Below are 144,179 nucleotides of genomic sequence, written 5' to 3' on the forward strand. Positions count from 1 at the left end.
TGTGGAAATTTTCTGCAGATACTCGACGAAATAGCACCTACTCGATCGAGTAGAGGGCACTCGATCGAGTACCCTAGGCACTCGATCGAGTAGGCTACAGTGCAGAGGTTCTTGCGGGTTTCTTAAAACCCTTATTTCTTCTCATTCTTTTATTCTATCTTCCTTATTTCGAAACCCTAAGCTCTACAATCTCTCAAAACTCTTCTATTCTTGTGTTGGTGGTGATTAATTTGGGGTTGCTTCCTTTGTTTGATTTCGTTCCTTACTTTCCTATCTAATCAAGGTATGAATTTCTTCCCTATTTACATGTTTTATCACTTTGAACTTATTAGAATGGTAGAATTAACTGAAATTTCGATTCATATGGACGAATCATTGCTTTTAATTGTTGCAATGTGATTCATATGCTTCCCTCTCATGATTATTGATGATTAATTGCTCCAAAAATAGAATAGAAATTGACAAATTGGGGCGAATTTTTCTAGGTTTTGCAAAATCAAAATTGATTTTTGATTGTTTTCTATATGTTGGATGATGAAATTGACTACTATATGTTACATATGTTATGTTAGAAGTTGGATTTTGGTAATTTTCACCTTAAAATTTGCCTTAAAACTCCGTCTTAAAAGTGCCCAAAGTTGAAATTCGTTTTCTATAATTGAGCGTTTGTGTTGAATATGAATGCATATGCAAGAGTTAAACTTTTAATATGGTAATGGTGATGTTAATTGTTGAAGAATGTGTCAAAATCGTTACAGTTGTAGAGACCGTCTGACTAGTCTAGTTGAGTTGTTTGTTTCTAATGTTGAAGGTTGATAATGACGTGTTTTAAGTTGCCTTTCTATGAACATATATGAATATTTCACATGATTATCAGGTCTATATATAGAGTAACATTTGAGACATGCCACGATATCCGAATTGACCGAGTAAATTACGTTTATCATGTTAAACTTTCTACAGCTATAGAGATCGTCTGAGTTACTGTACACTGAATTTATGTATCAAATTGGGATTTGTTGGAGAAAGTGTGTACCTAGCTGATTACTCAAGGTTAAATTGTGTGAATTATGTGCTTTACGTGCCTATGCAAGTTTGTTTAAATTGTATGCTGAAACAGATACCGAGACTAAACATAGGGACCCGTCAGAGTAAGAGGGGGAGGGCTTCACGGCCCGAGGTTGGGGAAGGTAGTGGACCCGTAGTACCCGCTGTACCGGAGTACCCTTCGGTGGTGTTTGTGGACTTTAAACAAAGAGAGAGATTTGTGGCATTGCAGAAACGCAAAATGAGGCCTACCCGTTGTGTGGATACCACACTTCTTGAGGACTTGGTAATTGAGATGGATGTCCGTCACATCTTTGAGACTTTGGGATTTATGGGGTTGTATCGGTTAAGGAAGCATTCCTACCTTTTTCTTACCTTGGAGTTTATGAGCTCGTTTAATTACGAGCCAGCTGCACAAACTGTTGAGTTTTGTTTGATGAACACAAGTTTCTTGTTGACCATGGACCTTTTTGCTTCTCGCCTTGGGTTGGCCAAGCCTCCCAAGGATTCCATCAGTGAAATTCCTTCTGAGTGCGGTGTTTGCCGCCTTATGCCTTGTCTTTCCGGAAAGCCAGCTCCCACCTCCAGCAACATATTGATTAATGATGTTCAACATGTTACCTTAAGGATCTTCCTTCGTTCCTTGTCAAACCTTCTTTATGAGAGGCTGGATATGAGTAAGCTGAACAATCATGAACTGTTGCTTTTGATGTCTTATCTGAACCCGGAGCGGACCGAGAGGGTGGTCTTTAATGCTCCCGCCATGGTCTGCGCTAGCTTGGCCTTGATGGCTACTTCCACCACCCGGTACCTGAGTTGTAGTGTTATCGCCACTCGGCTAGCTGAAAAGCTAGCCTCCTTTGAGGCTTTTGCTGAGTACATGCCTCTATCTACACCGGTGCTTACGATGGACAGAGACTACTACCTCGACCTGAAATGGTTGAGAACTTTAGCTGATGGTGGCCTAGCTTGGAGGGTGTGGGGTATGAGCTGGATGAGGATCCCGGCTCCTGAGCACCTCCCACCGACAGACCCGTTAGACCCAGTGGTGGTAGCTGTTGACTCCGATGAGGAGGAGGAGGAGGAGGATGCGCCCCGGCAGTTGCAGACATACTTCATCGATGACACGGTCCTTCAGGTGATGCCCGAGCCGAAGAAGGGGGAGAATGTGGCAGTGGTGGAGGAGAGACCCAGGTTGGGGAGAGGACCTCGTCGGGTGAGGGAGAGAACAGCTGAGACTAGACCACGACCGGCAGCACCACCGCAGCAGCACCCTTTTCCTTGTTACCCCTACCTCGACACCCCGGAGACGCGTTCGAGCTACTTGGCAGAGAGAGTGTCATCCCCCTTGACACTCCGGAACATGCATGAGATGGCGTATGCTCAGGGGATTGGCACAGAGGGACCGTATCCGGTGTGGTGGAGCGGAGTTGGGGACTATAGTGGGGTTTTCCACTCTTACGGGGTGGATCAGTCAGCCTGGGGGACACCTCAGTCCTTTGCTTATGGTGGCTTGACCCCACGGTATGTGAGTCCTGGAGCTAGAGCAGGGGTTGATGCGGGTATCGGCTCATCGGGAGCGGGCACCTCGGGAGGAGATGGTGGTGGAGATGAGATGATGGATGAGCAGCAGCAGCAGGAGGAGTGATACTCCTATTCTTTATCCTTGTTTATTGTTGATGGTGTTGGACGATAGTAATCGTTGTTAGTTAGAACTTTTTATTTTGGTTTGTACAGATGGCCATAAGGTCGGATTTGTTAGTTTGACCTTGTTGCGGGATTTTGGGGGTCGGGAAGTCATTCCGACTCGCGTTATGTGACGTTTATATATATATACATGCGGTGTTATGACAGGAATTTTCAAGATTTTGACCTGTAGGTACTCGACAGAGTACCCCATACTCAGCCGAGTAGCTGCAGGTGAGACAGAAATGAGGTATTCTGATCTCAGGGCTACTCGATCGAGTAGCCAAGACACTCGATCGAGTAGCTGGCACTCGATCGAGTACCCTACATACTCGATCAAGTAGCACGGTTACAGGAACTTTTCGTAAAATTAAAATTGTTTAATGGTTATATAATTACATGTTTGGTGTTTAATATGGTTATTGATGATTAGTAACACATTTGAACCGTTAATTTCATATGTTGGAAGCCGTGCTTGGATTTTAGATGCGTATTTGTAATGAATAGTGGGGTAGTAAGTGTTTCTTATTGCATTCATTTTACATCCGTAATGTTTACTAATTATATTTCATCGGAGCTGTGTCCTTCCATATACAAACACAAATGGTATATACATGCACTCTTGACGTTGGCTAGTTATTCGTATATGCTTGCATAAGTTTTATGGTTCAATGGTTATAGGATTAATGAGTAATCTTCATAAGGAATTATATGGGTTAGATATATGTGTCAAAACGTAAGTAAGTACATAACATGTGTAGTGATTTGGTGGTGAACTTTGGGGACGAAGTTCCTTTTAGAGGGGAAGAGTAATGTCGCAAAATAAAAAGGCCGATATGGTAATTATTTTGTTGTTTGTTTATAAGGTTTTCTATCACTTTGGTTACATTTCTTGTATGAAGTTGTAATTGTTTGCTTTGGTTCGTTGAATAAATCGTGTATTGAAGTAAAAGTGGATAGTGTGCTTTAAAAGACGGTCATAAAGAGATAGTTACGATGTCGTGTGTTGGAATAGAATCGCGTTGTTGAGTAACATGGTGGTATAGTCATGCTGCGTGTTGATATGAGACATGTTTCGTGTTGATGGTTATTGCTTGTGATAGTGTAATATTATAATGTGTTGGGTAATCGTTAGTTGTGCCGGTTCGTGCTGTGAGGTTGGCATTTCATGTAGTAGCTTGTAGAGGTCGATCTATATGGAGTGTTAGACAAATGATGATGATGATGACATGGGGGATGGTATTTCCGGGGAGTAGTGACCTGTGTCGAAAGAGTAGTGATGTCGTTGTGTTCCCGTGTCTTGTGCTTTGAGATAGGTGAGTTGAAATTCGGGGACGAAGTTATTTTTAAGGGGGGAAGACTGTAATACCCGCCCTTTTAGAGACCTTTTGACCAGCGTTGACCGACCTCGGGGGGTGGTAATGGTCCTTAGAAGTACGTGCTAAAGTGATCTTATGCTGTGAGTTAGGGATGGTACTCGATAGAGTAGAGGCTACTCGATCGAGTAGCTTTGATACTCGATCGAGTAGGGGACACTCGATCGAGTAGGTGGGCCACTCGATCGAGTATCGTGTTTTCAGCGAGGGTTTATAATCGCGTTTTGTTATATCCGCAAATCATTTCCGCCTCATTTCTTCAGATCCTTAGGTCGCCTCCTTCTCTTTTCTTCACCATATAACCTCCATGGAAGCCTTTGAAGGTCCTTGTGCCTTAGGAGAGCATAGCTTGAGTCGGGTAGCGGTCCTTTGCCAGGTTTCCCCTTGTAGGTATGTCATCATCATCATCCGTATCCTTGTCTTGCAGTTAGGGTTTGCTTGGTAGTGATAGATGGTTGTATTATATATATATAGGTGTCGCTTGGTTGCTGGATGTTGCGTGTGTGGACATGGAATCGTTGCAGTCGCTTAAAGGTAGGTTCGCCTACTCAGTTCCTGTGGATGGTTTAGTGTGTCGGTTATTGTGTCTTGGTTATTATAGTGTGGTTGAGTTTGTGTGGCAGCGTATATGCGGTAGTTGGTTGGTGTATACAGTCTGTTGGTTGTTGTTGTATTGCAGCTGTCTGTGATTGTTTGTCTCTGGTTCTCGAGGCGCGTCCTCGGCTGAGTGGAGTCACTTGCGGGAGTGGCTTCACGCCCTAGTTTCTCCCTCCGTGGAACCCGCCACGGAAGGGGATGTGCACATTAATGGGACAGGGTTATCGCTCGGTATGATGAGCGGGGATTTGGTGGGTACAGCTGCGGTCCCCATTGTGGTAGTCCGTGGACGATCGGTGACGGAGATTGATTGGAGTGGGCGTGATTGTGTGTGACTGGTTGTGTTTGTAATGTATTGATAATTGTTGTCGATTTATGTTGAGTCTTGCCCCGGTTACTGACCTTGTGTGGTTGTCTTGTTTGTTTATGTGTCTGCCGTGATCCCTTATGGTGAGCAGTCAGTCTTAGCAGGTGTTGATAGCGTTGATAGCTGGAGTTCTGGCGGGATGAGTCCTCACGAGTTTTGATAGAGATAGTGTGTAGCCCACGAGATGTATCTTTGTTTTATTAAGTTGGTTGTAACGCTTGTAATATAACTATAAATGTTCTTTTATCGACTTTTGATGATTACTTACCTCGGGCAACCGAGATGGTAACTGTAATACTACGGTTTTATGAGTCTCGGGGTGCTCTATCGAGTAGGCCTTACTCTGTCGAGTAAGGGTGAGTTGCGTTTTAAAATAGTTTCTGACCTGTTGGGTACTCGATCGAGTAACTATGATACTCGATCGAGTAAGGGGGTACTCGATCGAGTACCTTAGCTTCTCGATCGAGTAGCCGGTTTACGGAGAGTTATTTCTCGGGTTTCGTTAATTATGCGATTAAGGTATATAATCTTTTCCGTCATCATTCTAAACACTTTTTAAAACCTAATTTACTGTCAAAGAGAGAAAGCAAGTACGTTCATCCCTTTAATCGCATTGTTAGCAAATCCCGGAGTTTGGAAGGTCGGTTTTCTTCGTTGGTTATACCGTTGAGATCCTTGCGTCGAGGGTAAGATCTATGTACCCTTTTTTTTTGTCTTTCCTTTAAGTTGGTTAAACCCTAATATGGGGATTTGGGGTTTTTGTGTAGATTGTGATTTGGTAGTGTTTATATGTTGTATGATAGGAGGAGGTTTTGCAGAAGAGGCTTTTTGATACAAATTTTGTAGAGACCGTCGATAGTTGTGCTTTCCAGGTAGGATTTCCTACTCAGTATTAGTCCCATAATGGGATGATTGTTGATGTGTTGAGATTGATTGTTTAATATCGTAATTGTATTGTGACGACTGTGATTGTGATTGTGTTGTTTGTCTCTGGTTCTCGAGATGCGTTCTCGGCTAAGTGGAGTCACTTGCGGGAGTGGCTTCACGCCCTAGTTTCGCCCTCCATGGAACCCGCCACGGGAGGGGATGTGCACATTAATGGGACAGGGTTATCGCTCGGTATGATGAGCGGGGCTTAGGTGGGAACGGCTGCGGTCCCCCATCGCGTGGTCGGGTCCAGTGGGACGATCGGTGACGGAGATTGATTGGAGTGGGTGTGATTGTGTGTGTGACCGTTTGTTTGTGTTGTTTGTTGTGTTGTTGGATTATATAAATTGTGTGATTAGTATTGACCCCGTTTAAATGTTTTAAAAGCGTGGTGATCCATTCGGGGTGGTGAGCGATTTGTTTGACGGTATATCTTGGATACGCGTGGGATCTAGTTGGGGATGGAGTCATCACATATCAGAGTCTTTAGTCTTCCGTTGTGCTTGTTAAGACAGTTTCATTCAGTTGGTCTATAGTTTGAGAACAGTTGTATTTTGCTTACAGTTGGTTTTGTTATGTAATCACTTAAACTTATTTAATAAAGTACGTTTCCTTATTGTCTTATGATTATCATTTCCTCGGGTAACCGAGATGGTAGTATACTTATACCTGAGTGGTCCTGGTAAGGCACTTGGAGTATGGGGGTGTTACAAATGGTATCAGAGCGACGATCCTGAAACCTGTAACCAATGAATCTAATGAATATAGGGAGTCAATTAAAATGAACCCGGGGTAAAGGTTGTAGGAGCTAATGCAAAGGCTTGGGAGACGTCATAAAGTCCCGAACTTGCCCTACAATTTTGAACCGGTCACCATGGGATATGAGTCGGGATCGCTATGTGTTTATCTTGTGAATTGTGTACCTATATGGTGATGTGTGGCATGAATCAGTGGATGTATGTATGTGGAGAATGGGAATGTGTAGAAAAGATGGTGATGATGTGATTTCGTAAGTTATTGATTGAAAGCATGATAGTTGTTTTACGATATGGCATTATAGAGATAAGGGAGGAAATTTTGTTTGATTTGAGTTATACATAGAGTTATGTATACATATATGTTGTTGGTAGTGTTGTACGAGTTTATATAGCTGAAAGTTTGAGTAAGAGCATGAATAATTGGTGGAAAAAGATGATAAGTGTTGCATGATAATATGATATTTTTTTTTTTAAGCATGTTGTATGATGGAAGAGATGTTATAATTTTGTTATGCTAGTAACATGTGAATATGATACTTGATGTCATATAATTGTAATTTTGTTTACGTAAAGTTATATAATAAAAACATGTGGGTAATATGTGATTGGTAAGTTGAATGATATATGTGCATCGAGTTATTTGTTGCTTGGCTTTTGAAGATAGTAACATATGACTAGGAATACTGGTTTTATGAGTTTTGGATTGGTTTTGTTTGCTTGGTTGTTGTCTAAGTTGTTTGGAAGTAAAAAATCAAATAGTTTTGTCGTCTGATTACTTCAAAGTTGTCTTTAAACTGTTATAACTTGAGATGCATAAATTATTTTGATGTGATTCCAATTGGAGGTGATAGCTTGTCCTTTTACGATTCTAACGATAGTTCACACGCCCAAATCGACCAAGAAACGAGTGAGTTATGACTGTTTTACGAAAACTGGACAATGCTGAGAATTGCGTAGGGTACTCAATCGAGTAGCCTTGGCACTCGATCGAGTAGGTGGGCACTCGATCGAGTACCTCAGTTACTCGATCGAGTAGCACTGGTGATTTGTTTTACGTGCTTCTGACCTTCACCTACTCGATCGAGTAAGTCCCTTACTCGATCGAGTGGCCTGTACTCGATCTAGTGACCCCTGTTTTGGGCCATATGCTTATCTTTTGACTTCGTTGCATATTATGTTTAATTCAAAGTGGTTATTTTGCTTCTTTATGCATTGTTTTACATGTATGTTGGTCTTGATACGTAAGTTACCCAATCTTATGGGGTGGTGAGTGGCACCTTTTGGTGAGTATGAGTTTGGTGGGAGGAGATTAGCTATATGTGGTTGCGATAGATAGTGGAAAAAGAAAAGAAAGATCGTTATGGCTTAATTGAGACATAGAGCATGTTTTCTGAGTTGAAAAGAGTGATATGATTGTGTGTTGAGTAACGTAAAAGCAAGTGAATATGGACAAGGGATGATGTGAGTCTAAGGAACTTGAGAATAAAAAAGATTGAAAGTAAGGATGTGGATAGTGGCAGCTTAAGATGTGTAAAGAATTATGGAGGGAGATGGTTAGGAGTCGTGTGGGTTATGGATATATGTAGTGAAAGTTCGTTTTAAAGGGGGTTGAGAAGAGTGGTAAACAGTGAACTTTATGGAGACATGTCGCGAGGTAGATTTGTACACAGTGAGTGAGTTTAGGAGATTTGGTTTATTAAGAGATGAAACTACTGTGGGATTTCCTTGGGCATTTAACGGTATGAAATGAATTCTGATTTCTAAAGAGGTACAAAGGAGATACAATTGTTTAAACAGTGAACGTTGATTTTATAGATAGATTAGTGGCAAATGTGAGTGATAGCATAATAAGAGAAGATCCATGGTAAGAAAGAGTGAGATGGTATCGATATAAAATAATGGGATTTGAGTTTTGGAGCGATGAGAAGGTAATTGGTGCACTAAAGGGTTAGATAGAAGTAATAAGGAGTTGAGCTATTAAATGGTATTGTTGAGTATAAAGAGAAAAGAAGGATAAAAGTAAGCTGCTGAGAAAAATGTTCACCGGAGTTATGTAACATAAAAGTAAGGAATTGTCGAGACGTATGATACTATCAAGAGTAAGTAAGTTAATGGTTATACAGAAGTTTCAGGACAACATGATTAATCATGAGTTTCGAGGAATTAAGGGAGTAAGAAGTTGGTAGAATATCTGCATGATATGAGATTTTGGTGGAGAGTTAGATGATGACATAATTAAGAATAGTATTGGGAAGAATGTTGAGGTAATTTTGTTGATGGATTCGATGTTCGTTATTTGGGATGTTAACCAAAGATAAGAAAGAAATCGTGATGTTTGGAGATGAGTGTAAGAGGTTTGATGTCCGGACAGTGGTAGTGTTATGGTTTGTGACTAGTGGTTAAGGGTGATGGTATATTAGAAAGGTAACAATTCTAAAGAGGTTGATTTTGCGAGAGACAGATTGCTATGTATGGTTGTGAGAGAGTATAAGGTGTGGTTATATGAGGCGGTTGTTAGTAGTTGAGTATTACTAGTATGGTTATATTTGGCATGAGTTGATGGTTATGCGAATGGGAGAACGTGTTATGAGGGGCATACGAGTTCGGGTGAGAGGTAACTTTTATAAGGTGGTAACTTACGTGATCAGGATTGACTGGTTGGATGTGATTACGGGTCTGTGATATATATATATATATATAAATGTTTGTGTGAGGTTTTGACCTCACAAGACGTGATATGGTGTGATTATCATAAAGTTGTTATTTGAATGTTCTGTAATGCATGTTGGGTACGCTAATATAATTGAATGATGATTAAAAAGGTAATAATTTGAGTGATCTGGCATGACTGGTTATACCTGTATATATTCATGATACATGTCAATCTGTGATATGGTAAGGGGATGATATTCATGAGGTTATTATCTGTTTAATTCATAAAATATATTGTGTTGTGATTTAGTAAAGTGGATTTGAGTAAGTTTTCCTTGTCTGAGAAGTTATTCTGAGTCAGTATTTATGGGAATTGTATGCAGTTGTGATGTCTATCGATGTGGTTGTTGTGCCTCGGGTGGTGATCCGGGCACGGTACATAGTGTGGTGGTGCGGGTATTTTCGCATTGCGGTGTGGCTGTTGGTGGCGGTGTTGCGATGCCGTCACCGGTTGTGGTGGAGTAAGCGGGATGATTATGATACGAGTTCTCAAAAGTACATATCAGTTATACATAGTTGTTGTTTTGTTTGTTGTTGTTTCCGGTGAGTTTCAGTTTGGACAGATAGACTGTTGTTTTGTTTGTTGATGTTTTATTTACCAGGTTAAGTTTGGGAATGAGGGTAGAGTACGATATGAAATAGAGCTGTATATGTTTTCGTTGTTGTCATGGTATAGTGACATTCTGTTGATGGGACACGGTCGTGAGAGGTTGTTACAGTAATTCTGATCTTGTTCTAGATAAGGCTTTTGTAGACATGGTAATGGCAAGTGATTCGTAAAACATGTGTGGTAATGACTTGAAAGATGCAGGGGGTTCATAATCCTTTGTGGAGACAGTGAGTGTAGGGTGTGTTGGGGGAATTAGTGTCATGTTAAGTTATGTATGAGTTTTGCGGTAATCAAGGAAAGAACTTGAGGATCTAGTGTGAGTGTACATAACGAGTGTGGATCGTGAGTTATGCTTTTGGGAGATAGGTGCTTTACATAGAGAGGTATGTTGTTTTGCAGTAATAATGGAGAGTTAGTATGGTGATTTTGCTACGAGTTTTATGGTATAGGTTAGGTGATGGGCCGAATGAGTTGAGATATGAGAAATGTTTAAGTAAGAGAGATTTGGATATATACATGGCGAGTGTTTAGATTATAGGTGGCTATCTTTGACATGCGGTGGTGATGAGGATAATGAGACGATATAGCTAGGATTTAGTATTAGTGAGTTACGAGGACGTAACATTTATCTTAACAGGAGTAGGATGCGATAAAAGAGATTTTGATGGTTGTAAATATGGTGGTATATTTTTGGAAGTAGAGTGTTGGTGTAGCATAAAGGACGGATATTTGTTTTGATTTTATTAAAGGTCATGACAGTTGGATGATGATGTTATGAGCGTGAGTAAACTTCGAGGACGAAGTTCCTTTTAAGGGTGGTAGAATGTAACATTCCGTTTGATGTTTATGAGTGTCTTGATAGTGGATTTTCTAGTGGATAATAGGTTAGTGAAACGGAGCTAGCAGCTTTAGTGGACGGTAGTTGGTAGTGTATGGAGTTGGTGTCGGGAGAGTCTATGACGTAGTTGATACGATATCGTGAGCCATGTTGTGGAGGTAGGAATAGTTGGTGGAGTTGGTGTTGAGAGTTCATGTTTTATAGGTTGGGGTTTTGTTTTGAGTTCTTAGTTGCGTTGTTGTGTCTTGATCGAGTCAGTATGTTTGTTTTATGTATGGGTTGAACTTCGGGGACGAAGTTCTTTTTAAGGAGGGAAGACTGTAATACTACGGTTTTATGAGTCTCGGGGTACTCTATCGAGTAGGCCTTACTCTGTCGAGTAAGGGTGAGTTGCGTTTTAAAATAGTTTCTGACCTGTTGGGTACTCGATCGAGTAACTATGATACTCGATCGAGTAAGGGGGCACTCGATCGAGTACCTTAGCTACTCGATCGAGTAAGCTAGATATACTGGGAGTTATTTCTCGGGTTTCGTTAATTATGCGATTAAGGTATATAATCTTTTCCGTCATCATTCTAAACACTTTTCAAAACGTAATTTACTGTCAAAGAGAGAAAGCAAGTACGTTCATCCCTTTAATCGCATTGTTAGCAAATCCCGGAGTTTGGAAGGTCGGTTTTCATCGTTGGTTATACCGTTGAGATCCTTGCGTCGAGGGTAAGATCTATGTACCCTTTTTACTGTTTTTCCTTTAAGTTGGTTAAACCCTAATATGGGGATTTGGGGGTTTTTGTGTAGATTGTGATTTGGTAGTGTTTATATGTTGTATGATAGGAGGAGGTTTTATAGAAGAGGCTTTTTGATACAGCTGTAGAGACCGTCTGATAGTTGTGCTTTCCAGGTAGGATTTCATACTCAGTATTAGTCCCATAATGGGATGATTGTTGATGTGTTGAGATTGATTGTTTAATATCGTAATTGTATTGTGACGACTGTGATTGTGATTGTGTTGTTTGTCTCTGGTTCTCGAGATGCGTTCTCGGCTGAGTGGAGTCACTTGCGGGAGTGGCTTCACGCCCTAGTTTCGCCCTCCGTGGAACCCGCCACGGGAGGGGATGTGCACATTAATGGGACAGGGTTATCGCTCGGTATGATGAGCGGGGCTTAGGTGGGAACGGCTGCGGTCCCCCACTGGCAGGGTTGGTCCAGTGGACAGTCGGTGACGGAGATTGATTGGAGTGGGTGTGATTGTGTGTGTGACCGTTTGAGCTGTGTTGTTTGTTGTGTTGTTGGATTATATAAATTGTGTGATTAGTACTGACCCCGTTTAAATGTTTTAAAAACTGTGGTGATCCATTCGGGGGTGGTGAGCAGTTGCTTGACAGGTATATCTTGGATACACGTGGGATCTAGCTGGGGATGGAGTCATCACATATCAGAGTCTTTAGTCTTCCGTTGTGCTTGTTAAGACAGTTCCATTCAGTTGGTCTATAGTTTGAGAACAGTTGTATTTTGCTAACAGTTGGTTTTGTTATGTAATCACTTAAACTTATTTAATAAAGTACGTTTCCTTATTGTCTTATGATTATCATTGCCTCGGGTAACCGAGATGGTAGTATCCTTATACCTGAGTGGTCCTGGTAAGGCACTTGGAGTATGGGGGTGTTACAAATGGTATCAGAGCGACGATCCTGAAACCTGTAACCAATGAATTTAATGAATATAGGGAGTCAATTAAAATGAACCCGGGGTAAAGGTTGTAGGAGCTAATGCAAAGGCTTGGGAGACGTCCTAAAGTCCCGAACTTGCCCTACAATTTTGAACCGGTCACCATGGAATATGAGTCGGGATCGCTATGTGTTTATCTTGTGAATTGTGTACCTATATGGTGATGTGTGGCATGAATCAGTGGATGTATGTATGTGGAGAATGGGAATGTGTAGAAAAGATGGTGATGATGTGATTTCGTAAGTTATTGATTGAAAGCATGATAGTTGTTTTACGATATGGCATTATAGAGATACGGGAGGAAAATTTGTTTGATTTGAGTTATACATAGAGTTATGTATACATATATGTTGTTGGTAGTGTTGTACGAGTTTATGTAGCTGAAAGTTTGAGTAAGAGCATGAATAATTGGTGGAAAAAGATGATAAGTGTTGCATGATAATATGATATTTTTTTTTAAGCATGTTGTATGATGGAAGAGATGTTATAATTTTGTTATGCTAGTAACATGTGAATATGATACTTGATGTCATATAATTGTAATTTTGTTTACGTAAAGTTATATAATAAAAACATGTGGGTAATATGTGATTGGTAAGTTGAATGATATATGTGCATCGAGTTATTTGTTGCTTGGTTTTTGAAGATAGTAACATATGACTAGAAATACTGGTTTTATGAGTTTTGGATTGGTTTTGTTTGCTTGGTTGTTGTCTAAGTTGTTTGGAAGTAAAAAATCAAATAGTTTTGTCGTCTGATTACTTCAAAGTTGTCTTTAAACTGTTATAACTTGAGATGCATTAATTATTTTGATGTGATTCCAATTGGAGGTGATAGCTTGTCCTTTTACGATTCTAACGATAGTTCACACGCCCAAATCGACCAAGAAACGAGTGAGTTATGACTGTTTTACGAAAACTGGACAATGCTGAGAATTGCGTAGGGTACTCAATCGAGTAGCCTTGGCACTCGATCGAGTAGGGGGGGCACTCGATCGAGTACCTCAGTTACTCAATCGAGTAGCACTGGTGATTTGTTTTACGTGCTTCTGACCTTCACCTACTCGATCGAGTAAGTCCCTTACTCGATCGAGTGGCCTGTACTCGATCTAGTGACCCCTGTTTTGGGCCATATGCTTATCTTTTGACTTCGTTGCATATTATGTTTAATTCAAAGTGGTTATTTTGCTTCTTTATGCATTATTTTACATGTATGTTGGTCTTGATACGTAAGTTACCCAATCTTATGGGGTGGTGAGTGGCACCTTTTGGTGAGTATGAGTTTGGTGGGAGGAGATTAGCTATATGTGGTTGCGATAGATAGTGGAAAAGGAAAAGAAAGATCGTTATGGCTTAATTGAGACATAGAGCATGTTTTCTGAGTTGAAAAGAGTGATATGATTGTGTGTTGAGTAACGTAAAAGCAAGTGAATATGGACAAGGGATGATGTGAGTCTAAGGAACTTGAGAATAAAAAAGATTGAAAGTAAGGATGTGGATAGTGGCAGCTTAAGATGTGTAAAGAATTATGGAGGGAGATGGTTAGGAGTCGTGTGGGTTATGGATATATGTAGTGAAAGTTCGTTTTAAAGGGGGTTGAGAAGAGTGGTAAACAGTGAACTTTATGGAGACATGTCGCGAGGTAGATTTGTACACAGTGAGTGAGTTTAGGAGATTTGGTTTATTAAGAGATTAAACTACTGTGGGATTTCCTTGGGCATTTAACGGTATGAAATGAATTCTGATTTCTAAAGAGGTACAAAGGAGATACAATTGTTTAAACAGTGAACGTTGATTTTATGGATAGTTTAGTGGCAAATGTGAGTGATAGCATAATAAGAGAAGATCCATGGTAAGAAAGAGTGAGATGGTATCGATATAAAATAATGGGATTTGAGTTTTGGAGCGATGAGAAGGTAATTGGTGCACTAAAGGGTTAGATAGAAGTAATAAGGAGTTGAGCTATTAAATGGTATTGTTGAGTATAAAGAGAAAAGAAGGATAAAAGTAAGCTGCTGAGAAAAATGTTCACCGGAGTTATGTAACATAAAAGTAAGGAATTGTCGAGACGTATGATACTATCAAGAGTAAGTAAGTTAATGGTTATACAGAAGTTTCAGGACAACATGATTAATCATGAGTTTCGAGGAATTAAGGGAGTAAGAAGTTGGTAGAATATCTGCATGATATGAGATTTTGGTGGAGAGTTAGATGATGACATACTTAAGAATAGTATTGGGAAGAATGTTGAGGTAATTTTGTTGATGGATTCGATGTTCGTTATTTGGGATGTTAACCAAAGATAAGAAAGAAATCGTGATGTTTAGAGATGAGTGTAAGAGGTTTGATGTCCGGACAGTGGTAGTGTTATGGTTTGTGACTAGTGGTTAAGGGTGATGGTATATTAGAAAGGTAACAATTCTAAAGAGGTTGATTTTGCAGAGACCAGATTGCTATGTATGGTTGTGAGAGAGTATAAGGTGTGGTTATATGAGGCGGTTGTTAGTAGTTGAGTATTACTAGTATGGTTATATTTGGCATGAGTTGATGGTTATGCGAATGGGAGAACGTGTTATGAGGGGCATACGAGTTCGGGTGAGAGGTAACTTTTATAAGGTGGTAACTTACGTGATCAGGATTGACTGGTTGGATGTGATTACGGGTCTGTGATATATATATATATATATAAATGTTTGTGTGAGGTTTTGACCTCACAAGACGTGATATGGTGTGATTATCATAAAGTTGTTATTTGAATGTTCTGTAATGCATATTGGGTACGCTAATATAATTGAATGATGATTAAAAAGGTAATAATTTGAGTGATCTGGCATGATGGTTATACCGTATATATTCATGATACATGTCAATCTCGTGATATGGTAAGGGGATGATATTCATGAGGTTATTATCTGTTTAATTCATAAAATATATTGTGTTGTGATTTAGTAAAGTGGATTTGAGTAAGTTTTCCTTGTATCGAGAAGTTATTCGAGTCGGTGTTTATGGGAATTGTATGCGATTGTGATGTCTATCGATGTGGTTGTTGTGCCTCGGGTGGTGATCCGGGCACGGTACATAGTGTGGTTGTGCGGGTATTTTCGCATTGCGGTGTGGCTGTTGGTGGCGGTGTTGCGATGCCGTCACCGGTTGTGGTGGAGTAGGCGGGATGATTATGATACGAGTTCTCAAAAGTACATATCGATTATACATAGTTGTTGTTTTGTTTGTTGTTGTTTCCGGTGAGTTTGATTTGGACAGATAATCGTTGTTTTGTTTGTTGATGTTTTATTTACCAGAGTTAAGTTTGGGAATGAGGGTAGAGTACGATATGAAATAGAGTTGTATATGTTTTCGTTGTTGTCATGGTATAGTGACATTCTGTTGATGGGACACGGTCGTGAGAGGTTGTTCTGATAATTCGATCTTGTTCTAGATAAGGCTTTCGTGAGACATGGTAATGGCAAGTGATTCGTAAAACATGTGTGGTAATGACTTGAAAGATGCAGGGGGTTCATAATCCTTTGTGGAGACAGTGAGTGTAGGGTGTGTTGGGGGAATTAGTGTCATGTTAAGTTATGTATGAGTTTTGCGGTAATCAAGGAAAAAACTTGAGGATCTAGTGTGAGTGTACATAACGAGTGTGGATCGTGAGTTATGCTTTTGGGAGATAGGTGCTTTACATAGAGAGGTATGTTGTTTTGCAGTAATAATGGAGAGTTAGTATGGTGATTTTGCTACGCGTTTTATGGTATAGGTTAGGTGATGGGCCGAATGAGTTGAGATATGAGAAATGTTTAAGTAAGAGAGATTTGGATATATACATGGCGAGTGTTTAGATTATAGGTGGCTATCTTTGACATGCGGTGGTGATGAGGATAATGAGACGATATAGCTAGGATTTAGTATTAGTGAGTTACGAGAACGTAACATTTATCTTAACAGGAGTAGGATGCGATAAAAGAGATTTTGATGGTTGTAAATATGGTGGTATATTTTTGGAAGTAGAGTGTTGGTGTAGCATAAAGGACGGATATTTGTTTTGATTTTATTAAAGGTCATGACAGTTGGATGATGATGTTATGAGTGTGAGTAAACTTCGAGGACGAAGTTCCTTTTAAGGGTGGTAGAATGTAACATTCCGTTTGATGTTTATGAGTGTCTTGATAGTGGATTTTCTAGTGGATAATAGGTTAGTGAAACGGAGCTAGCAGCTTTAGTGGACGGTAGTTGGTAGTGTATGGAGTTGGTGTCGGGAGAGTCTATGACGTAGTTGATACGATATCGTGAGCCATGTTGTGGAGGTAGGAATAGTTGGTGGAGTTGGTGTTGAGAGTTCATGTTTTATAGGTTGGGGTTTTGTTTTGAGTTCTTAGTTGCGTTGTTGTGTCTTGATCGAGTCAGTATGTTTGTTTTATGTATGGGTTGAACTTCGGGGACGAAGTTCTTTTTAAGGAGGGAAGACTGTAATACTACGGTTTTATGAGTCTCGGGGTACTCTATCGAGTAGGCCTTACTCTGTGGTGAGTTGCGTTTTAAAATAGTTTATGACCTGTTGGGTACTCGATCAAGTAACTATGATACTCGATCGAGTAAGGGGGCACTCGATCGAGTACCTTAGCTACTCGATCGAGTAGCCGGTTTATGGGGAGTTATTTCTCGGGTTTCGTTAATTATGCGATTAAGGTATATAATCTTTTCCGTCATCATTCTAAACACTTTTCAAAACCTAATTTACTGTCAAAGAGATAAAGCAAGTACGTTCATCCCTTTAATCGCATTGTTAGCAAATCCCGGAGTTTGGAAGGTCGGTTTTCATCGTTGGTTATACCGTTGAGATCCTTGCGTCGAGGGTAAGATCTATGTACCCTTTTTACTGTTTTTCCTTTAAGTTGGTTAAACCCTAATATGGGGATTTGGGGGTTTTTGTGTAGATTGTGATTTGGTAGTGTTTATATGTTGTATGATAGGAGGAGGTTTTATAGAAGAGGCTTTTTGATACAAATTTGTAGAGACCGTCTCGATAGTTGTGCTTTCCGGGCAGGATTTCTACTCGTATTAGTCCCATAATGGGATGATTGTTGATGTGTTGAGATTGATTGTTTAATATCGTAATTGTATTGTGACGATTGTGATTGTGATTGTGTTGTTTGTCTCTCGGTTCTCGAGATGCGTTCTCTACCGAGTGGAGTCACTTGCGGGAGTGGCTTCACGCCCTAGTTTCTCCCTCCGTGGAACCCGCCACGGGAGGGGATGTGCACATTAATGGGACGGGGTTATCGCTCGGTATGATGAGCGGGGCTTAGGTGGGAACGGCTGCGGTCCCCCATCGGGTGTGGCGGGTCCAAGTGGACGATCGGTGATGGAGATTGATTGGAGTGGGTGTGATTGTGTGTGTGACCGTTTGAGCTGTGTTGTTTGTTGTGTTGTTGGATTATATAAATTGTGTGATTAGTACTGACCCCGTTTAAATGTTTTAAAAACTGTGGTGATCCATTCGGGGGTGGTGAGCAGTTGCTTGACAGGTATATCTTGGATACGCGTGTGATCTAGCTGGGGATGGAGTCATCACATATCAGAGTCTTTAGTCTTCCGCTGTGCTTGTTAAGACAGTTCCATTCAGTTGGTCTATAGTTTGAGAACAGTTGTATTTTGCTTACAGTTGGTTTTGTTATGTAATCACTTAAACTTATTTAATAAAGTACGTTTCCTTATTGTCTTATGATTATCATTGCCTCGGGTAACCGAGATGGTAGTATCCTTATACCTGAGTGGTCCTGGTAAGGCACTTGGAGTATGGGGGTGTTACAGTAATGCCCTTATATGCTAAGGAAGGCCTAGTTAAGGCTCCTCTGAATATGGGGGTGTTACAAAATTGATTGCATCAAATGACCAAACATCGAATAAGAGACCAAGGCTAAAGGTCGTATCTCAATAAATCAAGTTTTAGGGCAATGAAGGACAATCCTCAGGACCCAAGAATCTATCCCCACAAGTTGTTGGGCAAGGATGACGAGAAGGGAGCCATTACAAGAGGAAATTGTTTGGAACCAAACCAAGACTTGCTTTTTTGGCTCTGAAACTATGCTAGATGAAACAGCGTCAAAAAAATCAAGTGGTCTAGGCTTTTGAATCACTCCAATAGGAGTCCGGATGAAGAAATGACGTTTGTTTTACAATCCGAGATGAAATAGACAAGCTGAGCATCAGGACGGGCGTCCCCATACTCAGGACAGGCGTCCCTACACCCTTAGTCCGTGCGAGCTACCTCCAGGACGCTCGACCTAAGCTCCGGGATTGTTTCTTCACAGCTCCAAGAAGCACGACCTGGTCAGGGGACTTGCAAGGAGTTAGTCGTGTTTGGTGGGCCTAGGCTTCATTTAAGCCCATAGTTAACCCTAAAGCTTACTTACTATATATAACCCTCTTGTATTTAGAGGAGATTATGCCTCTTTAGTTTAGATTAAGCCTTCTTAGGAGTAGATTAGAATAGAATTAGTCTTTAATCATTCCACAAATTGCACTTTAATCTTTCCTTAATTATTTCTCAAACAATCTTAGATCTAGCTTTGTAATTGAAGAATTCTGGGTTTGTATTTGGAGATTGACAAATATCCATCATTAATCAAAGGTTTCTTTCATTATTCTTCCAATTTCCTTTGTTAAATTCAAGTTATTTACATTTGGATCTCTTGGGTATGTATTTGAAGACTAAGTGACAGGTCTCCATCTTTATTCAAGGATTCTACTTTATTTATGTTCATCTTTATTTTCCAAGTTGGTAACCTTATTAATCCCTATTTATTTACTTGTTAATCTCTTGTTTTATTACCTTGCTTAATCATCATGTTCATTTGTGTTGTGATGTTTGACACCATTGCTAGCATATTAATCATGATGTGTAGTGAGTAGTCTTCTAGTTAGGGTTAGTGGGGGATTAGGGGAGTAATTATGGGATAAATCTATGCTTAATAAGTTCATATGAATGCTTGCTTATTGTACTTTCAACTTATGCACATCTTATGTTTGATGAAATGCTTGATTGACAACCTAGCATGATTCTATTATCTTTTCAACAAGACTTCTAAGATATAAGCTAAATCAAGGCTTGTTAGACCATGCATATAGTTGAATAGGGAGAACCAAGTCGATGTAGGTGTTGTAAAGTTTTGATCAAGTCGGCTCCGAGACCTAAGTCTCCCTAGGAATTGTAAGACATAAGCTAACTCGATTCCAACAATAATAATTGCTTGCATCTATGTGACTCATTTATGTTATCCTGCCATGATTCCCCTATGATCCCGTGACACCCTAGTGTCTTTAATCATTTATTTACATCTTTATTTTTATTTACTTACCTTACTCTTCATTTGTTTACATTTTCTTGTCGTAGTTTAGAACACAACCTCAAATCCATATAATTGTGACACATGCACAACTTAGAATAGATAGACTTAGGACCCAAAACACATCGTCCCGTGGATCGACCTCGACTTAACCACTTACTAGTTGTTTGTTGAGAATATAAATGTGTTTGATTGAGTGAACAACAACTCGCTCACATCATGTTTGTATAATGTATGGTTTTCTGTAAATTTTTAATATTATTAGAATAAGAAGGGTGGAAGAGAGAGAGAGAGAGAGAGAGAGAGGGAAAGAGAGAGAGAGAGAGAGAGAGAGAGAGAGAGAGAGAGAGAGAGAGTAATTAATTAGCGTAATTTTAGTGGGGCCATTTTACTTTTTCTTTCCCTAAATTTCAGCAGCCAATCAAAAGCATTTAAATGCTTTGGCTTTTATAGTAAAGGGACTTCATTCAAAACAGTTGATTTATATAATTAATTCAACCTAAAAGAAAATTTTCAAAAAAGAAACTTCTATATTTTTATTCGCGAACTATAATTCAAAGTAGGTTGAATGGTTAACATTGTTTTGAAATAATATGGTGAGAACTATAAACGCTGAAAAAAAAATGATGATTTTGTCAGTAAAATTTATTCTAACAATAAAATCCCAAAATTTAATTAGTATTTGTTTTGATGTTTAATGATTGTTTAGTTTTACTTTTAGAATGAAACGCCAAATTTGATGATTTTGTTACTACAAAATAGGTTATAAGCGGTTTCTTAGATATAGATATTGAAGAATTTAACAATTATACTATTGGTGTTTAACTCCGTTTAAAATTTAATTATGAAATTTACTATTTGTAATGTTTTGTAGGTCGAAAAGAGAAGTTTAAACACTTTTACTGCGAATAAGATTATCGGTTTTACTTAATCTATTTTGTTAATTTTGTTTTAACAAATATTGTTATTATATCATTATATCCACTAAAGATGTAATATAAATATGAAGTGATGATATCGATAATACAATTAAATAAGATGTAATACTATATTTACACTAGACTTGTCTTGTCAATATTTGTAATTTTATTATTTTGAATCTCAATAAATTCTCTACAAATTATATTAACAATTATGAATATATATTAAAAATATTCGCAAAACAATCTATCACTACAAAGGTTACAATTTGGATAAGCTAGGATTTCCGTCACCAAAGTTTGACCTCTATTTGCCGATGGTTATATACGCAAAACAATCTATTTCTACGATTTTATGTGTTGTTGAGTACTCTATCGAGTGAGGCTTACTCTGTTGAGTAAGTGAGTTTTGTGTACGAAACAGTGTTCTGTTTGATGGGTACTCGATCGAGTAGGGGCAACTCGATCTAGTAGGGGCCATTCGATCGAGTACCTCACTTACTCGATCGAGTGCGTTGGGTTTTACGGGTTTTTGGCCGGGTTTTGATAGCAACGCGATATTGGTATATAAAGGATTTTTACCAGATTCTTTTTACTTTTGACTTCATTCTAAAATTTTCACTAGAGAACACGAGTTGCGTAGTTTTCCTCTCTCACATTGCTATCAAATCCAAGGGCTTGAGTCGTCGGATTCTAGAGTTCTTTACACCGTTGAGACCGTCGCATTGTGGGTAAGATCCTAGTACAGTTTTTATGTTGTTTTGTTGATATTGGTTAAACCCTAATTGGGTGATTTGGGGTTTTGGGTGTATTTTGGTATTAGATGGTGATTGTATGATTGTATGATTGATAGGAGGTGATTTCATAGAGGAACGTTTCTGATCTGCTGTTGTGACGATTGTGGTGATTGCATTTCCAGGTAGGGTTTCCTACTCAGTTATTGTTTACATGAATATGAGATGGTTCATTGGTTGTTGATTGTTAGTAATGGTATTTCTCTATATCGTAATTGGATTGGTAATGTTGATATCGTAATTGGTTGTGGTTGTTTGTCTGTGGTTCGCGAGGTGCGCTCTCGGTTGAGTGAAGTCACTTGCGGGAGTGGCTTCATGCCCTTGATTTGCCCATTATGGAACCCGCCACAAGAGGGAAAGTACACATTAAGGAACATGGGTTTGCGCTCGGTAAAGATGAGCGGGGCTTAGGTGGGAACGGCTGCGGTCCCCCACTGGCGGTGTGGATTACTGGTTACAGTCGTAATCTGGCAAAACTAAACCTTCAGGCTAGTCGGGTGATTGGTGATGTGACGGTGTTGGAGAATTGTATGTATTGTTGTTGTTGCATTATCTTATATTGTGTAATCGGTAACTGGCCCCGTTTAATTGTTTTAAAAATGGTGTTGATCTATTCGGGGATGGTGAGCAGTTATTGAGCATGTATGATTTGGATGCGTGAGGGAATAGCTGGGTATGAGTCATCACGAGTCTATTAGAAGTCTTCCGCTGTGTTATCGAACTTTATATTTACTTTAGTTGGATTTGGTTTTGGAACAGTGTATCATACTTTACAGTTTTTGGGTTTTAATGTATTCACTTAAACTATTGATTTAAAGTACATTCTTTTATGGTCTATTTGATATTTATTACCTCGGGTAACTGAGATGGTAGCACTCTCTTGCATTTGGTGGTCTTGGTAAGGCACCTTGGTGTATGGAGTGTTACAACAATGTTTAAAACGAACTATAAAATACAAATGCTTGTCGGATTATTCTCACTTATTCTACTTCCCTCTTATCTACTCATTTCTTGTCCATTTGATTGCAAATCACTATAAAGCAAATATACTAGAAGAAGTTTTGAAAAATAAAATAAATAGGTGATAATAAACGTACTTTTTTATCATTTTGTTTTTGCTAGGAATGTGCCAGATTTCTTCTCAATTCATTACCTTGGTGTATAGGGGTGTTACAAAGTGGTATCAGAGCGACGATTTTGGAACCTGTAACTAATGAATCTAATGAAGTTAGAGAGTCAAACTAAAATAAACCCGAGTAGGAGTTGTTAAGAGCTAATGCAAAGACTTGGGAGACGTCCTAAAGTCGCGAACTCACCCTACAACTTTGAACCGGTCACTATGGGGTGTCATGGGAATGCTATGTGTTGACTAATGTATATATGAATATGTTGGATAAATGATGTGTGGTTGAATGGAGGATGTGGTGGAAAAAGGTGAAGGTAGATGTATATGATAATATGATTGTGGTTAAGCATGTTGCATGGTGATTGATTTATAATGTGGCGATAATAGTAACATGTGAATAGGAGATGTTTATGTTGTATACGTATATATTATTGTTGTGAAAATTTATAAAGTTTAAGGCATGCGGTAGTTAGAAATGTTAGCATGACTCGATCAAGTGGGGGTAACTCGATCGAGTAGAGTGGACTCGATTAAGTGGGCTGAGCTTGATCGAGTGGGTTTATGACAAGTTTGGGCAGTACCTGCTGTTTTGTGCAACTCGATCGAGTAAAAGGAGTACTCGATCGAGTGGGGGCTACTCGATCGAGTACGTATATGACTCGATCGAGTAAGTGGGCAACTCGATTGAGTGGGTGTGGTAACTCGATCGAGTAGGTGCTGTGCAGGTCGTATATTCTTTTACTCGTAGGCTATGTTCTTGCGTTTATCTCTCCTCTTATAGCTCAAAGATATGCTGCCCAATAAGTCTATTGTGTATGCTAGGGCTCAGGAGATGAGTGTGGATGAGATTGCCAAGATGCTTAAGCATCAAGAGGCGCTTACCGAGGCCCTTAAGAGGTTTGGCAAGGACAAAGATGTCGAGGTAGACTTTGCCAAGATGAGCACTATGATATCCCGCTTCAACCCGAAAGAATATATGGGTACTGGTGCACCAATTTTGCTCGATAATTGGCATAGGGAGATGGAGAACATCTTGGGAGTAGTTCATTGTCCCAAGGATTTTTAACTGGAACAAGCTGCGTTCTACCTGAGAGATGCATTAGGTGAGTGGTGGGACAAGGTGAGAGAGAGTGCCCTAGACCTTTATCTGAAGCAGGGTAAGTCAGCTATACCATGGGTTGAGTTCAAGAGATCTATACGCAGGGAGTTCATTCTGGAACATGTTCGTAGTAAGCTAAGGGAGGAGTTTGATTCTTTCAAGATGACCTCGGATATGACGGTGGCTGAGTATTATCACACGTTTAATGAGAAATCGCGATATGCAGAGGATATGGGGCTGAGTCAAGAGAAATTGGCACTTCGGTTTGAGAAGGGGTTGACCTATCATATCATGTAGAAGTTACCTGTTGGGGTCCTTACTGATGTTAAAGAAGTGTATGAGAGGGCAGGACGAGCTGAGCGGTTGGTCGAGATAGCCAAAGAGAACAAAGAGAGGGGTGCAAAAAAGAGAAAGGCTGAGAGTGAGGGTGGTGGTCAGTCTAGCTACAAGAGGGGTAATCATAACCAGGCAAGAGCTTACTCATCGAGATCGGGTTTCAGTGGTGGAGCTTCTTATGGACATGGTCGTGGTAGTAGTAGCAGTTTCGGTATCTCGTGTTTCAACTGTGGCGGTATGGGCCACAAGAAGCATGAGTGTACGAGTGCCGGGGGCAGAGGTTTTCAGAGGCTATCGTAGGGGAGCTTTTCGCAGGGTCCGACACAGAGCTATGCTAGAAACCGACCGGCTGGGTCATGGAATAATCAAGGAGGGCAAGGTAACAACAACGGAGGGTTCAACCGCAATGGCGATAATTCTTATAAAAAACCGGCAGCTAACAATAATCGGGGGTCAACTGCCAAGCCATCTAATTCAGCTAGTACCATACAAGGGGGTGGACAAAAGACTAGTGGCAAGCTATTTATGATGGACAAGAAAGCTGCTGAGGATGATGCGCACCTGATCACCGGTACTTTTCTTGTTAATGATGTTTCTACCTTTGTTTTGTTTGATTCGGGGGCGTCACACTCTTTTGTATCATCGGGTTATACTAAGTCTATGGGTTTGAGATATTTTGAGTTGGTAAAAGATGAGGTTTTTATACTGTCAGGGTGAGTCAGTGTCTTGTGGGAGGTTGTATAAGGGTGTATCCATGATAGTTGGGCAGGTTGATCTTCCAGTGGACTTGCTAGAATTTCCTATGGACGGTTTTGAGATGATAGTTGGTATGGATTGGTTGGGTAAGTACAAGGCTAGAATAGATTGTCACCAAAAGAAAGTCTCTTTGAGAGGTCCTAAGGGAGTTAGTGTGTCTTATCGTGGGTTTGTTGTCAACCCCGAACTCAAAGTGATTGCATCGGTGACCTTGAAGTCTTACCTGAGGACGGGGTGGCCTTTGATTCTATGCCCTGTGAAAGATCATAGTATGGTGGGGCCGACAGCAGATGAGATACCAGTGGTGGGAGAATATCCAGATGTTTTTTCCGGAGGAGATACCAGGTTTGCCACCAAAGAGAGATATAGATTTCAGTGTGAAGTTGAAACCAGGGACGGGACCGATCTCTAAGGCCCCGTACCGCATGGATCCTAAAGAGTTAGGGGAGCTGAACATACAGTTGGATGATTTGATAGAGAAAGGATACATTAGACCTAGTGTATTGTCGTGGGGAGCACCAGTTCTATTTGTGAAGAAAAAATATGGGAGCTTGAGGTTGTGTATCGACTACAGGGAGCTGAACAGTGTTACAGTAAAGAACAAGTATCATTTGCCAAGGATAGATGATCTGTTTGACCAGCTGAGTGGGGCCGGAGTCTTTTCAAATATTGATCTGAGATCAGAGTACCATCAGGTGAGGATTTAGGATGAAGACATACCAAAGACAGCTTTTCGATCGAGGTATGTTCACTATGAGTATGTGGTGATGTCGTTTGGCTTGTCTAATGCGCCGATAGTGTTTATGGATTTGATTAACCGGATGTTCAGTCAGTTCTTGGAACAGTTCGTGGTGGTGTTCATAGATGACATCTTAGTCTATTCTAAGACTAAGGAGGAGCACGAGGAGCATTGGAGGTTGGTGTTGTAAACTCTACACGACAACCATCTGTATGAAAAGTTGTCTAAGTGTGAGTTTTGGTTAGAAAACGTGGCTTTTCTGGGTCATGTGATTTCTAAAGAGGGTGTATCTGTGGATCCTAGCCAGATAGAGGCGGTGTCTAAATGGGAAGCACCAAAGAATGTGGCAGAGATCAGGAGTTTGTTGGGTTTGGCAGGGTACTACCGTCGGTTCGTGACTTTTTTAAGATCTCCAGACCTATGACCGCATTGATGAGGAAAGAGAACAGGTTTCATTGGGATGAAAGTTGTGAGACGGCGTTCCAAAAATTAAAGGAGCGTTTGACCACAGCTCCAGTTTTAGCTTTACCTGAAAGGTGTGAAAACTTTGAGGTGTATACAGATGCTTCAAAGAACGGGTTAGGTTGTGTGTTGATGCATAACGGGAATGTAATTACATATGCTTCTAGGCAATTGAAGCCTTATGAGGAGAACTATCCGACGCATGATCTAGAGTTGGGTGCAGTGGTGTTTGCTCTCAATATTTGGAGGCACTATCTTTATAGGGCGACCTTTAAGGTATCTTCTGATCACAAGAGTTTAAAGTACATCTTTACTCAAAAGGAGCTGAACATGAGACAGAGGAGGTGGATGGTATCGGGGATTATGACTTGGATATCATATACCATGAAGGGAAAACAAACGTAGTTGTTGATGCATTGAGCAGGAAGAGTGTGCATTCTCTATACACAGCTATGTCTTTGATGAGGTTGAGAGAGGAAGTAGGTAAGATGGGCATACATGTGATTCAAAAACGGGATGCTAAGGGAGACTTGACAGAGGAGCCGGATCTTTATGATGATATTCACAGGAAGCAGGCTCTTGATTCTAAGATTCAGGAGTGGAGAGCTGGAGTAGAGAAAGGGACAGTGTCTCGGTTCTCTATTCATTCTGATAAGAGTGTTCGGTTCGATTAGAGATGGTGTGTGCCTAGGGATGAGGAGTTGAAAAAGATAATCATGACAGAAGCTCATTGCACACCATATTTAGTGCATCCGAGTGGTGACAAGCTTTATAGAGATATGAAAAAGACTTTTTGGTGGCCTGGAATGAAGAGGGAGACAGCTGAGTTTGTGGCTAGGTGTTTGACACGTCAGAGAGTCAAAGGGGAGCAGCGAAGACCGCAAGGTAAGATTCAGTCTCTTGAGGTACCTGAGTGAAAATGTGAGTCTATCTCCATAGATTTCATAATGGGTTAACCGAGGAACCAGCAAGGTAATAATATGATATTGGTGATCGTTGACCGTTTGACTAATTCAGCTCATTTTATTCCAATGAAAGATACATGGAGTAAGGTGCATTTGGCTAATGGCTACAGGAAGCATGTGGTGAGGTTACATGGGGTGCCAAAAGACATTGTGTCAGATCGGGATGCGAGGTTCATTTTTCGGTTTTGACAAGAGTTGCAGGAGATGATGGGAACTACCTTGAAGATGAGTACTGCGTTTCATTCTGCAACAGATGGGCAGAAAGAGAGAACTATCAAGACTTTGGAAGATATGTTGAGGGCTTATGTAATGAAGTTTGGTAGTAGTTGGGAAGATAAGTTGGATTTGGTCGAGTTTTCTTACAACAACAGCTACCATACGAGTATTGAGATGGCTCCGTTTGAGGCTTTGTGTGGGAGGAGGTGTAGGAGTCCGATTTTCTGGGATGATAGTGCTGAGGCAGTGGCTTTAAGACCAAAGATGGTGCAGGAGATGATAGAGCAAGTGAAAGTGATTCGGCAAAAGATAAAAGCGGCCCAGGATCGACAAAAGAGTTATGCGGACTTGCATCGTCAGGACATCAAGTTTCAGGTTGGGGATAAGGTTCTTTTGAAAGTGTCACCTATGCGTGGGGTTATTCGGTCTGGTAAGAAAGGGAAGCTAAGCCAAAAGTTCATTGGACCGTATGAGATTTTGGATCATGCGGGAGAGGTCTCTTATCAGTTAGCTTTACCACCAGCTTTGGATCGTGTACATAATGTGTTTCATGTGTCTCAGTTACGGAAGTATGTGAGTGACCCTTACCATATGTTAGAGGTGGAGAGCATCGAGTTGAATGAATCCTTGTCTTATCTAGAGGTGCCAAAACAGATTCTTGATCGCAAGGTTCGCAAAAGGAGACCTAGGGAAACAATGCTGGTTAAGGTTTTATGGTCTAATCACGATGTTGAGGAAGCAACTTGGGAGGCGGAAGAGGTTATGAAGGAGCGGTATCCGTCTCTTTTTGATCAGGTATGTAGGGTTACGGGGACGTAGCCGTGTTTCTTTTAGGGGGGTAGGAGATGATCGCATAAGGTTTTAGTATGGTTTTATGTTGGTTTTGGTACAGTTAGTAGTTCTTTTGAGTCAGTATGAGTTGTGTTTGGGTTTTGTTTTTAAGTTTTGTTACGTTGTTGTGTCGTAGTTGAGTTGGTAAGTTTGTTTTTGTGTATGGGTTTGAACTTCGGGGACGAAGTTCATTTTTAAGGAGGGAAGACTGTAATACTGCGGTTTTATGTGTTGTTAGGTACTCTATCGAGTGAGCCTTACTCTGTCGAGTAAGTCAGTTTTGCGTACAAAATAGTGTTCTGTCTGATGGGTACTCGATCGAGTAGGGGCCACTCGATCGAGTATCTCACCTACTCGACCGAGTGCGTCGGGTTTTACGGGTTTTTGGCCGGGTTTTGATAGCAACATGAGATTGGCATATAAAGGATTTTTACCAGTTTCTTTTTACTTTTTACTTCATTCTAAACTTTTCACTAGAGAGCACAAGTTACGTAGCTTTCTTCTCTCACATTGCTATCAAATCCAAGGGCTTGAGTCGTCGGATTCCAGAGTTCTTTACACCGTTGAGACCGTCGCATTGTGGGTAAGATCCTAGTACAGTTTTTATGTTGTTTCGTTGATATTAGTTAAACCCTAATTGGGTGATTTGGGTGATTTGGGTGATTTGGGCGTTTTGGGAGTATTTTGGCATTAGATGGTGATTGTATGATTGTATGATTGATAGGAGGTGATTTCGTAGAGGAACGTTTCTGATCTGTTGTTGTGACGATTGTGGCGATTGAATTTCCAGGTAGGGTTTCCTACTCAGTTATTGTTTACATGAATATGAGATGGTTGATTGGTTGTTGATTGTTGGTAATGTATTTGTCTATATCGTAATTGGATTGGTAATGTTGATATCGTAATTGGTTGTGGTTGTTTGTCTGTGGTTCGCGAGGTGCGCCCTCGGTTGAGTGGAGTCACTTGAGGGAGTGGCTTCACGCCCTTGATTCGCCCCTTGTGGAACCCGCCACAAGAAAAGATGTGCGCATTAAGGAACATGGGTTTGCGCTTGGTAAAGATGAACGGGGCTTAGGTTGGAACGGCTGCGGTCCCCCACTGGCGGTGTGGATTACTGATTGCGGTCGTAATCCGGCAGAACTAGACCTTCGGGCTAGTCAGGTGATTGGTGATGTGACGGTATTGGAGAATTGTGTGTATTGTTGTTGTTGTATTATCTTATCTTGTGTAATCAGTAACTGACCCCGTTTAATTGTTTTAAAAACTATGGTGATCCATTCGGGGATGGTGAGCAGTTATTGAGCAGATATGATTTGGATGCGCGAGGGAATAGCTGGGCATGAGTCATCACGAGTCTATTAGAAGTCTTCCGCTGTGTTATCGGACTTTATATTTACTTTAGTTGGATTTGGTTTTGGAACAGTGTATCATACTTTACAGTTTTTGGGTTTTAATGTATTCACTTAAACTATTGATTTAAAGTACGTTCTTTTATGGTCTATTTGATATTTATTGCCTCGGGTAACCGAGATGGTAGCACTCTCTTGCATTGGGTGGTCTTGGTAAGTTACTTTGGTGTATGGGGTGTTACAACAATGTTTAAAACGAACTATAAAATACAAATGTTTGTCGGATTATTTTCATTTCTTCTACTTCCCTCTTATCTACTCATTTCTTGTCCATTTGATTGCAAATAACTATAAAGCAAATATACGAGAAGAAGTTTTGAAAAATAAAATAAATAGGTGATAATAAACATACTTGATACCCGTCGTTGTGAGTACCAAAAATAATATTTATAATCTCCTATTAAGACTAACCTAGGCTAGTGGTAACAGGGTCGAACCACAAGGAGGCAGTTGTAAACTTTAGTTGATTTATGATCCGTCAAAGGTAACAATTATGGGGGTTGGTTTGAATTGGTCTATAGCTAGAAGTGAACAGAGACAATAAACTAAAAATACGATTTAAACAGATAAAAGAAGGGTACTAGGATGATCGGTTCATTATAGCTTCGGCGGCAGCAAACTAAATCGGTCTAAATCGAACACAGCTAAGGCGGGAAATAAGAGGTCCTCTCGGTCCACTCCTAACATATAGAATCTCTCGATCTCGCTATAGGTCCCTAATGTCACTAATACTAACTTTCGTCCTGAAAAGCGACTAATGGTCTAAACTATACCTATCTTCCGATCTTAGCACAGTTTAGTCGATTTAATTTATGGTCTAATAACCTACCCTATCTTTCGATCTAATGGGTCGGTCACAAAATAGGTATCTAACTGGTCGCATGCATTCGATTTGCTAAATACAAGATTAAGAACAATTAAAACGAAGGATAACCTTACAAGGTCAGTCGATCGACCAACAATGTCAGTCGATCGACTGACACGCGGGTTCAGTCCGTGTTCAATCTAATGTCGCCTATGCTACAACTCCCCTACATCCTAGCACTAAAGATTTAGCTACTCATGGTGAAGGTAAAAAAACCAAATAAACTAACAACGATTACTGTATTCATGCTTAATGTAAATCACAACAACGAAAATATGATAATTGGCTTTGGGGCACTAACTATCAATTCTATACTAATAACGGAAGCGAAGCAATAAACTAAGATTAGGGCAGAATAAATACCGAGAATTCCAGAGGAAAGATTTAGAACAAAGGGGCAGAAATTCCAATGCTAAAGTCGATATATCAAACCCTAATTACTCGGAATATAAACTAAACTATTGTGATGTGAAACTTAATGTATTCTCTGATGATAAAACTAGATGTTGGTGTTACGTTATATAGCAATAAACGCCACAACTTATTTCTAAAACCTAAACTTCACGGGCTTTGAGATTCACGACTTTCTAATTCTCGTCTGGTAAAGAAATCTGGTCGATCGACTAATCAGGCTGGTCGATCGATCGCTCCTCAAAGAAAAAGAGCTTCTGGAACCCGAGCATTGGTCGATCGACTGACAAGGCTGGTCGATCGACTGGCTGAGCTGCTACTTGATTTCTTTTAACTCGTGGACTTGTCTTTTGGGCCTTGAATTGCGCACCAAGCTCGTTCTTTAAGCAATTCCTTTGCGTCATTTGCAATGCAGATTACTCGGGGGCGGATTCGGCTTGATTTCCGTTTAATTCGCACATTTCGCAATAAAGTACAAAAACGCGAAAGTAGAGGAAAATAGGGAAATATAGGCATATATCGCACATTTGAGCTCTGAAATGCGTGTAGAAAAGAGTGTGAAACATCGTATTTTAGACACGCATCAAATCTCCCCAAACCAAACCTTGCTTGTCCCCAAGCAAGAACTAGACTCGATCTAATGACCTAATGGAACGAGTTCAATCTCGGAGCGAAATGCAACATGTAAAGCCTAAACCAATTTAATGCATAACCAACAATCAATTAGTAATGTGAACCATGCAAACGAATTATAAAGTCGTTAAAAATATTCTTTGAACCGTTGACTATAGAGACTTATCAAATTGGACTCTCATGGGTCGCTCAAATCACTCAAGTGAGCACAGGTGATATATATGTAGGATAGGAAGAATTAATTTGTAGAGACTCTCACCTAACTACGACCTATGAAAACATGCCAGCAATGAAGTATGAAAGTGATCTCTACGACCGTACATACGCATTCCAACCAAACAGATGACCAATGACACATGCCGAGGTATATATGGGATATGTGAGGTATGGGTAAGAAGAGGCAAAACATTTCATGGTAAAGTGGGGGTACAGGTGATCAAGCTAGTACCAAAACGGAACCAAGTGACAACATCCAACTTCTCGCTCAATATCAAACGAAACGGTGCTATAACAAGCACAAACTCACAATCTCCAGATGTAAAAATAATCAACTAACTCCCCATAAAATAAGAATAAAACATGGGAGCAAAAATCGGCAAGAGATAAGGATTAAAGTATGCGAATTGACTTTTTTTTTTTTTTTTTTTTCTTGAACTTGATCGATCGACTATATTAGGCGATCGATCGATCGCCTTGAAAAAGACATAACTCTTTTTTTTTTTTTTTTTCGAATCATTTTTTCATCTTTTTCATTTTTTTTTTTTTTTTTTTTCTTTCTTTCCTTCTTTTCATTCTCCCAACTTCATCTCAAAAGAGCAATGGCTACCAAAAACGAGTAACAATCCCGAAACCGGACTACTAGCTTGACAGAGGTAGGCTATATGTAGGATGTAGCAAATGGGACAAAAAGGATATTTTTGGCAGTGTGGAGCTTATGGGCAAAATGAGAAAAGGAGACCTCTACCACATGTGTCAACAAACCACAAACCGAATGCATACAGGTATTAAGCAGATCAAGTTCATATTCATGCAAATTAAGGAAACATGTCTCATAAGGAGTACTACTCACATTCCTAAATGAACTGGTCATGAATGTCACCAGTTATAGGCTCTAAAACTCAGAAATATGATGTAGGTTGCCAATTTTCAAATTCAAGTCTCAAGATTCAGCGAGTAAATTAACGAAAACTCGTAGATATGCATTTACGATTCTACTAATAACATGTTAATCTAGCAAGGCTCAGGCAAAACAGGTGCAATAGCAAAATCATCATAGAAATACTACCGTTCCGACTCGACCTATATGCTAAAATAAACGTGCATTTTATGGAAATTTTTGAAATTTTTCAATTTTTTTTTTTTTGGAATTTTGTATATATAAGAGAAATGAAAATAAAACAATGCAAAACAAAATTAAACGTGAATGCAAGCAAATGATGTGCGACGCAAAACCCTTCCCCAAACCAAATCGCACAATGTCCCCATTGTGCAAAATCAGGTAATGAAGAAAAGAGAAATGGGAATTTGCGCGAGATTAAATAAGCAAGACATAAAGGAAAGATATGGAACTCACAAGACTTTAAGCGCAGCAAAGGAAACCTCCCCAAACCAGCGTGAGCTAGGAGGTTTCAGTAGCCAGCAATGCTACCAATAAGAGTGCCTGAAAGACAATCAAAACCACGCATAAGACCGAAGGAAACAATTTGGAAGGGTAAAATTGTGCACAATTGAGAAAATGGAAGAAATAAATAATTGTGACGGAAAATAAAGTGGAGTAGAAAACTCCCTGAAGTCCGCAAATCGACCAAACACAGCAAGGGAGAGGTCGTGAACAGGTACAGCAGCAGAAGTGGTCGATCGACCTATAGGGGTGGTCGATCGACCATGTGAACAGGATCAGAGGCTCCTGGAAAGCGAAACTCAGTCGATCGACCCTGATGGCCAGTCGATCGACTGGAAGAACTGTTGTACTTCTTATTTCTTCGTAATTTCTCAATGAGTAGAGCTAACAAGCCCTAAATACCTGCAAATGCACAATAGTACGCGCCCAAAATTGCGCAAAACTCAGAAAGAAGTCTAAAGTACTTGAAAATTCTAAGCAAAAAGAATAAAAGCGAAGTTTTCGCGCACACAAAAGCAATAAAAATGTCTTAACAAAGCAAAAAGAATGAAGTTTATAACGAGCATGATCAACTAATAGTTGATCAAGAAGGACCACGGTATGGCCCATTTCGTCGGCTTCTGGCTACTAGAGGTAGCCTCAATGGTGCTCATCTCATCAGCTGCACCCTTCTTAGCTTCAACAGTTGGAGAACTCGGTGATCGGCTTGGCATCTCCCAATTAAGGACTTCCTTGGGATCGTTAGACTCCAAATCAGACCATCTCACCTTGGCTGGCTCATTTTCCACTTCCTCATCGGTCCCATAGCTTAGGCATCCAAGACCTCTTCTTTGAATGATCGGCTCTCTCGCGGCTGGAATAACTTGCAGCTTGCTCTTCCCCAAACCAGCTCCTGCATTATTTAAAATAACAGATTCTTCCTCCTTCTTGCTCCCAATCCGGGGCGGAGGGGTTACAACAGGAATAGAAATAGGCATGTCGGGAAGTACAAAGTATGATTTCTTTTCGTAAACCGTGTTACAAATTTACGGGCCACATGGGATCCTTTTTCTTAGCCTACCGGGCGAAGACAATAGAGTGCTTTCCCACTTTAAAAGTCAAAGTTCCTAGACCGACATCTATAATCGCACCAAAGAAGTGTGCGTAAATGGCCTACCCAAAATGATGGGAATATGGTCATCCTCAGGCATGTCAAGGACAACAAAGTCAACAGGAAAGAAAAACTTCCCTATTTGGACGGGTATGTCCTCTAGGACTCCTATAGGCTCGACCGCAGATCGGTCGACCATCCGAACTGTCATCTCGATTATTGCAAACCTGGTCAACTTAAGCTTTCTAGCTAGACTTAAGGGCATGACACTTATGCTCGCTCCTAAGTCACATAAAGCCTTTTCGATAGAAAAGGTACCTATGCTACAAGGAACGGAAAAACTGCCCGGGTCTTCTAACTTATGGGGCGCAGTGTGAGACAAGTAGGAGCAAGACTATTTAGTTAACGCAACAGTGTGAACATGTTCAAGCGATTTTTTCTTTGACAACAACTGTTTCATGAATTTAGTGTACGCTGGCACTTGGTTAACTAACTCGAGGAAGGGTACCTGAACATTCAAGCTACGAATAACTTTCTCAAATTTACTAAAAGATACTTGTTCCTTCGTCGGCACGAGTCTCTCCGGATATGGGGCTGTAAGGAGTACCTTAGCCCTCTCCTCTAAGTCGCGTGTGCTGGCGTCCTTGGACTTTGGCTGGAAGTCCGTCACCTTTTCTTTGTTGAAGCTAGACCCCTCCTCAGACCGTCTCAAATGAGAACCATTGACCGTCATTGGATCGAACTTCGGAGCCGGGACTGACCCATCAGCACTCGGGTCTGCCCCTAAACTTTTCGGGACGGTGGTACCCCGAAACAAGTGGTCTCGTAGATTAGTTGGCATTAAAGGACGAAATTCTTCAACATCAGCAGTGATATTGGTCGATCGACCACCCTCCTCGATCGATCGATCGGGTTGCCTGATTCGAAGCTCCTGGAACCCGTGTTTGATCGATCGACTAGGTACTTGATCGATCGATGAAATGCCCTGGCGACGCTTTTTCTTTGATTTGTTCGTTGAAGCTTTCTCTTGACTTATTTCTGGCTCATTTTTCTCGACAGCGTCCTCAACCATGGCAGGACCATCAAGGGTGGACCCGCTCCTCAAGGTGATGGCATTTAGGGTCTCTTTTTGTTCGGGTTGAGTGGACAAGTGTCCGGGAGCTCGAGTGTTGCTTTTACTAGCCAGTTGAGCAATTTGGCTCTCAAGTAACTTCATCCCGGCCTCTCTTGCTTGGGACTCCTTTAGCAACAGATTCTTAAGCTCGGAGAACTCGAGTGTGATTGTTGTTGTTGCGGCACATAAGGAGGTTTTTGATCTCTTTGTTGCTTTTGATGAGGGGGTATATAGGGTTGTTGTTGCGGCGGAGGTTAGGTTGGATTTTGGACATTTTGGCTTCTCCAACTCAAGTTCGGGTGCGGTGGCTCGTAATAGGTGTTCGTCTGCCTATAGTGTTGAAAGGCAGCACAAGATTCAAAAGGGCTAGGGCAATTTTTCGAGACATGGCCCTCAACTCCACACCTTTCACAGACGAAAGGACCGTCCGACACAGCGTTGACTTGGTACATCCCACCCTTAGAGGCCCCTCCTAGCTCATATTTGTCAAATCTCGCGGTGAGAGCCTCAAGTGCAAAGAAAGAAGAGGACTCGCAGCTCTTCTCCGGTTTCCCCTCGAATTCCCATACTCGGCCTTGTGGGTAGCTAGATCGTCAATGATCTTCCACCCTTTGGTTGCTCCCAAATTTTCAGCAAATCTCCCGTTGGCAGGCGTCCAAAATGGCCCTCTCGATCGTCGTACAACCCATTGTAGAAATGATTGCACAAGCTCCACTTTTCAAACCCATGGTGCGGTATGGTTCGCACCAACTTCTTGAATCGGACCCAAGCCTCGTGGAAATTCTCATCTGGCCCTTGTTTAAAGCCCGTGATTTGAGCTCTAATAGCGATCGTCCTTGAAGCAGAAAAGTACTTCTTGTAGAACGCCAATGCCAATGTATTCCAATCAGTGATCTCCAGAGCGGTCCGGTCCAAATCTCTATACCATTCCCTTGCAGCATCACGAAGGGAGAAGATGAACATGGTCTCTTTGATTTGATCCTGGGTCACGCCAGCTGGTGGGGGAATGGAGCGGCGATGAGTCGATAAAAGTCTCCATATGTCTTCACGCATCTTCATTTGCAGCTCCACCAAACTGATTTCTCTCGACCATGGTAATGTAGGCAGGCTTTGGTTCGAATTTCCTGGCATCTCCTGGTAATTCGAACCCCTTATATAAGTTGTCGGCTGTCGGCTCAGAAAAACTAGCTATACTTGGTTCCTCGGCCATGACTGGAATTTCCGGAGAAGTAATCTGTCTCGGTGAAGAAGTGGAAACGAGTGAAGATCTGTGGGTCTTCTTGAACAGATCGTTTCGTGATAGCTTGACAGAGTACTCAGCTCTTCCTCTGTCGGTAATACTCTTTGTGTTCGCCTCAACTCGCGCAAGGATCTCTCAAGCTCAGGGTTCAACGGTACTAATTCTCCACCCTGTGACCTGCGCATAAGATGAAACTACAACAAGAATATAAGAAAAGTTTAAGGAACAAAAGTCCCTTAAACTGAGAAAGACTGAAAATAAAAACAACTAAAATTAGGACTATTGCCTCCCCGGCAACGGCGCCAAATTTTGATACCCGTCGTTGTGAGTACCAAAAATAATATTTATAATCTCCTATTAAGACTAACCTAGGCTAGTGGTAACAGGGTCGAACCACAAGGAGGCAGTTGTAAACTTTAGTTGATTTATGATCCGTCAAAGGTAACAATTATGGGGGTTGGTTTGAATTGGTCTATAGCTAGAAGTGAACAGAGACAATAAACTAAAAATACGATTTAAACAGATAAAAGAAGGGTACTAGGATGATCGGTTCATTATAGCTTCGGCGGCAGCAAACTAAATCGGTCTAAATCGAACACAGGTAAGGCGGGAAATAAGAGGTCCTCTCGATCCACTCCTAACATATAGCATCTCTCGATCTCGCTATAGGTCCCTAATGTCACTAATACTAACTTTCGTCCTGAAACGCGACTAATGGTCTAAACTATACCTATCTTCCGATCTTAGCACAGTTTAGTCGATTTAATTGATGGTCTAATAACCTACCCTATCTTTCGATCTAATGGGTCGGTCACAAAATAGGTATCTAACTGGTCGCATGCATTCGATTTGCTAAATACAAGATTAAGAACAATTAAAACGAAGGATAACCTTACAAGGTCAGTCGATCGACCAACAATGTCAGTCGATCGACTGACACGCGGGTTCAGTCCGTGTTCAATCTAATGCCGCCTATGCTACAACTCCCCTACATCCTAACACTAAAGATTTAGCTACTCATGGTGAAGGTAAAAACAACAAATAAACTAACAACGATTACTGTATTCATGCTTAATGTAAATCACAACAACGAAAATATGATAATTGGCTTTGGGGCACTAACTATCAATTCTATACTAATAACGGAAGCGAAGCAATAAACTAAGATTAGGGCAGAATAAATACCGAGAATTCCAGAGGAAAGATTTAGAACAAAGGGGCAGAAATTCCAATGCTAAAGTCGATATATCAAACCCTAATTACTCGGAATATAAACTAAACTATTGTGATGTGAAACTTAATGTATTCTCTGATGATAAAACTAGATGTTGGTGTTACGTTATATAGCAATAAACGCCACAACTTATTTCTAAAACCTAAACTTCACGGGCTTTGAGATTCACGACTTTCTAATTCTCGTCTGGTAAAGAAATCTGGTCGATCGACTAATCAGGCTGGTCGATCGATGCTCCAAAGAACAAAGTAGCTTCGGAACCGAGCATTGGTCGATCGACCGACAAGGCTGGTCGATCGATCGGCCGAGTTGCTACTTGATTTCTTTTAACTCGTGGACTTGTCTTTTGGGCCTTGAATTGCGCACCAAGCTCGTTCTTTAAGCAATTCCTTTGCGTCATTTGCAATGCAGATTACTCGGGGCGGATTCGCTTGATTTCCGTCGAATTCGCACATTTTTCGCAATAAAGTACAAAAACGCGAAAGTAGAGGAAAATAGGGAAATATAGGCATATATCGCACATTTGAGCTCTGAAATGCGTGTAGAAAAGAGTGTGAAACATCGTATTTTAGACACGCATCAATACTTTTTTATCATTTTGTTTTTGCTAGGAATGTGCCAGATTTCTTCTCAATTCATTTTCTTTTATAGGTGAATTTTATTGAATTTATTTCATAAGGGTAGAATATGAAAAGTTTAGCATTAAATTATGACTATAAAGTGGAGTAATGTTTGACATATGAAGGTTTCTATAGGGTTAGTGATTAGTCTATTAACTACTGCTTTGCTTTTCACTTTCTTTATTTATTTTTTCTTTTTATAGGAATTTTTTTTTTATCTAACATGTAAATGTAGTGTGTCACATGTCATTTTATTAGTTACTCAATCTATCATTTTTATGATATTGTATAGACAATAAAACGTCAAAGATTAAGACTTTAATATGGATTTTGAAATTAAATTTTTGTTTAGTTTATTTAACACTTAAAAAGCCCAAAATGTAATATCTAATGTTCTTTTATTTGCATTTATTGTTTACAATATTATTTTATTTTATCTTTTTTTTCTAAATAATTGATAATGACATGGCTTGCTTAGAACTCTCCAAAAAGGGAATTGTGTGTTATTATACTATAGGCTTGCATTTTTATATTATTTATAGATATGTGAGAAATCTACCTAGTATAAAAGATGAGTTTTTTCTAGACTTTCTATTGGTTGATGAGTTGAAGGGAATGAAAAAGCAAATGGGCCCACCATCATTTCTACTCTTAATTAATTACTTTCTCTCGAGTACACTTGGGAACGTCTCTTTCAGGGTTTTCCTAGGATTTCCTATGGAGAGGTCCGTCTAGGCGTGTCTTTGCTCAATCCTTCTGTTTTCAAGGCTCTTTTCTTCCGTTTTACGTGGGGATTTCACTAGTGTGTCTCGTTTTCTTCTATTTCTTCTCTGTTTATCTTTTTCTTTTTGTTCGATTTGGTTGTGGCTGTTTAAGTTTTGAGGGGATGAGTACTAGTAACCCTAATCGAAGGCTGTGGAAGGAGGTAGTGGGGGAAGACGAAGCGGGGATCGGGGGCGTGTTTGAATGGTAACCTGGTGAAGGGGTGGAATAGCAAAAGCAGACCTTGTCTTTAGTTGGGAAGATCTGGACCACGAAATATGTCAATGCGAAGGCGTTTATCGACACAATGACGAAGATATGGAACCCAAGTAAACCAATTGTTGGCAGTATAGTTGATGTGAAGGAGAAAATTTTTATTTTCAAATTCCCTGATGCTCGTGAGAAGGAGAAGGTGTTGGAGGGTCAGCCTTGGCAATTTGATAAATTCGTGTGGTGTTTTAATGAGCCGAATGAACACGGCAAGATGTCGGATGTGTCCTTACATCGATTACCAATATGGGCTCGCATTTATGACCTACCTATTAGCGGTAGGAACAATGATAGTAATATCAGGAGGTTAGAGAGCCAGTTGGGGGTATATGTTGCGAAGGGTGAGGATGAAGGGATTGGCATTGAGAGGGCAGTTCGGGTGCGTATCCTACATGATGTTCGGGTGTCAGTCAAGAGTGCAGTGGCTATTAAGATGAAGAGGGGAGTATAACTAATTTCGATGTGAAGTACGAACGACTGCCAACTTTCTGCTATGGGTGTGGGCTACTGGGGCATAGTGCAAAGGACTGCGTTGAGGGCCCGTATGATGATCATGAACTGAAATATGGGGATTGGCTCCGTGCGTCTCCGTGGTAGGTCGTGAAACCAGTGGGTAGCATTCCTATGAGAGTGGCACGGGATCTTAATGCTGTGTTTGAGGCAGAAAATACCAGGAAGGAGGAGTTATTGGATATAGAGAATATGATTTCCAAACTACAAAATTACTTTCTCTCATCATTTCTTATTTTTATTCTATTCTATATATATGAATGATTAATTTGATGATTTAGGGTGCGCAAACATTAGGTATGGAATGGAATGGATTCTAACTCCAAGGAGGTATGAAGTTAGAACCCCATACATGTTTAGGGGATGTTTGGTTGGTGCTTTTGGAATGGATTGGAATGGATTCAGGCCATTCCAATGTTTGGTTGGAGCATTTTGGAATGGAGTTAGATACCTGATGGATTCTAACTCCATTCCAACCCCTTGGAATCTCATACCCATCTCTCTCCACAAGTTTCCAACTCCATTCCACCCAACACATTATTATTCCCATACCCGGATTGAACCAAACAACTTTAAACATGTATGGGGTTCTAACTCCATACCCGCTTGGAGTTAGAATCCATTCCATTCCATACCTAATGTTTGAACCAAACGTCCCCCTAAAGTTGTTTGATTCAATTCGGAAATGGGAATAATAATGTGTTGGGTGGAATGCAGTTGGAACCTTGGGGAGAAAGATGGGTATGAGATTCCAAGGGGTTGGAATGGAGTTAGAATCCATCGGGTATCTAACTCCATTCCAAAAATGCTCCAACCAAACATTGGAATGGCTAAATCCATTCCAATCCATTCCAAATGCTCCAACCAAACACCCCCTTAGTGAATTTATTTTGTATGGGTTTTTGAAATTTTAAGACCCCAAAAAATGGAAAAAAAAAAAATTATTAACCAAAAAAATTATTGAAGGACAAAAATCGAAAAATAATACACATCCTATATTTGTACAATATAATCGACAAAAAGTAATATCTCATGCAAATATTTAGCTATTAATATAATCGACAAAAATTAACATCTCATGCAAACATTTAGCTTTTAATTTAATTTGATTTTTAAAAATTTTGGAAATTTTAATGAGTATATGTTCACTAGATCTAGAAGGTTAAGATCTAAAATACATGAAAACAAATTAAATATTAATGTAAACGAGTACTTTTATAAATTTAATTTTAAAAAGTATTTCATCGAACATAGTGAACTAGAATCATTTTGTTTTCAATATTTGTGCATTTACATATGATAAAAAGTACTTCGTAGTTATTATGATAGATTAAACGACACGGTTACTTTAAAAAATACTCCCTCCAATCCAATCCAAATTATCCACTCACTTTTTAAAGTCAACCGTGTTAAATTTTGACATCGATTATATTTAATCAAATTTTTAAAATTTATACGTAAAATTGACATATTTACATTTGTTATAAAAAGATGTTTCGGAAAACTATAATTTCGACACACAAAAATAATACAAGTATATAAATGAAGAAACACAAAATCTCATTATAGACGGCACATATCCGTCTATAACTAAAGACGAGTCAAATACAATACCACATTCCTAATAAGATAAGCGGGATGGTGGGGGCCAAACCGTCTTTAGCTATAGACTATATATAACAAGACTAGCTGAAATACTTATATGTCAGAAATAAAAGAGAAAAGACGTGAAAAGTGAAAATTACTGTTTTGGGATTGTAGCTAAAAGACAGGAAAAAATCTGAGCAGCTTCATTAACCCCGATTTTGAAGGAAGATTCTCCAGGGCCAACCCAACGAATACGACAATCATGCTAATCATGAAATACTCCACTTTTAATGCTTTCCACACATTTTCGTACGCAACAGTTTTTATATTATTTCCTCATCCACAGATATATACGGAGCAACATACCTTTCGTCGACTATATATATACCACTCGTCAGGGGAATCTTATAGGTATCTATCTACTCCCTCCCATTTACAATAAACCTCTCTATTTTCTTTTTCGGTTATTCACAATAATCCTCTATTTCCTTTTTTGGTAAGTGTTTGTGTGGTCCAAATTTAATTGTATGGTGGAGTAGTGTATTTGTGTGGTCCAAATTTAATTATATGGTGGGGTAGTGCGTTTCCTTAATTTTTGTGCCAAAATGAAATGAGAGGTTTATTGTGAATGGGAGGGAGTATCTATCTATATTATTAAAGGAAACTTTTTTCGAACGATTATAGAAAGTCCAATTTTTACGAATTACTTACAAATATCTAAAATTAATTTAAATAAATACGTACTCTAGGCAACTCCAGATTATGCTCTTTAGTTATCCCCTATTGCATTACGTATAGCTACAATTAGTCAATTACTACCTTAGTCAAACACTCAAGTTAAAGATTAGATTAATGATCAATTTTAGTTATAATAGGATTCATACTATTATTATTAATGTGTGTATATATATTGATTTTTAGCAGCCAAAACTCCAAATATGAGTCTTTTTCGGTTTTTTTTCTTGTGAATACAATTTTGTATTAATATAATTATATGTGTTATTTTCTCCGTACATTATTGTCTATGTTTAATTGAGTTCTCATCATCTAACATTATTATTTTGTTGGTAGGGTGTGGAGATTACCTGAGGAGATGGATGAATGCGAGACGGAGGATGAGAAGATACAGTTACAACAATGTTGCTTCGTAGTTTATACTAAGCCAGTAAGTTATAGTGTGGTGACATAAGCTTGTGGCGGGTTAAGCACTATTTATGTGGGTAGATAAGACAAAAAAAGATCGAGTGTTAATTAGAGAGTAGTAATTTATTTTGTCTTATCTACTCACATGAATAATACTTACCCCGTCGCAAGCTTATGACGGATATGCCATAAATTTTAGTTTTCTTACTTTTCATGCGTTTTGCAGGATAATCATGTTTTATGTCCCTCATTATTTTCCCTACATGGCTGTGTGATTTCCTACTTTTTTTACTTTTTGATTATTATTTTTTTTACTTTTTGCTTATTGTTGTGACTTGTGACTATGACGTATGTATGCAAGTTAATTAGTGCATTTCATAATTTCTTTGATCTAACGAGTTACGAGTATGTTGTTCGTTTGCTCTTTGTTAGCTATGTCATTAGACATTAAATTTTCTTTGGAAGAAAATAAGTAATATGGTATATTATTAAGATCTACTCTATAAGAAACTAGGTTTGGTGCCCGGCTTCGCCCGGACTACCTTTATTTACCGTTAAATTTTATTTTCACTATTTGTAATATATTTTTCTACGGCATATCTTGTAATTGTGATGAACTGTATAATTTATTTTCAAATTATGAGACACGTTCACTTCCCCGCTTTTAATATTGTTACTTTCACGACATTTTTTTCTTAATATCATTACGTTCACTACTCCCGTGGTTACTATTATTTCTTTTACTAATTCCTCTATTTTTTTCTTGTTAAATTCATTATTCCCGTTAATTTTATCCGGCCTATATTTAAATAAATAAAATATTTCCTTGAGTCGATTGATTATTTAATTGTTCATACTTTTTCTTATTGTTACCACTGTTACTTTCACTATATTCGTAGTTACTTTCACTACTCCCACTATCATTATTATAATTGTCACTACTCCCGCATTAATACCGTTAATTTTATTAATCTCGTTGATACTACTACTACTACAATTAATTTAATGTATAATTCTATGATGATACTAATTAATTCCATAAGTGTGGCATGTTAATTTTAAGGAAAATCACTATATTCTTGTGTTTTATAAATTTAATTACTTTAATTTAATGTAATTTCCATAAATATTCTTCATCAAGGCATCTTTATATTATACTTTTAACCAAAACTATATAATATTTACATTGAGGTCCCTTTATCAGGTCCATGACACGGTGCTATCGATTTAAAACTATATAGTATAATTAATTTGTATAGATTTCTTTAATTACATTGAAGTCCCTTGGTTTCTGGAATTAATATATAGTATTGATAGATATATTATTGTTGTTGTTGTACTCTATAATAAGTTAAAATATTTTAGAATTAGGGTAAGGTTTTGTAACGATATAAAGAGAGTCCAAGTTTAATGATTGCGAGCAAATTTTCAAACAACCCAATTATTTTATAAATAAAATAGAATTTTAGTTAAACTGATATAACATTGAGATAGACTATTAAGAATTTGACTATATTTTGAAGTTTGTATATTTGTATGTATAAAACATAGCATTCATATATGCTTCTTTTTTTTTCTGTTTTGGTTGCCTACTCGAATAGCTTTTCTTTTACTTTTTGCTTATTATATACTCCCTCATATTCACAATAAACCTCCCATTTCATTTTGACACAAAAATTAAGAAAACACACTACCCCACCATATAAATAAATTTGGACCACACAAATACACTACCCCGCCATACAATTAAATTTGGACCACACAAACACTTACCAAAAAAGGAAATAGGGAGGTTATTGTGAATAGACGGAAAAGGAAATAGGGAAGTTTATATTGAATAGGAGGGAGTATATTATATGAATTTCAGGGAAAATAGGAGGATTAAGTCAAAGAAACAGGTACAATTACTATGAGTAGTGGAGCAAGACGTACTCGAGTACAAATAAGTTTACAGTTATGAACTTATGAGTGACAATTTTGCTGTGTACGTGTTAGAGTAGGGATGACAATGTTTAAAGAACTTATACTCATTTTTGTTGAAACAATGAAACCAACGATGGTGAGCACACTATGGCTAACTATAATAAACATACTTATCAAGCTAATATCTAATATCTAATACAGTCAACGGAGTAATAAAAATCTGCCTCCACTAGCTTAATTGAGAGAAGTTTGATTATACGGTTACCTAAGACTAAAACTCTACTATAACTAAAACTCTACTATATTTAATGATCTACTCCACCTTCAGTGATATATTTACACTTCTTTTATTTCCCCTCACAAAATAAAAGATGTCTGGAACAGAGGAGTATATAAATTGGATATTAGAAATTGAATCATATTTCAACTACACTAACTTTCATAGTAGAATTTATGTGCGGAGGACTTGAATTTAGTACATGATGAATTATCAATTGGTGCACATAAATAGAGGTAAGAACAAAAAAAGAAGACTTAATCGAATAAAGGGCCTAACTCATAATAGATGCAATGGTATTTAACATGTATGTCATTTTATATTTATCACGTGGTGGAGATGTCACACTGGATCAACTCAGACCGATCAACTACTTTAACTAAGGTCATAGATTAAATTTCCATATAATATGTGTCTTTATACGAAGGAGTATAGTAAGCACTAAGCACCTCTAAGTAGGGAATATTATAATCATTCAGAAAGGTTATAAGTGAAAAGGGAAACATATAGAATTAATTAAAACGGCCCGAAATAATATGCTAAACAACTCAATGGAACGGAAAAAATATTAGTTGTGTAACTTAAAAGGCCGTCTTATACTAGGTTAGTATAAGACATGGAAAACACCACCCTAGAGATTAACAAAAGTAAATTATAGAAAGTTTATATTAGTAATTACCTATATTATACGAGTTGTCTCACATTAACCTGATTGAGACACCGTTTAATAGGTGAATTAGTGATAATATATTATAGACTGGACTCATTCTATTCCACTTTATTCCAAAACAATCAACCAAACTTATAAGTTAAAAATTGACTATAGTTAGATATTTGACTTGCGTTGTGCTATGAGTAAGAGGTCTGTACCTTTAAGATTAACTTAAAAGTTAAGCTCTTATAAATTTAGTGCAACTCCTATAAATATAATTCGGAAAAGTTAAGCTCAAATCATATCCATTTTTCTATAAGTTAAGGTCCTACCAGTTCAGATCAGAAAAGTTAAAACACCTATGAGTTCGGTTAAGCTTCTATATATTCAGTTCAGCAAAATTTATTACTCATAATAATCATAAGATATTACAAATTGGCCCGGGCATTAAATCTATTATCTATCTATATTATTAAAGGAAGCTTTTTTCAAGTGATACGAGAGTCTCCAACTTCTGCGAACTACCTAAAATAAATCTAATATGTTTTAATATTTTTTTAAATATAGAGATAGAGATCTAGAATAATTACATAACTACGTAAAACATATTTGAGTAGGACATAATTTCTATTTGATATAGTATATATATAAATGCTTCCCACAAATAAAACTCACCATAGATATCATTTGCCCTCATAACACAATTTGTCACTGTTACATATATTAATCTCATGTTTTATGTTGTATTACGTGCAAGATGTTGGCACTAATGAATTTCTTTTGTTATTGATAGGATGAGGACGTCATCAACTATGGCTTCGAAAGGCGTGATCAATCAATAACATTGTACGTGGCTTTGATGATCGATCTCCCCTACTTTATCTATTCCTCATCTATAGTAATAATATATAGTACGGATCACATGGTCTTCGACATGATGTTACCTTTGTATTATTGCAAGAACCGGATTATAATTATTTGTGTTAAACCACAAAAAATACGAAGAAATAATTAGCTAGCATATTGAGATTATGTATAAATGTGTTAAATTAATAATTGTAGTCCTCCGTCTCCATTTTGTAGGAAGCATTCAATCTGATCCATTCAAGTAGGATACTTCAGGCGCTTGCATGGTAAGGCATGTAACAAAGTTGTCGAAACGACTATTGTGTTCGGATGGTTATCTGGGTTTTTTACCTCAAAATCATTTACAACGAATTGAAATTAGTGGCACGCTATTGTTGGCAAAATAAGGCGTTTGAATGATAATCTAACTTGGAAATTTAACGAAGAGCAAATTTTAGATAACTTGAGTATTCATCCACCCAAAGATTAACTCATATCTTTCTGCCAACTTCTTTCTTTGAATTGACAGGCAAATAAACAAATCAAATGGATGGATAACTATGGTGCACCATTATTGATATTCACCTATACAAAGAGTAAGATGTCTAAAATTACAACCGTATATACACGACTACTTTTATTTTGTCATATAAGAATTTTACTTCCTGTAAACATACATGAGTAATATAGTCAATTAGAATCTATAAATACTATTAAAAGACTAGCCTAAAAATGCCACATAGACAATGCCACATTGGATGAAAAAAAGCCACGTATACAATAACATGTGACTTGGCAAACTAATATGACGTGGATTATCCAATTTATTATTATATTGCATTAATTTAATTCACTTATTTACTTTAAAAATCCATCCATATTCCATTAGATTTAAATTTAATTAACTCAAAAAAAAACTACAATAAAAAAATACGCATTAACTATAAGTTAATAATTTCAAGATATTTCATATGGAGTACTATTATATATATTCGAAATAAAAAAAAAATGAATACATAAGAAATTAAGAACGAAGAAGAATAAATGAAGTTGAAAACAAAAAAAATTGTATCTATAAAATCTTATTAAAAGGCTAACAAAAAAAATGTGACATTGTAAGTTTAATTGTGATGTGACAACTTTTAATGTGATATGGTAAAAAAAAAGTGATATGGATTACCAATTTAAGAAAATTAAAAAATATAAGGTAAAAAAAGTTAAAAAAATATAACGGATAAACACAAAAAAAAAAAAATAAAAAAAAATTGTAAACCATTGATCTCCTCTCATAATTTTTTTTTTATTTACCTTATTTATTTAATAACCATTATTTCCTTTATTTAATGAAATGACCTTCTAACTTTCCCTTCATCATTACTATACATACTTCTATTTATGTACCATATTTTTTTATTTTTCTTTCATTCATAAAATTTTGAGAGAATTTGTAATAGAATTTTTCATATATATAACTATTATATTCACCCTAATTTTCAATTTTATTCAAAAAATAGCACCTAAAGTATACATAGAAAAGTAAACTAATTGTTTCATTTTTCATTTTTCTTATGTTTTGTATTAATTTGTTATTATTTTTTTGTGTTTGTATTAATATTGCAGGAGAATGAATTTCCAACTTTATTCAAAAAATTGGTAGGTAAGGTATAGCTAAAGAACTAAATTAATTATTTCGCTTTTTATTGTTATTATGTTTTGAATTAATTAGAATCTTATTAGTTACTTTTTTGTGTTTATATTAATATTGCAGGAGAATAAATTTTCAACTTTATTCAAAAAGTTGGTAGGTAAACTATACAATGAGAACTAAATTAATTGTTTCACTTTTTATTTTTATTATGTTTTAAATTAATTAGTATTTTATTAGTTATTTTTTTGTGTGTGTTTGTATTAATATTATAAGAGGATGATATACTCACATATCAATAACAATGCACGAGATTCGAAATAATGGCTATGGATCTTCTTTACAGATTTTTTTCTTGGTTTGGATGACTCTTTCATTTTTGTCAGTTTTTCATTTTTCTACAATGGTGTATTAGAAATATCGAATGGTAGCAAAAATCTTTAATAAGTTGTTGACATGTTGTAGCATTATTGTCCTTCACTCTTTCATACACTTTAGTCTCCTTTGTAACACTTATGTTTTATTTTTACTTTGTCAAACAGGTTACAAATCAAATTGTTTAGCCAAATTACGATACACATGTCAATTTGATCTTATCATAGTGTTATAATATGCATAAATAGTAATTAGTTAGAAACGATTCTTATTCTCCAATTCATTGTTTCAATTCCAATGTGTAATTAGTTTTGCTCATCTTATACTAATAATAATAATTATTAGAGTTCACCTATTTAGTTTTGATCCTTACTTTACTCTCTTACTTTTTGTCCCATATCTAATCTTATATATACTACGAAGTATATTATTATAACACAAAATGTGATATTTTAAATATATGTAATCTTTCCTTGGAATTATTTGGAATAGTTGTTAAAGTTGCTCACATAAAAGTTCACGACCGTTTCTTTGCAAGATAAACATAGGGCCAAGTACTTTAAAATGCACCAAAACGACAATAAAAACAGCATCTTCATTCAAGCAATAAAGAGGCAAAATGCAATGTTTGTTGGTGAAAAAACCCATTCATATTCTATAATCTTTAAGCCGGTCAAAGCAATGGTTAAATAATAAAGAGACAATTGAAGAATCGCTAATTAAAGAGACAATTGAAGAACCATTAATTGAACAGGCAATTGAAGAATCATTAGCAACTCAAACGAGAAAATTGAGAGTCATTGATTTTCTTTCTATAAAATCTCATCAAAATACCAATTCATATTATCTTATTTGATACCAGGTTGTCGAAACCAACATTACCCGTCCTTTGAAAACAACGGACGACAATGGAGCGCAATTTCATGTTCCAATACTTCTATGGCGTCAAGATTGTCCATAAGACCAGAAATACCCGAAAATTCAATTTGACGGATTGTGTCCTCACTTCAAAACAACCAAGCTATTCACATTTTGGTTTGCGTACCATCCAAAATCAAAAATTTGGTGTATTAAACTTTTGTTTTAAAATACCGGTCCCCCAGTCGTGTTTATTTATTTACTTTTTTTTTTAATTATTTGTGAGTGCTTTTTTAATTAAAATTAAACAAATGATTGAGAGGGGGACTACTCCATATAAGTTATTCACAAATTAAACACTTAAACACAATCAATTATTAACGATCCCGTGATTTTCACGGGCTCCAAAACTAGTAATTATATTAAAAGGGTACCTTAAAAGGCCACGTAGACAAAGCCACATAGGCGAAGAAAAAAGCCACGCGTGCATTACGAATGCCACATCTATAAATCTATATAATCTATACTATATAGGTAAAAAAACAACCTAATACATTTAATTTTTTGTCATGTAGGATTATCATAATTAAATTCTATTAATTTTATTGTTAATATTAAGGCTACTTTAATAAATTTATTAAAATTCATTATAAGGTTTAGTAATATTTTTTTTTTTTTGTGTGGAAACCATAAGATCATGATTTAAATTATAAAAATAAATTAAGAATTTAGTCTCATCATTTAAATCATTCAATTTGTTCATCTAACTCCTCCTTAACCATAAATATAGTAGCTAAAAGGTCTTATATAGTAAATAAAAAATCTAATAATTTGGATTATAAAGCTACTAATATCTACAAATTTATAAATATAATTAAAAGGAAAACCAAAATATCTATCATCATCAATATGTCATATTTTAACTATATAGTTAAAAGGCAACTTAATACATTTAATTTTTTGCCGTGTAGGATTATCATAATTAAATTCTATTAATTTATATTGTTAATATTAAGGCTACTTTAATAAATTTATTAAAACTCATTATTAGGTTTAGTAATATTATTTTTGTGTGGAAACCATAAGATCATGATTTAAATTATAAAAATAAATTAAGAATTTATTCTCATCATTTAAATCATTCATTTTGTTCATCTAACTCCTCCTTAACCATAAAGATAGTAGCTAAAAGATCTGATATGTAGTAAATAAAAAATCTAATAATTTGGATTATAAAGCTACTAATATCTACAAATTTATAAATATAATTAAAAGGAAAACTAAAATATCTATCATTATCAATATGTCATATTTTAATTACATATACAAGATAACTTTTTAAACGACTTTCATGCAAAGTTGAGTTTGTAAGAAAAAAAATTATTAATAATAATAATAATAATAATAATAATAATAATAATAATAATAATAATAATAATAATAATAATAATAATAATAATAATAATAATAATAATAATAATAATAAATATCTTGTAGCTTTACGAGTCTCTTTTTATAATGGTGATGTAATTGAGGGGCCTTAAAACTGCCTTCTCTTAAGGTGCTTTCTCTTTATTTGTAGGACTTCGGGTGGTCTCTCTGACCTCCTTGTAGGCTATAGGATCTTGTAACTCTTTCTTCCCATATTTAATAGAATGATCCTGATTACCTGCAAAAAAAAAAAATAATAATAATAATGCTAACCTTTTACATACTATATTTCATTTTCCCATATTTATATTTATATTAAACTTCATAACAATGAAAAATAGATGCTCAAAAGTCATGAACTTGATCTTTATTTATACCTATATTGATAATAATGAAAAAATAATATTTAATAGCCATAAAACGCATCCTCAATTGTTTATATATTTTTTATGGAAGGCAAAATCTGTAAGCAAAAAATTTCTTATCTCTATCGTTAGTTGAATGGTATGTGTCACCGATATTATTAACTAATTTTTTTTATTTTTTTTATTGGAACTTTCATTGGGTTATGAAGTGTTCATCACATTTTCAATTTCGCGTGTGTGTTTGTTTTGTTCTCATTTAGGTGCTATCAAGATTATTTATTGTGTTAAGCTCTTCCAAGGTAAATATACTTACACCTCTACGATTTGATTACGATTCCTATTTTTTTCATTACTTAAGGTGAAACTAAGTTAATAACGATAATATTGCAAGAAACAAATTCCACTATTATTGTGTTACTTTTTTTTAATAGGTATGATTTATTGAAGAAAGAAGATTATAAGGAGAAGTGAAATATTAAGATTGCTTAAACAACTATATTTTACATACTAATTAAAGATTGGTGACATCAACGTGGAATCGTGGATGATTAATAATTTTTTGAGCATTTATTATATATATTTTGAAATATCAGAAAAACTCCGGAGAGACGGTCTCTCAATAGCGTTATTGAGAGACTTCTCACATGATGGGGGCGAGGGACCCAGTGAATTTCTTTTTTCTCTATTATATCTCCCACTAAATTAGTGGGAGACGATCTCTCATGAGACCTACTGTTGAAATATATGGCTAAAAGGTGGAAAATTTGAGAGACATAGCATTTTTTGTATAATATTGTTTAATAGGTGAAGTATTCGGTAATAATGATCCAATTGTTGTTCAAGTTGTTGCTGCTTTAAAATTTTTAGTTCCGCAATTTATTATTGTATTAGCTTCAATTTTATGGAGGTATGAAATGTTAGTTTTGTCATAACATTTCTAATTGTGTGTTTTATGTTATTTTCAGAATTGTTGAATTTGTGAGGGTGCTCTATCTTTGGGGATCTTTGTTTGATAATATAATTTTGTTTAATTTGATTATATGAATACTTATATTATTAATTCATTTTAGCTTGCATTGAGTTAATTTAGTTTTGATAGGGGTATCTTAGAATATCTAATGTATGAAAATTTAATTTCTGACAAACTGTTATATAAAAGACTAATTGAATTTATACAACCCTTAAAACATGAAAATCGTTGTATGTTATTGTATTAAATCACTAAAGTATTACACTAGAAATAGAACAACCCGTGAATTTCACGGGTCACAAAACTAGTTAGAATTTGAAAACTATCTTCTTTTAGTATATATGACGTATACAGATTCACATTGAAGCAATATTCTCAACAAACATTCTATAATTAACTTATTAACATGTGCAGAAAATCTGAATCAATTAAGAGCCAAAGTAGCATTTTACTACAACATGCATGAACATGAATCTAACATTGGCTACATAGATTCAAGTCATAGTAGGATAGTGAAAATGCATTTTATTCGATCTTGAGCAATCAAATAAATTGGATTTCCCTTCTTTCAATCTATTTTTTCCTTCCTGCTCGAGAATATTTACTTCTTTTATACGAGTAATTAGAGTTTATACCGTACTATTTTTTCGATTAATTTTAGAATTTGAGTGATTACAATTTACAAGAATTCAACTTATATGAAAAACTTTCGAGCAATATTAGTCTCCACATTTTACAAACTACTTGATTTTAAAAAATAAGTAAAATATATAATATATACGGAGTAATAAATAAGAATTGAAATAAGAGTTAATATCCTAGGTAATTACGAATACAATAACTGAATCAAATTGTGAGTTTGATTTACTTAGCAAGTAAACAAAGTGGACTATATCCTAAACTCTTGCCAGTTTGCATACTTTCATATACTATCTTCGTTCCGGTCAATTGTTATTCTTTGATTTTGACACAAAGATCAAGAAAAGAGGAGGGAACCAATTATTAAATGACATGTGAACCAAACGAGTGCTACAAGATATTCCTATGCTATGTACTGTATACTCTGGAGAATTATACTCCGTATGTCTTTTTGTTATATCTTTATGCCTGGATAATTATGATCTATTTGCATCGTTGATTAGAAGTATGTGTAATAGATGCTTAGCAATATTGAATTGTTTATTAAAAGTATATGAGTGTCGTTTTGTATTAAATCACTCATGTAAATGAGTGTTTTTTTTATATGTAAATGGACCAGTAAAGGGTGAGACTGTTATAAAAAAACAGATAGGTAAATACAAATAGACCAGTAAACTTAGGTTAATACAAATAGACTCCTCTGATAAAGTTACGTAGTATGTGACTGTCTCTCCTAAGTTTTTGTGTTATTGATTTGTAAGGTCGTTTACATAAGTGTCATGAAAAACAGATAGGTTAATACAAATAGCATAATCCATTAAAACGAAAATAAAGTTATTAAAAGATGTTTTTTGTTAACTTTTTAAGGTTGCTTATACGGGAATTTGTATACTCTTAATAATACTCAAATATATAATTTGCATATATTTGTTGGTTGTAAAGATAAGATTATTTATAATTGCACAAAAACTTTGGAGATAATTGATACTTATATTGTTTGAGAAGAAGTAATTTCCAAACAATTCTTAACAAATCGGTTTCAATAATTTCCACACATCAAGTAGCAGCAAATACTTTTTTTTAATTAAAATAAATAAGTCATTCTTCCAGCTAAGCTAATACCATTTTTTATATAATTAAAAATATTATATTATACAAGACTTGAAAGTTGTTTGCGAAAGTGACTTATCATTATTTTCAACGACATTTCATTATTTGTTACTTAATATTGCAGGTAGATGATAAATCATGCGGGGAAGAACTTTCATTGAGCTCATCAAGCACTTTGAAATTCATTAAAGTTGTTACCCATTGTAAATCCTACTTACTAGATAACATAACAAATATATTACACGAAAGATATCTTTTGACAGTAAAATTGTGAGTCTTGAAACTTTATGGTAATTATCGCTACTTTCATACAAAAGACTCTATCAAACGGCCCGTGCATCGCACGGGCATTAAATCTAGTATCTATCTATCTATATTAATAAAGGAAGCTTTTTTCGAGCGATTACATAGAGTCCAATTATAACAAAAGACTTTTGAGTTTCCCAAGTGTTATGAGATTCTAAAGAATTGTAAAAGAAAATAGGGAAAATAAGCTATTTGAATTTGTATACAACACGTGAAAGTAGTTTGAAGAAAACTAGATATATTATAATTCTTTTGTTGTTTTCTTTTTACTTTCTTCTTATATAGAGTTTAGTGCAAGATAAAATTATACTAAGATCAAACTTAGTTCATTGTGTATATATACACAGGCATGGCATATCCCGTCTAATAATTCTTTTGCTGCATATTTGCTTCTTATATTAACTTTCTTCTTATTCTTCTTATTTATTATTATAGCAATTTTTAATTTAATTGGCTTTGATATTTATTTTTTGGCTTGTGTTTTTCCAGGAATTATTCCTGATAGGTTGATCGAAAATTTTACGTAAATCACCGCCAAGAGAGTTCTCACAGTCTAATCGTCTATTATGGGGGTAATTCTTAACCATTTATTCAATTTAATGTGCTTTTTATGGATTTCAACACGCAATATTAACACTAATTCCCTTATTTTTGTTGGATTTTTTTTAGCATATATTATGATATGTTAGGGTGCAAACCCTTGTCCCACATCGGTAGAATAAAGATGGAAGATCATCTTTATAAGTGTCCAGAAAATATAATAGTACGAGGCCTTTTGGGAAGGAGCCCAAGAGTAAATCCGTGAGGGCTTGGCCCAAAGCGGACAATATCATACTATTATGGACAAAGTGGACACGATTCTGTGAGAGAGGCCCAACACGGGATATTCACGCTTCCGCACAACAAGTGGTATCAGAGCCCAAGGTTCGGCTTGGGCTAGACACGAGGATGCATCAGCAGGCCCAAGACTTGAAGTTGTACACTGTAAGACATGGAACTCCTAGCTCGGGGTGAGTCCTTGAGCAGACCCGGTCCAGAGTTAATTGGATTAAAGGCGTCATAGGTCTTGCGGGACAAAAGACCATTTGTGTACTAGAACTGTGATCAGGTGGACCCTTATCAGATTGGGTGCCACAGGTCTGGTGGGTCCTTTCCAGGTTGGATGCCAGAGACCGTTTGTGTTCTAGGACTTCTGAAGTGACGGACCCCGTCCAGGGGATGTTCGATATGCATGTGTAGCAAAATCCCCAAGAAGGGCACATGGACGGCTCGTGGTAGCATGGTGTGTCGGCTAAGGGGAGGTTATCAAGACTTGTGATGTTTCGGGTGTCTAGAAGTTGGGGTTGTAGAGTGGGAGAGTCCTCCATGGAGGTCAAGGTCCGACTCAAGATGATGGTCCTTGGTTTGAGGGGAGGATTGTTAGGGTGCAAACCCTTGTCCCACATCGGTAGAATAAAGATGGAAGATCATCTTTATAAGTGTCGAAAAATATATAAAGACGAGGCGCCTTTTGGGAAGGAGTCCAAGAGTAAATCCGTGAGGGCTTGGCCCAAAGCGGACAATATCGTACTATTATGGACAGTGGACACAGTTGCAGCAGAGGCCCAACACGGGATATTCACGCTTCCGCACAACATGATATTTGGTTTAAAAACTGGCAATAACTGAAAATAACAAGATTACACTTAATCTTACACAGTACTCATGCAGACGGGCTTGGTAGAAATTGAGGAATACTCGACTTGAGAGTCTTTTCAATGCATTAAAATGTAGAGAAAGAAGAAAACAACAATGAAAAAAATTTGCAAGTATATTTTTAGGAGAAACAATCATGTGTACGACTTACGGAGTATTAGCTAAATAATACGGGATAATTATTTTGTTGTTCTGTTAGGTTTATGTGAGCTCCCAAAGTAACTTGAATTGCAATGAAGGTTAGTTAATGGAGTTCTTATCAAGGTGGCAAAACACATACGAATATTTGGGTATGATGTATAGAGGCGAAATCTACAAAGTGTTATTTAAGATTTGAATATTGACATCGTTTTTACTATGCTAAAACTTCCGTAAGTCAGGTTACACTCTCTTCACTTTGAAGTTCTTTAAATATAAGGGAATTTTTCATCTCCGTGATCAAAGTTATTACCCGTATATAAATAAGCGAGTGCTGATGTTGATTAACAACCAAAATCAAAGCTCTTACAATTTTATGTATCGTAGAATACAAATAATATTAGCCTCCAATTTTTGTGGGATACAATATTAGGAGAGTTTAAATTCACTGAATGACTTTCGAGTAATATTAAAGTCTGAGTAGTCTCCAAATACTTTGTCAATACGGAGTATTAAATTTGAATATGAAGTCAAAACTAAAAAAAAAAGTATAGTCCTAAAAGCAAGATGTTGTGCGGTTCATAGACAGTGAAGCTTACAATGGAGATTCCCCCCGTCCATGTATTATTCTTATCTTTTTTTTATGTAATTTAATTACGGATTTTCTAATATGTCTCTGAAAAAGTTTGTTGAGAATATAACATGATAAATTAGAGTTGAAACTCATATTTATCATAATTAATGATATAATGTTGAATAACTTTTTCTACTTAACTTCTTATCATGTGCCCTTAAGGCACATGTTAGAAAAACCGAATTAATTAAGTCGACAAAACCTCTTAAGTCTTAACCATAATAGTACTTACTCCATTCTGATCAATTACTATCCTTTGGTTAATTACTACTCCCTTTGGCTTTTATTTTTCTTCCCGTTTCTCTAATACTCCCTCCTATCCATGGTTTTTTTCCCTTTTGAAGTGGGCACGGGGATTAAGGTGGGGAGTATAATATTGATAAATATATGAGTGGGGTTTGGTAATTGGAGAGAGGTATGAATAATTATGATTAAATATTAATAAAGGTGATGGGTGGGGTTTGGTTATTGGAGAGAGGTAGGAATAATTAGAATTAAATATTAATAAAGTATATAGTGGGGTTTGGTGAGTGGAAAGAGGTAAGAGTATAATATTAATAAAAACTTTCTAAAAAAGGAAAGGGGAAGAAAACCTGAATAATCCGTTTTAGGAAATAGGGAAGAAAAGAGTGGATAGGAGGGAGTATATGATCAAGTTTATTTTTAAAATAGAAAGAACAATAATTGACTGAGAGATCCCAATATAAAAAAGGATAATAAATAACTAAGATAGGCGTAGTATATAAGTATTTACGATAAACAGGTAAAGCATATTACTCCATATATACTATATATAGATGAGGACCATGCGGTTCTTCATGCATAATGACTCCTCTGTTTCAGTGCAAGCACTACACCTCCACGCATATTATTGTGAACACACCTGCTTGAAACTTTTTTCAACCAATTACATAAGATGATTATTTATATACATGGAAATAGAATCAAATACTAAACAGAAAATAAAAATAAGTTCAACATACACTACGTGAAAATTAGAGTTGTTTGACATTTTTATGCTTTAAATTTCGCTTTACAACATGTGAAGGAGTTCGACGATAAAATTCAAGCACGACAATGAGTGCTTAGGATTGAAGTAGGACAATGACTCAATGAGTGCTCAAGCAATACAATGACCTTGAATTCAAGATGCGGAACAAGATGCTAATATAAAATATCGATTTTTGTATTGGTATGTTTACTGTAGAATAAATTGAGGATGGATAGAGTGGTATTCTTAAAAGATATAATAATGAGAAATAAAAGAGTATATTATCGTAAAGAAATTTTGGATGGATAAAGTGACAAATAGAAATTATACGAGATAGTGTATGTTAGTCAGATGATCTATTCAATTTATGGGTTATTCTACATCGACAGAGTAAAAGACCCAATCGACTCTAAACGTCACAACAAGTTTTTACTTATAGAAGTCATAGTTACATTGATGTTTAAAAAAAAAAAGAAAAAAAAAACAATACCACGTATAATTAAAAGAAGAAAAATGAGAGTAACCCTAATTATTTATTTTGCGCAAAAATTAACTTTAAATGTATTAGGATGTGTAGTTGAATCAACATGGGATCTGAGTTTGGATTGACTCTTTTCAATAAACGAACTTAAATAAATTAGGAATGGTTTTTTTAATGTAGCATTTATCCGTTGTTTATATAACATAATCTAACAAATGGCCCGTGCACACGGGCATTAAATCTAGTATATATATATGTAAAAGAGGCTTTTTTTCAGACAATTTTAGAGACTCCAACTTTTTTAAAACACGATTTTTATTTTTAATAGTAAACCCAGCAGAAAGTAATTATTTTTTAGCTAATAAAATAAGAGATATTGTAAATTATAAAAAAGATTGAGTTTTATTTTTGAATCCTACATAAGATAAATCTCCAAAGAGTCATATACATATCTCTCGGCGTAAAGGCTCCAGCGTTTCTTCTGCAGATTTGAATGTGGTAAAGAAACAGTGGCCAATAAAAGAAGAGGTTTATAAGGAAGAGGATAGTGAAGAAACTGAAGAGGACTGTGATAATTGTGAAGATGGATGGAGGTACGCAGACAATAATGATGAGGATGACGAGGAGACAGAAGATGAGGATTAGCCACCAAAATATTGTGCCATGTATTCCTCGGTGAATTTGTTTGGATACCTTTGTGCCAATTTTCGGAAAACATGATCCGGCATCAAGCGGATTACACCATGATTCTAATTATTAAACTATTTCGTATTCATATTGTTATGGCAATTCATTTTGAACCTAACTTTAGGAGTTTGATTTTCACAGTCCCCGTTTTTTGGACCTCTATGGTGTTTATGTATATTTTCTATATCAAGCACGCATTTGAAGCCAAAAATTGTGAAGATGTTAACCATTGGAGAGCTATTAAGGTGGATCTTATCGACTCCTGTCCAATTTGTTATAGTTTGGCGATTCTAGAGTGTCATATAAAGCATTGAGGCATGCTTCTACTAATATGGATGCTCTGATTGACTTGGGAACAAATGCTACATTGTTACTTACTTCTATTCAGTTTATACAATGCTCAGAGCGGCTACTTGACTACTTTGAAGCACAAGCAAAAATCTATAAATATTATTAAAAGGTTAGACATTAAACGCCACGTAGACAAATGTGACATGACAACAATTAATTGTGACGTGGCAAAATATAGTCCACGTGGAAATACTAGCATAGTAGTACACATGAAAAAAAAAATTATCAATTCCACATTTATTAGTTACTCTCATAATTAATGGTAAAAAAAAAAAATTTAGATAATTTTAATTTCATAGGATAATTTTTAAATCACTCTCATGCAAAGTGGATTTAATAATAATAATAATAATAATCTATAAATCCATACTCTTTTAAAACAGTTAGTCTCTCTTGTGACGGAGTATATCCGTCACAAGGTGTAGACGGGTCAAATTAATACCATATTAATGGATATGGATAGTAGTGGGCCGGTTACATAATAAACAATTGAGGATATTTTTGGGAAAGCAAACAAAGAAATTAGTAAACAATGGGGGAACTCCCCATATCTTGTGCAGTGTAATTAAGCGTGCATTTTTTTTAATGTCTCTCTCATCACATAAGCGTACAACCCAAAATACACTCTCACATTTTTTTAATCACTCTCTACACCACTCTCTACACCAAATCACCAAGCTTGAATCGCCATTTTAGCTTCTGAAAATCCGTCCTCAGCTTGATTTCTACAAAATTTTCGAATTCCATGGGTAAGAAACAAATGGCGAGGAGGACACCACCGAAGACAACTATGGAAGGTATGATGATATTGCTTTTATTCAATGTTGTTTGTTGTGAAATGCGGTGTCAGGTAACATTAGGTGAAAGATAATGTTGTTGTTGAAGCATGCATGCATGAGTATATTTGATAAACAGAGATGTTGAACATGTTAATTACATTGGGTAAAAAAAGGTCAGATCTGTTGTTGTTGAGGTTGTTTAGGTTGAAATAATGTAAGGTTAGTTCAAATTTGGCGTTGTTAGTGTTATTTCGGTGCATAAAATTGATTGTATTATGCATGCTTGAATTGAGTAGTATTGGTGATTTTGTTTTTGTATAGAAAATCACTGATAACAATTATTTGGTGATTTGGATTATTGATTTTGTTTCTATTGGTAGATGAGAAGCAAGGTAAAGGGAAGCAGGCGATGCAGAAGGGAAAAGAAAAGGTGAAATCTGGGGTTTCTCTTTTGGAGCCGGTGGAAAGAGATGAAGGGGAAGAAAGTGATGAATCAGAGGATATTTCGGAGGAAACTGAAAGCAGTGATGAGGTAGAAGGGGAAGACAGTGATGACGGGGAAGGCAGTGGAGACGATGAAAGGGAAGATGACGGTGAGGAGGAGAAGCAGGTGTCGCAATCTGATGATGGTGGCTTGGCAGATATGCTGACTAAAGTTGTCAAAATGGCAGCTGCTATGGGTGCAAAGAAGATGACCAATGATGACACAAGCACGGTAGATGGTAAGCTGTTAGTGATTTGTCTGAGAAATGTGACCATTTAATCTGATAAATGTCCAGTGTTTGATCTGATATATGTGTTTGGGTGTTTTATGACCAAAAATTGACAGGGTTACAAATATGGCAAAACAGGGTCACATATTAGTCACTTTTGATATGTTACCTGTAAACAGTCTTGTTATCTGTAAACAGTCTGATATGTGACCATTTTAGTGTAGGGTAAGTATCATTATGTTCTAAAATGTCACCATTGTAATGTAAAATAAAAATCTAAACATGGTGACATAACTGTGTTCAGATATTGTGACATGAGCTTAACATACTAACATGTTCTCTTACACATAGTGACATATGTGAAATTGTTTAAAATGTGACCACCATATGATGAGCATGTTCATGTCTTAGATTTATTAAATAATTGAGAAAATACCATAACATATCCTTGTGGTTTGTACACATTATGAAATGTCACCATTGTAATGTAAAATAAATATCTAAACATGGTGACATAACTGTGTTCAGATATTGTGACATGAGCTTAACATCCTAACATGTTCTCTTACACATAGTGACATATGTGAAGTTGTTTAAAATGTGACCACCATATGATGAGCATGTTCATGTCTTAGCTTGATTAAATAATTGATAAAATACGATAACATATCCTTGTGGTTTGTACACATTATGAAATGTCACCACTATAATGTAGACTAAATTTGTAAACATGGTGACATAAAAATGTTCAGATATTGTGACATGAGCTTAACATCATGACATATTTACATAGACATAGTGACATATGTGTTGTTGTTTGAAATGTGACGATCATAGTTTGAAAATGTATGTACCTGTTGAGTTTTATGAATATCTTAATATGGTTACATAGTAGGGTGAAGATGTGACATGAACTTAAAATGGTTAAAATGTTATTCTTAGAATGCAACATAGATTTGTGATATGCCCTTTTTTGGTGCAAGCAGGGGATCTAAAAGTGGCTGCTGTTGAGAAAAAGGTTGAGAAAAAGGTCAAATGGAAAGAGGTGGAGGTTGGTCAAGGGTCAAAGAGAAAGTTAACGGGTGGCGAAGTGGCTGTGACAAAAAAACGAGCGAAAAAGGAAGGAACGTATGTCTACAATCCTTTAAAATCTGTTAGCATTTGATTGAGACTACTTTGATTGTATTCTTTGAATAATCTTGTTCATGCAACCATGTTAACTGTATTCTTTAACGCTAATTGATTGTATTTAAATATAGGAAATTTAAAGGAGTGGAGGGACATGGGTCACCAGCTTCCCTACACTATGTCGTGACCCATTTATCAACAGCTCAGAGAAAAGACGTTGAAGATATTGGCTTCGGAGGGCTTCTTGAGTTGAAGGCGTCAAAGTTTATTCATACAATGGTAGATTGGTTGTTGGATCGGTATGATACGCATACAAGGCTGATATTATTCAATAGGTCTGTGCACTACTCAATCTGTAAACATGATGTCTACGATGTTTTCATGCTGCCGTGTGCGGGGGAGGATGTACCAGTGGGTTCAGATGATAAAGAGTTAGTGCAGTCTTGGAGGAAGCGATTTGGTGCGTTGCCGAATAAAGACATATCGTTGGACAAGGTTAGAGATGAGATGCTTCAATTAGTAGGAGGTGGACCAGATTTTAAGAGATTGTTTGTGTTGTTCTCAATGGGATCGTTCTTGGCCCCAACCGTTCACAAACGAATTGACACGAGATTAATTGGCGCGGTCGAGGATGTGGCTGGAATCCCGAAAATGGACTGGTGCTCTTTCATTATGGATCGTTTTGATTTTTCAGTGGGGTCATGGAAGGGCAACAACTCGAAAAGCATTGGGGGATGCCTAATGTTCTTTCAGTTACTCTACTTTCACCGACTGACTTGGAGGGGATTACCTGCAGCAAGTACCATACCATTGATACAGCATTGGACCTATGACGACCTCAAGAGGCGAGTTAAGGAGGAATGCAAGGCTTACACAGTTCATAGGGGATTTGGTATAGGGGTTTGGGATCTTAAGACATACCCAGTTTCCCTTTATCTGGAAAAGTCATTCTATCGACAGACGGTTGAAACTGTGGTGCCTGAAGTCGACGCTACCATGCAAGACGAAGCTCGTCCGGCAGAGAACAGTGCAGCTGGTGTCCAGGGATGTAGGACTGTGTCTTTACCGCTGCCAGATGACCTCCCTACTGACGAGGATCTCCGCCGTCTATATATCGACGTAAGTACCAACAATTCCCTTCCCTTGAAAATTAATTAATATTGTATGATATAGAGGACAACCCTTAATCAACATGTTAAATGCATTTTGATTAACTCTTTAAATTTGAAACTGTCAACCTCAATTTCTCGTGGACTGATAACATGTGACCATCATAGATGGGATATGTAGGTGATGTAGTATTAATTGTGACAGCAATTGGCGTGTGTGTGTACAAATTAAAATGGTGACATTCTGAGATAAGATGGTTACATTATCGTATAATGTTAATATGTGGCAATGTTGGTTATGATATGCAGGTTCTTGTAGTATGATATTTGTCAGCATGTTCTGTGTTGGTTATAACAGCATTATATGGTCACATATTGACTTAAGATGGTTACATTCTTATGGACAGTTGAGATGTGACCAGCATAACGTGATTTGTAGGTGTTTGTTTAGAAATTAAAGTTGTGACATTCTGACTAATTATGGTGACATCTTGATTAAGGATGGTTACATTTTTAAAGTAGTTCTGCATAAATGTGATATTATATGTATGTGTGTTTATCCCCATATTAGTGTATTGATTAGTTAAATATGCTCAACATCGATATTGGTGAATGTGTAGGAGCGTGTACTGAAGTGGTACCAGTCAAAGAGGAACCAACAATTAGTATCACGCTTACATCGTGAAATGGTAGCGGATTGGACATCGGATCCTCCCCTGTCTCAGCAGGCGCGGCAGCAGCAGACAACTGATGATGGAGAGACGGGAGAAGTAGCAGAGTCTTTGACGCAAAAGTTGGATAACGATCCCGTGTTCTGTGCTGACTTCATTGCCATGCTCGATCAGGTGGACCAAGCATTGGAAAACGTGGTACCCCCACCATCGTTTGACTTGGGTTTAGATGACATTGGCAAGGAAGCACCAAGCCGCTCGTACGGGCTCAGGTACACTCGTGCTAGAGACCGTCCAGTCCCTAAGCCTGCAGGTCCTGTTCAGAGTAGCACTTCCGATGTCACCCGTGCCACGGGCCGTCCAGTCACAAAGCCTGCCGGTAATAAGAGGAAGTGAAGAAGGGGCTGATATTTGCAGGTGGTTGATAATGATGTATTTTGGGGCACCATCTTTGGTCCGTCGTACTGTGAAATGATTTGGTGTATTGTCGTCGTTATGTTAACAACTTGTGATCTAATGCAAGTGTAGACTAAATTGGTATTACTATTACCAGTACAATAGTATCATTTTGATGTTGTCTTACACTCCTACTATTGTAACAACCTAATGTTGCGCGAATATTGTCACATCTGTGAACAAAACTGGTCACATTGTTGGAGTAAAGTGGTAACATTTTGATGTTGACCATAAATGTCAGCAGCTTATAAAAGCACGGTTGTTGACCATAATAGTTAACTGACAATGTCAACTTTTGTATGAAACGAAATGTTGATAATCAATGGTGACATTTGAGTAAAACTAATTATGTCACCTCCTTTTACAAATGTGATAAGGGTAACCCATGTTTTCAACAGAAACACACATGTCGAAGGTCGCAAAATATACAAGATAAACAGCCATACACTAAACTTGAAGTCAAAATACATATATTACAATAAAAACGGTGACATGGGAGTAGAAGTAATAATGTCACCACCTTGTTCTACAAATGTGACCAGTTTGTATCGTCATAAAATGGTAACATGTATGAACGCAGATATATAAATCTGATTTCAAATATGTTACAGTTTATATGAGTAGTGTTCCCACAAAATTAACTGGTCTAACAAAACACTTCACCTTCAGCCAAAAACTTCCCAAAATGTTTCACTTATTTCATTTGGAACCGTGGAATTCAAATGAGGCGCGGAACAGCGGTGTACATAGTACTGTGTTCTTCGGTCGCTTTCTTAGCCCTTTTCTTTGGCCCCAAATTCCTCTTTTTACGTGCACTACGGCCCTTTGTTGTACAACGTACTGGATCTAGTGTTGGGGGACCAGTCGGCTGCACATTGGATGGATCTTCAGTACGTAGTTCTTTTTCCATACTAAGTTCGGAAAGTAACGACTGCAGTTCTTCATTAGCTTTCACACACAGATTCTCAAAAATAGTTCTTGCCTCAGCCACATTGTGGCATTTAGTGATAAGATGGTTCGTAGCTATCAACATTGAACGACGCCAGTTAATGGCGTCGTTAGCAGCGCTTCTTCGAATGTCGCCTGGGAGCAGCCGCTCCCACACAGCTGTTTTTGAAAATTTAGTCCATCGGCGCAATATATACCTGGACGGTATCTCGCCCACTGAATGCATGTGGAGGACGCGGATAATGTGACTGCAGAATATTCCCATAACCTGAAGCTTCCGGCAAGTACATTCTATTAACTGATTCGAGCAATCATATGTAACATGATGTGGCCCTTCCTCAGAAACACCAGGTTGGACGCGGTACACCAACAGAGGATCATCAACTGGTAAGATAGTGGCCCGAGTTCCCATGGCAAGAACAAATTCTCTCTCAAAGATGCGAAATATCTCAACGGTATAAACTTGAGATGCATGGAGCAAGAGATCAGAAAGAGGGTACACGGAGGTTGGGGTAGATCTTATACCGTTGAATTCTTTTCGCTCCTCCTCATTTCTCCATCTTTTCACCGTGGTTTCAAATATCCCAAAAAAAGCAGTGATTGAAGTGGTCTTTGTAGCTTGGAAACCAATAGCATGGTTTGTGCTCTCGCTCCTCTGAGACGATAATATACCGGCTGAAAAGTATTCATTGTTCAATGCAGTGCTCCATTTGACACGATGTTTGTATAATCTCTTAAACCATTTATGGCCCTCTAATCCATAGTCTTTCAGCATTTTCCGCCAACAATCTTCAAATTCAACCTCATTGTAACAACCATTTAGACATTTGTTGAATAAATTCTGAAACGGCCGATCACCCTTCAATTTCCCAAAGTGAGATATGGCGTTCTGTTGAATATGCCATTGACATAACCTATGCCTTGATGTGGGATACACCTGTGGACATGTCACCATTAATATATGTGATCAGAAAAAATATCAATTCAGATGGTTACATGCTTTGTTCATGGTTTAGTGCATAAATGTAACCACTGTAATGTTCAGTAATGTGTCAACTGCCAAATGTAGCTATTTATATAAATGGACAAAAATGGTAACATGTTCATTGAAAATATAAATGTTGATAGGTTAGACAAAATAGTAATGAGTTTTCAAATTATTTATTTTATGTGTGAAGATCTTATAACACCAACATTTATACGAAGAAGGTGACATTTGATAAACCTGGTACAATGTTAGAGTTAAAGTCTTAGAATGTAAGCACTCCTTAGATTTATATAATGAGGAACATAAATCAGGTCATATGGCAACATATTAATGAGTTATAACAAATGTTGGTAGTTTAGACAGTATTGTAAGATGTACAAACAAAATAGTTGTATGAAATGTCAAACGTTTGTAGATGAGTATGGTGTCAACTGATAAATGTGTTACAATGTTACTGTCACGGGGTCTAAATGTCACCACTTATAATATTTCTTGCAGGAGGAACATATATCAGTTCATAATGCAACATGTATATAAAAATACGAATGTTGGAAGTTTAGACCTAAATGTAGACACTATAAAAGATTAATTAGTCTGACAATGGTGTCATCTGTTAAATGTGTTAAAATGTCAGTCTGCCATCATAAATGTTACCACTTTTAAGATTAGTAGAAGGAGGAACATATATCAGCTCAGGTGGTGACAGGATAATTAGAGCGAAAAGATGTTGATAGCTTAGTCAGTAATGTAAGGTGAACTTGATAACATTTAAAAACAAATATGGTGACATGGTCTGTTTAACATTTTTATGTTGTCAGTTGTAATGAGATAATGTCAAACCTCTTTGATGGCATTTGCTATTGCTTGGTCTTGGTCAGTGAAGATAGAGACTGGTAGGATTTCATCGCCCATGGATTCATTGAAGACTTTGAATAACCATTCAAATGATTCTTGATTCTCGTTTGACAGGAAAGCACAACCAAACATAACATTCGACCAATGATTGTTGATACCAACAAAGGCGCCACAAATAAGATTGTACCTATTCGTACGATAGGTAGTGTCAAATATGATAACGTCTCGGTACAACAAATAGTCCTCCCTCATCATCGCATCCCGCCAGAATATGTTACTTAATCTTCCTTCCTCATTAAATTGGACACGGAAAAGGAAACCCGGCTCCTCCGCTTGCCTAACTGTTAACATGTTGATCAATGTTGCTGCATCACCTCCTTCAATTTGTTTCATCCGTAGTCTATTAACATAGTTAATATGATCTCGCTTTGTGTGGCCGACAAACTCATCACCACCAGCAGCAGCTGCAAAGCAACTCTGAATTGCACGGAAGGGGGCACGTGGCCATCAGACATTGCCTTTATTAACTCGCCCTCGGCTTCTGAAATTTTACGCTCGGACCGATGGTGATGCTGCCACTCAGGGGGGGTTAACGGATGCTTATGTTCAATCTCATGCTGCAGTACCTCCCATAGTCCTGCCTCATTTACTTGCGTCCGAACACAAGCCTTGCACTCACAACGAGTAATTGAGACATTCCTCAAGTTGCTGTTTAATATTTCAACACCTCCATTGAGGGCAGCTTTACTCTTGTTCCCGTGATTCCCTTCGCAAGAACATCGAAAGTATCGCTCAATGAACGGTCGTTCTTTAGTCTGAGCCCTACGAGACGTGGATTTCTTCACACTAAATCCAATCTGTTGGGAATGTTTGATATAGAGAGCGTAAATGTGCTCCCATTTGGCAGCTTTGATTCCAAGAAGAGACCCAGCTAGGTCAGTACCTGCAACAGGAAAGACAACATTAAATACGTGATTGTGGAACGGTATCCGAAAATAGTACTCTGCTGAAACAACATACAATGTATCATAAATTGGGAAACATATTTGACAGAAAATTATAGACAACAGGATGAATATATAGAGAGTTCTTGTTTGTCAGATTTCCAAGCTCATGAAAATTTCTAAGGAATGCTAATATAGACAACTAGTAACGACTGAAAATGTATCAATCACTGAAAATGTCGAAGGAATGCTCATATAAACATATTTGACAGAAAATTATAGACAACAGGATGGATATTATGTAGAAGACAACCACATATAGAAGACGAGAGAATGAAGAACATAACAACAAAAGATGACCTAAATTCATCTATAATGCCATGAATTTCAACGAGAAACACAAAAAAAAAAAAATAACCATAATAAAAAGGGAAAAAGACGAACCTTTATTTATTATCATCGTCACAAATTCATCATCAGTAACGACTGGAACGACAATATCATCGTTATCAACAACACATACATTATCTTGTAAAACCGTCTCTAAAGCTAAGCTATCATCGTTATCAACAACACATACATTATCTTGTAAAACCGTCTGTAAAGCTAAGCAAAGTTCTTCCTCTGCCATATATTTAAGGTAAAAATAATTTCTTGTTTTGATATTTTTGGTGAAGATAATGTCTTGTTTTGACATCAGTTCCTCTGCAACAATGAAGAAGTCTATGGAAGAAGAAGAAGCGTGCATTTTTTTTTTCCTAAAAAGCTGTTTGAGTGTTACTAGGGTCTCTCAAAAGGGTGATGGGTTGGGTTTGTCATGTGGGAATTGGTAGAATAGAGTAATTGTGAGGAGCACAAATAACTAGACGGGTCATAATATAATAATAAGCCCACTAGTTGCCCCACCCGCCCATTTAAGCCAAATACTCAACTATTTGACCCGTCTACACATTGTGACGGATATAGGCTGCCATCAATGAGAATTTGTGCTTTTAAAATCCTAAAGATGTGCTACTGTAGCCAGCACAGTAATTTTATGCATTTCTGCCTATTTTACCCCTCTGACTTAGTACGTTCTATTTTTCTTTCTTCTGATGTTTTCCTTTCTCTCTCTCTGCCGCGTCTTACCTCTCACTTTCGCAGCTGTCGTTTGACATGGGCGCCATGTGTTTCTCTACTTCTAATTCCTTCTGTTACTCTACTCTAATTTTTTCTACTTTCTTTCAATTTTCGTTTGTGGATATGGTACTGTTCCCAGCTGAATTTTCTTCCGTCTCCCACTCATCAAAGGCAACAACAATGGTGATGAGAGTTGTATCCGCTGATAGGAACACGTATTAGGTAAGTTCCTCTTTTGATTTGTGTGCTTTTTTTTTCCTTATTCTTACTCTAATTCATTTTCTAATCTAAGCACTTTTGATTTCTCTTCATCTCTGTTCAGGGGCTTTTACTTAGTCGTCTTGAAGTTGTTTGTTTTTTTTTTGTTCCGTTTAGCCAGTGATTATTCACACTAGAGGTATGTTTTTTTTAATTAATTTAGGGTTTATTTATTAGGTTTAAATTGATTTTGATTGCATGCAATAATTTGGGGCTTTTATTTAGGTTTAAATTGATTGCATGCAATAAGTTGGGCAATTTTAATTTCTTATAGCTATTATTCACTATTAATGGAAATTCTTACTAATTTGCCAAATTTTAAGCCGTATTAAGCGCATCGACGCCAGAAAAGAAGGAAAGAAGCGCGGAAGAAATCAACCTTAACGAACTATTTGGGAATATTGAAATTTCTGGGTTATTTTGGGGATTTAGCAAGTACCGATGTGTCCATATTGTGAGTAGTCATTTCTACAAGTTCCTACCAGATCAAAAATTTAAAGTAGTCTATCATCAGAAACGGATACTTGGGTTTCATTGGCTTTTATAAATGGTGAATTTGAGAGAAATGAAAACATCTATTCTTGATAATACTTGCAATAAATGTTATTTTCCGAGCGGTTTTATTTAGACAAAATTCTCGAGTAGGTATGCATGCACAAAATTTGGTTAGACATGTTTTTTGAAGTGGTAATGACAATTTTTTCCCTTGAGTCTCGGTTAGTTATTGGGTGTGAGGATTCTATGCTTTTGGGTGATTATTATAGGATTTTTTTTGTGCCCTTGAAATTGAAATTTGATGGGTTATGATTGATAGCTAAGAGTTGTTACTTGTTCTGTAGGTGAATTTTGTGCACCTTGTTCACCATATGAGTAATGGATTTTGGTCGGGGGAGATAGCTAAGGTTGAAATCGTTTCCTGTGTTCAGATCTTGCACTTGTTTTAGTGTATACTATATGAATATCACTATATTAGATGTTTTTGCTGTTCTGACATGGGAAGGAATTTGAAACTTAGCTATAGATTAGCTGGGCAGTGTGTTGGTAGCCTTATGGATGTGCAATGGTTGTTCGCTGTGTAGATATACGGTGTTGCTGAATACGATTAATTATTTTAAATTCTTTTCTGGGGCATCCCTACAAGGAATGAATCCGACAAGGTAAGTTATTTGTTAATTTGATTGTATTTTTTCGATCAATTATGAGTATTAGATAATTTACAAGTACTTAGATACTCCGTATTTACAAGTGCATCATCAATATGCATGCAGAGGCGGAGGGGTTCCCGATCCTTATTTTTGGATACCAGTTGTTGAAGACGGCGCTAACTTGGCCATTAGATCTGGACGCAGTCATAAACGCTTAGAGATGCTCCGAGCTTCCGAGTAAGTATTTCTTAGCTTTTTTCCCAAATTGGCTAAATTTGTGGTGAAGAATCAGAACAAGTGGGGTAGAAGATAAAAAAACAGAAATCTGCGTGCATGGAGAGATACTGCAAAAGAGATGAACATAGACACTTCTCTGATATTGATAGCAAAAGGGAGGAAGAGTGTGGTATTTGCATGGAGAGTGATAGTAAAATTGTGCTGCCAAATTGTGACCATGCCTTATGCCTGAAATGCTATCGGCCTATCGGGAATGGTAATTTATTCACCCTTTTGGTCTTTTGATATTTGGTAGGCCTTATGCATTTTTGTTTACCTGTCATTTGGAGATATTTGCTTTTGACAATGTTTCTTCAGTGACTTGTTTATATGTGGATTTCTTATTAGTAAGTCACAAACTTAAGAAATAGACTTTGTTTTCACTTCTTTTTTTCCCTTTTGCGGAATCCTGGTTAGTTTAAACTCACTTAGCCTTTTAGTTAAGGTAAACAACTTGACCATGCATTGAGTTTTGAGATACCTGGTCATGATTTGGTGATTTTTTTATTTCTTGATTCTCCTTACAACAACATTACCTCATTGCTTCAAAGCCTCATGTACACAGTTTCACACTTTGATAACTACTCTTATAGTTCAAGTTCAAGTGTGAAGCTTTATAGTTTTTGTTGTAAAAGGCCTTGGTGGTGGTGATGTACTTGTTGGTTTAAGTTGATTAATATAAATTTACATTTCACCAAAAACAATTTGGATTGGTCTTATTTGTAAGATGGTCTCATACAAGATTTGGTGATTAGTTGTAGTGTCAAATTTATGATATGGTGATGTAGCATTTGACAACTTTTGAAAATAGTTTCAGCCTTGACAATTGATTGCTTGTGATGTTATGCTGCTATGTCAGAATCTGAAAAGGTTCTAAATGAGATATGAAGGTTCATGGCGAGACTTTGCTGCTTTGTGGTATTGCACTGCTAAAATTACCCAGAATCCTACTTGAGGCCTGGAGTATAGTTAGATCAACCATATATCCATATCTTTAATACCATTACTCTTAGTGCAGATTGCTGATGCAGTTGTGGTGCAGGAAACATTAGTGTGATTCTTGGTACTTCCTAACATAAAGGGAAGCAAATTGGAGGACAACCAGACATGATGTCGGTAATAAAATCTTTCTTATGCTGTCATTTTTCCAGTCTATTTTTCCATGGCATTCACAATGTTATTCACTAGGTCTAGCATGCACATGTGTGTCTGCTGTTCCTTTCTTACAATCAGAGACGGTAATTCCATTGTCGGTTTAAAAATAAAGTATTTTTTTTATTTAATTTCTATTTTGAAGGGTTGCTTAACCTCAAATGCTCGTGGACGGATAAAATTATATCCAAAAGATAAGCTTATGTTCCTTTTTGTGTGAGTCTGTTGAATTGTTTGTGAACCCGACTATAACACCCAAGGTTGATCAACTTCTAAAAGATGGCTGCCTTCTTTTGTTTTGTGTCACCTTTCTTGGAAGACTAATATATTTAATTCTCTATGATGCATTTGTGAACAAAAGGTTAGTAGAGGTAGAGGTAGAGGTATAAGTAAAGTGAGGGAGGAAGAGAGGAAAAGAGAATGGGTGAATATGTGAACAAAAGGCAGAGCGAGAAAGAGCGGAGATAGCGAGAATAAAAGCGAAGGAGATCTTACCTAACCAATAAGCCTTTGGGTATTACCATTTAAGGTTATAGTAAAACTAATTTGAGCACATGTTCTCACATCTCATCTCATTGATTTAGTCATTTTTTAGTTGATTGACCAATCTTTTAGCAGAGACTGAACTGCTCGGCATGTATACGAAAAAGGCGTTGCTGATTCTGGGATGCCATTCTCAAATTAAAATGTGATGATTTCTATTTTTCTGTTTGATCTGGTAGATGGGGTCTGGGTATCTACTTGTGGTTTATGGAACTGAACTGACCATTAGTTCCAACACATCTGTTCCTGACTTCCTGGTACGCCATTCTCAAATTTTATTCATTTCTTCATTTGTGTATACTAAACTTGAGAGATGGTGTATAGCTTCACTGTTAACCTTTTCACGATGATGAATCTTGAATTGAATTTGAAATGTAAAAGGGATTCTGCTGGTACAAGACTACTCGAGTACGCTTTCAATGATACTAAGCTAGGAGGTTTCATTTTGGCATTGGAAGTTGAAACTAACAAAGGGTTTTCCCCACATCCGCTCATCATGTGAACTATATTAGGGTCTAAAGTCTAAACTAGGTGACAGCCACTAATTATCTCTGCATGAAATAACTTAGCTGATACTAATTGTGATTCACTGATATCACAAGCAGTCAAGTTACAGGTAGTAGGCTTCACGACATTAAAGATCTCCAACCATAAAGGTCGTATTATTTTACATAATGTTACCATTTAGACACAAATGCTATGCAAATACTGAACATATTAAACTTCACAGGTTTCTCTATGAAAACTACAATGTCAACCACATTTATTCACGCACCCACCGGGGATGAACCAAAGGCTCTTGAACACTGGTAAGACGCTGAGAATAGCTACGCTCACTCCTTCTTGCCCAGTATCACACATAAATAAAGCTTTATCCAATTGACATACTACAAATTATTGATGTTTTTGATAATACAGGCGCAATCGACACCAAACCAAACTTTCTGAAATTCAGGCAAGCATTTCCACTGTAAAACAGTCATTCACGGGCAACCAATCAACAATGATTACAGCACTCAGCAAGAAAAAGGTATTGAACGCAGATATTCACCTAACGAGTCCCAAACATTCCTTTACCTGCTGATACACTTTATAAATTATTACGACTGCCTGACATTTTTAAACGTGTCGCAGACAAAACTCACACAGGTTCATAACACAATCCAGGATGAGAAGTATATCTTGAACATCACAATACCTGAAGCAAACTTTGACAAAGTTATTGCATATTTGGGTTGCTCCAAATGCGGAACACGTTCAGATAATCTGGCAAGAGACATTTATAATTGAACAAACTGTGTAAAAGACTGACATTTCATCGCCTAGGTAAAAGAGCACCTTGAACAGCAAAATTATATCGAGTTGACATCATGTACTCTCCTCAACCCACTCTTGTGACTACTTGCCTAATAAAAATTCCTCAAATACAGGGTGACATTCAACTGTGAGGTTTCAGATGGCATAGGAAATTTGCCAATCACAGCATTAGCTAATGCAGAGAAGATTTTACGCATGCAGGCAACATTATTAGAATGATGCCCGATAGACTATTTGATAACTACTCTTCAGGTCATTACCTATTTCTTAAACGCTTGCTTGATAATGTAAGGTCTTTTTTATGTGGTTCATTTTTTTTTTTACTCAAACACTCCCTACACAACTGTTGAGTGTGTGACTTGCTTGAGCTCTGATCTTAAAGTTTACTTATAGAATGAAACATTAGAATGATTTTTCACTTGACGTCGTCACAAGTCTTAATATTTACAAAATATAATTATTGTATTCTAAGGGTCAACTCAGACTCACTAGTTTTTTAGTTTATTCCTCACATTTATCGAAACTCCTTTAGACATATTTACTTCATAATACTCAAGATAATGCTAATATTTATTCTCTAAAGTGACATTGAGTCTTGGAAATTAGAGTCTGTTACGGTTGCCTACTTTTGGGTCTTGACCAAAGTTCGAAGCAAAGTCTAAGGTTTTAGACTTGGAATAAAGTCAATCTTAGTCCAAGTATAATGTGTGTTTAATTTAAAAGGGTTAGAAAATATATTACGGAATAGTAGTTAGACTCTGGTTCTGAAGTTCAGAGGAAGGATATTGATGGATAAAGGGATAGAGTAAAGAGTACATTTTGTTTCCTATGAAGCAAAAGATAAAGCCTAACTCTCACTCTTCCACTCAGATTCTTCTTATTAATCACTCTTCGGTTTTTTTCTCTCCTTTTTCTTGGGTTGAAGAAGTGTTCATGTCAGAAAATTAGAGTACATTCACCACACCATAAACATGCAAAGTTTCTAAAAAAAGGTATACCTTGATGGCTATCAAAAAAAGGTATACTCGAAGCTATCTTGAACTTCTAGAATCGGTGACAATTAAACCCGTGATCAATCCTGTTGACATGATCAGCTGGTCTGTGAATATTGTTGTGTCAGCCTTTGTATCTGTGGGAGAAAGGGAAGGAGGAAGGGAAATGGAAGAGAGAGGAAGAGGATAAGAAAAGAGTGGAATAAGAGAATGTTAAGAACACTATCAATAATTCTTCAAAGTAGATGGCGCAAAAGCAGGGCAATTAAAAACGCATGACCCCTAGGTTTTCTTAAGGTCTGCCCTCTTTGTCGTTATACATCCAGACCAGGCTATGTTCATCTCACAAGTTGAAGCTACAATGTGTTGTGATTTTTAATTGAAATGTTGTATTTAGCTTCTCTCACCGTCTAAAAGCATGTCTTGAAATTAGAAGCTACTGATGTAAAATAAAAAATTGAGTTGTCTTTCTTTATTATAGCATAGGAAATGTTAAATACTGATATGTATATATGGAGTGTTTGTTCATTCTATTCTTTCAATATTGGTGACATTGACTTATATTTGTACTTCAAACCAAAATCGTTGCAAATCTGCAGATGTATATTTCAACATCCGAGAGACAAGAAGCATGGATGCATGTATGCCTAGATTCTTTAGGGAATGGAAATGTTGGACCGATAAGGTATGTGTGTTATTTGGTAGCTAATTGTAAATAAAATGTACACCAAGTCAAGTTGGTAATTACTTATGATCTATGAATGTAGCGTTAATCCGTGACTTTATTTATATAAATTGCGATAGCTAGAGTTAAAGATGAAGTAGCACTCTTGAGATGTCACAGCCATGTTAGGGGGCTTAGTTTTTGCGGTGGGGTGAATGTTAATGATAGTGTCAGTGTCTTTACGTGGATATATTTTTCTTTCATTTTCAGATAACTGGAATCTCATATTTCTTAAATAATTTCACATGTTTAGTTCAACTTTCTTGGAATATGTGGCAATAGTACGGTCCTAATGTGATGTATTTTGTCCCAAGTGTTATGATTTAGTGATTGTGATAGTTTACATTTCCATACCTGAACATATATATGTCTATATAGAAATTGCAGATTATATGTTACTTTGTTATTCTTAGGTGGGGCTTAGAACCGTGGTATTTGGGGGTGTAGTGAAATGGTTGCATAGTCTATGTGTATGGACTGTTGCTCCTCAGTTTCAGGCAAGCTCACTTTTACAGCCCAGCCTTCACTCCTAGGTAATTTACACGAAAGGGGAAAGTAAAACAGAGAATTGAGAGAAAAGTTGTATGGGATAAAGAGAACTGGAAATAAGACTAGAGAGGAAATAATAGAGTCCAGCGACAATTGTTATGCTACTATTGATTTAATTTATTTCTGTTTCTGTGGGTCCTTTAAAACCATCTGAAACCTTTCGTTTCCGCTAGAACTGAGAAGAGAAATAGAAATAAGACTAGAGAAGAAATAATAGAGTCCAGGGACAAATGTCACGCTACTATTGACTTAATTTATTTTTGTTTCTGTGGGTGCTTTAAAATCATCTGAAACCTTTCGATTCTGCTAGAACTGAAAAGAGTGGATCCTGTAATCCAACGATTGTACTTCTTCACAACGGCTTCATTCTATTATAGTCAGGTTTCAGGTCTTTTGCATTTCTCTTCTCTATTGGCTATAACTTACTGTTTGTTAATTTTAGGTAAGTTAGAGTTTGAATATTTGTTATTTATCATCAACTGGTAGCTAAGCTAAAACAACATATTGATCATTTAGTTTTAGTGTAGGTCTGTGAGAAAGCTAAAACATGTACTTATATTCACTGTTGGTAATTATTAAAAGAGTTCTCTGGGATATGGAGAATAAATATTGTAGTCTCTTCCCAGGTTACTTTGACATCAGTTAATGTGAACCTTATGTTTATTTTCTCTTGAGGAGTTAATCACTGATAATAATCATGGAAGTTTAGGTTATGTAATCTCATAATCTGGGTATATGCACATTATACATGATGTGGGTGATGTACTTCAGCAGTCGACGCCATTATTGAGATGAAATTTGTAATCCATATCAAAATTTCTGTATTTGGTGGTTCTCTTGTAGGCATTTTAACAATGAAACTCATTGTCAAGGTGCTTTAGACGGTTTTCTCTCTGTATTCCGTAGAGAGACACGAAATATATATTCTTAGTCATTTATGCTTTCCTGTTTGATTATGGAGTAATATTTCACATATAGGCATTAATGTATCATGCGTGTATCAGGCTCTTGAAAAATTTGCAGCAGCAGTAGCAACAGCTAGGAATCCAGTGTGTAACCTAAGATTGATGTATGGGTCAAATGATATTCCTGATATTACTTTGCAGATACGCCTTCTAAATAACATTTGAATGACCTATATGACAAATCGTCCATTGCACATGCTAACAAGGTACTAACCGATCTTTTGTGATACATATCCAAAAATGGTGTAGTTTGGAACGAGACATGACATATGAGTCAGTTAGTCAGTTGTTAGTACCAACAAGTAAGAAGTTTTTTTTCCACTCTTTGGACTTTGGACAAATTTTTCCCTGCCACTTAATCGCATTCAATATGTGGGTGGGAAAAGAATCAATTGGTAATTCTCTCAGGTCAATACTATCATTAAGAACAGAATAGTAGCTTCCTCTATAGATTTTAGAGAAATTAAACTTTGAATGAGAAATAAAAATTTGACTTCTGGGTATATTCTTATTTTGCTGGAATTTGCAAGAATTTTTTGTTGTAGACGTACTTTTGTGGTTTACCTTTGACTTTCAGTCGAATGCTTAGCTCCATATGTGATAACTGTTAGATGATGAGCACATTTGACATGAAAGAATGTGATAATTGTCTCATACTGGTTATATAGGTACTCTTCTTTGCACTGAACACCGTCTAAATCAACGGTTCTGCTACGGATTCAAGTTGACAGTTGGCCTTTGTAACAAAGGTATTATTTTCACTTCCCAATGTCATTTTCTTCATTCACCATAACCACTCGCCCATGAATCACACCTTTGTTCTGTTTCACCATACCCCATTCCAGTTCCAGGTCTGCCATTATGAGTTCAGTCACATTTACGCAGTCTTAAGTCTATTCTGATATTAGACATAGGAATGTATGATACCAATATTTTTCCCGACATTACTTTTAGGTTACGACGTGTGTATTTTATCACTCTGAGACGTAGATTATACATGGAAATGAGTTCACAAAATCCGTTTTGTATAGGATGGGTGGGAGGGAAGGAGGGCTATTTTTTTTTATAGGAAAATCAGAAATGCAATATATTAACTGGAGGGAGGGAAAGCTGTTTTGTAGAGGAAAATGAAAAAACATCATCCATTTTTATGAAGGGTGGAGGGTAGAAGGGTAAGCTATTTGTATAGGAAAATGAGAACGAAATCCATTGTCATATTTATTTAAGTCTAAACTCTTCACATAGGTATGATTGAATGTCGGAAAATGTCGCAGTTCTTGCAGCGACCCTTTTTTGGCATTCTGCGTGGAATTTAACAGTGTATTTCTCCATTATGCCTTCTTCGCTTTTTAGGAAAATCATAATGGTTGAACTGCTGCAAGGTTCACTTTCTTTCATCCTATTTTGTAGCTTTAATGCACATTTACATGTTACATCTATGATATAGGTCACTATATGTGCATTTTATCAATGCTGAGAGAGGGAGAGGTAGATCGTAATTTTGGTATTATCCCACGTACCTTGGGTTCATGTGTGGCTTTGGTCGTCTTTGCCAGTAAAATATAACTTACCCCAGATTTGCAAGTGTCGAAACTTTAGTTTGTCGTAGTTAGTCGTGTAAATCTAAACACTATCTTGAAGTTTTGAACTTTATAATTTCGCACTAATTTAAATATAAATTGAAAATCAGTATCATTGATTTGCAGAATTTAAGAGATATTTGTTCATATTGTTACTGCCATTGTGTGTTCAGTCACATTTCCCTGAACTGCTATTATTATTTTATTCATTTGGTTTAGCTTGTGTTCACTTGAACAGAAACATGGTGGGACCAATGATCCGAAATAAAGGGTTAATCAACGAAGTGCATCAATATTTGGGTGGAAACGACATCGTCAAGAGTCATTGGATGGATAATAGTGATGTAGGCATGCTGGCCATGTCTTCAGCTAGCCTGTTTTGCAATTAGGTTTTGTTATACTCAATTCATGAAGGTGCTCTTGCTGATGCATGATATAGTTGTTCAGTCCAAGTCTCTCGGATTTTCTGAGTCATAAGTTCATGATAGTTGTTCAATTCCATGATTTGAGCTCTTTGTTGTACTTCAGCAGTGTTTGATACAATCGTTTACAGTATACTTGTTCTTGTGTATAGAACACAACGGAATAACGATCATGTATTGTGAAGAACCATCGTCTTGATCTTTTTAGATCAGGAATGCAATTTTGAATATTTATCTACTTGGTTGTTTCAAATGACGTGTTTTTTAACCAATCAAAGCAACTGGTTTCATCCGACTTACTTCCGTTAGAATTGCACCAAATTGGGGCGCCGCGCCCGATAGGGCGCGGTGCAACAACTAGTATAATTAAAAAGTAAGCCAAACTATCAACCATCAATTATATGTCTTATTTTAATTTCATAAGATAATTTATAAAACACTCTCATTCAAACCTTTTACATTACATTTCTTCTTCTTCCATATTTATGTATGTAAAATCAATAACTCTATAATCTAAATACAAAATCTATATATCTAATTTAAAGGCATACTAAATTACTTATCATAATCTACATGTCATATCTATAGAATAATATAAAAAGGATATCTGGAGCATATGTATAAGACATGTGACAGCGTAGAATCACTAAGAAACTTTCATTTGATAATATGTGACTAATTAATAATATTCATTCATAGAATTAAGATAGAATACTTATTATCACGTTTATGACCCCTTATTCATCTTTAAAATAAGCACTTTTATTTTTTACCCTCTTTTTCTAAACTTTTGGCATATTCATATATTATTGAAACTTTCCATTGCATATAATTTTTATTAATCATTTGCATTTGAGAAAAAAATAAAGTTATATCATACATAAGATTTGTGTTTTATTTGGTATTGTTTAAATAACTTTTTTTGATGTCAATTTGTATTTCTCACCTTGATTTATTTTTGCAGATGGAATGGTACAATTTTCTTATTATTGCAAAGTTGTATTGTGCAGTTAATTACGTTATACATAAGATATGTTCTACGAGTTTTGTTTGTGTAATTTATGTAAGCTTATTGTAAAATGCACAGTTTTTTGTAATTTATCCACTAATATCGCTTTGTGGTAGATTTATTTTATACTATCTTTATGTAAACCCTCTTACAAGATTAATTGAATTATCGTTAAATGTATGTTTGTTTCTTATTCTATTTTTGTAGGTGATGCTTCCTTTGTCTTCTCATAATATTAACATAGTGTGTTAAGAAAAAACTACATGGGAAATGTGTAGGCAACAGAAGGATTTAGTTGAACAAAAACTTGATATCTGTCCTTGAACTATGTTCTAATGATATTAAAACTTATTTGGCTCGTAATTGTCTCACTTGATGTAAAAACAACATATTTTTAGTTTTTAATTCGAATTTAGAGGATCTTAGTAAATTGTTTTTTTATAACTCTGTTTTTTGTATAAAAAAAAAATACAATATAGTTAAAAAGCTACTTAAAACATCTAATTTTAATTCACATGTCATTTTTATATTGGTTAATATTAAGGCTACATCAGACTTAATTATTAAAATTCTTCATAAGATTTACTAATATTTTTTGATGGAAATCATAATACCGATCATGATTTAAATTATAAAAATTAATTAACAATTTACTCTCATCATTTAAATAGTACAATTTGTCCATCTAACTCTTCATTAACCATAGAGAAAGTAGTTAAAAGGTCTTATATATGTAGTAAACAAAAAGTCTAATAATTTGGAATATAAATGTAATACCCGGTATTTTAATATGATATTATATTAGGCCGAGTTACCAGCTGGGTCGTGTAGTGTATTTGTGACTCGGGTAATTATGAGACTCGGGTTTTAATTAATCTAACTAGGCTAGGCCCGTATCGTCTTAATAGCACCTATCCTATATGTATAACCCATCTAACCAAACCCTAATCTCCCTATCACCATATTCATTTTAACCATGAGAAAAGAGAGAAAAGAGAGAAGAGGGAGCCGTGTGTGAAGGGAGCCGCGTGAGGCATTGCGAGGCGATTTCTCAGCCTATTCTCATCCTATTTCGTAAGTAGACTATCCTATTACCTCTTTATTCAATTATTAGCATAATTATAGTAGTATTTGGATAATTTTCATAACCCTAGAATTGGTTTGGGGTTTTTGATTATAAATTGTATGAGATAAATGAATGGAATAGTTACAGCAATTTACAGATTCGTTGGTCTGTGTTATTTGAGTGTTTTACCTGTCTTAAAGTCATGGGATGCAAAAAGTTAAAGAAGAGACTCATGTTTATTCCAAGCCTAGTTTATGCCTGTGAAAATTGGTGGCATTTCACTGTGTAGTTTTTCCTGAAGAAATTATTTGTGAACGTCTATCTAAAAAGTCCGCGAATCAGTAGAGGCTGAAAGATTACTTCTAAAACATAATTTAGATATTGAATTGGTGCTGGGTCTTTTTCATATATTTAATTTAAAGAGTTTAGATGAGTTAGGCGTTGGTTTTACTTAGAAATCATTTGGCAAACTCGTTTTATGAATCAATACTTTTTATGCGACGATTTCTGTCAGTTTTTGGAAATCAGTCTGAAAACCCTTGATAAGTTTGGAATTTGAGAAAAACACGTTAGATATAATTTGTAGCTAAGACTCATGGGGTTCCAATTCAATTGTCCTTGCATCAATTCGAATTTTCTGGAATTAGTTATTCATTTTATACCGAGTCTGCCATGTGCAGGAAAATCAGGAAAAGTCGTGTTTGTTCTTTAAGTTGATATTCCTATTAAATTACGATGAGTCTAGGTTATGTGAATGATTAATTGACTGAGTAGGTGGTAATTATACATAATTATGTTATGTAGGTGATGGATATGTGAAAGATCATAACTGATTGCTTGTGCGTGCTTGGATTGCGAAAAGGTAGGGAAATACACTTGACTTATTATCGTTGTTGTTGAATTGTGTTGACTTGTTGTGTTTCATATGACCAAACTGTGAACGTTGACTTGATTCGTGGTTGTTGATTCATGTTATGATTCATATCCTGGAATGTGCTTGACTGAATTGATCGTATTGAGTATATTATCACAACATTCTAGAACCGGCATGATTCTATGATTTAGATTCAATGATATACATATTGTCTTTGCATTAATTTCTTAAGCATTCATATGCATTGGAGATGGAGGATGTTGTGGTGATGGGGTGTGGTGATGATGATGTTGTGATAAGGCCCAGGCGGGTTCTGCAGGACTTGCCCTGGTGTCCTCGGCTTGAGCGGCGGATCGGCTACGGTTGATATATAGTCTACGGGGATCGGTATGGTGGGTTGTCCGGGTTATGAGATATGAGTTGAGATGGAGATGGAGGTGACGGAGGAGCATGCATATCATACTTTGTTGTTTCATTGTATTCCCTACTCAACCTCGTGGTTGACCCTGTGTATTCGTGAACACTGCGACGATCCAAATATTGGGGAGCAGACTTGACAGTTTAAGAGATAGGACGGGAGCTTGATGGGCGTGAGACACTGGATCGGAAGACTTAGTAGCTAGATCATCATTTAGAAGACTTTCACTTTTGTTTATGTTAGTTCTTTGTAATTTGATGTAAAAGAGGTTTTGTAATAATTAAGTTAAGGTAATTATATAATTTGCCTTGGAGTTTAATTTGTTATTTACTTCCTCGGGAAACCGAGATGGTAACAGTCCGGTTTATTAGGGAATGTCTTGATAAAGGCTCCTTCATAAATCGGGGTGTTACAAAGTGGTATCAGAGCGAACGATCCTCAGGCCTAAACCAATGAACCCAATGAACGTAGGATGTGTCTAAATAAAATGAACCCCTGGGAATAAACTGTTAGGAGCTCACAGTGCGGTTAAGAAGGCGCCCTTAATACGTGCTCTTTTGCCCTCTCAGTTTTGAACCAGGTAACCCGAGATAAATTGAGTGAATGGGGTAGTTAGAAGGAAAACCTTGGATATAATCGAGTGGATGTACACCTTGAGACCCATATATTCTAACCATGCTACAGGACAACATTACGGTAAGTATTTTGTATGAATGATGACGTGATCATATGATGTTGTAGAGCTAGGAAATAAAATTTTCGTGTTCAGGTTGATAATCAATGAAGTGTTGGATTGTGGTAATCGTGAGCGTGAAAATAATTGCGAATTGATGAAATTTATTTGGATGGATGCTGAATGACGTGTTGATAGAGCTAATATGTCTAGCGATATGCGGTTATGTGATCCCAAAGCCATGCTAGTATAGTATTGTGATAGTAATCTGAAACACTATTGAATTGCATGTTTCTAGTCATAGCAATCGTGATTTAGATGTCAGGAGTAGATCGAGATACGAAGGGATTCGATGGGATAGATGTTTACGTAAGCACCAAGTGTGAGATTTAAGTTGGGATGGGTTAGTATACATAGTATGTTCATACGAGCTTGTAACATAGTAAAGAATGACCTAGTGCTGAAACTCGTTTTGTTTGATTTTACTCTTTAATTGACCTTACTGCTATTTCTTTTCTGTTTATTGCCTATGGATGAAACTTTTATGGGGGATAGCCTCGGGAGTTAGTGTTCATTTGGCGTTAGTTTCATGCTTATAGGATATACGGATTAGGAGTAATAAATGTTTTAGTGGGCTGTGGTCAGGAAGTTCCTGTGCAGTGATGTTTTGACCAACGATTTTGTAAAAATCCTCATTTAAATTGTATTAATAATTTTTGCATAATTCCAACTCCATCGATCAGAAGATTCGCATATGTTTTCAAATTGATAAGCCACGAAAATTCTTGATGTCTCTATATTAGATGGTAAGTTTTGCAAACTGACCCAAGTTTCGGACCAATTGCTGTCACATACTTGTTTGGACCAACTGAGTTGTAAAATCCTTTAAAAATTGAATTCTTGAGCTTTGGACCTTATTCTTTTTCTCACGAATTATTAACTCTCTGTATGTTATAAAAAGTAATATAACTTAAGTTTTCGTTGAACGGTTATTTATTCGTGATTTTTGGAAGTTACAACGTGAATCATAACTTTTAAAATGTGAATTCCATGTTGAGTTTTCATACAGTTGTTCGATTATTTCATGAGCCTTATTAATGTGAAATTATAGTGTCCTTATATGATGATAGTAGCACACATGTTCAGTAGTTATGTATCTTAACAAGTGATAAAATTAAAGTTTAGTTGATAACATTGTTGGCATGATAGCATGAGTGAAATTGAACAGCTTAAATTGATTCCTAATCGAGGGTGAAATATTTTATACGGGTCCAGTTGTTGCATATTTTATATGTTTGGCATGTTGTAATATCTCTGGTGTATTCATCATATTTGTATAGCGGTCGGGTATATATAAATATAAAACTATATTATCATATTTTGGTAAAGTTGGTGGCGTTAAATGTTAACTTGATTGTTCTAATATACTCGCGTGAATATTTATAATAATTATGTTTAAATGTTTACACATGGATGGTAGGAATGAGTATGTCTAAATGTTCACACATGTAGGATGTCATCTGAGTTCTCATGTCTTTTATGTGAGTCTGTGTGCCTACAGTTATACTTATTACTTCATTGCATTAATTTATTTCAGTTGAACCTAAACTTATGATATAATAATAAAATAGTGTTGTTGTTCCTTATTGGGTATGTTCATAGTTGTATTGTCATGAAATGCTAAGGTGGTTGTTGCAATTGTCACGATATTTGAAATATAGTTGATATAGTTACGATATAGTTACGATATTTGAAATATATTCTCGAACCGTCGAATTATAATGAGATAACCCTTTGATGATTCACATGTCATGCGTATGTTTAAATGATAGTCGTTATAGTTACGTTTAATTGAGCCGCGAGTTGCCTATTTGTTCAAACCGTGCAAACCGGAGAACTTGTTCACCTTACTAATCTTTTGTCATAGATAATGTTTTACAAGTTATATGATGGTATATGTACATGTTTAAGTTGTTTATGCGATATCTTTTATTTTTTTGAAAATGGATTATCTTGAGTTGATGGATACAATGGTATGGTTGCTAAAATGTTAAACATATGTGTGATATGGAAGTAATTTTGTTGTTATTGTGAATCATATAACTATTAATACTCAATTGTAATTTCAGTTGTTTGGCTTCTACATTATTAAGTTAATTACTCATGACGCCTTAATCGATGGTTCCGTAAGGAGTTTAACTGGGAATTTTATAGTGTGCCTCCGATCTAAACTAATAATCTTCTTATATTGACTATATGGTTAGACTCTTGTCTAGTTCTTATGACGTGATAAATCGTTTTAAAATTTAACATGTAATTGAGTTGGTACTTATACTTTTGTGTGACCATGCAACCTGTGATAAATAGATCTGTAATAAAGAGGTAAAATTTTGATTGAACACAGTTAAATTGTAGTTACTTGCTTTACATTATGGTACGAATCGTATGCTTTGAAGAGACGTCACCAGGGAATGTGTACTATCTAAAAGGGGTCTCCGATTAAATGTTGTAGTCGTGTTAGCCGTGAATATAACTGAGTAAAGAAGTGCGACTAAAATCCTGATGTTGAGGTAATAGTCGTTCATTAGTAAAGATAGGACTGGAATAAATAAGATGAACCTGTAAATTACGAAATATGAGTCGACACCTAAGCTTGTATTGTTTGAAGGAATTGAGTTAAGTTTATCTGATTTTGAGTTAAATGGATTTTATGGACGGCTCTGTTATAGGATTTATGTTAAGAAAGTTATTCACCGTCCAGTATGAAAGTAAAAGTTTTGAAAATGAAGTTAAATTTTGTCGTGTGAGTATAAATTCGGAATGAGATTTCCAGCCAGTGTCTGGTTGTATGGTTTCATGATATTTGCTAGTCTGGGGGAATGAAGCTAGAACGGAGTCACAAATAGTGGGTTAATTTAGTCATGTTGTTCTTTCATGTAGTGAATTGGTGGGTTGTGGTTAGTTACGAATGTCAAAACGGGAAATGTAATGTGGTGATTTAAGTGAGTTGTGTGTTAACATGGCATGTTGATATTAGCATGATATGTAATGAATATTTGTAAAATTGGTGTAGTTAAATACATTTAATCTTTTATGTCATGGTGTTGGGTGCAGTTTAAATATATTTAACACCAAGAATGAAATTTTATGTATGATAGTATTGTATGTTAACTTTCCAATATCGTTGTTTACTCGCTTGACTGACTCGACCAATAAGCTTGTAAAATTTGTCAATCAATGTGCATTCGTCATTCGTCATTCGACCAATATTTCTTGGAAAATATGCTATTTGACATGAACCATATGTGAGCACCTAAGCATCTTCATCTTTGTAACCTGAGTAGTAATGTATAAATTAGATTGACAAGCGAGATCCTGTGGATGTTATTGCATGTATTGATTGATATGAAGAGTGTTTAGATTAATCTTCGAAATGTCTTAAGTTATTCAACGTGGCTTTTGCTCCGATCCGTGGCGATGTGTTGTAGCAGCAGTAACTGTAGCTTCCTTAAGAGAGCTTGTATATTGATTGTCTTTAGTAGGGATTAGTTAACTTGAGCGTGAGTTGTGAATCTTTTATCCTCTTTCAGTTGTTAGCAGTAGTTTGAGAACTTTTGTTATAATAATGAAGGTTACGGGGACGTAACCATGTTTAAGGAGGGTAGGATTGTAAAATCTTTATACTTTCATGTGTGATTTCTCAGTTTGGCTATATTGGTTATGCGTTGTGTGGGTTATGTTGGAGTGTTACATGATGTGTTTCTGTTATGGTTAAACTTCGGGGACGAAGTTTATTTTAAGGAGGGTGGAATGTAATACTGCGTTTAATATTCAATTTGGTGGGTGCCTTACATACTTTTGTATATGCGTTTCATAATTCGTTTGCGTTGGTTGGTAGAGAGGGTAAACTTCGGGACGAAGTTTCTTTTAAGGAGGGTAAACTGTAATACCCGGTATTTTAATATGATATTATATTAGGCCGAGTTACCAGCTGGGTCGTGTAGTGTATTTGTGACTCGGGTAATTATGAGACTCGGGTTTTAATTAATCTAACTAGGCTAGGCCCGTATCGTCTTAATAGCACCTATCCTATATGTATAACCCATCCAACCAAACCCTAATCTCCCTATCACCATATTCATTTTAACCATGAGAAAAGAGAGAAAAGAGAGAAGAGGGAGCCGTGTGTGAAGGGAGCCGCGTGAGGCATTGCGAGGCGATTTCTCAGCCTATTCTCATCCTATTTCGTAAGTAGACTATCCTATTACCTCTTTATTCAATTATTAGCATAATTATAGTAGTATTTGGATAATTTTCATAACCCTAGAATTGGTTTGGGGGTTTTTGATTATAAATTGTATGAGATAAATGAATGGAATAGTTACAGCAATTTACAGATTCGTTGGTCTGTGTTATTTGAGTGTTTTACCTGTCTTAAAGTCATGGGATGCAAAAAGTTAAAGAAGAGACTCATATTTATTCCAAGCCTAGTTTATGCCTGTGAAAATTGGTGGCATTTCACTGTGTAGTTTTTCCTGAAGAAATTATTTGTGAACGTCTATCTAAAAAGTCCGCGAATCAGTAGAGGCTGAAAGATTACTTCTAAAACATAATTTAGATATTGAATTGGTGCTGGGTCTTTTTTATATATTTAATTTAAATAGTTTAGATGAGTTAGGCGTTGGTTTTACTTAGAAATCATTTGGCAAACTCGTTTTATGAATCAATACTTTTTATGCGACGGTTTCTGTCAGTTTTTGGAAATCAGTCTGAAAACCCTTGATAAGTTTGGAATTTGAGAAAAACACGTTAGATATAATTTGTAGCTAAGACTCATGGGGTTCCAATTCAATTGGCCTTGCATCAATTCGAATTTTCTGGAATTAGTTATTCATTTTATACGGAGTCTGCCATGTGCAGGAAAATCAGGAAAAGTCGTGTTTGTTCTTTAAGTTGATATTCCTATTAAATTACGATGAGTCTAGGTTATGTGAATGATTAATTGACTGAGTAGGTGGTAATTATACATAATTATGTTATGTAGGTGATGGATATGTGAAGGCTCATAACTGATTGCTTGTGCGTGCTTGGATTGCGAAAAGGTAGGGAAATACACTTGACTTATTATCGTTGTTGTTGAATTGTGTTGACTTGTTGTGTTTCATATGACCAAACTGTGAACGTTGACTTGATTCGTGGTTGTTGATTCATGTTATGATTCATATCCTGGAATGTGCTTGACTGAATTGATCGTATTGAGTATATTATCACAACATTTGAACTAGGCATGATTCTATGATTTAGCGAGTTCAATGATATACATATTGTGTTGCATTAATTTCTTAAGCATTCATATGCATTGGAGATGGAGGATGTTGTGGTGATGGGGTGTGGTGATGATGATGTTGTGATAAGGCCCAGCGGGTTCGCAGACTTGCCCCGATGTCCTCACCGCGAAATGGGCAGATCGGCTACGGTCGATATATAGTCTAGGGGATCGGTATGGTGGGTTGTCCGGGTTATGAGATATGAGTTGAGATGGAGATGGAGGTGACGGAGGAGCATGCATATCATACTTTGTTGTTTCATTGTATTCCCTACTCAACCTCGTGGTTGACCCTGTGTATTCGTGAACACCGCGACGATCCAAATATTGGGAGCAGACTTGATGAGTTTAAGAGATAGGACGGGAGCTTGATGGGCGTGAGACACTGGATCAGAAGACTTAGTAGCTAGATCATCATTTAGAAGACTTTCACTTTTGTTTATGTTAGTTCTTTGTAATTTGATGTAAAAGAGGTTTTGTAATAATTAAGTTAAGGTAATTATATAATTTGCCTTGGAGTTTAATTTGTTATTCACTTCCTCGGGAAACCGAGATGGTAACAGTCCGGTTTATTAGGGAATGTCTTGATAAAGGCTCCTTCATAAATCGGGGTGTTACAATAAAGCTACTAATAATATTTTCTAGTGGAAACCATAAGATCATGTACTAAATTACAAAAATAAATTAAGAATTTACTCTCATTATTTAAATTTTAAATCGTAAAATTTATCCATATAATTCCCCATTAGTAATAAAGATAGTAGCTAAAAAGTCTTATATATGGTAAATGAAAATTACAATAACTTGGATTATAAAGCTTCACAATTTCTCATATTGTTACTTTTGATTTATTTCAAAACCATCTTAAATATTGTAATTAGCACACTTACGAAAAAGAGAAAAATAAGGTGTATATGTGCATGTGATTCAAACGTTCATAGTCTTCTTAAAAGTACTCCATATTTCTATCTTTTAAGATTTTAAAATTTTAAACGTTTAATAAGTTGTATAGTTAGTTTTGTAATTAAGATGATGCTTATTTAATTTTAATTTTAACTATCTCAATTTGCAGATTATTGATTGTGAGGAGGCTATATATTAAAAAGTGGAGATTACATGTTTGGATCTAAATTTGAAAAACGAAAACATATTTTTTACTCTTTTAATTGGCTTACAAAGCATCATTATTCATCATCGGCGAGATTCTCTATGTTACATGTATATTTTTGATAAAAAGTATAGATTTTGAGGAAAAGTTAAATTAATACTACCTCCTATTCCGAATAACTGTTCCATTTGTCATTTCCATCTATTTACATAACTGTCCTATTTGACATATTTGGACATGTTTTTTACTTTCCTACCCTTGGCTCTTTTCTTTATTTACCACTCCAACCATCCCTAAACTATCATATTCAATACTTTTCATTATTTAACTCCTATATTCTTACCCCTATACAATAATTTTCATTATTTTAAATCCATTCCTTAATTTTCGTGCCATTGTCCAAATGGGATAATTATTCGGAATAGGAGAGAGTAGTATCTATTTAACTTTCTTATAAAAACCTATCAGATATGTAACCGCGATCTTGGAGTGCTTTATTTATCGACGTAACGACGCAACCGCTTTTAGCTTCATTATTTATGACGTACATCATAAATACATAAAAATAACAAATTTGTAAAAAATTTAAACAAACATTTATAGTTATAAAATTAGCTACATTAAATTGTTGGCTACAAAATATTCATGAATAATATTAACATGTATTAAAATATATGGAAATAAAATTCAAATTAAAACTTTTATCTATATTACTATGATCATGAAAAATAATGTAAAAGAAGTAAATATTTACAAATGTTTGGTTTATATTTTATTCGCGATAAAAAAAATATTTTATATTTTAGTTAAAGATGGACGTCAACAAAAGCAAATAAATGGGACAAATAGAACAAGTCCGCGATTTTCGCGGGTACAAAACTAGTATATATATAAAACTGGGTTGAAGCGTTGTGGATGCACCACGTGTCAACCCAGCCTTAAATACAAGTATTAATTACAGCTAAACATTAAATATAAACATAATAAATGTCGTATAAATCTCAACAAAATATTAATTATAGTTTAATAAATTTTATTATAAAATTACATTAAATAATTACGGTGATTTGATTCTAAATTTATTAAAAAATTATTTTGATAAAAATTTTAAAATGTAAATAAATACGTTCGTTGCGAAAAATGCTTCAAATTGAGTATAATTTTCATTATATTTATTGAAATATTTTGATTTGTAGAGATGATTAAAGCGAGTGTCTCGGTAATGTTTTATGTTTACGTAAAAAGACATTTTGAGAAAGTTATAAAACTTAGATCATTAAATCCTAAGAAAAATATAGTTTGAAGAGTCATTGTATTTCTTAAAAAAACTACTTAAATAAAACTACTAAGAGATAAGTTTTTATGTATAAATGAAAAAAAATTATATTGCGAGAAATTGAATACATGTGAGATTTTGATAGGTTTAAATAGTGTGATAACAAGTATGTGTACGAGTATGTATGTACACAGTGATCGCGAGTGCATTTGAATAATCAAAACAAAAGTAATGATTATTAAATAATATAATATTATAATAAACGACATGAAAAAGTAGAAAAAACGTTGCATTTTTCTTTAATATCTTCAATTAAAATATGTATATGTCAAGTATAAATATTGACTATGACTAGCTAAATATTAATTTTAGTTAAATATTTTATATGTTATCTTTTAAATACTTTGAAATTAAACCTCAAAAAATATTATTTGAGAAAGTTCAGCCTATTTTATTTTTATTTACAGGTAAACTCTTAAACATCATTTATCTATAGTTGTTTAAAAATACAAAAGGTGCAATTCTTACAGATATGTTTGACACATAACACATGTAATAAACAATCAAAATATTTGAATAAGTTGAGTTTGAACTCTATATGTTTGATACATAAATATCACTTGTTATACATAAAAAATTAAAAACTACATAAAATTATATTCACATCATTTTGAACAAATATTAATTAATTTGGAACATAACGTATCGTGAAATGATATAATTTGAGACTTATTGTTGATTGTTGTATTATTTGAATAAATTTTATTTTAATTAATATGATATTTGATCAGTCACAAAATAATTTATATAACGTTCATGCATAATTAATTATCACTTATTAGTTTCAATTAAAAATGTATGTATTTTATTTCAAAACATTGAAGTTAAACCTAAAAAAAATTAATTTGAGAAAAATTAATTTATAAGTAAAAATATTAAGGGTTATATATAAATTAGGTTATTTTTCTTCAATTATAATAATAAAATTTTAAAACAGACCGCGCGAAGCGCGGGATACTACCTAGTCTTAAAATAAATGGAAGTTCGATGCATAACAAAAAAATGAGACCCCTAATATAAATGTATGAGTATACTATATATTAAGGGTTGTGTTACATTTCATCAATAAAACTTGTAAATTCGGTAGCCAAAATCGTAAGCTCGTTCTGCGGCCTTTGGAGACCAAAATCGATGGTATAATTTATGAGCTTTATAATAAAAATTTAAAATTTACTCTAAAGATTATAAATTTTACGGAAATTTCACATGATACCCTTTAATTTTATCAGATTTTTCATGGTACTCTTATTTTCAAGAATGTGTATGTGGTACCCTTGAGGTTCCATTTATGTGTCATGGTATTTCCTAATGTAACAGCCGTTAAATGAACGTTAAGTTTTGATTACGTGACAATAATTAGTAATTTAATACTAATATGAAATAAAAATAAAATATTGAATATTTCTCATGGTACCGCGTACGTTATACATTTTTCCCCAGATATACCGTCGCAAGCTTCTAATGGGTCAAGTTCTCCCACTTTGATAAATAAGACAAAGCATAGGGAATCCCAAATGGCTTGTCTTTTCCTACCCAAGTGGGTAATACTTGACCCGTCGCAAATTTGTGGCGGATATGCCCGTCACAAATGAGAATTTGTGATGGGAAAATTGTTTACATCTTACGGATTATCTGGGGAAGAATGTATAAATGACAAGGGTACCATGCAAAATGTGAAAACTTTTATTTTTTTCGACAAATGATAAATATTAAATTAACTTTCCATCCAAGGTTAATTAATGATTAATATTGTCACGCCATCAAAACTTAATGTCCATTTAAGAGCATCTCTAATGGTTACAAAAAAAATCTGCTTGTAATTTTGTGAAAATTTTACAAAATTGCAAGCAGGTTACTCACCATTGGAGACAGAAAATTACAACCTGCTTGAAAGCTACAACTGTTCTACCAAGTTAGCTGCTTGATTTTTGCTGCTTGGTTTTTATTGGTCGGTTAATGTGAAGTGGGGCTATTCAAGTTACAAGGTATAGTAGCCTACCATTGGGAGAACATGTAGCTTGAGAGCAATATTCCAGAAAATAACTACGTGGCATGTCAAGCTACAATATAATGTAGCTTACCATTAAAGATGCTCTAACGGCGTTATATTAGAGGGTAGCAATGGCACAAAAATAAAAACTTAAGGGTATCATAGGCAGATTCTTAAAAACAAGGGTATCATGAGAAATTTTACAAAATTAAGGGGGTAGTATAAAAAATTTCCGTAAATTTGAATGTTAAAATTTCTTAACTTTTCACATTAACATCAAGTTAAATTGTTAAATTTATCTATTGACGTCAAAAGAATTAAAATATAACTTAGAAACTATAAAATGTTCATAAAAGATATACTTAAACTCAGTTAATTAAATTTGATATAATTGTATAATGGTATTGTACATCTAAATGTATAAATTTTTTTTTTTCAAAATAATAGGTTTGAGCGCCCACTGCCCAGTGGCTCATGAACGAACATGTTTGTCTAATGGCTAGCTACACTCTATCACACTCGTATTTATAAATTTGGAGTGATAAAGGAAAAAAAATGTAGGTTATACTTGGATTATTTTCTACTATGGTTTTTGGGTAGGTACTGCACATACAAATCTATAAAATATTATTAAAAGGCTAGCCTAAAAATGTCACGTAGACAATGCCGCATGGGATTGAAAAAAGCCACGACACAATAATAATGTGACTTGGCAAACGAATATGACATGATTATCAATTTATTATTATATTGCATTAATTTAATTCACTTATTTCCTTTAAAAATCCACCCATATTCCATTAGCTTTACACTTAATTAACTCAAAAAAAAAACTACAAAAAAAATACACATTAACTATAAGTTAATAATTTCAAGATATCTATCTATATCTATATCTATATCTATATCTATATCTATATCTATATCTATATCTATATCTATATCTATATCTATATCTATATAATAACATAAAAAGCCTAGATTGAGTAGTTAGTAGAATGACACGTGGCGCGCAACATTTACATGTTAGATCAATTTTTTATTTAAAAAAAAAAGTAAAAAATAGAAAATGAAAAAGTAAAGTAGTAATCAATAGACTAATTATTCATCTTATTTAAACACTTTCATTTACCATGCATTATTCCACTTATTAATCATTATTTAGTGCTAATCTTTTTATATTCTACCGTTATGAAAAAATTTCACCTATAAAAAAAAAAATTGATAATATTCTAGCATATTCCTAGCAAAAACAAATTAATGAAAAATTAATGAAAAGTAACATAAAAAGCCTAGATTGAGTAGTTACTAGAATAACACGTGGCGAGCTACATTTACATGTTTGATCAATTTTTTATTTTTTATTTAAAAAAAAAGTTAAAATAGAAAATGAAAAGGGGAAGTAGTAATCAATAGACTAATTACTCATCTTATTTAAACACCTTCATTTATCATGCATTATTCCACTTAATAATCATAATTTAGTGCTAATCTTTTTATATTCTACCGTTATGAAAACATTTCACCTATAAAAGAAAATAGATTGATAAAAATTCTAGCACATTCCTAGCAAAAAAACAAATTAATGAAAAACTTTGTTTATTTTCACCTAATTATTTTATTTGATTTATTTTTCAACAATTCTCATATCTTTACTTTGTGGTGTGTAGGAATCAAATGGACAAGAAATGAAGAGATAAGACAGAAATAGAAGAAAAGTGGAGAATTCGACAAGCATTTGTATTATATAGTTTGTTTTAGGCATTGTCGAATGTATATAAAGACACTTGAGATCGTCGATGATTGAATATAATCATCAGCGAATGCCGAATGGTGGTCAAACTTTGGTGAAGGAAATCATCGGTAATTCATTCGATCGGAAAAAAAGGTCACATTCTTGTGGATTTTGCCCACAAGAACCGCGTTTTCGTAGTAATATAACTTGACTAAATTGTAACTTTTATTTTTTTAATTTTTTTCAATAGTGATAAGATATTTTGCGGATATTTTTAATATATTCATCATTGTTAATGTGTAATAAATTTATTAAGATTGATTTTAACAACAAATTACAAATATGACTAGAGCAAGTTGGTGTAAATATAGTATTCTCTATATATTTAATTAAGTTGGTTAGATGGGTAAATCTATATTTTTTTATGATTTGAATACTAATGAGATGAGATAAGATACATTTGATTTTGTTGTCTTATTGTTGCTTTGATGATAAGATGACAAAAGTACATTGTATATATCGATTTGCGATAGTCTGTTTATATTAATTCTCTTAGTATAATCCCAAAACAACATAATACTAATGAGTAGAATAATTTTTTTTTTCTTTTAATTTTCAATGTGAGAATGAATGTTTTATCTATTTACCCACCTTATTTAAATTATTTTTATTTGATTAAACGTTATAATAGTTAAGAGAAAATAAGTAAAGAATATTTCAAGTATTAAATATCATCATTATTTCCAAACTAAAAAAAAAAAAGATGAGGTATATAAACTATGTTTAATATTACTTATTATTTTTTTAATTAATTTGACTAACAAAAATATCAAATTTGATGTTGAACAAAAATGATATCATTTGGTTACAAAAGTAATGAGAATGAGACTAACAAAATAATTGATTACGATAAAAAAAAACAATAGTAAGCCATAAATTCAAATTTATCATTGTCTTTAAAAGTCCAAAGAAAAAAATGGAACGACCACAGTGGGAGTCGAACCCACGACCTTTTGATCCGAAGTCAAACGCGCTAATCCACTGCGCTATGCGGTCTTCTTGTACTTTGCTCAGCGTCAAAATTATACAACTATAACAGACTTCTATTTCACAAACTTTGGCTGGTTTTTCTGAAGTCACATTTTCCCAGGAAAATCGAGTGATTTCCAAACACATGATATATTTGTTAGAATATAAAACCGATCATGCTGATGATTGGAGTCTCATGATCGGTTTTATATTCTAACAATATTGAGCTACGCTAGTTTCTTCCCAATATAATCACAAACATGAAAAGTGTGCGAATTGTGGTCTCAGGCAGCTTAGGTCGTACTTCTTCTCTTCATTTGAATTGTATACGGTTTTAAAATACGTTAAGCAGAAATTATAACTCTGAAGAAGATTATTGTATCCACTTAGACAAAACAAAAAAAAAAAATTATTTCTGTTTTTGTCGTCGGTAGCATATTAATCCCCGGTCATCATCAATAACATACCCAAAAAAAAGTTATTCCCGCCGATGAAAATATAAATAACTATTTTTACATAAAAGTATAATGGCACTGAAAATGTCAACTATTACGTATAACACAAATTAGATGTATATAGAAAAGTACAAGCACACATACATTACTTGTCATCCTTTTGAACATTACTTCTATTAGGATCACAAACAAGCTCAGCTTCTGCTAACTCAGAAGGGATCTTCTCATACATTCTCGACGACATCGGGAGAAGCCTGAAGTGCCCAATTGTAAGAGTATGACTAAGTTTCTCATAGTTCCACTTTTGTTGTATATAAACTATGACTGCAAATATTATAGCCAAACATGGTATAGCAATATCACCAAATTCCGAGAAAAAGTCAAATTTTCTGTTGACAAACTCGTATTCCTCGGAGAAAAATGGAGTAGCTGCCGGACCTCTGATATAGTCGTACCCGTGTGGAAGGAGCCTGAGAATTGTGATTCCCATGTAATATAGCTTTGCAAGTGGCTTACTATCAATCTGCCATATAATGTTGCCAATTACTTGAGGAAGAAGGAAAAGATCTTGAAGTAAACCTGTGTACTCTTGTAACAGAGTTTCCCAGGTTTTCAGTGATAGAGGATTTCCAGAAGGATCCACATATTGTTGGGTCCACATCGGGGTTTGCCCCGTCTTGACCGAATGGAAGATCAAGGCTAACAGATATCCGAGGATGTGTATGATCAAAGTTATGAGAAAGACCCATTTTTCAGATGGAGCGCGGTATGGCCTGCTCCGGTTTTGACCGAGTAGTCTGACCCGAGCCTTCCAAACTTTCTGGCTGAGCCTTAGAGTCAGTATAAAACAAACCAGTACTTGAAGCTTGACGATGTAATCAATCACTTGGGTCCATTGACTTTGCTCGAGATCATAAAATGGAGTGCTGGTATTCTCTGTATTCGCGTTCTTTGAAAGAGCTTCAGCGCCAATGATAAGAGGAAGAGAATACCCAATTACTTGACTTCCAAGCATGGTAAGAGACATATACGGGATATAATCTGTTATAGCGCTCAGATATAACAGTTGTCTCAATATGCACCCAATTGTGATAGAAAGTGTCAAAATCTTAAGAATTCCTTCAAAACTTCTTCGCGAAAGTATCTCTTCTCTTTGTTGCCGGTACAAAATAGGAAGAGTAAGGAGCTTGAGTGGCTTAAAGTAAAGAGGATCGTCTTCAGTTCTTTGACTTGATATTGAAACACTTGCTGTTGGAGTCAATAGCCATCTAGCCGTCGTGGATGGATATGAGATAATTACTTCAATTGAGCAGTCTAATCCACTGTCCAGGAAATCCTTGTCATCAAATAATACCCTCCATGAAGCTCTGACATCCCTGCACCCTATAAGGTACATTTTTCCTACATGTTGATCATAGAGACCCTCGAGAAAGAGTGCCGAGAAGTTGCTATAAGGTCCACCCCTGAGTTTCATCTGAGTAGAAACATTTAAAAGGAGCTGTTTCTCCGTGTATGAAGCATTTGTATGGTAAGGGGATCCCAAGTTGGCTATCGAGTCATTTGAGAACCAATCACGCCCAAACATCGGACCAAGAGAAAGAACCTCCATTTCAACATCAGTTCTAAAATCCCGTGATTTGGGAAGAGGGTTAGGAACGGCGGAGACATGGAGTGTCAGATCTTCTGCAAGAAGTCTGAGACTTTCAGAATAATCCTCTGAATCTTGAAGTTTGGGAAATGTCAGTAATGATCTCTTGATGACAGTTCCAAAGCTAAAGGGCTCGTCTTTCTCTAGCACGGCTCCTGCGTCAACGATTTTTGTGTAATAATAGTAGGGATGCTTGTATGTATACCCGTCATAAATGTAATCCAAACTCTGATATAGCACTTCAAGGGACAAAGGATAGAAAGGGGGATTGTTCTGCTCGAGACTTGAAATGCTACCAATTAGAAGGCTTCTTTGTTTGATGGAGAATGACAAAGGTATATACAAGCAAATTCGAGAATTGCAGCCTCTTTTTTCCAAGTCTGTAGTCCCAAGGCAACCAATCATGCAAAGCTGTCCGGAAGAAGATTTCCATGTCCCCTCGGCAACAAGCGTCATATTACCAAATCCACTTCTTTGATTTTCCAAAAACAGATTGTCAGGGGAATCAAAGGCTCTAAAAACCGCAAAAACTCTAGCTGATAATTCATTATTGTGTGTTTTATTATCAGCCAAACAATAAACATTTTGCATTAGAATTCTTGCATCCTTGAAACTTCCATCAGTGGCATTGATCTTTTTATCGAACCCAAAAGGCCCAAACTTGCTACAAAACGCATCTGTGCCATTGCACCGCCAGTGTGAAGCAACTGAAAAGGATGCATCAGTGGAAACTTTCCTAATCATTTCGCAAAAATCAAGACCCTTGTAGAGCTCATTACCACCAGTAACATGCGGATCTGGGTATGGATATGGATCACATGCCTTTGATATTACCTCACTAGGGCTAAACTCATAGTGATGAGTTTCGGCCTTCAGTTGTGACGTCATTTGGACTTTATCAAAGTACTTCTCGTTTGATTTAGAGTTCAAACTTCTCATTTCTCCATGGATTGCCATACGCTTGAGACTGGCACTCTTAGGGATGTGAAGAGTGAGGAGGATTTGATCATCTTGTAGCAGAGGTGGTGGTATTATACCCCTGTCTCCCTTTACTGATTTCCAAGGATCATCAGAATCAGATTGACGGGAAGGCAAAAATGTACTACCCAATAAACAAAGAACTCTCTCCCCACCATTGTTCTTCTGTTCGGTATAAATTCCTTGAAAATCAACAAAAAGACGAGTATGGCCCTCCCACATGGAAAAACTAGGCCGTCTTCCATCAAATCTAGTCGCTAATGGAAGAGTGGATGTAATTACCATACAAAGTTTTCCATTAACGGCCACAGTTTTTTTCGATTTATGGTCCAAACTAATATCAGTCAACTCGAAGGAAACAAGCTTATATGGAATCTTTGAACCAAATGTTCTATGTAATCGGCTGTATCCTCCATTGGATGAATTTAACCAAAAGAAGTTTACAAATGGCATTATAGGGGCACTAGTTTCTACCTGCTCCCAATCTCCATTAGAAAAGGAGAGTTCATTCTTCAACACATTAATCTCATTAAGATCAAGATTTAAGGTGAACTCCAAACCCGAGTCCACGACAGAAGAACACGATTTCTTGACTTCATCCAACCTAACATAATCAATTTCCTCAACCTCAGATACACTCTCCGCAACCTCCGCAAACCCGATATCAGAACTTGCTAAACTAAATAGCAAGAACCCTAATAACACATGTAGAGTCACAAAGTACAAAACTTTCATGATCAATTTCTCTTTTTTTTTTTTTTTGTACACCAACAACAAAACCCACCAATATAATTGCTATTTAACTCAAATTAAGCAAAACCCAGCTTCTAAAACCTGACAAAATTACACAATATCCAAGAATTATTCACAATTAAAGCTCAAAACTAGCAAGAAATCTACAGCTTATTTCTAATCAAACTAATTAAAGATCTAAACTTTTATATAATCACAATAAATTCAAGTATAATCTACAATTAATCATAAAAACATGGAAATGATAGGAAGATTAAAGCAGAAATTAATGGGTCAATGGCAAAGTCAATGGAAAGATTGGAGGAAGATTAAACTGACCTTTTGCAAGTTTGGAAAGCTGAAACTACGATCATACTATGATTCTAGTAATTCTTTGTTCATGTTTTGTTGATTTAGTAAAGTAGTGTGATTTTGGTGTAAGTAGATATGGAGTAGCATGTAAGCAAGATTCAAGAACATGAATTAAGTAGACTTGGAGGAAAGACTAGTAGGTCTCTTGACAAAAAAAAAGAGTTGACTTGACTTGCTAAAAGACACTTGCATATTGTGTGTATGAAAGGATTTGAGACGGACATTTTTCGTCACAAGTTTGTAATCTTTTACAATCTGTAGGTGGGGAGATCAAGTGAGAAGTAAGTAGGAGAAAAGTTATAAGAGGTCACAAGCTTGTGACGATTAGTGATCACAAGCAAGATTTATTAGAAAAGATTTACTTAATTAGAAAAAAAAAAGTATTCATTAGTTAACGTGTTAATTAAAATTTAGGGATATTCTCTCGTGTACCCCCGAACTTTTTCGTTTTCTATGGTGTACCCTCGTTTTTTGCAAAAAAAACTTTGACCGACAATAATTCTCGGTTACGAGTTCAGAAAAAGGTAATTTTTTTTTCAAACCAATTATCTCGTCAAGGCCTTCAATTTGAAAAAAAAAATTCACCGCTTTTTGAACTCGTAGCCGGTAGTATGGTTGGTCAAACATTTTTTAACGAATAAACTTTGACCGACTATAATTCGCGACTACAAGTTGAGACGTCGGTGATTTTTTTTTTCAAACGGAAGACCTCTTAAAGACAGTCAATTTGGAAAAAAAGTTTATCGTATTCTGAACTTGTAGCCAAGAGTTATTGACGGTCAAAGTTTTTTTGCATGAAAAGAAGGGTATATCATAGAAAATAAAAAAGCTGAGGCATTATAGAAAAAACCTAAATAAAACACTACTTCGTTTTTAATAGAAAAAAATGTCGAGCGTCAATCCCCTATATACTAAATGAATAGGCGAACCTCCAAATTTTCCCGCTTAAATATATTTCCTAAAATAAAGTTTAGTTATTTTTATCATATTCTATAAGTATGTTGCACTATAATACACATAATGTTTCAGATTTATATATTTATGTCATTTAGTATTTTACATTCTATACAAAATTATCTCCAATCTTTTATAATATAATTTTTTTTTGTTTAAAGAATCATACGAAAAAAATTCATTGATTATGATGAAAGTTACGGCTAAAAATATATTATCAGTAAAATTTTATAAAATAACACCATTAATCTCTCGGTAATAGGAAAAACTTACATTGAAATACTCATTTCATGATTAATACGATTTAGACTTTGATTTTTCAAATAAAAATATAATGATAAGAAACGTAAAAAAAATTATATAATAAATTAGCTAATTTATATTTCATAAGTATAATATACTCATACCGAAAAAAAGTAAAACTCTATATATACCGTGCATACATTGCACGGGAGCTAAACTAGTTATTTTTCTATTTCTTTTTTTTTTCTCTATACAACATTTTTGTAAGGAAAAAATACAAGATAATTTATTGAAAAATAATTTTGTGCCCCTAACACCGAAATCCGCATTGAGTATAATATCTTCTATTTAGTTTCAATCTCCTTAACCATATTAATCTAATGAAAATATTTGTAATTACTGCTTTGCAAGCTTGTGCATGATTTACGAATACTTTTATCACATTATAACAGTTATACCGGATAAAAAAGATTATTTGGATTGAGTTTAAATTTGTTCAATTTAGGCAGGATTATTTGGATCGAGCTTAAGATTTGTTCAATTTAGCCTATTCACATTAGGTGGACTATACATATACATTTATGTTGTACTACAATCAAGTTTTGAGCATCATCTGAACCTGTTTTTGTAGGTCATTTTGTTTAGTGTCAGACTTTCCCACTTTGCCCTTGGACCTTGACCACCTCACTATGGGAAATAAAACCATGTTTGACCATCGTGTTGACAATCGTTGGAAAACCTGTACCATTTTTCCAATGAGCCCAAGAACTCTTCAAACTGATCTCGTTTGTTATCTAAAACATCGATTAAAAGTCACCCCCATTGTGTCACGGTCCGAAACTTTGAGTCAGGGCGTGACGCGCACCCTTGTCTAAACACTCGACAAGAATGCAAGCGAGAGCGTCAAGCACTAGTGTTTGTCAAGCACTAGTGCATTCGTAATCGGTCTCGGGTTGTGCGTGTCGGAATCCTAGTCTCGATCGACACACACGGGCTTGTTAATGAAGTGAAGGCAAGAGTCATTCACAAGAAAGCAACAACAAGCAATAAGAAGGCAACTTGGTGGGAAGTAGATTTTGATTGACTAGTATTCCCCAAAGAGGGAAATTTGATAGTCAAATCCTGGTAGCAGGAAACATTGAAAGTGTAGAATAGCGATATACCTATTTATGGAAAGAAAAGCTATGCTAACTATGCTAAACTAGGAAAGTATTTACTAAAAATATACAAGAGTAAATGAAACTACATAGCATAAATAAACCTAAGGGTTCGAAGTGTGCGGATCGTCACACTCTCCCCCACCTAATCTGTTGCCGTCCTCGGCAACGCTGGAACTCTTCAAGTCTTCAAGTCTGAATTTAGTCGGCTGATGTTGCTGGAAGTTGATTGGAACGGATGTTGGCGCGCTTGCTCTTATTGCGGGTGGGATCTTTAGGATCTGGATGGTACGGCTTCAAACAGCTCACATGGAAGACCGGGTGACACTTCATCCAGGCAGGGTGGTCAAGCTTGTAAGCAACTTCCCCAATCCGCTTGATCACTTGGATGGGACCTTCATACTTGCGCACCAGCCGCTTGTCTCTTCCCCTAAGAAATCTCATCTGCTCCTTATTCAACTTCACCATGATCATGTCACCTACCTTGAACTCTCTTGGCCTCCGGTTATCATCTGTCCACTTCTTCATGCGGCGGGACGCCTTCTCCAAGTAAGCGTGAGCAATCTCAGCATTGACATTCCATTCTTTAGCAAACTCGTGAGCTTTCTTCGTCCGGCCACCATAAAAATCTACAACTGTGGAAGGCAATAACGGTTGTTGACATGTGACAAGCTCAAACGGGCTCTTATTAGAATAGGAGCTCGTTTGAACATTAAAACAGAACTGGGCAACATCTAGGAGGCGCACCCACTCCATCTGGGTTGCGCCCACAAAATGTCTCAAGTACTCTTCCAACATGCTATTGAATCTTTCCGTCTGGCCATCTGTTTGAGGATGGTAACTTAAGGACATCGAAGTTTAGAGCCCAGGAGCTGGAACAACTCTCTCCAAAATAGTCCCGTGAAGCGAGAGTCGCGATCACTGACTATACTTTGAGGTAGTCCCTAATATTTCACAACATTCTTGAAGAACATCGTGTTTGTCTCTTCAGCACTGCACGTCTTCGGAAGGGGAATGAATGTGGCATACTTCGAGAAGCGATACACAACGACAAGGATCACACTGAGAGCCCCTACCTTCGGTAACCCAGATATTAAGTCCATCGAGATACTTTCCCATGGACGAGTTGGTATCGGTAAGACCGGGTGACACTTCATCCAGGTAGGGTGGTCAAGCTTGTAAGCAACTTCTCCAATCCGCTTGATCACTTGGATGGGACCTTCATACTTGCGCACCAGCCGCTTGTCTCTTCCCCTAAGAAATCTCATCCGCTCCTTATTCAACTTCACCATGATCATGTCACCTACCTTGAACTCTCTTGGCCTCCGGTTATCATCTGTCCACTTCTTCATGCGGCGGGACGCCTTCTCCAAGTAAGCGCGAGCAATCTCATAATTGACATTCCATTCTTGAGCAAACTCGTGAGCTTTCTTTGTCCGGCCACCATAAAAATATGCAACTGTGGGAGGCAATAACGGTTGTTGACCTGTGACAAGCTCAAACGGGCTCTTTTTAGAATCGGAGCTCGTTTGAACATTAAAACAGAACTGGGCAACATCTAGGAGGCGCACCCACTCCATCTAGGTTGCGCCCACAAAATGTCTCAAGTACTCTTCCAACATGCTATTGAATCTTTCCGTCCGGCCATCTGTTTGAGGATGGTAACTTGAGGACATCCGAAGTTTAGAGCCCAGGAGCTGGAACAACTCTCTCCAAAATAGTCCCGTGAAGCGAGAGTCGCGATCACTGACTATACTTTGAGGTAGTCCCTAATATTTCACAACATTTGATACATGCATATTCTATACACTTTATCTGCGGTTTTGGCACGTATTTCCATGCATAATTGTTAGCTTAAGGCTACTATTTCTCCCGAAACGGTTTACTTTGCATTTTCTATGATTTATTGTAGGAACGAGTGGAAGTAAGCTAAATCAAGCCTAATTCGTCCTCTGGGGGCAAGTTTAAGGAAGCCAAGAGGAAGGAGAGTCTTATTCACTCACCTTGGGGTGCGTGCAAAGGAGTGAAGAGTTGATTGGGAGGAAAAAGAGAGCCACTGCACAGCATATTCAGTCGATCGACAAAGTATTGATCGATCGACCACAAAAAACGCATCGACGCGCTTTTTCGCATTAACGGTCGATCGACCATCTTTGCCGGTCGATCGACGATTTCGAGTGATATCTTTTTCTCCGTGTTAGGCTTTTAAAAGCCCAACTTGTAATTAACTTTCGGTATCTTTTTATCAGTAGAACGCAGCAACTTTTAGGTTATGCTTTTCATTCTGGAAAAAACTCAGTTTTAGATCTAGCTTGGAGACGGAACCCTTTGATTTCAGTACTTTGTTCTTGAATTCAATTAGTAAGCTTTTATTGCAATTCTTTCTCTTCCTTATTTCTTTGTTATTTTGATTCTTGTTTTCATCAATTAATTTCAGCAATTGAATCCTTCTCTTTTGTTTTAGTTCGATTCCAATATGTCAAATTTGTTCTTTATTATTAATTTCGAAGTTAGAATAGTTATAATTATGCGTAGGTAATTTCTTTGATTGGGAACAAGGTGAGCCATGGTATTAAATTAGGATTGTTGTGTAGTATGAGTTCTTCCGTATTGGTTTTTTATCTTTTGATAAATTTCTTTACTAGATTGAAAGATTGGTAATTTGAATTATCGCTAGATTTGGAATTTCTCTTGAGCGAAAGCGTTGATAAATTCTAGGGAATTAATAGACCGTGAGGTTATTTGAGCTTTGATCGAAAGGCTAGCTTATTTTCCCGAGACCGTATTGTAAGACTTTTGCTACCCTTCGACTGATATTTGCCATGGTGAACCGAAGTTCCCGATCCCTTTTTTATCTTGTTGAGAATATTCATTTTAGCAATTAGCCAGTTAATCAACCAAATTCAAAACCCCCAATTATTTGTTACTTTTATAGACTGAAAAATAGCAAACAAAATCAACCTTGTCTCTCTGTGGTTCGACCCTTACTATCACTAGCTATAGTTTTAGTTTGGAATTATAAATTTAATTTTGGTACTAAACGACGGTATCAAATTTTGGCGCCGTTGCCGGGGAGACGGTGTAATTTTGTTTCCTTATTTTAGTTTATTTTTCTTGTCTCAAGGAACTTTGATTCCTTGAGGCCGTTGCTTACCTTTGCTTCTAGTTTTGCTTTTGCACAGTTAGAAGACAGGTTTTTGAGAGGAAGACTTGAGTACTCTCACTTTGGAAATTATGGCTACAATATATGATAATTTTCAGCCAAAGGAGCACCACCTTCCAAAGGGGCGCCAGTTACCTACCCCTACTACCGGTAATTTTGAGTTTCGTTCCTCTTATATTGATTTAGTGGAGCGAAATCGTTGCAGTGCGGATGAAGACCCCTTGAAGCATATGGAAACTTTCACAGACTATTGATGTTCCATACCTATACCGGCTGGGGTAACTCAAGATGAAGTAAAGGAGTTTATGTTCTTGTACTCCTTGAAGGATTCGGCGCGAGATTGGTACCGCTACCTCGATAGGGTAGCAGCTGGAGTCACAGATTGGACATCTTTGGCATTAGCCTTCTACAAGAAGTACTTCCCGCTTTCAAAGACGGATGCCTTGAAGGGTAAAATCACGAGTTTTCAGCAAGGAACCGACGAAGATTTTTGTGAAGCATGGAGACGTTTCAAAAGTTTGGTCCGAGCTGTCCCTCATCATGGTTTCCAGCAATGGTATCTTTGCAACCTATTTTACAATGCTTTATATGATGATTACAAGGTCATCTTGGATGCAGCTGCTAATGGCAGGTTTCAAAACAATACCGATCAAAGTAAAGGTTGGAACACTATCGAGGAGATGGCAGTCCATAAAGCTGAGTTTGGAAGTTCACGTGGAAAGTCACGAAAGCAAAGTGAAGAAATGACTGCTGTTGTGACACTTATGACTTCCATTTCTACCCGTCTCGAGAAGCTCGAGATTTCTGAAGCTTCCAAGGCGAAAGTCGAAATTCCTGTTCAAAACTCAGATGAGATCGAGAAGTTGAGAGAGATGGTCCAACTCCTTTTGGTTCAAGTGGCGAATATGGAAGCCGCCGGGATTGAGTCCTCAAGGAATTTTGTGAAACAATTGGAGAATATGGAGGCTAAGCAAGCTGCTAATTCTTCAAGCAAATGTGAAGGGCCGGTTGAGACGATCAATGTCATCAATCTCAGAAGTGGCCTTTCTTATGAAAGCCCCGACAAGCCAAAGGAAGACTCGGGAAATGATGAAGAAGCTCGTTTAAATTCTGGTGCAAAAACGAGTCTGAATGCCAGTACTTCTGGTCGATCGACCAACATTCCCAGTCGATCGATTGAAGTGTCAGATAAAATAGTTTCTGGTCAGAAACTATTCACACCCAGCACATCCATTCGATCGACCAACATCCTCGATCGATCGGATCGAGACACTGACGAAGTCAGTGCAGACGAAGAACATTCACGCCCGGCTACTTGGTCGATCGACCACTCATACCGATCGATCGTTGGAACTCAGATCAGGATGCAAATCCGTCAACTAGTCGCATGATTCTTCACTCATTGATGATTTGTGGGGTTTTAAACCTACGGAAGCCGAAGGTTATTGATCCTACGGCCGGTGTTGCGATCCCGTATCCGGAGCGTCGAAGGCTACTAAGTGGAGCGTAAGTTTGGTAAGTTTACGGAGATGGTCGAGAATCTCGAGGTAACGGTTCCTTTCACTGATTTAATTACCCAGGTACCCTCTTATGCTAAGTTTATGAAAGATATTTTGAATCGTAAGAGAAATTTTCGTGATGATGGTAATGTTGCGTTTGTGGAGGAATGTAATGCTCTTTCACAAGTTAATGTGCCACCTAAATTAAAGAACCCGGGTAGTTTTTCAATTCCTTGCACTATAGGTAACCACGTAATTGGAAAGGCCCTTTGTGACTTAGGGGCTAGTGTTAGTGTCATGCCGTATTACATTTTGCGAAAGGTTAAACATTGGTAGACTCAAGGTAACCGATATTACCGTTCAAATGGCAAATAGATCGACTCGGAGACCTATAGGTGTTTTAGAGGATGTACCCGTTCGAGTGGGTAAGTTTTTTATTCTTGTCGATTTCGTTGTTTTGGACATTGCGAGAGGACGAGTCGGATACCTATTATTTTAGGCGAGACCATTCTTACATACAGTGGGGTTGTGATAGATGTCAAACGCGGAACCATCACCTTAGAGGTAGGGGATGACACCATTGAGTTGATCTTGCTCACAAGGCAACTGAACTGCTTGATGAGGATACGTGTTATTCCATTGATATTGTTGATGGGGTTGTTACTTGTAATTGGAGGGAATCCTTAGCCAAGGATCCCTTAGCTGATCTAACCCATTTAGATGAGTGTGCGGGTAATACTGATGGAGAATTTGAGGAGCCGGATGCTTTGGTTGCCTCAATGGAGAGCTATGAGCTCAATGAAGAAGAAGATGAGATGCTTTTGAGCCTGGCCAACGATAACTTGGTGAACACTTGCTACACCATTGAAGCGATTCTGTCTATCTTTGTAGAGGTAAAGGTGCCGGAGCGTAAGCCATTTCCTCCTAATCTTAAGTATGTTTTTCTAGATGATACGGAGCAATACCCAGCTATTGTTAGCTCTAAGCTTAACGATGACCGGTATGCGCTTTGATGTGTGTACTTAAGAAAAACAGGAAGGCTTTGGGTTATTCTTTGGATGACATTAAGGGCATAAGCCCTGATGTTTGTATGCATAGGATAGAGCTGGAAGAAGGCCACAAGCCTTACAGACAGGGTCAACGCAAGTTGAACCCGAAGATGTAGGAAGTTGTTATGGCTGAGGTGATGAAACTACTTGATGCAGGTATTATTTATACAGTTGGCAACTCAAGTGGGTTAGCTTGATTCAGGTAGTCCAGAAGAAAGGAGGGACTACCGTGGTTAAAAATGATAAAAATGAATTAATACCAACTCGAGTAGTGACAGGGTGGCGGATGTGCATTGATTATAGACAGTTGAATGCCGCCACCAAGAAAGACCATTTCCCCCTCCCTTTTGTTGACCAAATGACTGAAAGACTTGCTTCTAACAAATTTTTCTGTTTTCTAGACGGATATTCAGGGTTCTTTCAGATCCCTATTCATCCGGACGATCAGAGTAAGACTACTTTTACCTGTCCACAGGGTGTTTTTGCATATCGTAGAATGCCTTTCGGACTGTGTAACGCCCCTGCTACCTTTCAGAGGTGCATGATGGGGATTTTTTCTGATTATATAGAAAATATTATGGAAGTATTCATGGATGATTTCTCAGTTTATGGTAGTGACTTTGATCGTTGTTTAGCTAACCTTGATAAAGTCATGCAGCGTTGTATAGATGTTAATCTTGTTTTAAACTGGGAAAAGTGTCAGTTTATGGTCAATGAGGGAGTTGTGTTAAGGCATCTGATTTCTGATAAAGGTATACATGTTGATAAGGCAAAGGTGAAAGTGATTGAGAAATTACCTCCTCCCGTGAATGTTAAAGGAGTGAGGAGTTTCCTTGGTCACGCTGGTTTCTATCGGCGTTTCATTAAGGATTTTTCAAAAATTGCTAAACCACTTACACATTTGCTCCTTAAGGATGCTGTCTTTGAATTTACTGATGAGTGCCTTACCGCTTTTAACAGGTTAAAGGAGGCCCTAGTTTCAGCGCCAATCATTCAGCCGCCTGATTGGGACCTCCCATTTGAGATCATGTGTGATGCCAACGATTGTGCAATCGGCGCAGTTTTGGGACAGTGGAAGAATAAAGCTCTGAATGCCATATATTATGCGAGCCAAACTCTGGATGAGGCTCAAATTAATTATTTTACCACTGAGAAAGAGTTTCTAGCTGTTGTTTTTGCCTTAGACAAATTTCGGTCTTATTTGTTAGGTTCTAAGGTTATTGTTTATACGACCATGCGGCGTTGAAGACTCTCTTTATTAAGAAAGATGCGGCCGAGGCTTTTGAGGTGGATACTCCTTTTGCGGGAGTTTGATTTGGAGATCAAAGATAAGAAAGGAGCGAGAGAATGTGGTAGTGACCACTTATCTCGTCTGGTGACAGAAAGGGAGGATTCGTTGCCTATTAATGATTCTTTTCTTGATGAGAGTCTGTTAGCTATTACTACTTCAGGGTCTTATCCACCTCCGTGGTTTGTTGATTTTGCTAACTTTTCTTTGTGACATGTAGGATACCACCCGAGCTTTCATGGCGTGAAGAAAGCGGTTTGCCTATGATGCTAGACAATATTTTTGGGATGATCCTTATGTTTTCAAGGAATGCGCAGACGGTCTCATCCGGAGATGCGTACCTCAGTGGGAGGTGAAGGATATCCTAGAGTCTTGCCACTCTTACGCTTATGGTGGTCATCGCGGTCCGTCCGGGACCGTAGCTAAAAGGTACTCAATCTGGTTTCTATTGGCCAACTTTGCATGCAGATAGTCGCAATTTTGTTCTTTGAGTGCGATGCTTGTCAAAGATCGGGGAATATTTCAAGAAGACATGAGATGCCACAGGTAGGCATTCTTGAGGTTGAGATTTTCGATGTCTGGGGCATTGATTATCAAGGACCTTTTCCGAGCAGTCAAGGTAACAAATATATCCTCGTAGCCGTAGATTATGTATTCAAATGGGTGGAAGCTATTGCTACCCCCCATTGCGATGCAAAGGCCGTGATTAAACTGTTTAAAAAGATCATTTTCCCTCGTTTTGGTGTCCCTCGGGTTGTCATTAGCGATGGGGGAATGCATTTTAAAGAGAAACAGCTTAGTGCTTTATTGACTAAATTCGGTGTCCAACATCGTAGAGGTTTGGGGTATCATCCCCAAACTAGTGGTCAGGTTGAGGTTTCTAACAGAGAATTGAAGGAAGTCTTAGCTAAAGTTGTTTCTAAATCACGGAAAGATTGGAGTCTTAAGTTGGATGATGTCTTATGGGCTTATAGAACTGCGTTTAAAACGCCAATCGGGATGTCACCATACCGATTGATTTATGGTAAGACATGTCATTTACCTGTTGAGTTAGAGCGTAAGTCTTGGTGGGCTATTTGTGATTTGAATTTGGATCCTAACCTCTCTCGTGAGAAACGCATGACACAAATTTGAATGAGCTAGAGGAATTTAGGGTGCTAGCCTATGACAATGCAAGGATCTACAAGGAGAAATCAAAGCGCTGGCACGACAAGAGAATCATCAAGCGCGAGTTCCATATTGGCGATAAGGTACTTCTTTTTAACGCTCGTATCCGTTTATTTCTTGGTAAGCTGAAATCCAGGTGGACCGGCCCCTATACGGTCACAGCTGTCACAAAGTTCAGATCAGTTGAATTGGAGACCTATGCTGGAGAAAGGTTCAAGGTTAATGGCCAATATGTGAAGCACTATCATGGATCAGATGCATATGTTGGGAAAGTCGAGGTATTGTACTTCGACCCGCTATCAGATGATGAAAAGTGAGGTAAAAAGGTCGTGCAGGACCTCTTAAACCAGCGCTAACTGGGAGGCAACCCAGGTTGTAATTATTTGTAATTTAGGAATTTTATTTTGTTTTTTTTTTTATTTTATTCGCTTTTCTTTTGAGTTTTTGTTTAATTTCATGCATTCTGCAATTTCTTGGTTTGGAAAAATTGTACGCCTTTGATAATTTCTGCAGGAATTTATTTTATGCAAAGTGCGTAAGTGGTTTACTGGATGCTGTGAGAAAGACGGAGATTAAGTCGGGAAACAAGTTTGACGAATTTGAGCTAAATTGCAGTCTAGCGATCGATCGACTAGGTGGTTGATCGATCGATCAAGCGAGACTCGAAAGGCGATTTAGTGACAGACCGGTCGATCGACAGAGTAAAGTGGTCGATCGACCACTTCGCGGGTTCCGAAACCGTTCTATTAAGGAAGTTTTCTCTCCTTATTCATTCATTTACTCTTCTTTTCTCACAAACTCAGCAAATAGACAAACCCTAAGTTCATCCCTTTTAGCGATTTTTCACCTGCAATCCCGTCTTTCACTCGATTTTTCGGGCTTTAATCTTCAAAGTTTCTTCAAGGTAAGTCTCTAATCTCATTCCCATGCTCTATTCTCGATTTATTGTGGTTGTTATGCGAAACTTTCTGAGTTTTGTGCTTGTGAGATGAAAAAATCGATTTGGGGAAATCGATTTTTGGGATGATTTCTTGCCTTCTTTATACTTTAATTGCCTAATCTATCCTTTCCCCTTTAATTTTCAAGCAAATGAGCAGCTAGGATGAGTTTTAAGCCGTTTTCCCCAATTTTTTCGAAACCCTAATTTGCATTCCAGTTTTGATTTTGATTCGGGTTTCCAGAAATTGACATTGTTTGGGGATTTCTTGTTGCTAATGTGTTGATCGCAGGTAACAAAAATGACAAAAGGAAAGGAGCCAATGCAAGAGGGACAATCGAGCCAAAGGCCTGCTAAGCGGCCACGCGGACCGCCCCTGATGATAGAAGCCACTACGGATAGTCTACCTGACTATCCGCAGGTTATCTTTGCTAAACCTATTTAGCGCGCTAAATTTTCCTTCTTTGTTTCGAGTACGAAGGTCACAGCTACCCGGTTTCTCCATAAAGACACTTTGGAGAAACTAGGTCACATTTAGTCGGTCGTGTCCCTGCTAAATGGGACAGGTATGATGGGTCTTGTGGACATGGCTGAGTTCACATATTATGTTTTGACCCTTGAATTCTTTTCGTCTTATGCTTTCGACACGAAAGCTTTCGAGGCTGATTCGACCAAACCTTGCATTTCTTTTCGTCTTTTCAATGTCAATTACTCTCTGACACTTGCTGATTTTGCGGGGTTTCTGGGTCTTTACTTCGAGGGCAGAACCTCGGACACCTCAGACAGTCATCGGGTCATGTGGTCTTGTATCGGTGACACTTACGGGTCGAGGAGGACGGGCACTTCTGTCCATTTGCCCCCTCTTCGTTATTTTCTACGGCTAATGGGTAATACCATTTTTGGCCATAAAGAGTCTAATAATGTGAATAATATTGAGCTTTCAATTTTGGCGGGCTATCTGAACGTTGAGCGTCGGACAGCCCGTATCTATAACATTGCCTACTTGACTGCCGCTCACTTTTAGACTGTAAGTGAGGGCACCTTGACCACCATTGCCTGTGGCGGATTGGTGACACGTATCGCCAACCGCCTTGTTTTACTTTTCCCTCGACAGGAGGACCCCATCGACCCTGACCTGCGTTTCATGGACCTCCGTTACGCGAGGGGTGTCTATTGGATCGATAGACAGATGCGGTGGAAGATTGATTCTTTCATACGTGACCGCATCCCATCCATCGGCTACCCTCTGTCCCGCCCTTACCCTTTGTTGAGGGAGCGGCCGGCCGCCCTTGCCTAGTTACGAGGCTTCCTGCGGTGGCGGCCACTCCTCTGCTAGCACTTCGAGGAGGGCTCGTGCCTCCTCTTCACAGGCACCCCTACCTCCACTACCACCCCTCTCTTTGGTACATCCACTTTTCTACCACCTACTCCTTTGGTTGTCCCTCCGGTCATGGGAGGAGGGCAATGTCACGTGTTTTGGGTGATTTGTGCAGGAGTTTCAACCAGCACAGGTTGGACACGGCCATAGCCCTGTACCCGGTCTACGAGGAGCTAGCTCGGGGGGGATGCTTCCACAGGGTGACTGGACTCACCCTTCTTACTTTGTCCCCCCTGCGGGCGGTTACCCTCAGCATGCCAGGAGACCCCCCTCCCACTACTACTACTGGTGCCTCCGGTTCCAGGAGGGCCACTCCCGCTGCTGCTGCTGAGGAGGAGGAGAGTGACTCGGGGTCCGGAGAGGACAGTGACTCTGACTACGAGGGTGGAGATTAGATGCTGGTGACCTCCCCGTTTTTGGCTGGTTTGGGGAGGTCGTATTTTGTAAGTTATATTCCTTTCTCTTTTAGCTTCCTTTTCTTTTATTATGCTTTTATTCTCCCATTTTTCTGCTGGTGATTTGCTGATGAGCACAATGGGGACATTGTGCATTTTGGTTTGGGGAGGGTATTTGCATATGCCTTTTGTTTTGCATCTGCATTTGTTTTTTATTGCATTTCAGTCACATGTTTCGTGCATTTCCGTTTGCATTTGTTTTTATTTTCATCCATTCAAAAATAAAAACAAAGAAAAAATTGAAAAAAATTCATAAAAAACCAAAAATATCACGTTTACTTTTGCATATAGTTGAGTCGGATTGGAGTTATTAATGATGATTTTGCTCTATTAGTCAAATATGCCATTCCTTGCCTTTTCACAGTTGCTTAGCAAGAATTAAAAGTGATCTCTCAAATTTTGTTATGGAATCCATTTCGGGCAATTAGACTTGACTCATTACTTTTGGCAAGCTACTTATACTTTCTGAGATATAGAGCCTATAACTGGTGACATTCATGACCGGCTAATTTAGGATTGAGAGTAGTTACTCCCTTCATTTCATGTTTTGCACGTGTATGAGTTTTGATTGCTTATTGCCTATACGCATTGGTTTGTGGTCGGTATTGCATGTTTTGAGAACTATTGCATCCTCCCCTTTCTCATTTTACCCCATTAGCTTCACATTAGCCAAAAATTGCCAGTTGCCCTTAACTACATCCCATACTTAGCCTACCATTGTGCCAAGCTAGGAAGTAGTAGAGGAATTTTTGTCAGATTAGAAGCAGTTTTGGTTCGTTTGTATTGTTGGAGCGGGTACTTTTGAGAAGTGAAGGAGCTGTGTCCTTTTGAAACAGAAAAAAAAAAATTCCAGAAAATGAAAAAAAAAGAGTTGTCTTACCTGGGCAGAAGGCTCTGTTTTGTGTAAGAGTGGTCGATCGACTGCCATCACTGGTCGATCGACCACCAGTTCAGAGGTTGAAAAAAAAAAAAATGAAAGAAAAGAAATGGAAACAGGAAAGAGGAAAGAGGAAAAAGAAAAAAAAAGAGTCTTGAAAATAATAAGGTCTTTGTTGAAATAAGAACACGCCTCATGTGCTTACCTCATGATTTGGAGGCGTTTGTTTGGGTTTTTGTGTTGCCTGGTCAATAAAGGCACGGTCTTTTTGTTGAGTTGGAAGAACGGGATTCGGTTTCTAATGGTTCGTTAGGTACTAGCTTGGCTCTTACCTTCACTCTTCCATAATTGTTTTGCCCCTTCTTTCCCACTTAGCCTCACATACCCAAATCTTGCAATAGTTCGGCATGTGATAGTCCTTGACGGTGGTTATGCGTATGTACGGTAGCTAGAATCATTATTCATGCTAGTCAAGCATACATGTTCTGTCGGTCGCAGTCTAGGTGAGGGACTGTATTTTTTCTTCTCTTTCTTTTACATATAATCTTACCATTTGCTTTGCTGAGAGAAGAGTGATCCGGGAGAGTCCGATTGTATGAGTCTTGCAAGGTCGAATGCCCGACTCAATTCTATGATATGCATAAATTTGTTCTCTTGATTTAAGCTTTGCAGTAGTTGACTTTGGGCACTAAACGGTTTGGCATTGGCTTGTAGTTAGCTCTGAGATATACTCCTTTCCATTTAGTCTTTATACGGGTCATAGTGCTTGCTTGGGGACAAGCAAGGTTTGGTTTGGGGAGATTTGATACGTGCATATTCTATACACTTTATCTGCGGTTTTGGCACGTATTTCCATGCATAATTGTTAGCTTAAGGCTACTATTTCTCCCGAAACGGTTTACTTTGCATTTTCTATGATTTATTGTAGGAACGAGTGGAAGTAAGCTAAATCAAGCCTAATTCGTCCTCTGGGGGCAAGTTTAAGGAAGCCAAGAGGAAGGAGAGTCTTATTCACTCACCTTGGGGTGCGTGCAAAGGAGTGAAGAGTTGATTGGGAGGAAAAAGAGAGCCTTTGACAAAGCATATTGATCGATCGACAAAGCATTTGTCGATCGACCACCAAAACGCATCGCGACGCCATCTTTGTTTCGCATTAACGGTCGATCGACCATCTTTGACCGGTCGATCGACCTGATTTCGAGCTGATATCTTTTTCTCCGTGTTAGGCTTTTAAAAGCCCAACTTGTAATTAACTTTCGGTATCTTTTTATCAGTAGAACGCAGCAACTTTTAGGTTATGCTTTTCATTCTGGAAAAAACTCAGTTTTAGATCTAGCTTAGAGACGGAACCCTTTGATTTCAGTACTTTGTTCTTGAATTCAATTAGTAAGCTTTTATTGCAATTCTTTCTCTTCCTTATTTCTTTGTTATTTTGATTCTTGTTTTCATCAATTAATTTCAGCAATTGAATCCTTCTCTTTTGTTTTAGTTCGATTCCAATATGTCAAATTTGTTCTTTATTATTAATTTCGAAGTTAGAATAGTTATAATTATGCGTAGGTAATTTCTTTGATTGGGAACAAGGTGAGCCATGGTATTAAATTAGGATTGTTGTGTAGTATGAGTTCTTCCGTATTGGTTTTTTATCTTTTGATAAATTTCTTTACTAGATTGAAAGATTGGTAATTTGAATTATCGCTAGATTTGGAATTTCTCTTGAGCGAAAGCGTTGATAAATTCTAGGGAATTAATAGACCGTGAGGTTATTTGAGCTTTGATCGAAAGGCTAGCTTATTTTCCCTGAGACCGTATTGTAAGACTTTTGCTACCTTACTGACCTGATATTTGCCATGGTGAACCGAAGTTCCCGATCCCTTTTTTATCTTGTTGAGAATATTCATTTTAGCAATTAGCCAGTTAATCAACCAAATTCAAAACCCCCAATTATTTGTTACTTTTATAGACTGAAAAATAGCAAACAAAATCAACCTTGTCTCTCTGTGGTTCGACCCTTACTATCACTAGCTATAGTTTTAGTTTGGAATTATAAATTTAATTTTGGTACTAAACGACGGTATCAACATTCTTGAAGAACATCGTGTCCGTCTCTTCAGCACTGCACGTCTTTGGAAGGGGAATGAATGTGGCATACTTCGAGAAGTGATACACAACGACAAGGATCACACTGAGAGCCCCTACCTTCGGTAACCCAGATATGAAGTCCATCGAGATACTTTCCCATGGACGAGTTGGTACCGGTAAAGGATTTAGTAGCCCCCCCCCCCCTTCCGGCTTCTGTTTCTTGCTGGCAGATCAGACAGGTCTTTGTGTACTCCATCACATCATCCTTCATCTCCGGCCAGTAGTAGCTTCTTTTCAGTAGGCATAAGGTTCTCTGCCACCCCGGATGACCTGCCCACAATGTATCATGACACTCTAGTAAGAGAATCTTTCGCAGCCCTGCTGCTTTTGGAACAAAGATCCGATGTCCCTTCGTGAACAAGAGGCCATCCTTCATCCAAAATTTGCGAGTCTTCCCTTCGATGGCTAATTGTTTCATATTCCTTGCTACCGGGTCCTGGTCGAGGTGCTCTTTCACCTTAGCCTGAATATCGGTAGCCACTGTGGTGGTAGACAAATGAGCAATCGTGTGCAATGTAGCCAAATCACATCTTAAGCTGAGGGCATCAGCGACTCTGTTCGCAGCTCCTGGTCTGTAAGCGAATTCTACTCGAACTCTGCCAACAATTCTTGCCATCTAGCTTGTTGGCTGTTCAACTTGGGCTGAGTCAAGAAGTGAGATGCTGCGGTATTGTCAGTCTTGACAACGAACTTCGATAGATAATGCCTCCATCCCCGCAAGCAATGAACAATAGCTAGGAGTTCCTTCTCTTGTACCGCATAACGAGTCTCGGCTCCATTAAACTTTCTGCTCTCGAAAGCCATTAGATGACCCTCTTGAGTAGCACCCCCCCGAGGGCGTAATAAGATGCATCCGTCTCAACTTCAAAAGGCTTCGTGATATCCAGTAACGTCAAGACCGACTCCTGTACCACCGCTTACTTGAGCTTCTCAAAGGCCTTCTTCTTGTCGATAGACCGCTCCCACTTATTATCCTTCTTCAGCAAGTCGGTGAGCGGGGCAGCAATTTTCGAGTACGCTCGGATGAATATTCGATAGTAGTTTGCGAGCCCCAAGAAAGAGCGGAGCTCAGACACACTCCTTGGGGTTCTCTAGTCCTTGATAGCGGCAATCTTCTTCGGATCCATCTTCAGTTTGCCTTTGCCCACTATGTGACCAAGGAAGTTCACTTCGGGTTGGGCAAATTCACATTTTTCTCTTTTCACGAATAGGTGGTTCTCTCGTAGCTTCGCGAACACCAACTCCAAGTGTTTTACGTGTTCAGCCAATGAGCGACTATATACAACGATATCGTCCAGATATACCACCACGAATTTGTCCAGGTACTCTGGAAAACATGGTTCATCAACGTAAAAAACGTTGCAGGTGCGTTCGTCAAGCCAAAGGGCATGACCAACCATTCGAAAGACCTATACCTCATCACACAAGCAGTCTTCGGCTCATCTCCTTCGGCAATTCGAACTTGATGATATCCAGATCTCAGGTCGATCTTGGTGAAGTATACAGCACCTTGTAATTGATCGAACAAATCCGCTACCAATGGGATGGGGTAGCGGTTCCTCACCGTCAGCTTGTTCAGAGCCCGGTAGTCGATACACAATCTCAGACTACCGTCCTGTTTCTTCTGGAAGAGCACAAGGGCTCCATAGGGAGCTTTGGAAGGTCGTATCGACCCCGAGTGAATCAGATCGTCTAGCTGTCTTCGTAGTTCCGCTAGTTCGGGAGGCGCCATCCTATATGGCCTTCGAGCAGGAGGTCTTGTTCCCGGGAGTAATTCAATTTGATGGTCTACCGAATGTCGAGGTGGCAGACTCATAGGTAACTGATCAGGCATCAAGTCCTTATTGTCTTCTAGCACCTTCTCTACTTGTGGTTCCACGCATTCAGCAAGGGTGTCTTCTTTCATGGACACGGTACACAAGTATGTAGGCTCTCCCTTTTGAAGTCCCCTCTTTAACTGCATTGCCGAGAGGAGTGGCCCCTTTTGCTTTCGGCCAGCTTCAACAGCTTTCACAAGACATGGTTTTGATCCCACCATTATTAAAGACCCATTGTGGGGCGCCAGAAAGGTCGGGGTTTGCTTCAGAAAATCCATGCCGAGGACGATCTTGAAGTCATCCATCGGGACGCTGGTGAAGTCGAGCTTCCCCGTCCATTCGCCCATCTTGATCACCACTTCTCTAGCCACACCCTGAATCGGCAAGGCCTTGGAATTGACAGCTTTCATGCTCCCTCTTTCTCGGTTCAACTTCATTCCGAGTCTCTTTGCTTCGTCGGGGGTGACGAAATTATGGGAGGCCCCTATATATATTATAGCTCGAGTATCCTTCCCATTAACGCTTATCTCCATGTACATCAGTTCCGTGGACTTGGTCTCGGAGCGCTCAGCGCCCTTGTCCATTGAGCACATCATATGGACTGCTCCCATTCGAGCCATTTCTCCTTGCTCACTGGCCCCATCATCATCGCACCCCTCTACATCCTGGTCTATCCCCTCGGGATTCTGTTCCACCGACATCTTGGACAAATTCTTCTTGAGGGAATTGAACTCCCCCTGGTGAGGGCACTCAGACATTCGGTGCGGTCCATTACAAAGGAAGCACGTGAACGACTTCCTAGCAGTCGACGCTTCAGATTTACTACCCTTAGAAGAGGTTGGGGTAGAATTCGCCGGACCCCATATCCTATTATCACCTCCGGGACGAAACCGACTATTACCCGTAGAGGGAGGTCTTGCTTATGAAGTCGTCCCTCCAAACCTTTGGTTGCTTTCGCCCGTTGCAGCGAATCCCTTCTTCTGGGAGGTTTCGCACTCCGTGTAATAGTCAACTAGCCTTTCAGCCACTGTCATCGCAGCCGAGAGGGACTCTGGTCGCTGTCGCATGATTTCTCGCTGAGCCCACTCCTTCAAGCCATCAATAAACTGAAACACCCGATCCTTCTCGGTCATGTCCGCTATCTCCAACATACAAGCCGAATACGCTTTCACATAATCGCGAATCGAGCCTGTATGTTTCAAGTTCTTTAATTTCCGTCGAGCTAGGAAATCGGTGTTCTCCGCGTAGAATTGCTCCTTGAAGAGTCGCTTGAAATCGTCCCATGACTCTAGCCTAATGGTCCCTGCCTCGATCTCGGCATGTTTCGAGCCCCACCATTGTTTAGCGTCATCCGTTAGGTACATACTCGCAGTGCTGACCTTTAGACCTTTGTCGAGTATGCTCACTCGGAAGTATTGTTCCATGTCGAAGATGAAGTTATCAACTTCTTTCGAATCACTCACCCCATTATAATTGAGGGGTGTAGGCGGCTTCACCTTAGGAGTTCCACGAAAACTCTCGTCCGCGGCCATTTTCATCAAGGTATTGCACATGTTCTCGAGTTGCTCGACTTTTTCATGGAGATAACCCATATCCGAGTTATACTCTTTCGGAGTCGCCTCTTCGACGGTCACAAGGCGGCTCTCGTGCCTCTTTATAGACTCGTCTACGGCCTCGAAGCGGGCATCATGCCCCTTTACCGTCTCATCAACTACTTGGTGAGTACTCTCCAAACTCACAGTGGGAGCCTCTAAGGATGGAATTTTCTCGTCCATCAATCTCTTTAAAGCCGCCACTCTGGCCTTAGTGTCACTTTTGTTCCCACTCGGATCTACCGCCTTTGATGCCATCGTATACAGTAGCCCGTCAAGAAGATCGGGCTCTGATACCAAATGTCACGGTCCGAAACTTTGAGTCGAGGCGTGACACGCACCCTTGTCTAAACACTCGACAAGAATGCAAGCGAGAGCGCCAAGCACTAGTGTTTGTCAAGCACTAGTGCATTCGTAATCGGTCTCGGGTTGTGAGTGTCGGAATCCTAGTCTCGATCGACACACACGGGCTTGTTAGTGAAGTGAAGGCAAGAGTCATTCACAAGAAAGCAACAACAAGCAATAAGAAGGCAACTTTGTGGGAAGTAGATTTGATTTACTAGTACTCCCCAAAGAGAGAAATTTGATAGTTACATCCTGGTAGTAGGAAACATTGAAAGTGTAGAATAGTGATATACCTATTTATGGAAAGAAAAGTTATGCTAACTATGCTAAACTAGGAAAGTATTTACTAAAAATATACAAGAGGAAATGAAACTACATAACATAAATAAACCTAAGGGTTCGAAGTGTGCGAATCGTCACACATTGCAAGTGGCCAAACTCTGGCCAAAATGTCATATTTGACAAAAAAATATTAAAGGTTGTGTTTCACAAACTTTTTTTTTAAAAGGTGGTATTTAAATTTTTTTTCTTAAGATTGTGTTTGTAAAAAAACCCTTACTGTTATAATAATTAGACCGGATAAAAGGATCATTTGGATTGAATTAGATTTGTTCAATTTAGACAGGATCATTTGAATCGAGTTTAAGATTTGTTCAATTTATGCCTATTCACATTGGGTGGACTAGACATTTATGTTGTAGTACAATCAAGTTTTGAGCATCATCTGAGCCTGTTTTTACCTAGCTACTAAAGATCGTCGACAATTTACTAATTATCGTCGACAATTTTAATGAACTTCCAAAACTACCCCTCCCTCACACTCCCCCTTATATTTTTCATATTCTTCAAAAATAAACCTTTCACACTTCAAATTTTTTTTAAAAAAAAAACCCGACTCACATAACAACAAAAAACCGTTTCAACCGCATCATTTCCGTCATCAAATTCAAACATTCAACAAGGTATGTGATTGTTATTAATTTTTTTTTTTAGTATTTTCTTAGTTTGTAAATTTGTGACGGAATTAGGATAGATGCCTTGATTTGAATCGGATTTAGTCGTGTTTTGCAAAAAAAAAAACAATCGCATAATTTAAAAAAAAAACGAAAAAAAAAAACCTGGGCTGGGACGAAGAACATTTTCGTCCAGGTCCAGGCCCAGACGAAAATGTTCTTCGTCCAGTGTGGGTATTGGACGAAAAACATTTTCGTCTGGGCCTGGACCTGGACAAAAATGTTCTTCGTCCAAGCCCATTTTCGTGTTTTTTTTTTCTTTTTTTTTGAATTTCTCGTTTGGTTTTTTTTTTTTAAAAAAAACTTATTTTTCCGTCTTGTTTTGTTATCGTTAAAAACTAATAAATTATTAATAATAAACCTCGTCCGTGGCGAACTCGTTGTAAATTTATTTATTTTATTTTTTAAATTTTTAAAAACTTATTTTTCCGTCTTGTTTTGTTATCGTTAAAAACTAATAAATTATTAATAATAATCCTCGTACGTGGCGAACTCGTTGTAAATTTATTTATTTTATATTTTAAATTTTTTTAAATTTATTTTTCCGTCTCGTTTTGTTTTCGTAAAATAATAATTAATTATTATTAATAAACCCCGTTCGGGGATATTTCGTTTTATTTTAATTTTTTAATTTACTTAAACTTATTTTTATAAATTCTTTTGTTTTATTAATTTAAGTAATCAATGCGTTTTTGTTATTTTTTGAATAGATGGCCGGTGGAAGAAAAGACCGTCACGTTCGAGCTCGAAAGGGGCTCCAGTTTGAGTCTGAGGTTGGAGATGGTAGTACCCAGTCGTGGACTGCGGAGCAGTTGGAGGAGGTGGCTCGGTCTGGTGATGTGATAGGTGAGGAGGAGGCGGGTGTTGAGCGAGTGCGTAGGGTGCCCCGTAGACGGGATGAGGAGAGGCGTTTTCAGCGGATGTCGGATGGTAGTTCTAGTAGTGTCGTGGCTCCGAAGAAGAAGAAGTCGGGTAAGGATGTCTCTTAGTTGATTTCCGATCGTGTTCCGGGTGGTCCGATGTTTCCCCACGTGATTCCCAGTTTTGGGGGCCACATTGCCAACACCTTATGGCCGACTCCTAATGAGGTCGGTCGACCAGTTTTGACGGGTTACCACCGGTTTGGTAAGACGAGGTTGCTGAGTTGTTGGCGACTACCTTCGGCCGTTCAGACTATTTATGACGGTAGTGGTCTTTCTCACCTATTAGATTCCATGGCCGAGCATTTTAACATGCCCCTTATTTCTGCTTTCGTTGAGAGATGGCAACCCGACACCAACAGTTTTCACATGCCTTTTGGGAAGATGTCCATACTCCTTCACGATGTTGCGCAGATTTTAGGTGTTCGGGTTGATGGTAACTGTTGTAAGGTGGAGAGTACGGACGGGACAATTTTCATTTATTTTGTGTTTGTTTTCATTTATTTTGTACGTTTTTAAACACTTTCTCTATGTTGGATGATTATGTTAGTTGACTATTCGAACCTTGTTTAATTCAAAAAACATGACGGTTTTAAATTCTGAAATTTCTTAAATTTCTGGAATACATAGCAACTGATGCAAATTCATACATTTTCTGAAAATACTCACTACTTCATGACAATGGCTAACATAAGGAAAACAAACAAATACAAGATACACTTGAAATAAAACTTCATCATCCTTGACATTTCAGAAATCTCTTTTTTTATACCTATCACTTGCTCTTTCATGACATTTCCACTTGATGCATCATCACCTTCATCTTCACATGCTATCTTCAACTTTTTTGTTATTGTCAAATGATCTTCAGTCAACCACGACACAAAATAATTGCAATCTAAACACTTAAAATACGCTTTCTTTGGATTAGTTACTGACCCGGAAATCTTGATGATAGCGTTTTTGTGACAACGATTGCAACATTGATTCCTAAAATTAAGGCCTTCAATTGGGTGGTTTCCCCACATTGAGGATGATGTCGACATAAGTAGAGAAATGAAGAAGAAAATAGAAGAAGAAGATGAAGATGAGTGAAAAATAGAAGAAGATGAAGATGAGTGAAAAAATACAAGAATATGTAGATGTTTAGATAGGAAAAATAACCGTTACAATTTTAAATAACCGTTATAATTCAAATATAACCGTTATAATTCAAATATAACCGTTACAATTCAAAATAACCGTTATAATTCAAAAATAACAGGGTACAATTCAAAATAACCGTTATAATTCAAAATAACCGTTATAATTCAAAATAACCGTTATAATTCAAAAATAACCGTTACAATTCAAAATAACCGTTATAATTCAAAAATAACCGTTACAATTCAAATATAACCGTTATAATTCAAATATAACCGTTACAATTCAAAATAACCGTTATAATTCAAAAATAACCGTTACAATTCAAAATAACCGTTATACTTCAAAATAACCGTTACAATTCAAAATAACCGTTATAATTCAAAATAGCCGATTAGGTCTTGACTTTTCCGGATTCCGCTGATGCAAACACGCACTAATAATTGCCGGTCTAACGTGAGCTCTAACTTGGGCATCGATATAAGCCAACTTCTCTTCATCAAACTTTGCAAAGTATCTGTCGCCGTCACAATACAACGTTAAAGCATGATTATGAAACCCGGATCTCATGACAAGCTTCCACTTATTCTCTTGTATTTCAACAACTTTCATTGAAAATTTGCATTTGCACCACGGGGTAACTGTGTTACCCCTCATTAAAGAATCGGCATCCTTATTTACGGGACCTCTTCCACCCATCCGACAAACAAAATAATCTTGTCTCAAATTCGTGTTACGACCAACTCTCTTGTTGCTTGCTCTTTTTATACCAAACCGGAGTCGGAGACCGATCTCAAATGCCCAATTAAACGCTTCCATAATTGATGCAAAGAATCTGGTAGTCGTAAAATGATTTGAGTAATCAATACCGTCTCCATCGTTATTCACCTGCGCACGCATTTCGATAAATTAGTTAATAATTAATTATTTTGTACGAAACGAGTCGGAAAAAAAAAATATATATAATACAAAGACGGTAATTAATTATTTTAATTGTTTTATACAAAACGAGTCGGAAATAATAATACATAAAAAAAATATAATACAAAGACGGTAATTAATTATTTTATACAGAACGAGTCGGAAAAAATAATACATAAAAAAAATATAATACAAAGACGGTAATTAATTATTTTATACAAAACGAGTCGGAAAAATAAAAAAATATATATATAAGACGGAAACAAAACAAAAAAATAACACGAAATGGGCCTTGGACGAAGAGAATTTTCGTCCAAAACCAGGCCTGGACGAAAAATCCCTTCGTCCAGTATGGGCCTTGGACGAAGGAATTTTTCGTCCAGGCCTGGTGTTGGACGAAAAATTCTTTCGTCCAAGGCCCATACTGGACGAAGGAATTTTTCGTCCAACACCAGCCCTGGACGAAAATTCTCTTCGTCTAGCCCATTGTTCATATTTTTTTTTTTTCGATTGCATTTTCAACTAAATCCGTCACGAATTCTATCATAATTCCGTCTACAATCAAGGCATCTATCCTAATTCGGGAATCAATCGATAATAAAACATAAATTTTAGACAATACTAAATCGTAAACTCACCTCGTTACTAGCTTCATTGTTGAAATCGTTGTTAAAATCGTTCTCGTTCATGTTGTTAATTACAAATCCCGCTTTTTTTTTTTTTTTTTTTAAAAACCGTCTTTTTTTTTGTTTGAAATATTTTAGTGAGACGGATATGGAGTTATGTTATGGAGGGCAAACTTGGAAATTTACATTAATTATCGACGATAATTAGTAAATTGTCGACGATATATAGCAGGACCCTTTGTTTATTATCATACTTGCCCACTTTGCTCTTGGGCCTTGGCCACCTCACTATAGGAAACAAGGCTCTTTTTAACCAGATCATGTTTGGCTCTAGACTATAGTACGAGTATATTCAATCGGGGTTCAATACCAATCATTGATATATTGTTTTTTTTTGGTGTGGAATCATTGATATATTGTGTAACTATTTTTTCGGTTTTTGATGTGGATGTCTACATGATACTCAAACTACTCACTTAGACCATCCCCAAGCAAAAGGTCGACTTAATCGGGTCAATTAGAATTTTACTCTTAATCAATCCTTATTAACTTGACACATGTTCACCCTCCCAAGCAAAAGGTCACGACCTGGGTCAATTAATCCAATCATTTTCCACTTTCTAACATTTTCAATCATTTTCTACACTCTACGTCTCTACCCCACTAAAATCTCTCTCTTACTTTTTTCAATTATTATTTACTAACTAATTATACACAAGTTTTTATTGTAATTTTAAAAAAATAAAAGTACTCTAATATATTAAACATTAATTTAATGACATACACTTCGGAAAAAATTATTAAATAACAAAGTTAAAATTTAATAATCGAAAAGTCGATTTCATTGACAATAAAAAAACCGCATACATAATTAAAAAAGCCGCATACATAATTTGAGCAATTAAAAAAAACGCATACATTAAAAAAACCGTATACATAATTAAAAAAACCGCATACATAATTAAAAAAGCCGCATACATTAAAAAAACCGCATACTCTTTGTACTTTTAATGTTAATATATTAGTTTTCTTTTTTTTTTATTGGATTTTAAATATTGTAACCAATTACAATTTAACCCATGTAAGGTCAATTCATGGGTCAATTTGAGCAAGTGAAGGTCACCAATTGACCTCTTCTCACCTTTTCAACCCTTGAGTCATCCTAATCTTTTGCTTAAATGTGGATTAAGGTGACCTTTCACCAATTGACCCCCCCAATTGACCTTGCTTGGGGGTGGTCTTAGATCGATAAATTTATCTTTAATTTTGGTATAAAGACCAAAAATAGGGAGAGGTTTATTTGTAGGAGTTATTATTGAGTGACAAGTGGATAATGGGTTATGTCGATCAAATAACCCTTTAAAAACATTCACAATATTCTCAATGGTAAACAAATGAATGAGACACTCATATATAAAATAGGTAAACAAATGATCGAAACGTAAGAAGTCTAATTTCAAATTAGTCTTTTTGGCTCATAACCGTTCATATCAAGTACCACAATGTTCTAATAGATATCCAGTGATTTTAAATCGGGTTATTTGAAATATAAATTAAATTTGGTCCTAAAAATTCAAGTTGACCCAATCTAAAACTTTTTTTTGTGTGTACAGCAGTAAATGTAACATAATTACAATCTCATAACCCTTTGAGCTAGACTATGAGGACAATTATTAAGAATCAATCAATCTATCTATCTATCTATCTATCTATATTAATAAATGAAGCTTTTTTCGAGTGATTATAGAGAGTCCAACCTTTATAAAATTCTAGGAGCTATTAAATAATCAATAATCAATCAATAATAATAATAATAATAATAATAATAATAATAATAATAATAATAATAATAATAATAATAATAATAATAATAATAATAATAATAATAATAATATACTATATAATAATAATGCTAAGTTGAGATCAAGTATAATTGGTGGTCTTTGTATTAGAGTGAAAAAGATGTTTGCAGTTAAGCAAGATAGAGTTTCATTGTTTGGATTTCTATCAAGTAAAAAAATTAATTAATTAAATAATTAATTAATTCTCTGAATAATAAAATGAGTTTTACATGGCTTCAACAACTTCAGCACATGTATAAAAGCCCTTATGTTAGACGTACAAAAGAAACCAACTTTATAACAGCCATATCCTTCTTTATTTTTTGGTTTATTTTCTTTGATTTAGGATGAACTTTGTTGTGATTTTGATTGTGCGTATTATTGTTGTTACTTATAATGTGATTGCTTGCTTATTGCCTTATGATCATATTGTCTCATACTCTTATAGTATAGTTTATCTAAAGTATTAATTGTGCAATCTATTAATTTCAGGTACAATATAAGGTTTGATATGCGATTAAATCTTCGGTTATTTCAAGCATAATAAAAAGTTCAGGGTATAGCGAACTAAATTTTCATATACTTCCGCTGAAAAAGGTAATTTTGAGTTAACCATATCGTTTTTACAATTTTTCGAGTTATGGAGCTTATTTTTCGAGTTCAGCAAATATTATGGTATAACAATCTTACGGAAAAAAATAGTAACAATCTTACGGAAAAAATAAGACTTTCGAGTGATATTAGAATCTCTTACGGAAAAAATAAAAGACTTTCGAGTGATGTTAGTGCGACCTGAACTATGATATACAAAATAACCTAGAATTGTCGAGGGGTTCTAAACTGGGTCAAATATAATTAGTTGAGTAAATGAGTTCTACTTTAATTCAAAAAGACACTAAACCGTGTGATTTGTAGAATCATATCTTAAGCTTACAAGTGTAATGTATACTACTCATTGCTATATATCCTAACTTCCCAAGTCACTACTCTTTCTTTTGATAGCTTTTATTTAATCATAATTTAATGTGTTATTTACATTATATTTTTGTACGACCTTTGTTACACAAATCATGCTACCATTACTTTTGAAGTTTTGATTATTTCATTTATCAATGAATTTAAATGTTACTTGCCTTATTTTTTTCAATACTTGAGTAATAATTTTAATTTATATCGTTTTGTACTAAATGATGGCTAATAATATTGTGTTTTCATGGATTGGTCCATTATTTGATCATTGACAACTCGAAAAGGCATGGAATTTGATCCACACAGATGGAGAGTAGCCATAGCGAAAAAAGATGACACCAATGTACATGGTCTTCTCCATTGAACATACACAAACAGTGTTATTAATTAATGAGTATGCCTTTTAAAAGATGGAAAATGAAAGGGCGTCACCGGGTGACACCCAATTTGGACGCCACCCTCTCACATGGGGTGAGTGGGGACCCCTTCAATAAAGAATTGTTGTGAGAGGGTGTCACCCAATTTGAGCGTCACCCGGTGACGCCCTATCACTATAGTGTCATAAATATTGTGTTAACGTTTTATCGAGTACGTCTTCTTTGTAGTTGAAACTACAAAGTGTTATCAGTGTTATGAAATACAGTAGTCTCTTAAAATAAATTCTCACTCTTATCACTATCAAAGAGACAAAGAGTATATACTCTCTACATAGAAACATCTACGTAGGTTGTAGTAGCACTTCATATAAAAGAATAGCAATTAGCAACATGACGTGATTAGCTACTTCAACTACAGTAGGAGTTTAAATATTGATTAATTAAATAAAAGGAGTTTTATATGACTTAGAGTTCTTAGTGTATATGTACAAGACGGAAATACCTCCCAGAGTATTATTTTAAGTAGTAAATATAGTTATAATTATTTTTTAATGAATTATCCTCGCCAAAATCAAGTTTAGCTAAGGATGAGGAAAGTTAAGTAGTACACTTCGAATGCTCTTGCAGGTATTGTCTCAATTGGCTGAACATCTATATATGAGGTTATTGACTTATTGATCAAAATTGAGTTATCTTTATGCCCTTAACAAATCCCTATCATTGCTATCAACAATATAGTGTGAATGTATGATAATTCTAAGAAAATGCACAATAGAAAGACTAACCGGAATTACAAAAAGAACCGCTTAGAGATAAACTAACTATCCAGATCGGTGGAGACGGTCATGCATGGCTAACTGTAAGCAGTAGTTTAGTCAAATCCAAATTTTCATAAATAAGAATTTCTTTGCACCCAAAAAAAAACAAGAGAATTTGTGTATTTTTGTAACTCATGCAGCTACGCACTATTGATGAATTATCGCAAATAGAATTTGAGCATTAAACAACAATAACTATCGTCTAGGTTTCTTATAGTTTGCGTTCATCTAATTTTATTATTAAAAATATATTTTAATAGTTGTCTTTAATAATTTCAAATCATTATACACACACTTTACTATGTACGGATATAAAATTTTTATAAAATACATCTTTCCACGTCGCATGAATAAATCATACTCAGAGTTTCGATAATCAAATGTTTCAAGTATAATTAAAATAGTAACAGAAGATTTAAACAAGCAACACTAATGTCTATAGACAAACAAAAAATCTACGAACATAATAGTATGAAAGTCTCTGTAAAAGCTCAAACTCGGGTCTTTAATTTAAAAAGTGGGAAAATTATCAGCATGCAAATCAAAATATGAAAATAGATTCCTTTTGACCAATTACATTAATTCTCTTAGATTAAATCATGATTCTAATTAAAACAATCGCCCAACAGTGATCGATTTATTTCATGATCGATTCTATTGTCAGTCATAAAGAAAATTAAACGAAACGATATTATTTCTAGGCTCGTACATCGTACGGGCATTAAATCTAGTACATATATATAAAGCAGAAACTTTTCGAGCGATATTAGAGAGTCCAGTTTTTTTAGAAATCCTATAATTTTAAAAAAAATTTAATAAATTATCCTAATAAGAGTAGATTTCTAAAAAAAATATTAAATTTATAAAATTATCCTAATAAGACTAGATTTCTTAAAAAAAAAATTATTTAATTTTATATCCTAATATAAGTAGATTGAATTAATTAAATCACACACACATATATGTAGATTTTAGTGATTATAAATTTATATGTAATTGTGAGTAACAACTTCTCATTTTATCTTAAGTTGAAAATGAACTAAAATGTCATTCAATGTATCCTAATAAAAGTAGATTTATATATAAAAAAAAAATGATCCTTATAAAAGTAAATTTCTTAAGAACAAAGCAAATTTTATTTAATTTTAACCTAATATAAGTAGAAAATAAATGAACTAAAGTGTTATAGGAGGCAGTTTAGTACTTTATATTCCACGAGTATTTGTGATATTGGCATAGTGGTTTCCGAGTGAATTTCTTTTGTAGGAGAAAATAATATATGGAGAGGATTTGTATGATTAACAATATTGAAAACACCTTTAATATTTGAGATTCTAAAAGGTTTATTTGACTACTCTATGTTGTTTTATGTTAAAACCGGTAAAGCAAGGACCAATTGTTGTATCAATAGGACCCACATTATCATTATCATATACGGAGTACTATAAAATGCAATTGTTCCTTCAAAGTACCAAATATATATTGATGAAACAAGTGTGTAAATGAGTAATAATGTATGCCGACAATTGTTCTTATTTAGAGTCTACAAAAATGAGTATTAGCTTCAAATAATTTCATATATCTAGGTTATAGGTACAAGATTCATGTTAATAATTACATACTAAAGTTTAGTTCATTTAAAAAATTACACAAATTCTCAATTAAGATGGACACTATCCATCTTAAACTTAAAACGGGTCAAATATATACCAAATTACATGACAAATTGCCTAAAAAATATCAAATAGTTACCTTAATCTTTGTGCTTATATAAGGTACTTGCTTCCTGGCCGATTATTCTTTTTGCTTCATCATTAAAGATTATGAGGGTGGTTGAATCGGTCTCATCTTTAACTAATAATTCCAAGCGATACCTACAGATAAAAGGGAAAAAAGATTATTGATGGGTGTACTATAAATTGTTTACCAAATAATAATAACAACCAAGATAATAACGGTTGATCTTACATAAGTTTCGGATTCTCAAGTTCTTTCTCACAGTAGTGGCAGTAGAAGTCGCTAATTCTCGCGTTTAATTTTTTGTTACAGACTAGACATTAAGGGTAGTGCCACGGTAAGTCACTAAGTACCTTCTCGACTTCCGCGATGCAGTAGCAAGAAAGATCCTGCAGATTTGACGCATAAAACGTTAAAGGTTAAATAATAAGAGATGCAGTTATACATTTAAGTGAGCAAGAAGTATACCGTTTTGTAGGGTGTTTTGCAACCATTTACTATAGCCAAAATATCCTTTTTGTTAGCAAGAAGATCATCATGATCTAATACTCCGCGTTTTTGTAATTTGACCTTGCCAACAATAATTTCATCTTGTCTCTCACTGTGATTGAATGAGATATCATGTTAATATATCAAATAGAGTAAGATCTAAATTTGTAAGTATAAAAGAACTGGTCCAGATGCTTGGTCTAGAATGAAAAATTACCTGCATATAGTAAGAAATTCGTTGACCTCGGGAATTTCAAGATTGACATAGACTTTGGTTGACAGAGATGTCTCTACCCAAAGGTTAGCTGCAATGAAAGGTATTATAAAAACCACAAGTCTAATGGCTGTAGAATGAAACTTTGTGAATAATTAAAATAATATCTTACCGGTATCTGTAGAATGAAACTTTGTGCATAATTAAAATAATATCTTACCGGTATTTGGACCTTTAACCCTTGTAGATGTAACGACTATTATAAATAGTTTGCACCCCTTTGCTTCCAGTTGTTTTTTTTTGTTTGAAATAGTCTTGAGTGCATTGATTCCATAATTTTACTTTGAGGCGTTGTTTGCTATAATGGTAGAAAATCGATTATCTATATGCATAAAAGATATAACCTCACTGAAATAAGATTAGTAATTATATCCATACCTCCTGTCTTCAATCTCGAGGATGATATCGTTGTTTTCCCCATGTTCGTTCACAAGGACGCCAATGACATCTGGGCCAACATTTTATAAAGTTAATAATATGTTCAGAATATACTGCAATATACCGAGTATTATGTATAAACAAATCAAATATAAATCAATTAAATTAAGTAAGAGTAAGAATTTAATATGATGTTCATACCGGATATTACGAAATCTTTTTGACGGCGAGTATCCAACTTATGAAAGTGCATAAAATCAAACTTGTGATGGGGAATAGGTGCAATATCATTCTTGATGACCTTGACATGAGTTTCATAAATAAAAGATAACATGATTTTGTTATCGCTCACGACGCGGTAATTTTCTTTGTTTGTCTGAACCTTAAAATTCTCTAGTAGGCAAATACTTCCTTCAACGATTTTGGTACGATAGAATCGCCATAAGCTGCTTTCGATAGTAGCGTGGATATAATTTCCCTATATTAGACGAACAATAACAATAAACACGTGATTATCGGAACAAAATACATACTCGTCAATAAGAACCATAACAATATATAATTTACAAAAAGTAAGTAAGATGGGTTACGTAATTATCTAAATAAATTACCTCCTCATCAATAAGAACCATATCGACGCATATTAAACTATTATTTTTTCTGAAGTTTAGAACTTCCCATAATCTCGAAACGCGGACCTTGATCTTCCACTCGGTTTTTGATGAATTTAGCTCATTGATGAGTGAATAAGACCTGAGAGTAGGGACGTAGAAACCGTTTAGAGGATAGATTGATAAATCATGAATATTATAACAATAATATCATAAGATTCGGAAAGTACCTTGAAGTTGCCATGTTCTTTATACGAAAGCTGGAATAAAATTGTATGAGAGAGATTTCTAAACACTATTTTGATGGATATGAAAACATCAATTCAATGAGCTTAATTTATGAGTTTTATAAAACAGAAACTTTTCGAGCGATATTAGAGAGTCCAACTTTTTTAGAATTTCTAATAAGAGTAGATTTCGAAACAAATTTAATAAAATTATCCTAATAAAAGTAGATTTCCTAATATTTTAATAAAGTCAGCATCCTAATATAAGTAGATTAAATTTATTTTAATCAGATTATTCTAATATAAGCAGGTGATACTCAAAATACACAATGTAACTAATGATATGGTATATTAATTATAATATAAACATTATTCATATAATTAGATTTTACTCCCTTTTGAAATTTACATTTTTAAAACTACTCCCTTTTAAAATATTTTACTAAAATTACTTCCAAGTTGCATTTTTTCTTAAAATTATTTCAAAACTCCAATTTAAGTGACCTATTTCGTCTGTTTTTGAACTTATTCCCTTTAAGCCTTAGCCAATATGTACTTTGAAAGGTATAACTATGTAAACAAATGGAGGGAGAGTTCAAAAACAGACAAAATAAGTCACTTAAATTGAACTTTTGAAGCAGTTTTAGGAAAAATACAACATAAGGGAGTAATTTTAGCAAAAAATTTCAAAAGGGGGTAATTTTTAGAATGTGGATTTCAAAAGGGAGTAAAATATAATTAACTCTACTATATCTTAAATTTCATTTGTCATACTAACTGAAAAGTTAACTGAAACCTAAAAATGTAGATTAAAAGGTAACTGAAAATTAAGAGCTGATAATTTAATTGGTTAAGCCAAAAATATTTGGCAAACTAACCAAAATGTAGCTGTTTTTTAGTAAAATGATATAAAAGAACATAATAAGTTCTATATATTTCATATTATAAATTGAATGAATAAAAAAAACAGGTAACTAATTTCTTTGAAATAAAACCTAAATATGAGATTTTTCATAATCTCCCGACCTTTCTCATATCTAATTAATCACTATGTGGTAGTCTTTGACCCGTTTTAAGATTTAAGACGGATATTCCATCTTAAACAAGACGTAATTTTTCAATCTTAAATATTCCGTAAGTAATCCTACGGTGACACAAATTTTTATCTGGTCTTGAACTACTATAATATGATGGCTTGAGCTTTAAAATTAATTTTCACTAGAACGTCCAAAGAAAATCAAATAGTTACCTTATCTAAGCAATAAAAAATTAGAGTATACTTAGTGTAAGATAATAGTTATTCATTCCATTTTTTATTGTTTTATTTTCATTTTGAACAATTTAAGAAATATAGGTGATATTACTACTCTATCCCTTAATTAAGAAGAAGGGGGAGAATGTCATCTTAATAGAATGAGTAATAGTATAAGATTAGGGGTAATAGTAATAGTCCATCGATTTTATCATTATCAGAGGATGGTTGATTTGGGATAAATTTTGGAAAAAAAGGTCAATAAAAATAGAATGAGTGGATTATTTAATGCTCCGTATGAGACTATAGTGACGTTTATGTGCATAACATCCCACTTTTGCCGACCATTTTCAAGTTATGTTAGCAAATCCAATATCTGCAAACTACTTAAACATAAATGACAGTATAAAACTATCAATAAATACCCCGTATATGAGTTTTGGGTAGAGGTATGATTTTGAAGTGCCCTAACCATGTTAGACGTTGATCTGGTCTTACTACTAAGTCAGGACTTATTACTACTACGTATAAAATTTAGTTTAAGTGGACTATAATACAAATTTGACTCCTAATTCTATAAATAATCTTTTATTACATTATTGATGTATACCAATAAGGTAATTATATTATTGCATTGAAATAGTATACCAAATGCACAATTCACTTAAAATTCCGAAAGATAAACTATTAAGTACGGTGTATATAATAGAAGAGGATAACTAGAGTGAGTTCTAATGTTTAAAAGAATTGATACGATTCGGTAATTTTCGGCCAACCTTAAATTTGTAACCAAAAATAATATATTCAGCAAGTCACATAAAAAAAAAATCAGCATTTGGCAGGGTATAACAAAATTTTGGTAAATAATTAAGATAGTAGGGGAAAAATGTTTAAATACAAAGTACTTTAGTTTATTGGAAACGAGAGAAATGTTTAATAATTTTTTGACAAAAAAACTCTTATAAAAGCAAAGTCAAAACCAAAACCAATTAGACATTGTATATTTTCTAAAAAAAATGGGCATATAGCCAAACAGAGCTGTATAATGATGGTGGTAAACATTATTAGTAGATTAATACAGAGGAACATATGTATATACACCATAATTGTGATGAATATAATAAATAAGCAATTGGTTCGTAATAAATGTTAACATTTATCGTAAATATAAGAATAGTTAGCACTACAATAACAAAATCACTTTTATTAGAAAGCAAACTCTATTAAAAGTGTTCAATTATATCAGTGCATTTTGTTTTGGTTGGAGTGAATGTAAATGGCGATTTATTAGGTCGGTATTAAATTGTACATCGTGTCAACTATGGGCGTTAAGACATACATAAAGCTAATATTTATATCTTCATAACTCTTGAGGCAGTTATGGTTTTCCACCATCGTTCATTCCCCTTCTCCATATGACATCCCTGCTTTTAAATGAGTCATTTTTTACTTTCATTATGCGCGACTTTGACTAGGTATTTGAGTTGGACTCGACAAGACGAAATTTGCTCTTGAAAATTTCACAATAAAGTACATACACAATGAAGTTAATATAAATCATATTGCCAGTTAACTAATCCTATAATCAAATTTTTTAATAAAACTAATATAGATCTAATCGGATTTACAAGTAATACCTACTATCTATCCTAAACTCTAAAAAATTAAACATTTACTCCCTCCCTGGTCAATAATTTACACTATTCCTTTTTGAGTGTTTCAGTAAATAGTTTACGTTTCTGTTTTAGGTATATTTTATACTCTCTACTTTATCTTTTAAAAATATAAAATCAATTCCCCTCTCTTTGTACCTTGGTGTTTATGTATATATTTCCTCCGTCCCGATCAATAGTTATCTATTACTTTTGGCACAAAGATTAAGGAAATAAATATGAGTGAATTTGGACCACATGCACATGAGCCACAAAAGGTTGCCAAAAATGGAAATAGATAACTATTCAATGATACACCCAAAAATGGAAATAGATAACTATTGCACCGGGACGGAGAGAGTATATGAAGCATATGTAAACATTTTATTGAGACAGATGGAGTATTTAGTTATTGGAGTAGTTAGTTATTCTCTAAGATATAAAGATACATCTATATAATAGACATGCAATTTTAATGACTCATATCTTCATAGATGTACACGGGGATAATGATGGGTTCTCAGATACAAAAATATATTTCGTGTTTAACCGGAGACAATATCCATTGAGGTCATGCTACGCCATGACGATAAATAGAGGCAAAGGGCAGTCACTTAATCATGTTGAAATTTATATGAACTTAGATTTTAGTCATGGTTAGCTTTAAGTAACAACGTAAAAAAACAACATCACCAAATGCTCTACATTGATGATAGGGAACAAGTATACCAATGTCACACGAAAGATATTGTTTACATGAAGTTCATAGGAAATAATCAGTCTTAATTGTAAATTATGAAAACAAATTCTATTGGTTAAAGATGTAACAAATTCTCCAAACATGCTACATATATGATCGAGATACCTGTTGTTTTGCGTACCGTCATTCAGCTTTTACACCGTCTTATGCTTACAGAGTCGAATATATGGGTAGATACTGTAGGTTAATCTAATTTCCGAAGTACATAAAGGTTAGCTTCAATTATCACATGTTTATTTTGGTAGAATTAAACCACATTTGGCAATACCGTCTTATGTTAACTAAAAACTTATGGTACCTACAACAATAAAAATAAGTAACTACATAATTGAATAATACAACTGTCTTTGGATGTTATACAACTGATATAATTAATACCAAAGAGAGTAACTTTTACGTTAGGGACTGAAGATCCAGCACTAATCAACTAAATCAACCAGAAGTTTTATGCGTTTCAATTTTTAACATATTTGGACTTTTTTTTATATTTAGTTTAGTTGACTTCTGCTACCAAATATGGCAATGTAAACTAACGTTTACAATATGTTGTTCAACAAATTCTTGGAACATTCAACATGCACATTGTTAAAGATAATCCTAATTGGAGCCCCGTGCATCGCACGGGCTTTCCAACTATTCTTGGAATAAAACTACAACATAAACAATGAAAAGATGGAAATAAAGCGATAATATCCTTCAACGCTCCTTGTTGGATCCTTCAAATCGTTCAATTTTATCAATCTAATTACAAGTAATCAATTTTAAAAAGAATAACAACTGATTGAATAATTTATAGTGGGATGTGAATAATCAATAATTGTGGTTTAGCCGTTGGGATAATTAATTAACAAAGCAAATATCTGATTCCCCCGCAAGACGATCAATGAAAAGACACATTACTTCCATAGTAATTACAAAAAAAAAAAATAGTGCTAAGCCAAGTAATAAATCCATATTACTCCCTCCATTCAACTCCACACTACCACTTTCTATTTTACACACTATTCATAATTAAGCATACAATTTCAATTTTCTCTCAATATATAAGTAGTAATATATTCATGTGGGATCTTGTTTGATTCGTCTTTACGAGTACATTAAAAATATCTAATTTTTATATTTTTTGCAAATACGTAGGTAACGATATTTAGCGCGTAAAAGACGCGTTGGCAAACGTGGAAAAAGAAAGTGGTAGTGTGGAGTTGAATGGAGGGAGTAAATGCAATGGGGTCACCAAATCTAGCCGTTACGCTCCCCACACAGCAATAATCCCATGTTCCCGTTTTCTCCAACTAACCAACTTTTTGAAATTTTATACAATTAGACCGTTACTTTCTCTTATACTCTTATCTTTCTTTAAACATTCTTCAGCTTCATCAACCTCATCCAATTCTTCAATCCTTTTTTTAACCTCTAGTCTGATAACATCTCATTGTTTTCGTCGAAAATGTCGGTCGCGTATTCGTTTTCCAAGGAAGAAATGGCCATTGATCCAAGCCTTGGGTATCCTAGAGCTTATGCTAAGCTTTGCAAAGATACAAGCATTACTCCTTATACTAATGGCCCCCCTTTCACTTTCACCCCTTATACTTTACATTCTAATGAGGTTCGATTTGTCGAATTTTAAGCATTTTTCCAGGTTTTAATTAATGGGTATTTTTATTAGATCAGCTTAATGATTGTATTTAATTGATGAGCTTAATGTTTGTATTTATTATAATTTTGTTCAATTCAGCTATACTGGTATATGCAAAGGTGGAATATTTCATAATTTTCAATATGATAATTGATTGTTAATAATTATAGAGAAAATAAGAATTGTTTAATTGCTGTAATATGATGTTAATTACACAATTCATGGGTTTGATCTGTAAAAGTTTCAATTTTTGTCATTGATGAATTTATCCTCCGTCTTATTCATTTGCTTACCTTTTACTCGTAATTCTCTGTGGGAAGTATTTTAATCAAAGGTAAACAAATGATTGAGACGGAGTGAGTACGTGATAACATGGGTATTTTTTGTTCCCTCGTTTGAGTTGTTCCAATTTTTAATTTTTTTCAATTGAATTACTGATGTAGCATGATTGGTACTTAAATTAGGGGAATGGTAATGCCAAAGAGGAAACATACTATGTCACTCGTTTAGTGAGAACATTCTTATTTCCGGGATCATTCTTAAAATTGTACACTTTTCTAGATTGCTAAAACTATGTTATGTTATATTGAATGTTAGGGTTCAAGAGCAAAGGAATTAGAGGAAATGTTCCCAATAATTGATCAGGAAGGAAAGCCTACAGCCAAGACAAGAATCTTTATCAGTATACTTTGGAAACAACTTAACCATCTTGGGTAATTCCCTATTTATAACGACACTCTCCTCGCGTTTGTTTACATTATTTGGGTCGATTTTGGTCGGCTCATGTCATTTATTATGCACATCGAGTCATGTATAGAACTTGAACTCAAACTGAATCTTTTTGTGTTGATGTTTGAAGCAATGCCGGGTTTGATCCGGCAATGTTCCGAGTTGATCCTTATGGGAATGTGTTATACTTCCATGCTGATTCGGCTTCCCCTCTCGCTTGGGCTATTGATCACTGGTTCCCTTGTTCAAGTACATAACCATAACCTTCCTAATTTAACACTTATGTTCATGTCCTTGCAGTAGTTTACGACATATTTTGCTGATTACATATATCTAATCTATTCAGGGGGAGGATTGACTGTACCAAGCAATCTAAGGATACTGCAATGGCAAGTATGCAAGAGGAAACAAAAGCAATTGGAATTTCTAGTTCCGTGGTGGGATTTGCAGCTTGGCATCTCCATCAACCAGTTCTTGTCTATCTTTGCTTCTGTTAACTCAGATTTCAGGTAATTAAGCCCATCTAGTCTCATGTAGTCATGTCCTTCTTTGTGGGAAGGGTGAAACCGCTGAAACGTTCCCCTGATGTAATTCAGACATGGAGTTGTTTCGGAGTATGGTTGACTTATGCTCGATGATAAAATGATAATGCTATCTGTGGAGTATCATCTTAGGTGAAAATGGGGTATGACGGTCTTAAAAGCCTACCGTATTTAAGGTTTTGAGGCTCTAACCCCTCGAGCCATAAAAGTAAGCTCCATCTTACATTAGGATTGTGTCACTCAGGATTGGTTTACATTTTGTTCAATGATCAAGAGATCATGTCAACATTATCCTCGACAAAATTGGACTTGAAGGTCCTATAGTACGAAAACTTGTTTATTTACGCTTTTGAGGTAGGATATCTTGCTGTTCATGACACAATGAGCCTTTTTTGTGCAGGCACAGGGCCTTTAGATGGTTGTTTTCAGCAGGAGAGAATGAAGAATTGAATGATCTACAAACTGTAGACTCCCACAATTTCCCTCAACCCTTTATCAAGTCCAAAGACCAACTAGGTCTTGCTCCTGCTGCTGTTGTCAGGAGTCGAAAGGACTCTGCCGATGCCTCTTCTTCAACTTTGAGATCCCTTGATTTTAACCGGCAATCAAGGCCTAACACACCTACTATCATAGGTAAACTTTATTTACAAATTCATATAGAACTTGTTTCTTTTTTCTTTTAACATTGTCTGCAGACCTCAAATCGTTGTGTTAATCATCAAAAACGGAACTGTATAGAAGTGTACTAATTTTAACCTCAAATTTGTTTGTAACAGCAGCAGCAAAGAAATATAAGGATAGTGGGTTGAAGGAAAATGAAATGCCTGACATGGTTACCAACCCATATCAGGCTATAGTTATGGCAAGAGATTCCCTTAAGCAAAGAGAAGAATCTAACAAGATGAAGATGGAAATCCAAAGGCTCGATGATGAAGTAAATGAGTTTAAGCTGAAGAATGAGGAAGAAAAGATGACCATTCAAGAATTGGAACTGGCACTGATTAAACGTAGAAGACGGGCTGAAAAGTGTCGTAAGCTAGCTGAGGCACAATCTGCTCACAGGGCCATGCTGCAGAAAATGATCAATAATGCTATGCACCAGTAAGGCTAATCGAAAACCTAGATATCCCCATTTTTTGTTCTAAGTTATATATTTAATGGTAATTAGGAAGCGAAATTCATGTAACTAGTACTAGACTTGACAAATGGATCAATGGGTACGCTTTTAGGTCGAGACATTTTACGGATATGGGTTGGCTTGGGTTCATGTTTATCAAATAATCTTTGGTTGTGGCTAGTAAGATTTTTCATTTATTAGTTATTTGGGGTAGCTCTTTCTCGACATGAGGGTTCTCTTTTTAGGATCGTGTTGGGTTTGGTTCAGATGGATTCAGTTCGGTTAGCTTGCTCTAGTCTAACTAGTATCGTCGAGTAGAGTTTTTATGCTCCTTTAATCTTTTCAGGAGTGTTGTTTACAAGGAACAAGTGAGACTCAACCAAGCAGCAACAAATACACTTATGGCAAGACTTGAAGCACAGATAGCTCTATCCAACTCAGCCGAGAAAGAGCTATACTTAAAGTTCAAGCAGAGGGATGAGCTTGAGAAACAAATAAGACCGAAATTGGAACCAGCAAGAAAGAGATCAAGGACCGAAGATGATGCATTTTTAGAAGAAAAAGAGGACAGAACTCTTATATATTTACCAAGGATAAAAAGTACAAAACATCTTCACAAGGAACTTAGGGCATTTTTAGAAGAGGAACAGAAATTATCGGAAGCAGCCCTTTCAATGATTGAAGAAGAAGAAAATACCGAAAAATTAGGGATAGTTGAACGGCATGATGAACGTGAAAATGCTGGTTTAAACATCAGCTTTCCATTTTCTAAAGACAACCAAGTAGAAGAAGATGAGGAATTGAGAAAGAAGAGAGGTAAGAGTAATGTCGAGAAATGGATGCAAATGTTGCTTGAAAATACAGAAGGAGAAGAGGATTTAAGCCCTCTTAAACTAGCAGAAACCCCAGGAACAAGCAGCAAAACTGATGAAATCATCAAAATGCTCAATGAGAAGTACCCACAGAAGGATATAAAAGTATTGAGACTTCCAAGTTCTACCCCAAAACACCATGAAAATGATTTAAAAAATGAGAAATCGGAGATTGAACCCAGAAACCCGAGGTCAATGAGCACTCCTAGGAGATCGATTTCATGTGAGACCGATATTATAGGTAAAGGAGGAGAAGTAAGGAAGAGTTTCGGAGGAGGCAAGGAAATATTCGACAAGAATGGGAAGGGTAAAGGAATTGCAAGGTGTGAGAGTGCTAGGTCTTTACGGCATTTCCCTTCTTCCCCTTCAAAGATATTGAATATGAGTAAGGGAGTTGATTGCTTAAGAAAGAAACCTCTTGTTTTCGATGATGAAGATGAGTATAGAGACGAGAATCGAGCACCTGGACATAACATCCTTAAATCTCCATTCAAGAACATCAAGAAAGCTGTCAAGAGATAAGATGTGTAACCCACTTTGTTCATTCATTCATTCGTTCATTCATTTCCTCCTTGCATTCTTTTTAAGCTCCAATTCTGTGTGCGTGTGCACGTTTTCGTTATTTGATTTCAGAGTGATGCAGATAACAGCTTGTTAATGACAGATACATGTAAGATTGTAAGGTAATGTTAATATACATATGCTTTTGCTTGATCTGAAAAATTAAAGCTCTTTCATACAGTATTTTTTGCTTGCAGACCCTGGTTGTCCTTAAAAATATATTAAGAATAAACACAAGACTGCATTTTTATCAATATTCTTGTTTTCTTGGCACCGTCACTAGGGTTTAAAACCTGTCTGGATCAATACTGGCCTCGTCGTTCTCTAAGCACCAAAAACCCGTCTTTATCAATATTGCTTTCATTGTTCCGTAGCATCAAAAGACAACTTTATGAAGATAAATACCCTTCACCGTAGAAAACACGTCTGTATCCTCGTCTTTCCATTTGCAAGTTGGCACTGTCAAGACAAAGATTTTCTCCATCGTCGAGAAGTCCTGCTATTAGGAACCTTTGTTTTAGGTTTCTCTTTAGCAAGAGGGGTATGTCTTCCAAACCCAACCTCCTCAAACTCTCTATTATTACCGATACTTTCACTCCTTGCACCATCATTAACAGCTACAGAGCCAGAGATCAACAAGAGTTTCTTCCACCTAAAAAACCCTCTTTTCTTTTCAACCAACTTCTCGAGTTGACCCTGCAATGCAATCATTTGGTTTTGTAGCCTAAGAACATCTTCCTTTAATCTTTTGATCTCCATGTTTTGGACCGTCACCTCTCGTTTTGAGTGGCAGCGGGCTGAAAGCTCAAACCCCATTTGGCTCGGGCTTCTGACCACTAATGAACCACTCGATTCCAACTTGTGGTTGATCTTGTTTTGTTCAGAAAACAGGACTTGGACTACTGCTCTTAAAGGCAGTCTTTCATTCTGTGAGGCATGTAAGGATGCTTCTGGTGATAATTTTCGGCTGTCTATTAATCTACACAGTAGTTTTCTTTCTTGTTTTGGCACCCCTGAATGTACCTGTCACAGCATTCAGATAAATAAAAACATGAATTCCATCAGACAGTATGTTGCATTAAAACTAACTCGACCCTCAAGAGACCATCTCTTGCAATAAAAGTGTAAGACAGACTCATTTACAATTTCTACGTGAATTTGTAAAACAAATGATTGGGACGGAAAGAGTATTACTTAAACTAGCTAATAAACCAAAACTCATGTTTAATCAACATCAAAAAGTTGGCAAGTTAAACAGAAGCCAAAAAACAGTTCAAATTGTTGGGTATGTCACAAGCAGTACAGGAGATGGCAAGATTCTATTGTACAAGTCTAGTTACTTTCACCTGTAGGACACCCCCTAAATATTTGGTGATAATGCTCCATGGTCCATAGACATGATGCCCAACTTTATTACAGACTTTTGCTGTGCCAAATACCTTTCCATCACTGTGTTATTGTTAAGTGATGTAATGATTGATTATTCACCAAACTAAGTTATTACAACAGAATATCATATCAGGCAAGCAATCAAGCGTATTAAAACCCATTATAAATGGTCGTTTACGAGTATTCTATTATCGCATTTATTTTGGTTCATTTTGACTTTGATGGTTAGCTGGTGTCAACTTTGACCGAAATTTTCTCTATATACCTCGTAGATACAACATTTTAAAACTATGATGAAAATAGTTGTTTTGATAAATAAAACGACTTTTTATGCCAGAGCTGAATAAACTGATGATCAAAGTCAAATATTTTAAAAAGTAAATGAGCTGATCGAAGTAATAATTTTTCATAGCAAACATCATTCAATACTAGTATCTAAGTGCTTATAAAGAGAAGATCCTCACTCTAAGACACGTATATTCTAAACGGGGTAATAACAAAGTATATAATGTTTTAGCGGTAATTTCCAATTTCCAAGTTAACTTAAATGTTAACAAAATAGTTGACTCGCTGAAATAGAACTGTTACCATACGACATGTCATTTTAACTTAATTCAGGCCGATCCTTAAAAGTTACACATGAAAATGTTGCAAATTATTCCCATGTACTCGTGCCACATATAACAACATCAAAGTAATTCCAAAAAAACCATTACATTTAGACAACAATGACTAACCAATCAAATAAAACTAAATTATTTACATGATTGAGTAAAAAAAAAAAAGTTACCTTAAGATAAGTGTCAATGGCACGGTAAAGGCCATCATCAATGGCCCTAGCATGAGGTGGTAGGACACCAGCAAGTTCAATAAAGTCCTCTAAACTCAATTTTAAGTCTAAAGCAACCTCAGCTAAGTAAGAATCTATAACCTTAGCCACCTTAATTAGGGCACTACTACCCTTAACACTCTCATCTAATGCCACAAACCTCTTAACTAACCTCAAAACAAGCTCAAAATCAAGCAATGTCCCACAAGTATGATTAAATGAAGGCATCATTATATCCATCAATGAGGCTTCCTCTAATCGCCATGAAGCTCGACTTTCTAACTCTTCGATATAGCTTATATCGACTCCTACCTTATTAGCCACCCTTAGTAACTTGAACAAGAAGTTACATGAGATGGCATCGTTTTCCGGTGGAAGTATGCCTACTAATGTTTCAATGAAGAACTTCTTTTTCCTCCATGATGTTGTGGCACTTTCTGGAGATGCATTTGATTCGGTTGAGTTTGAGACGATATTTGGAGATTCTGATAGCTCTGGTACCCATTTTGAGGCATAATGTGCTATAATTGAGCCTACTAGGTCCGGCCGGACACCCTTGGCTTTAATCCCTGAAAGGGTCTTAACAAAGTAGTCCATGTCGAGAATGCATGCATCGTCTAGCCAGTACTCCCCCGGTATTTGTGGAGGGTTAGTACTGGCCTGGGTATCAGACAAGGTGACCCTCTTCATTAAAACTCGATTAAACCCTGAATTTAGAAAGAAGTTTAATAGTAGTAGGTTATGTTATGTTATGTTACTATTGTGAGGTGAGTCATGTGAGTATATATATGACTATTTAGCAAAGGGTGGTACTCTACTCTAATTAGTGTAAAATGAATCAAATGACGGTTATACCCCTTAGGAAGAGTGAAGTACTTAGAATAGGCAAAAGGGTAATTTGGGAATAATTTAGGGTGAGAGGAGGAGAAAGAT

The 144,179-nt window shown here is 36.4% G+C and overlaps 6 protein-coding genes, 1 long non-coding RNA gene and 2 other non-coding genes across 16 annotated transcripts in view; 4 read left to right on the forward strand and 5 right to left on the reverse strand.

The window, feature by feature from the left end:
• Positions 1 to 42,018: 42,018 nt before the first annotated feature.
• On the forward strand, positions 42,019 to 48,123 carry LOC141646294 (uncharacterized). Of its 2 annotated transcripts, none has more exons than XR_012545485.1 (5): positions 42,019 to 42,097; positions 42,673 to 42,766; positions 46,390 to 46,442; positions 46,680 to 46,729; positions 48,063 to 48,123. It is a non-coding gene; the product is annotated as an uncharacterized LOC141646294 (long non-coding RNA). The 2 variants fall into 2 exon arrangements; XR_012545484.1 differs by lacking the exon at positions 48,063 to 48,123 and adding an exon at positions 46,972 to 47,057.
• An 11,755-nt stretch (positions 48,124 to 59,878) lies between these two features.
• On the forward strand, positions 59,879 to 64,034 carry LOC141649705 (uncharacterized). Its single transcript, XM_074458388.1, has 5 exons — positions 59,879 to 59,915; positions 60,278 to 60,619; positions 61,597 to 61,738; positions 61,870 to 62,857; positions 63,468 to 64,034. The coding sequence occupies exons 1-5, from the start codon at positions 59,879 to 59,881 to the stop codon at positions 63,912 to 63,914; spliced, it is 1,956 nt and encodes a 651-aa protein (XP_074314489.1). The 3' UTR covers positions 63,915 to 64,034.
• A 658-nt stretch (positions 64,035 to 64,692) lies between these two features.
• LOC141649706 (protein FAR1-RELATED SEQUENCE 5-like) lies at positions 64,693 to 68,340 on the reverse strand. Its single transcript, XM_074458389.1, has 4 exons — positions 68,154 to 68,340; positions 67,392 to 67,708; positions 66,751 to 67,242; positions 64,693 to 65,859 (listed from the first exon to the last, which is right to left on the reverse strand). Exons 1-4 carry the CDS (start codon positions 68,338 to 68,340, stop codon positions 64,693 to 64,695), a joined length of 2,163 nt encoding a protein of 720 aa, XP_074314490.1.
• A 496-nt stretch (positions 68,341 to 68,836) lies between these two features.
• Positions 68,837 to 78,981, forward strand: LOC141648049 (uncharacterized). 6 transcript variants are annotated; one of them, XM_074456494.1, is made up of 15 exons: positions 68,837 to 69,050; positions 69,151 to 69,225; positions 69,926 to 69,988; positions 70,166 to 70,243; positions 70,355 to 70,724; positions 71,526 to 71,623; positions 72,382 to 72,459; positions 72,933 to 73,011; positions 73,121 to 73,232; positions 73,337 to 73,528; positions 73,633 to 73,771; positions 75,111 to 75,196; positions 76,789 to 76,955; positions 77,418 to 77,498; positions 78,568 to 78,981. In XM_074456494.1, the coding sequence occupies exons 8-10, from the start codon at positions 72,941 to 72,943 to the stop codon at positions 73,490 to 73,492; spliced, it is 339 nt and encodes a 112-aa protein (XP_074312595.1). In that variant the 5' UTR covers positions 68,837 to 69,050; positions 69,151 to 69,225; positions 69,926 to 69,988; positions 70,166 to 70,243; positions 70,355 to 70,724; positions 71,526 to 71,623; positions 72,382 to 72,459; positions 72,933 to 72,940; the 3' UTR covers positions 73,493 to 73,528; positions 73,633 to 73,771; positions 75,111 to 75,196; positions 76,789 to 76,955; positions 77,418 to 77,498; positions 78,568 to 78,981. The 6 variants fall into 5 exon arrangements, with proteins under 6 accessions (XP_074312595.1, XP_074312596.1, XP_074312590.1 ...); XM_074456489.1 differs by lacking the exons at positions 68,837 to 69,050; positions 69,151 to 69,225; positions 69,926 to 69,988; ... (2 more) ...; positions 71,526 to 71,623; positions 72,382 to 72,459 and having other exon boundaries at positions 72,476 to 73,011; XM_074456491.1 differs by lacking the exons at positions 68,837 to 69,050; positions 69,151 to 69,225; positions 69,926 to 69,988; ... (2 more) ...; positions 71,526 to 71,623; positions 72,382 to 72,459 and having other exon boundaries at positions 72,476 to 73,011; positions 76,891 to 76,955.
• A 16,287-nt stretch (positions 78,982 to 95,268) lies between these two features.
• On the reverse strand, positions 95,269 to 95,342 carry TRNAR-UCG (transfer RNA arginine (anticodon UCG)). The gene has a single exon. It is a non-coding gene; the product is annotated as a tRNA-Arg (tRNA).
• A 425-nt stretch (positions 95,343 to 95,767) lies between these two features.
• LOC141648050 (uncharacterized) lies at positions 95,768 to 99,835 on the reverse strand. The gene is made up of 2 exons (XM_074456496.1): positions 99,468 to 99,835; positions 95,768 to 99,230 (listed from the first exon to the last, which is right to left on the reverse strand). Exon 2 carries the CDS (start codon positions 99,129 to 99,131, stop codon positions 95,916 to 95,918), a length of 3,216 nt encoding a protein of 1,071 aa, XP_074312597.1. The 5' UTR covers positions 99,132 to 99,230; positions 99,468 to 99,835; the 3' UTR covers positions 95,768 to 95,915.
• Positions 99,836 to 105,455: 5,620 nt separating this feature from the next.
• LOC141650297 (small nucleolar RNA R71) lies at positions 105,456 to 105,564 on the reverse strand. Its single transcript, XR_012546337.1, has one exon. It is a non-coding gene; the product is annotated as a small nucleolar RNA R71 (small nucleolar RNA).
• A 31,301-nt stretch (positions 105,565 to 136,865) lies between these two features.
• On the forward strand, positions 136,866 to 141,190 carry LOC141648051 (uncharacterized). Of its 2 annotated transcripts, none has more exons than XM_074456498.1 (7): positions 136,866 to 137,177; positions 137,805 to 137,920; positions 138,067 to 138,185; positions 138,283 to 138,445; positions 138,879 to 139,111; positions 139,258 to 139,579; positions 139,942 to 141,190. In XM_074456498.1, the coding sequence occupies exons 1-7, from the start codon at positions 137,019 to 137,021 to the stop codon at positions 140,987 to 140,989; spliced, it is 2,160 nt and encodes a 719-aa protein (XP_074312599.1). In that variant the 5' UTR covers positions 136,866 to 137,018; the 3' UTR covers positions 140,990 to 141,190. The 2 variants fall into 2 exon arrangements, with proteins under 2 accessions (XP_074312599.1, XP_074312598.1); XM_074456497.1 differs by having other exon boundaries at positions 136,914 to 137,177; positions 139,255 to 139,579.
• The window catches only part of LOC141648052 (root phototropism protein 3-like), a 3,179-nt gene continuing 138 nt past the window's right edge, over positions 141,139 to 144,179 (reverse strand). The window contains exons 1-2 of the mRNA XM_074456499.1: positions 143,208 to 144,179; positions 141,139 to 142,051 (exon numbers count right to left, since the gene is read on the reverse strand). The exon at positions 143,208 to 144,179 is cut by the window's right edge and continues 138 nt beyond it. Coding sequence (XP_074312600.1) covers positions 141,491 to 142,051; positions 143,208 to 143,936 — 1,290 coding nt within the window. The 5' untranslated portion in view covers positions 143,937 to 144,179 and the 3' untranslated portion in view covers positions 141,139 to 141,490. The remainder of the gene's footprint in view (positions 142,052 to 143,207) is intronic.

This window comes from Silene latifolia, chromosome 3 (assembly GCF_048544455.1).
Source record: "Silene latifolia isolate original U9 population chromosome 3, ASM4854445v1, whole genome shotgun sequence".
Lineage (NCBI taxonomy): Eukaryota > Viridiplantae > Streptophyta > Magnoliopsida > Caryophyllales > Caryophyllaceae > Silene > Silene latifolia.

Coding starts and splice junctions, on each gene's coding strand:
- LOC141649705 (XM_074458388.1), top strand. CDS start 59,879: ATGGCGAGGAGGACACCACCGAAGACAACTATGGAAG. Junction 59,916..60,277: donor ACCGAAGACAACTATGGAAG/GTATGATGATAT, acceptor TTCTATTGGTAG/ATGAGAAGCAAGGTAAAGGG. Junction 62,858..63,467: donor TCCGCCGTCTATATATCGAC/GTAAGTACCAAC, acceptor GTGAATGTGTAG/GAGCGTGTACTGAAGTGGTA.
- LOC141649706 (XM_074458389.1), bottom strand. CDS start 68,340: ATGGCAGAGGAAGAACTTTGCTTAGCTTTACAGACGGTTTTACAAGAT. Junction 67,709..68,153: donor GACGATGATAATAAATAAAG/GTTCGTCTTTTT, acceptor TTCCTGTTGCAG/GTACTGACCTAGCTGGGTCT. Junction 65,860..66,750: donor TAGCAAATGCCATCAAAGAG/GTTTGACATTAT, acceptor ACATGTCCACAG/GTGTATCCCACATCAAGGCA.
- LOC141648049 (XM_074456489.1), top strand. CDS start 72,902: ATGCAAATACTGAACATATTAAACTTCACAGGTTTCTCTATGAAAACT. Junction 73,012..73,120: donor CCAAAGGCTCTTGAACACTG/GTAAGACGCTGA, acceptor TTGATAATACAG/GCGCAATCGACACCAAACCA. Junction 73,233..73,336: donor CAGCACTCAGCAAGAAAAAG/GTATTGAACGCA, acceptor AACGTGTCGCAG/ACAAAACTCACACAGGTTCA.
- LOC141648050 (XM_074456496.1), bottom strand. CDS start 99,131: ATGAAAGTTTTGTACTTTGTGACTCTACATGTGTTATTAGGGTTCTTG.
- LOC141648051 (XM_074456497.1), top strand. CDS start 137,019: ATGTCGGTCGCGTATTCGTTTTCCAAGGAAGAAATGGCCATTGATCCA. Junction 137,178..137,804: donor ATACTTTACATTCTAATGAG/GTTCGATTTGTC, acceptor ATTGAATGTTAG/GGTTCAAGAGCAAAGGAATT. Junction 137,921..138,066: donor AAACAACTTAACCATCTTGG/GTAATTCCCTAT, acceptor TGATGTTTGAAG/CAATGCCGGGTTTGATCCGG.